At 43.8% G+C, this 144179-nt stretch overlaps 2 protein-coding genes across 4 annotated transcripts in view; one reads left to right on the top strand and one right to left on the bottom strand.

Moving 5' to 3' along the window:
* The first annotated feature begins 45033 nt into the window (after positions 1-45033).
* LOC141108399 (ectonucleoside triphosphate diphosphohydrolase 8-like) lies at positions 45034-135484 on the top strand. Its single transcript, XM_073599980.1, has 10 exons — positions 45034-45136; positions 53174-53306; positions 60833-60950; positions 89113-89263; positions 100458-100617; positions 104981-105211; positions 108315-108572; positions 119662-119772; positions 120121-120258; positions 133445-135484. Exons 2-10 carry the CDS (start codon positions 53178-53180, stop codon positions 133658-133660), a joined length of 1512 nt encoding a protein of 503 aa, XP_073456081.1. The 5' UTR covers positions 45034-45136; positions 53174-53177; the 3' UTR covers positions 133661-135484.
* A 4867-nt stretch (positions 135485-140351) lies between these two features.
* Positions 140352-144179, bottom strand: part of NOXA1 (NADPH oxidase activator 1) — a 59576-nt gene continuing 55748 nt past the window's right edge. For all 3 annotated transcript variants that reach the window (XM_073599977.1, XM_073599979.1, XM_073599978.1), the window contains exons 15-16: positions 143068-143191; positions 140352-141128 (exon numbers count right to left, since the gene is read on the bottom strand). In XM_073599977.1, the coding sequence (XP_073456078.1) occupies positions 141049-141128; positions 143068-143191 (204 nt within the window). In that variant the 3' untranslated portion in view covers positions 140352-141048. The remainder of the gene's footprint in view (positions 141129-143067; positions 143192-144179) is intronic.

Here is a 144179-nt window from a genome sequence, read left to right as displayed (position 1 = left end):
TTAAATTTTGGCCAGTGTTCCCCTTAATATCCATACCAGACCTGAAGGGCCTGGTATGGAATTTAGGGGGACCCCCCACGTCATTTTTTTTTTTAAATTTTGGTTCGGGGTTCCCCTCTGGGGAATTCCCATGCCGTTTTTATCAATGAACTTAATAGCCGCGAGTAGTTTTAAATGACTTTTTTTCCTTTGAAATGTCATTTTGCTGTCAGACTGTTCTAAACACGGGAAACATGCGCCCCTTTACAGGCATACTATAGACACCCCCCAGGTATGAAATTTAAAGGGATATTACACTTTTATTGTTTCACTTTAAGCATTATTAAAATCACTGCTCCCGAAAAAACGAACGTTTTTAAAACTTTTTTTGCATTGATCCATGTCCCCTGGGGCAGGACCCAGGTCCCTAAACACTTTTTATGACAATAACTTGCATGTAAGCCTTTAAATGGTGTTCGCGTGTTCGAACAAATTTTTTGCCTGTTCGCATGTTCTGGTGCAAACCGAACAGGGGGGTGTTCGGCTCATCCCTAATACAGCGTAAGAACAGATACCGAGAATTACACCCGGCATACAGGACAAGAGAAGTGGTACTGTGCAGAGTCCATACATACAGAATAAGAACAGATACTGAGAATTACACCCGGCAAGTCCAGTATGAAAAGTACCGATAATACAGATAAGAGGAGGCCTGTTCAGCAGTGTGATAATGTTACTTTGCAACATCTGAGTTCTGGAAGTATAACTCGAGGCAGCCAAAAATTGCAGCCATAAGGAAAGATACTGAGAATTACACCCAGCATAAAGGGCAAGAGAAGTGGTACTGTGCAGAGTCCATACGTACAGAATAAGGAAAGATACTGAGAATTACACCCAGCATAAAGGGCAAGAGAAGTGGTACTGTGCAGAGTCTATATATGTCCCTACCCCCGGAGGAGCCGCTTATTGTATATTTGGTTCTATACTCTGCCTCTCAACCCCAAGAACAGTCCCAACACTCTGGCACACCTACTCGGCAATATTAGTGCGAAACACAGCAGTAGAGAGGAAACACAATGGTGATAAACCAGACGGTATGTTTACTGAGACAAAAGTGACACAAGGAGATACAGTAATACCTCGGATTGCGAGTAACGCGGTTAACGAGCATTTCGCAATACAAGCTATTCTTTTTTTCAAATCCTGACTCAGTTTGCGAGTGTTGTCTCGCAAAACAATCAGGATTCAAGCCTCTACGGTGTACAGTACCGCATTTGGTCAGAGGTGCGGGGGCGCCGGTGACACTCGGAGCCGTTCGGATGCACTCGGAAATACTCGGAAACACTCGGAAATACTCAGTTCCCGAGAATTTCCGAGCCTTTCCAAGGGTTTCCGGGTGCATCCGAGTATTTCCAAGTCTCTCCGGTGCCCCCCCCCCCCACATCTGGCCACATGCGGTACTGCATACAATAGAAATCAATGTGGAATGGATTTTCTTTGTTTCCATTTACTTCTATGGGGAAACTCACTTTGATATGCAAGTGCTTTGGATTACAAGCATTCTCCTGGAACGGATTATGCTCGTAATCCGAGGTTCCACTATATATTCAGCATAAAACATGTACGTCAGATGAAAATCTTATGCTACGTACACACGGTCGGACTTTTCAGCTACAAAAGTCCGACAGCCTGTCCGACAGACTTTCCACAGACTTTCGAGTGACTTTTGGCGGACTTTCAACAGATTTTCTAACGACCGGACTTGCCTACACACGATCACACAAAAGTTCGACGGATTCGTACTTGATGACGCACACCGGACTAAAATAAGGAAGTTGATAACCAGTAGCCAATAGCTGCCCTAGCGTCGGTTTTTGTCCGTCGGACTAGCATACAGACAAGCGGATTTCTGGGTCCGGCGGAGTAAGATTTGAAGCATGTTCCAAATCTAAAGTCTGTCAGATTTGTGGCTGGAAAAGTCCGCTGCAAGTCCGGGGAAGCCCACACACGATCGGATTGTCCGCCGGACTTGGTCTGTCGGCGTCCGTCGGACTTTTGTAGCCGAAAAGTCCGACCGTGTGTACGCGGCATTAGTTTAAGTGACAGATTACTAATTATGATTTAGGGAAACACAGTACAGTTAAACACAACAGAACCTCAGCTCCCACTATTGATATCTTTGTGAACAGGTAGTAGAGAGGCAGAGGACTGAACCTTTTAAACTCTGTCAAACCTCTCCCCCCTGTACCTCAACCCACAGGCACATAACAAGGCAAATAATACATACTGTATTTAGTAAGAACTATTAAAACCGTGGGTTGATTGGCTGCTTTTAAACAGAGTCCAGCTACCTGAAGGATCACCTTTATTAGGCAACAATGGACTGTTGTATAAGGATATGGAAAAGCAAAGGAGGTTAACAGTAACTCCGTAATTAAAAGGAATCTTGTGGTCTTCAGTTAGCACTTTAAGAAAACTGTAATCCTAAATGGTAGAACAAAGCAGTTGAGCTGATATGAACTTAGCCAGAAGAGAATGCTGGATCGTTAGCCTCTTTGTGTTGTAAATAAAGTAATCCTTGATGACAGGGTGTAGCAAATTTGGCAAAGCATTGGTTTATCCTTGTTGTATTATAACGTCCTTCTTTTATGATCCTAATGGTGCTATCAAATATAGCTACTAGAATCAATAATGTGAACTGGACATAGATGTCTGTTTTCAGTGTTCATTATAACATAGGATCTAACGTCTGTGGGACTACAAGTACCACCAGCAGAACTGTGTGAATGATGTCTGAAAGCATTACACCCATTATGCCTTGTAACCCACTCTACACAGAAGGATGTCAGCTGTACTTAACTCTGAAGATTCTCATTAGACCAAAGGGGACCCGGGACCTCGCTACGACAGTAAAAGTCAGGTATAAGCATGTAGACCATTTACTAGATGATTTTGAGTTAGTTACTGGGGATGTGGATAGAGCCAGATTAAGAGCATTATTGGTGATGAGGATTTTGGTGGGCCTTAAGGGCTGTGCATCAGCGTCCGAACTGAGGTGAAAGGGTGCAGCGGCGCAGGCCCAATGCTATGGAAGTCCCAGGCTTCCATAAGAGCCCTGCATTGGCGTGCGTGGCTGAGCTGAGGTTGAAGGGCACAGCTGTGCAGCTCTAACACAACACTATAGAAGCTGAATACCTGGCTTCCATTGGGACTGCCCGCAGAGCCCGTTATTAATCCCGCCACCCAGCTCAGGTGGCACATGCGGAATGCAGGATCGGTCAGGCCAGGCGAGATCTCTCCCAGTCAGCCCATTGCTTTCTGTGCGCAGCCTGTTCTTTTTTGGAGGCTGGGCCCAGGGCTTTTCTTCTCAGAGGATAGGTGCAGGAACCCCCCCTTCCTGCGGGGGAGCATGTCACGTCATAGGGTGGGTGTGGTCAAATTGTACAGTGGGAGGGTCTTAAAGGGACATTGTTCAATAAAACCAGGAATGCATAACACAGGGTTCAGGATAGCGTAATGCACAGAGCGTTGGGTTCAGGAGAGCATAATACACAGAGCGCTGGGTTCAGGAGAGCATAATACACAGAGTGCTGGGTTCAGGAGAGTGTAATACAAAGAGTGCTGGGTTCAGGAGAGTGTAATACACAGAGCGTTGGGTTTAGGAGAGCATAATACACAGAGTGCTGGGTTCAGGAGAGTGTAATACAAAGAGTGCTGGGTTCAGGAGAGTGTAATACACAGAGCGTTGGGTTTAGGACAGCGTAATACACAGAGCGTTGGGTTTAGGACAGCGTAATACACAGAGCGCTGGGTTCAGGAATGTGTAATACACAGAGTGCTGGGTTCAGGAATGTGTAATACACAGAGTGCTGGGTTCAGGTGTGCATAATACACAGAGTGCTGGGTTCAGGAGAGCATAAAACACAAAGCGTTGGGTTCAGGAGAGCTTAATACACAGAGTGCTGGGTTCAGGAGAGCATAAAACACAAAGCGTTGGGTTCAGGAGAGCATAATACACAGAGCGCTGGGTTCAGGAATGTGTAATACACAGAGCGCTGGGTTCAGGACAGCATAATACACAGAGTGCTGGGTTCAGGACTGCGTAATAAACAGATCAGCAATGCCCAGCCATCAGGACAGCCTTACCTGTGCCCATCAATGCAGCCTAACCAGTGCCCATCAATGCAGCCTCATCAGTGCCCATCAATGCAGCCTCATCAGTGCCCATCAATGCAGCCTCATCAGTGCCCAGCCATCAGTGCCCATCAATGCAACCTCATCAGTGCCCAGCCATCAGCAATACAGCTTTATCAGTGCCAATCAATGCCCATCAGTGCCTATCGATAAAGCCTCATCAGTGCCCATTAATGCAGCCTCATCATCAGTGCTCATCAGTGCCCATTAATGCAGCCTCATCATCAGTGCCCATGAATGCAGTCTCATCATCAGTGTCCATTAATGCAGCTTCATCATCAGTGCCCATCAGTGCCAATTAATGCAGCCTCATCACCAGTGCCCATCAGTGCCCATGACTGCAGCCTCATCATCAGTGCCCATTAATGCAGCCTCATCATCAGTGCCCATCAGTACCCATTAATGCAGCCTCATAATCAGTGCCCATCAGTGCCTATTAATGCAGCCTCATCATCAGTGCCAATTAGTGCCCGTTAATGCAGCCTTATCATCTGTGCCCTTCAGTGTCTATTAATGCAGTCTCATCATCAGTGCCCATTAATGCAGCCTCATCATCAGTGCCCATTAATGTAGCCTCATCATCAGTGCCCATCAGTGCCCATTAATGCAGCCTCATCATCAGTGCCAATCAGTGCCCATTAATACAGCCTCATCATCAGTGCCCATTAATGCAGCCTCATCATCGGTGTCTATTAATGCAGCCATATCGTCAGTGCCCATTAATGCAGCTTTATCATCAGTGCCCACCAGTGCCCAGTAAAGCAGCCTCGTCATCAGTGCCAATCATTGCCCATTAATGCAGCCTCATCATCAGTGAAACAAAGAAACGTGAAAAAATAACTGCGCATCAAAAAAGTGAATAATAAAGAACATATGCTGCGAAATCCTATATGTGACACAAACACACAATGTAAAATATGGTAAACTGGTGACTCGCGCTTGACAAACTACAATGTGTATAGCTGGAAAGTAATCCAAACCTTACTTTAAACCAAATGCAAAAAGACATATGATGATATATGACAAACTACAATGCACAAACCGAAAAAGTGATCAAAACTCCCTTTAAACCAAATGCAAAATGACATATAATGATATATCAAAAAAAGGGGGGGGTGCAGAAAAACAAATATATAGACATAGACATAAAAAGCTGCAGTGTACGATACAAACAATTAAAAAATTTTGGAAAATAGTCCATATACAGAAACACCCAAGTGTGATGTAACAATCCAAAAATGGTCCAATTATATAAGATCATAGGTGTATGGGTCCACCACCATAAATAGAGTGCCTGGCCGCTTACCAGAAACCCATGACCCCCCGTTACAGAGGGTCTAAATGGGCTGTTAAATCCTGCTATTCCGGATCACCAAGGAGTCAAGATGGGAGCTGGAATGGGATATCAGGAACTGTAGTGCAGATGGATGGGTCCACAGGGAAAAAGGCTTAGCCCTCAGTAGAGTGGTATCATCATAAAAGAGAAAAAAGGAGGGCTCCGATAGTGTAAAATCAAACGGTTTTATTAAAAAATATAGTAAACACTCACATGTAAATTAGGAAAAATGTCCTCTGTAGAAGAACAGTCTGTGGCACCGGCCGGATGCTCACAGACGGCCCATCCTGCTGGAGTTGCAACGACAGTGGGAGGTGACGCGATGACATCACTCAGCCCTACGCTGCGTTTCGTAAAAGAATTACGTCTTCCAGGGGCACCTATTAATGTGCCTATTAATGCAGCCATATTGTCAGTGCCCGTGAATGCAGCTTCATCAACAGTGTCCATCAGTGCCCAGTAATTCAACCTCATTATCAGTGCCAATCAGTGCCCATTATTGCAGCCTCATCATCAGTGCCAATCAGTACCCATTAATGCAGCCTCATCATCAGTGCCAATCAGTACCCATTAATGCAGCCTCATCATCAGTGCCCATTAATGCAGCCTCATCATCAGTGCCAATCAGTGCCCATTAATGTAGCCTCATCATCAGTGCCCATTAATGCAGCCTCATCATCAGTGCCCATTAATGCAGCCTCATAATCAGTGCCAATCAGTGCCCATTAATGCAGCCTCATCAGTGACAATCTGTGCCCATTAATGCACCTTATCATCAGTGCCCATAAATGCAGCCTCATCTTCAGTGCCAATCAGTGCCCATTAATGCAGCCTCATCATTAGTGCCAATCAGTGCCAATCACTGCCCATTAATGCAGCCTCATCATCAGTGCCCATTAATGCAGCCTCACCATCGGTGTCAATCAGTGCCCATTAATGCAGCCTAATCATCAGTGTCAATCAGTGCCCATTAATGCAGCCTCATCATCAGTGCCAATCAGTGCCCACTAATGCACCTCATCATCAGTGCCCATCAATGCCAATCGGTGCCCATTAATGCAGCCTCATAATCAGTGCCCATTAATGCAGCCTCACCATCAGTGCCCATTAATGCAGACTTATCATCTGTGCCAATCAGTGCCAATTAATACAGCCTCATCATCTGTGCCAATCAGTGCCCATCAATGAAGCCTCATCATCAGTGCCCATTAATGCAGCCTCATCATCAGTGCCCATTAATGCAGCCTTATCATCAGTGCCCATTAATGCAGCCTAATAATCAGTATCAATCAGTGCCCATTAATGCAGCTTAATCATCAGTGCCAATCGGTGCCCATTAATGCAGCCTCATCATCAGTGCCAATCAGTGCTCATTAATGCACCTCATCATCAGTGCCCATCAATGCCAATTGGTGCTCATTAATGCAGCCTCATAATCAGTGCCCATTAATGCAGCCTCATCATCAGTGCCAATCGGTTCCCATTAATGCAGCCTCATCATCAGTGCCAATCAGTGCTCATTAATGCAGCCTCATCATCAGTGCCCATTAATGCAGCCTCATAATTAGTGCCAATTATTGCCCATTAATGCAGCCTTATCATCAGTGCCCATGAATGCAGCCTCAACATCAGTGCCAATCAGTGCCCATTAATGCAGCTTCATCATCAGTGTCCATCAGTGCCCATTAATGCAGCCTCATCATCAGTGCCAATCAGTGCCCATTAATGCAGCCTCATCATCAGTGCCCATTAATGCAGCCTCATCATTAGTGCCCATTAATGCAGCCTCATCATTAGTGCCCATTAATGCAGCCTAATAATCAGTATCAATCAGTGCCCATTAATGCAGCCTAATCATCAGTGCCAATCAGTGCCCATTAATGCAGCCTCATCATCAATGCCAATCAGTGCCCATTAATGCAGCCTAATCATCAGTGCCAATCAGTGTCCATTAATGCAGCCTCATCATCAGTGCCAATCAGTGCCCATTAATGCAGCCTCATCATCAGTGCCAATCAGTGCCCATTAATGCACCTCATCATAAGGGCCCATCAATGACAATCGGTGCCCATTAATGCAGCCTCATCATCAGTGCCCATTAATGCAGCTTCATCATCAGTCCCAATCAGTGCCCATTAATGCACCTCATCATCAGTGCCCATCAATGCCAATCGGTGCCCATTAATGCAGCCTCATAATCAGTGCCAATCAGTGGCCATTAATGCAGTCTCATTATCAGTCATACCTTGCTTAGCTCGCTGTGCCCAGGCATCTGAAGAGGAGAGCCGCCACAGCCAGTTTACACAGAGCAGGCCCCAGCGGCGCGGCCAAGTGACACACGAGGCCCGCCTCCTGGACAGAGTCAGCTCCTATGATAGACAGCTCAGCTCGGCTTCGTGTGTCACTTGGCTGCAGCTATTTTGACAGAACATCGGGTAAGCGGGAGATGGAGATCCCCGCTCTGTAAACCGGCGGTGCTCACCCCCCCCCCCCCCGACACCACTGAGCAGCGCGCTGTCACTTGTAGCACAGAAGCCGGGTTTACAAGTAACAGAAAACAGTGACAGTGAGTCTGGCCAGCCAGGGCCTATTTTATGGTAGGGGCCTGGTGCTGCAGCTCCAATAGCCCCTATGTTAATCTGGCCCTGGATGTGGAGAAGGCAAATTTGTTAAATACATTCTTCAGCTCTGTGTATGCAAAAGGAAAATGGGGAGGCTAAAGTCCTTTAATGGGGATAGTAATGGAATAGCTCAAATGATCCACAATGGCTTACAATTTATATGACGTAGAAACCTTTAGAGAAAATGTAAATAAAGCACCTCGACCAGATGGCTTACATCCAAGGGTCCTTAGAGACCTGAGTTCTGTTATATCTACCCGAGCGTTAGCGGTAAAGCGCCGCTAATTTTAGCGGTGCTGAACCGGCACTGTGTGGGTGGAAGCGGGGCGCTTTTAACCCCAAAGAAGGGGTTAACAAGGGATTAAAAGCACCCGAAAAGTGCCACTGCCCATTGATTTCAATGGCAGGGGCAATTTAAGAGCAGTGTATACAGCCCCAAAGATACTACTTGCTGGACTTTTTTATTCACTCTGGCTTTTCCCCCCCAGCGTCCGTGTCAGATTGCCTACCGCCTTATTGTAGTCCCACTGTAAGTCGCTTATCACCACCATTAGTAGTATAAAAAAAAAATCCTATATATATATATATATATATATATATATATATATATATATATATATATATATATATATATATATACACACCATAGTTTGTAGACACTATAACATTCACGCAAACCAATCAATATATATATATATATTGATTGACAGAATACATTTTGGAAAAAATGTATGAAGAAACCTGTCTTTTGTCTTTTTTTTTTTTTTTATTGGATATGTTTTTATAGCAGAAAGTACAAAATACTGTTTTTCAAATTTTTTTAAAAAACCCAGTGGGGATCAAATACCACCAAAAAAGATATAAATGTAATTTGGGTACAGCGTTGCATGACCGCGCAAATACCAGTTAAAGTAGTGCAGTGCTAAATAGCAAAAAATGGCCTGGTCATGAAGGGGGTAAAACCTTCCTGAGCTGGAGTGGTTAATGACTGGCGTGGTTGCACTGGATTGATGTTAGGCCAATGTGGTTCCTATATTTGAAAGGGGATCAAAGACTTTATCAAGTGTAGCACCCTGGAGTTTAGGAAGGGTTGCTCCTCACAAATTTACTTGCCAGGAATAGTTATCCTGTTTGATTGTTAGAGATCTATTGATTTCTCCCTAAGTTTGTCTTGTTGCACTTTTCTCTTCTACCACTAGTGGCCGGGTACTTGGTAGTACTAGATAAGAGAAGGGCAACGCAAGGTCAGATTATGGGTATATGGGGTGTCTCAGTCAATGGGCAGGGGTTTTCTTGAGTCCTTTGGCCTGCTGGGAGAGCCTATATATTTGGGTGGAGTCAGGTGATCAGTGTTCTGTGCCATCTGGATGACTGTTTGGGTGGACGAGTGTTATATTGCCCAGGCTGCTAGGCCGGAGATTGGGCATATCCCAGGCACATCTGGCTGCTAGGCTGTCTGAGAGCCTATCCAGAAGCAAGAGAGCAGTGCAGGGTTGGGACTGCAGCTTGCAGTCCAACCAAAAGTGACGGTTCCTGTCAGTGTTGAATACCTGGGGTTACGGCAGAAAGATTAACCAAGACGGTGTAGTCATCCACCGATCTGACAAAAAGGATCTCAAGCGATTTGTCACCACGGTGAATGCAAAGGGAGAGTCTGTAATTCTACCCGACTGGTTGCTATCGAGGGAAAGATGAATGCCTCCAAGTACAGGGATATCCTGGACGAAAACCTTCTCCAGAGTGTTCAGGACCTCAGACTGGACCGAAGATTTACCTTCCAACAAGACAATGACCCTAAGCACACAGATAAAATGGCTTCACAACAATTATTTGGGACGGACCCTTGGATCTTATTCCATCATTCACCACACATTGTAACAATAATAAGTACGGACTATCTTTCACATATGACAGCAACCAGACTTCTCTAGCTTTTCTAGATCTGGAATTAAGACACGACAACCATGAGATTTATGCCAAAAACTATACCAAGCCCACTAGTGGCAAGGCAACTCATACCTTCATTTTAAGAGTTGCCACTATCCGCCGTGGATCAAAAACATCCCAAAAGGACAATTCTGTAGATTGAGACAGAATTGCACCAGAAAAGCAGACTATGTTGATGCCAGTACTCACCTCAAAAAGAAGTTTTTTGAAAAAGGATATCCGGAAGACCTAGTGGAGACTGCCTACAACTTATACCTTCACGGAAAACCCACATGCAATAATACACCTCCCACCCATTGCCCCATCAGGTTCATCACTACCTTCCATTCTCAGCATAACAGGATGGAGAAGATTCTCCGAAAACATTGGGATATTCTCCAACAAGATCCCCACCTTAGATCCATCCTCCCTACGTACCCCCAGGTTACCTATCGTAGGGCCCCTAACCTCAAAAACAAAATTGCCCCCAGTAAACTTAAGACTACCCCGGCTTTCCCACCCATCACCCCACTCATCCCTCTAGTAGGGATGTTCCAATGTCGAAAAAAATTGTGCAAGACTTGTCACTTTGTCCATCACGGCCAAAAATCCTTTTCAACCAAAGGCCAGACATACATCCTCAAAGATTTCTATAACTGTTCATCCGACTATGTGGTGTATGGCTTGATTTGCCCATGTGGTCTCATATATGTTGGCCGTACCATCCGGCCCCTGAGACAACGATTTGGGGAACACAGGAGATACATTGAGGGGGCACTGACCCCCATAGTGTACCGAAACATTTCGCCACAGCCCATAAGGGCTCCACCATTGGACTATCAGTTTGGGTCATTGAACAGATCCCTAGGTCTCTCTCCCCTGCCGAAAGGTTCAAAAAACTATGTGCGAGAGAGACCTATTGGATCTACCGTCTAGATGTCCTCTCGCCCGGAGGAATAAACGAGTGTATCGAAACTTCCACCATTTTGTGAGACTTGTATTATATTACATTAGCCAACAGGGTTCTCATTTTCCCATCCCTCTATGTATTCCCGTTATCCTATTGAATTTAACATCATCACTACAGTTCTCATATTAGTTTTTATTAGTTGCCATCCATGAGATTTTTATTCAGTGTCTTATTGTGAAACGAGGATTCTTATTTAAATGTTTTACTATGTGTTTTTATTGTCTAACGTAGATGTTGATAATATGTAGACATGCCACCCCCTCCTCACTTTGACCTGGACTCTATGTGTAGGAATGCACACATTGGTTCTCGTTCTCCCCCCCCCCCTTTTCACCTCTTATTATTCTCCTTCCCCCCCCCCTCCTCTCCCCATTCCCCTCCCCCCCCTTCCCCCCTCTTTTTCTTGTTTTGCCCTCCTTTCCCCCTCCCTTTCATGTGTACATACGTATGCATGTTGAAGTACATGTGTATATATATATAGGCATATATACCTCTTTCTTCTTTCCCTTTTCTCCCCTCTCTCCCTCTTTGTCGCATCATCTGTGTGGATACGCATCAGTATATGCATATACCACCCACCCATATCTATACATGCCATATACTTTTTACTCATGAAAATATACATGCCACTCAGTTTATACGGTCACCTTCTTTTCCTTTTAATAATATTAACCCTATAACCCATACATTAATTTGGACGGACATACAGCACATGTTATATGGTTTCCATATACACATATCTGTATATATATGTCTACCCACGTTTTTTCTGTGTCTAATTAAGACACATATAATCATGGTGCATCTTTCCCATATTCTCATATATCTATTTTCATGCACATGCTATTTCAGTTGCATTTACTTTACAGTCGACTTTCCCACCTCTATTTTTGCCATTCTATTTTCATTCTGCTTTCCTTTTTTATATCTTCTTCTATATTCACTTATCCATTGTCCACATCCTTTTCATTACTCTGTGTTCCTTCCCCTTATTCTCTCCCCCCTTCGTGCATCGTTCCCCGTTCTATTCCCTTCATGCTGTGTTTCTCCTTTTTTCCCTTCATTGCTGACACTTCCACACACAGGACCTTTGGTCACTCCCCCTCCCTCACCACCCCCTCTTCCGCTCTCCTCCCCATCACTGTCTTGCATATAAACATCCTGTCCAGCTCCGAGCCAATCAGCTTGACAAAGGAGCGCCGCCGTCACACCATTCACGGCGTGCCAGCTTAGGAAACGCGTCGCATATCGTGTGACGTCATCATCCCTCGACTGGATCGGCTGCCATCCAAGCCTCGCTCTGGTGCCTGTCTCTACTGCTCGGCCGAGTACATCCAGCGCTTTGAGACTGCCCAGACCCCCTACATCTACCAGCAGAGATGAGACGACTCCACGGACCCCCTGGATTGACCTGGGACATTTTTATGCTTAATATCGACCACGCAAATGTGAGTGTATTACCACTTGTTGCTTTTTTTAATAAATTGTTTTAAACGTCTGCACCCAGAGGCGCCTCCTTCTCCTTGTTTTTGCTTCACAACAACTCCGTGACTGTTCTTAAATGGCCCAGCCAGAGCCCTGACTTAAACTCAATTGAGCATCTCTGGAGAGACCTAAAAATGGCTGTCCACCAACGTTTACCATCCAACCTGACAGAACTGGAGAGGATCTGCAAGGAGAAATGGCAGAGGATCCCCAAATCCAGGTGTGAAAAACTTGTTGCATCTTTCCCAAAAAGACTCATGGCTGTATTAGATCAAAAGGGTGCTCTCTCCTTCTAAATGGATGTTCCCGAATGTCCTTCAGAAGGAGCGGGATCGCGCGGGTGCGCGATGCGCGCATGTCCCCCGGACACGCCGCATCTCGGAACGGCAGGAGGGCACTGTGATTTGCCCTCCTGATCCGACTGATGGCTGTGTCTAATCACAGCCATCGTAATGTAAACACAGGGGGAGGGGTGTAATATGACAGGGGATCGCGCCGCTGTGTGCCAGCGCAGCAGCGCAATCCCGATCTGCCTGTGCCCCCCAGAGACAAGCGAGTAGTACAAGACAGGGGACATGTGATTGGCCCTCCTGATCACATGATAACTGTGTCCAATCACAGTCGTCATGTAATGTAAATAGGAGAGCAGTAATTGCCCTCATCTCTTCCTCTCCTCACACAGAGCCTGTCAGTGAGGAGAGGAAGAGACAATCTGTGCTGCAGCCGGGAGATCAGTGAGTTTTTAGCTGTTTGTCTGCTGTTTACCCACTGATCACCCAGCTAGTGTCCCCAAAACACAGTGTCCCCAAAACACAGTGTCTCACAAACAGTGAAAACACCTGTCATACAGTGAGCATCTGCCTGCCAACAGCTGGCACATCTGCCCATCAACAGCTGGCACATCTGCCCGCCAACATCTGGCACATCTGCCCGCCCGCCAACATCAGGCACATCTGCCGCCCGCCAACATCAGGCACATCTGCCGCCCGCCAACATCAGGCACATCTGCCGCCCGCCAACATCTGGCACATCTGCTGCCTGCCAACATCTGGCACATCTGCCGCCCTCCAACATCAGGCACATCTGCCACCCGCCAACATCAGGCACATCTGCCCGCCAACATGACAAAAAGATCATACAGCACAGAGGAGGCTCTCCAGATACTCCAGAGTATGTCGGACAAGAGTAGCGGGGAACTCTCTCCGTCAGACTCGGATAGCGACTATGAGCCAGTAGAAAGCAGTGGCTCCGAGATGGAAACCGAGAAAGATAGCATTCTAACAAGGAGAATCGGGAGATATGAGCAGGCGCAGGCATCCACCAGCAGCGCACCACTCCAGGGCATCCACCAGCAGGCATCCACCAGCAGTGCAGCACTCCAGGATGATATGCAGGCATCCACCAGCAGTGCAGCACTCCAGGGCATCCACCAGCAGGCATTCACCAGCAGTGCAGCACTCCGGGATAGGCAGGCATCCACCAGCAGTTCTGTAGCCTTCCTAGAGGATAGGCCAGATGCTAGCAACGGAGCATCCCATCAACGAGGCAGGGCCCATACTAGCCTCCCAGATGTTCTACTGTATCCAACATGGCTGCCCGATACGTCAGTAGAACCTGTAATTCCCCTTTTTACAGCCCAGCCAGGCCCTCAGATACAGTCAGAAAACGTAACCCCAATTTATTATTTTCACTTATTTTTTACCGATGATCTCCTAAATTACATTGTGGAGCAATGTAATCTATACGCCAGCCAACATATAGCCTACAATCCAAATTCTTCATATGCCCGTCCCTTTGTTTGGAAACCCCTCACTGTGGAAGAATTAAAAATTTTCCTTGGCCTAACCCTCAACACGGGGCTGACAAAAAAACCACATGCCGGTCTATTCATCAATGATGCCCAGAACCCTTTACGAGATGATTATGAGATTTTTACATTTCAACAACAATGCCAAATGCCCCCCTCAAAATCATCCCAGTTATGATAAGTTATTCAAAATTTGGCCCGTAATCAATTTTTTTTGCGCCAGCTTCAAGCAGATGTTTACCCCTGATATAAATATTTGTGTAGATGAATCCCTAGTACACTTCACCGGAAGACTTGGAATACCTCCCCAGTAAAAGAGCCAAAGGTGGGGTAAAATTTTATAAGGCGTGTGACAGGGCCACGGGTTACACATATGACTTTATCATTTATGAGGGGAAAGACAGACAGCTAAACCCCACTGGATGCCCTAGCTACATAGGAACAAGTGGCAAAATTGTCTGGCAGCTAATCGAACCATTGCTTGGGAAAGGTTACCACCTATACGTAGACAATTTCTACACGAGTCTCCCACTTTTCCGCCATTTGTACCAAAAGAAGACTGTGGCCTGTGGGACAGCACGGACCAACCGCAAAGGCTTCCCACAGAGATTGGTCGCCAAGAAATTGAAACAGGGTGAAATGGCCAGTATGTGGACTGAAGAGGTACTGGCGCTGAAGTGGAGAGATAAAAAAAGAGATGTCTACATCCTTTCCACAATGCATGATGACACCTTGGTGGAACTGCAGAGAAGAAAAGGCCCCATCCAGAAGCCAAAATGTGTGCATGAGTATAACCTTTACATGGGGGGGGGGTGGATATGAACGACCAGATGATGCAGCCCTACTTGGCCACCAAGAAATCACTGTTTTGGTACAAGAAAGTTGCCATTTATTTGATGCAACTAGCCCTGTTCAATTCATATATTATTTTTTCTAAGTGCACCTAAAGTTCCCTAACCTATCTCAATTTCCAAGAAGACGTTATCACCGCCCTTCTCTATCCCCATGGCCAAGCCCCTCATCTAATTCGCTCTGATGCACTAGCCAGACTCCATGAAAGGCACTTTCCCAAAATCCTCCCTCTTACCCAAACAGGTCGCAAACCCCCCAAAAAATGTTGTGTGTGTTCAAGTAGAGGAATTTGCCGTGACACCCGATACTACTGTCCCCAATGTCCCTCAGAGCCAGGCCTCTGTTTTGTATCTGTATTTCCAAAAAGGGGTCTTGGGGGGTAGTTGTACTGTCCTGACATTTTAGGGCCTCAAGAAATGAGATAGGCCATTAGTGCATTAGGATTGATACATTTTCAATAATGAGTAGCTTAGTTTGTAGACTCTATAACTTTCACACAAACCAATGATCATACCCTTATCAGGATTTTTTTTTACCAAAGACATGTAGCAGAATACATTTTGGCCTAAAGACAAGATTAGAATTTTTTGGTTTCTTTTAAAACAGAAAGTAGAAAATTTTAGTTTTTTCAAAATATTCGCTATTTTTTCGCTTATATCACAAAAAATAAAAAATGAAGTGGTGAATAAATACCACCAAAAGAAAGCTCTACTTGTGTGAACAAAATGATACAAATTTCATTTGGGTACAGAATAGCATGACTGAGTAATTGTCATTCAAAGTGTGAGAGCACTGAAAGCTGAAAATTGGTCTGGGAAGGAAGGGGATGTAAGTGCCCAGTATTGAGGTGGTTAATGAGGAAAAAAATAAACTTAAATGATTTTAGCAAATGGCTGCAATATAACAAAGAGTGAAAAATGTAAGGGGGTCTGAATACTTTCCGTCCCCACTGTATATATATATAAATATTGTGTTTTATTGTTAACCCTTTCCTGTTTCTCCACCCATCCCGGTATTGCCAGGGCACTCGCTCTCAGGCTTGAGAGCTTTAAAATGAATATTTTTTCTGCAATGGAATTGTTCCGAAATGGAAATTTGTGGGCAGGGGGAAGATGTAGCACACTGGTTTAGGCAGTTTAGGCAGGTTGGCTCCTCAGAAATTTACTTGCCAGAAATGGTTATCCTGGTTGATTGTTAGAGATCTATTGATTTCTCCTCTAAGTTTGGCCTTGTTGCACTTTTCTCTTATACCACTAGGTGGCCAGGTACTTGGTGGTACTAGATATGAGAAGGGAAATGCATGGTCAGAAATTGGGTATATGGGGTATTTCACCCTAAGTCTAGAATTGCTGCACTTCTCTCTTCTGCCGCTAGGTGGCCGGGTACCTGGTGACATTAGATAAGACAAGGGCAAAGCAAGGACAAATTAGGAGTATATGGGGTATCTCAGCCAATGGGCAGGGGTTTTCTTAAAACCCTTGGCCTGCTGGGAGAACCTATAAATTTGGGTGTAGTCAGGTGATCACTGTTCTGTGCCACCTGGACGACTGTCTGGGTGCACGTGTGTTGTATTGCCCAGGCTGCTAGGCCGGAGTTTGGGCCTATCCTGGGCACATCTGGCTGCTAGGCTGTCTGAAGGCCTATACAGAAGCAAGAGAGCAGTGTAGAGTTGGGATTGCGGCTTGAAGTCCAACCAGAAGTGACGGTTCTGCCGGCCGGAGAACCTGTCGTAGTCTGAGGTAGAGGGGAAGCTGTCGCCACTAAGGGACCAACTGCCTTTTTACCAGCGACCACAGTGAGTAGCTGAAGTAAGTACCAGAGCAGTATTCTCACCAACCGGGGACGGTGAAGAATTGGTAAACTTCAGCAGGTGTCAAGCCAGGGACCCAGCCAGAGGAGGTGATGCTTGCAGAGCAGCCTTGTGTGTCAAGCCAGGGACCGAGCAGGCCAGTGGGGTGAAGCTTGAGTAGTTTCTCGAGTGCCAAGCTAGGAACCCAGCAGAGAAGCAGGGGTGATGCTTGAGGAAGATACTAAAGTGAAGATTGGAAGAGCTCAAGGGATTCAGTGGCAGTGAATCAGCAACTCTAGTGAGATTGACAGGGAGCTCAGTGGGTTGAGAACCTACAAAGTAAAGGAGTTCCTTATAACTTGTGTTAGGAACTGTTCGAAGACTGTTGCCATACGAGACAGCATTCCTACACATGCAAATGTGGTATCTTGCTGGATGCCTTTCCCTGCAACTACCTAAACATGTCCTGGCCCTAAACCCTCTCTCCCACAGTTCTGTTCAAGAGAAATAAAATCTCTTTGCATTCAAGAAGTGTCAGGCACCCATGAATCTATCTTGCATTACACCCACTATGCCTTACAACCCACTCTATACGGAAGGATGTCAGCAGCTCTTGGCTCTGGAGGTTCTCGGACTAAAGGAGGCCCGGGACCTTGCTACATAGGTAAGGCTGAATAAGGATAACAGTCCATCCAGTTCAACCTGTGTAGGTGTGTGTATGTTTTTTTGTGTTTGTTTTTTTTTGTGTGTGTGTTTGTGCTGAAAAACGCATCACACTGCCACCTCACCGTGGATCACTGCAGCCAAAACTGACAGTTGTCCACAAGCTAAGCGACTCTGGTTTAATGTGTGGGCAGTGTACATGATCCTTACTAAACTCAATAGCGCTTCTTTAAGGGCTGGTTCACAACAGAACACAATGCGGGAAAGGCGTGTTCCATGTGAGTTTCCAGCACTGCATTCAAAACTCACTGCCGTTGCAATCTGCCATGAGTGTCAGTATAGTATAATAGCACCTAAAATGCAGTGCATTTGCAGGCACCAGATTGCATGGTACCGCAGTACCATGCAATTTGGTGCAGAGTGTTTTTCAAAAGTAGGGCATGCACTACTTTTTATGTACTCCAATGTGATTTCAGCCCATTCAAATGAATGGACTGAAAATTTCACTGCAGTGGAAGTCACAGGTACGCAGATCGCATTCCAGTGCATTTCTGGATTGAACCAGCCCTAAAGGAATGAATATATATATATATATATATATATATATATATATATATATATATATATATATATAATGTAGCCAAGGTCAGCTATTATTCTTATAAGTTAGAGACATTTTCTGTGTTGTTAATGTGGGGTTGGCTCCCTCTAGTGTTTGCTTGACTCTGTGTGTGAATTTTTTCTCTTGCTGTGTGAGGTGGTAGAGCAAAGCATCATGGGATGTGTAGTTCAGAATGCTGAAGTGACACTGCCAGCAGGACTGATCTGAACTACAAGGAACAGAATTCTGAGTGCACAAAACAGACTGCTGGGAGAGGATATAAAAAGAGCTGGTGTGGCCTAGATCAGCCTCTCTGGATACTGTTTTGACTCTGCCAGTAGGAGGTCTGTGTGACAGGGAGTTTGCTGACGATTTGTGGCCTACACAGCGGGGAACCGGACAGCTAAACCCAGAGGAATCTCTGCGGAAAGCATCGCTTCTTCAGTGCAGTGGACCTGCGGGTGTTTCTGGTCATCCAGAGGTGCCTGCAATTCAGATTCCAGTGAGCTGCAGCGTAGCGCGGCGGCCGCCGTTTTCCAGAGCAAAGTTGTTATTTAATCCATTATTTAATCCATCTGAGATTTGGAGTGGTGAGCGGGCATAGCCCATGTTATAGTTAAGGACACTGCTGTTAAACAAAACTCACATGGTTAAGCTGGTGGTACTTGTAGTCCCACGGAAGTTAAATTCTCTGTTATAAAGGATACAGCCAGTAGATGCCTATGCTCAGTACACATTACTGATTTCAGTAGCCATATCAGATGACATCTTTAGGATTATAAAAAGAAGGAAGCTATACTACTACCAGGATAAATCACAGCTTTGCTACACCTTGCTTTTTTGGATTACTTTATTTACAACTTAAAAGAGGCTAGCTGAAGACATCTGGATTTCACGGAATACCCTTTCTCACTTTTTTATAATTTTCTCTCCTCATCTGCCCAAATTGCACTGAACTGCTAAAGGGAGCCATCCTATTGAATATAATATTGTTTATACTGTTTTCAATATTGTGTGGGATTGCTGGCCTGTGAGAGGAGGTAGAAGGGAGACACCTGACATAAAATATTGTGCCAGGTGTCTACTCTTCTGTTAACCTGTTCATATAGGTCCCTGTATTGAGTTAATATTTGTGTTCATACACAATTCAGGGAATTTTACACCAATATATTTTGTTTAATAGATAAGCTTGAGATAAAGGGAGGTGTATACAGGAGTGTTTCCATTATTGACCAAAGTTGATATGCATATGTATCTTGTGTTTTGATACTACAGTAAACAGCGACATGATGGAAGCCAGTGTGTCCCCCTCAAAATAGCTCAACACACAGCCAATAATGTCTAAACCACTGGCAACAAAAGTGAGTACACCCCTAAGTGAAAATGTCCAAATTGGGCCCAAAGTGTCAATATTTTGTGTGGCCACCATTATTTTCCAGCACTGCCTTAACTCTCTTGGGCATGGAGTTCACCAGTGCTTCACAGGTTGCCACTGGAGTCCTCTTCCACTCCTCCATGATGACATCATGGAGCTGGTGGATGTTAGAGACTTTGCGCTCCTCCACCTTCCGTTTGAGGATGCCCCACAGATGCACAATAGGGTTTACATCTGGAGACACGCTTGGCCTGTCCATCACCTGTACACTCAGCTTCTTCAGCAAGGCAGTGGTCGTCTTGGAGGTGTGTTTGGGGTCGTTATCATGTTGGAATACTGCCCTGTGGCCCAGTCTCTGAAGGGAGGGTATCATGCTCTGCTTCAGTATGTCACAGTACATGTTGGAATTCATGGTTCCCTCAATGAACTTAGCTCCCTAGTGTTGGCAGCACTCATGCAGACCATGACACTCCCACCACCATAGGCAAGACACACTTGTCTTTGTACTCCTCACCTGGTTGCCACCACACGATTGACACCATCTGAACCAAATAAGTTTATCTTGGTGTCATCAGACCACAGGACATGGTTCTATTAATCCGTGTCTTTAGTCTGGTTGTCTTCAGCAAACTGTTTGCGGGCTTGCTTGTGCATCATCTTTAGAAGAGGCTTCCTTTTGGGAAGACAGCCATGCAGACCAATTTGATGCAGTGCATGGCGTATGGTCTGAGCACTGACGGGCTGACCCCCCCACCCCTTCAACCTCAGCAGCAACGCTGGCAGCACTCATATGTCTGTTTCCCAAAGACAACATCTGGATATGACGCTAAGCACGTGCACACAATTTCTTTGGTCGACCATGGCGAGGCCTGTTCTGAGTGGAACCTGTCCTTTTAAACCTCTGTATGGTCTTGGCCACCGTGCTGCAGCTCAGTTTCAGGGTCTTGGCAATCTTCTTATAGCCTAGGCCATCTTTTTGTAGAGCGACAATTCGTTTTTTCAGATCCTCAGAGAGTTCTTTGCCATGAGGTGCCATGTTGAACTTCCAGTGACTAGTATGAGAGAGTGAGAGCGATAACACCAAATATAACACACCTGCTCCCCATTCACATCTGAGACCTTGTAACACTGAGTCGCATGACACCGGAGAGGGGAAATGGCTAATTTGGTCTCAATTTGGGAATTTTTAATTAAGGGTGTACTCACTTTTGTTGCCAGCGCTTTAGATTAATGTGATGAGTTATTTGGAGGGGACAGCAAATTTACACTGTTATACAAGCTGTACACTCACTACTTTACATTGTAGCAAAGAGTAATTTCTTCAGTGTTGTCACATGAAAAGATATAATAAAATATTTACAAAAATGTGAGGGGTGTACTCACTTCTATGAGATACAGTGTGTGTGTGTGTGTATATATATTTATATATACACACACACACACACACACACACACACACACACATATACATATACATATATATATATATATATATATATATATATATATATATATATATATATATATATATATATATATATATATATATATATATAATAATTTTTTTTTTTTTTTTTTTACCCCAGTACCTTTCATAAATTTGGTAGTAACTGTAACATGCCAGAAGATGGCGATATAGTGTCTATTAAAAACCACAGGATTCGACAGGATAAAAATGTACTGTATGTCAATATTTACTTTGCCTGTATGATTATTACAAAATCTGAAATCTTCAAGCTGATCTCCACCCTTGTGGTCAAGGTCTTAAAAAAAAGAGAACCAGCCCTAGGCCCCATTTGAGCAGTTTGTGATTATGCGTACAATCACAAGTTATGTGCCTGTTCACCAAATGCCGGAAAATCACCTGTCACAATAGCCATGCCATTCACTGTTAAAGTGGTGGTACACTCATCTTTGTGATTTTTATCTACTGGTAATACCTGCAGGTAAAAGAAATATCTCCTCCTAGCACTGTTTAGGAGATATATACGCTTGTTTGGCAGCCGCTGACATCACCAGCGAATACGCTCTGAGAGAGCGGCATACTCATGCCATCCCTTAAGAGCTCTGTGCCGCAGTTGTGACTCTGTGTGCATGTGCGGGAGTGACATCATAGTGGCTCGGCCATTTAATCGGGCGAATATGGAGGCCCCAGCAGCGGTGACAACGGGCCACTGCAGTGCTTCGTTGAAAGGTAAGTCTTTCATAGTGTGCTAGTATGTGATGCATACTAGCACATTATATTATCTTGCAGGCAGACCGGACCTTTACTTTTTAATTTTTATTTGACTGTACTACAGTTTTAATGGCATGCCAAATGCTGAAAATAGACTTGTGGTTTCCCTCTATTGGGGGGGACGCACAAAGCTCAACGCTCAAACTACATGAGCTACTTTTGACATATTTGCCACGTGTCAGGCAGCCCATTGAAATTAATGGGTTGTGCTATGTGTGTAATGTGCAAAAGGCGCATAAACACAATGCCCTGGGTCACATGTCATAGTGTGAATGGGGCCAAACACCTTTTTTAAACCAAAGAAGCCTTCAAACTGAACTCCAGCCTTACTTTTAAGGCCCAATCACACTAGGAACTGAATGTGAATCTCTCAGGATTGCGCTGCGTGTATGATTTCCGCCCATTCATTTTGATTCATTGCGTTCCGGTGTGGCCATCAGCTTCCTGATGACGCAAACATTGTTGCGAAACGCGTAGAGGCTGCTGGGAAATTTTACTACGTCATTTCCGGCCGTGTGGGAACTAGGTTTGAATCGCAGGCCGGGTGAAAACAAGGCTTGCACCGCACGCCGGCTTAGGAACTATACAACGCCATCTTTACACCTATTACAAACCGCTGGAATAGCTTGGTGCCAGCTTACGAGCACCACAAAATGTGAGTGTATAGTCCTTTTTACCTAATTTAAAATAAACAGCTATTACATACTGCGCAATGATCGCTGTCTATTTTTCTATGAGGATGGATATAGTTCACATATAGCATATTGGGGTCAGCAAGGAATACGTTGCTGGTGGAGTGGTTATCCCTTCTAAATGAACCAGAAGCGCATTTATACTGGCATCTGGTGAGTGGCTTATCCATGTGGTGGTGGTATTGTCACTAAAGTGGTGGAAGTGTCACAAAGAATCACGGATGATTAACTTCATAAACATAAAAATAATATATTTATAAAGGACAGTCTTAAAGGAGACCTCTGTATCATTTGGCACATTGCACAAGAATTTGGATATTGTAGTTTTGATATTTTGGATGTAAATGTTTAATATTAATTTTTATACTGATTTTTATACTGATTTCATGTTAAAATATACTTAGGGTACATTCAGGTGTTTGAACAACAAGGATGTAAGAAAAATTGTGCACCATTGCATGAGATATATGGTTTAAGCATATCTATATACATAAATATATATTTTTTGTAATGTTTTTTGCACAGGTATGACTCTCAAGAGAGTGGTGTATTTAAATTAGAGTAGCGCAGTCAACACAAATTTAATTTTTAGGCCCTTAGTCTTGCACAGCTGTACAGACTCCCCTCTTGTACTGAAAATGCTTACTCTGATTTCACTGCACACTAGGAACTTATCTCAGTGTTCATTAGAAGCTGCTGCAATAGAGCCTGTCTCATTTCAGCAACTAGCTGCCGTAACCCTGGTATCCCCGTTTTCGTGCGGCGGTCAGCTTTCAGATAAAAGTGGTCTCTGTGGCGGATTCACCGCGAGATAACTTTTATCGGTGGCGGGAGAGGGGCCCCGCCGCCGCGATCCGGTGCCCTCTGCTTACTGGAGCCGTTGGTAACGGCGGAGGCGATCGCGTCTGTCCCCTTGCTGTACATGGAGACGAGTGAGGGGAAGATGGCGCCCACTCATCTCCATGACACTGCAGGGCGGAAGCGACGTCAAAACGTCACTTCCGCCCATACGTCTTAAAGGCACATTTTTTTCAATGCTATTTTTTAACTGACTTTTTAAAAAAAAATGTATTGCATTTTAGTGTAAATATGAGATCTGAGGTCTTTTTGACCCCAGATCTCATATTTAAGAGGACCTGTCATGCTTTTTTCTATTACAAGAGATGTTTGCATTCCTTGTAATAGGAATAAAAGTGACACATTTTTTTTTAAACAGTGTAAAAATAAATAAATAAATAAAATAAATAAGAAAAAAAAAATTTTTTTTTTTTTTTAAAAACCCCCCGTCCCGACGAGCTCGCGCGCAGAAGCGAACCACACATGTGAGGTATAGTTGCGATCGTTAGAGCGAGAGCAATAATTCTAGCCATAGACCTCCTCTGTAACGCAAAACATGCAACCTGTAGAATTTTTTAAACGTCACCTATGGAGATTTTTGAGGGTAAAAGTTTGACGCCATTCCACGAGCGGGCGCAATTTTAAAGCGTGACATGTTGGGTATCAATTTACCCAGCGTAACATTATCTTCACAATATAAAAAAATTGGGCTAACTTTGCTGTTGTCTTATTTTTTTATTCAAAAAAGTTAATTTTTTCCCAAAAAAGCGCGCTTGTAAGACCGCTGCACTTCTCTAGGGTGTTAGAAAAAAAACAATATATAATGTTTGGGGGTTCTAAGTAATTTTCTAGCAAAAAAACCTGTTTTAAACATGTAAACACCTAAATTCCAAAATGAGGCTGGTCCTTAAGTGGTTAATCAACAAGAAGACAGCTGTCTTCTCCGGCGGCTGTTCAGTGACGCTGGATGGTGCTAGGCAGTTGCGGGACAGGACCTGACTTGCCAACACTATCTGCCCTAAACATCTAAGGTGTGGCCCAATGTCTGCCAGGCTGTTCCTATAGGTTCTGACACCATGGAACATAGGGTTGGGGCCTGGTTTGGCCTTTTTCAATGTTGGAAATTATGCATGACTACTGTTTGATGAAATTGATGCATAATGAGTTTCCCTGAAGAAGCGAGGAACGAGCTCTGCAAAACGCATTGGACTAAGTCTATGCTTAAGAATTTCCTTGTTGATTATGAACAAGCATCTTAGGCCATGTGCCATATGTTAACCACACAACTATGTGTTTTTATGATGGTTTTGAGCTCAGCCCTTTCTTCTCAAAGCTGGCCGCTCAGCTATCGGCTAAATGCCAACAATCATAAGTGGTACATGTGAAAATACAGTATATCTAATGCCAAAATGTGTTTTTTCAATATTTTTTTAATGTGTTTTTTTTTTTTGCCATCTGTGTCTCATTAGGGAGAATTCCCCATTCACTTCATATCCAGTAACTTTGGCAACATTAGGGATAAGGGCACCAAGGGGTCTATTAGAAACGAGCATGACAAGCATTTGCCCATCTTTAACCACTTCCGGACCAGCTGTCTTTACTCCTGCAGGTTGGCTTGGCTGGGCAAATCGATGTTACGTTATGTTTTTTCGCCTTTTGGCCACTAGGGGGGCCCGCAGCTTGTGCCTGGAGCCGATGCGAGTGCCCAACAGGAGCGATGACCGCCAGTCACCCGCAATCACTCATGACAGAGTGAGAACCGGGATCTGTGTGTGTAAACACACAGATCCCAGTTCTCTCAGGGGAGAGGAGACAGATTGTGTGTTCATACAAAGTATGAACACCAATCTCTCTCTTCCCCTAGTGACTAGTCAGTCCCATCCCCCATACAGTTAGAACACACCTAGGGAATGCAGTTAACCCTTTGATCGCCCCCTAGTGTTAACCCCTTCCCTGCCAGTGACATTTATACAGTAATCGGTGCATTTTTATAGCACTGATCGCTGTATAATTGTCAATGGTCCCAAAAATGTGTCAAAAGTGTCCAATTTGTCCGCCGCAATATCGCAGTTCCAATAAAAATCGCAGGTCATCATGCTTATTGCAATTTTTTTTTGGAGGAAAAATGTAGAATACATATCGGCCCAAACTGAGGAAAAAATTTGTTTAAAAAAATGTGGGATATTTATTATAGCAAAAAGTAAAAGATATTGTGTTGTTTTTTTTGTTTTTTTTGTTTTTTTTTCAAAATTGTTGCTCTTTTTTGTTTATAGCGCAAATAATAAAAAAACGCAGAGGTGATCAAATACCACCAAAAAAAAGCTCTATTTGTGGTAAATAAAGGACATCAATTTTGTTTGGGTACAGCATCGCACGACCACGTAATTGTCAGTTAAAGCCGTATCGCAAAAAATGGCCTGGTCATTGAGCAGCCAAATCTTCCGGGGCTGAAGTGATTAATGAATTTTGACCATATTATGCTTAATACAAGCCATAATGCAGTATTTTTCCTGAAATAACACGCTCAGAGAAACACTGCATTATAGGCACTAGGTGGAGCTGAAGAACATAGAAAATCACTATAGAAAGAAAAATACGGTCAGAATTCATCAAGGATGGGCAAATGCTTGTCCTAATCATCCCAAAAAATGTTTTATAAATGGGCTCCTTAGGGAGAGGGAGGCTCTTGGGGGACACAGCAATAAAAAACTTTTCCTACAGTTAAACCTAAATGCCTTCCCTGTCTGTTCTCACTGAGGAGAGAGTAAGGCTAGCCAAGCCAGATATTTCTGTAAACAATAACAAGAATTTTCAGAGATAGGAAATGCTTCTTATTGCCACCTAGGGTGGACGTACATTGCCCAGGCAGGTGCAGGCCATTTTTGAGTTCATTTGATCCAGAATTATTTCAACTGTCCTTGTGTAGACTTGTACAGAACCGCAAGGGAGGGAACATTTCCCCAATGGCTACTGTTCTGAAATATGCATCATGCACCCATTACTGTTGCATTGGATTTCATTATTTACAGTACATTAGTGTTTCTCAACTCCAGTCCTCAAGGCGCCCCAACAGGTCATGTTTTCAGGTTTTCCATTATTTTGCACAGGTGATTTGATCAGTTTCCCTGCTTTAGTAATTACCACAGGCGTTTCATCTGAGGGAAATCCTGAAAACATGACCCGTTGGGGCGCCTTTATAAAATTCAATTGAATATATTAAATAAATATCCTATTAAATACAGTTCATATGTGAAAATCAACTTCTGTGCATTAAAGCTAGGCACTTTTAGTGCCTGAGCATTTTTTTTTATTCCAGTCGCCAGAATTGATTAATATTCTGGCCAATGAAATAAGTAAACGGCCAAGCGCTTGACGCTCCTAAATTAGCCTAAACGCACTTGAAAAAACACGACTTTGGAGCGTTTTTACAGCTGCTTTTCTCCTGCAAGGAGAAAAGCATTTAGAAGAGCCCCAGTGTGCATGAAGCCTCATGGTATACCCTATCCCCTGTTTCCTGTTTGTTGGAGCTAGTTAATTTAGTTCTTTAGATAGGCTCCCTCCTTGTTCTGCTAGCCTTCATAGCAAGCCCAAGACTAATGCTGCGTACACACAAGAACTCAGAGAACTTTTGTGTGACTGTGTATATGCAAGCCAATCTTGAGCGGAATTCCGTCTTCAAGGTTTTTCCGACGAAAATTCTGAACGTGTGTACGCGGCATAAAAAGATGAACATGCCATGTACTGCATTTTTAAGTAAACCATGTTGGATCAAACTACTGCCAGACAGACCAAGGTCAAAAGGGTCAAAGTGGTGCTTGAAACAGAATAGCTACAAAGACAACCATAAAAAATAAAACAATGGAGTGAGGAAGGGTTAGAACATCTGTTGGGGTTTGAATGCTGTATTTGTCCCCTTTGGGGTGATGTTTTCTATTTCCAATCCAGGTGACTTGCCTAGCTGGAAGTCTTAAGGTTTGACCCAGAGATTTAATCTTTTCTGCATGCTTGCTGGATCCGCTGGTTGAACTCTTCACCTCTAACAAATCTCTGGCCAATAAAAGATGCATGGGGCCAGAGGAATAAGTAAACCAGTGCCTGGAGTAAAGGTAGGGCATGGGAGGAGGTAGACTCTAAACATTCCCCTGTATTTTATTGTATTGCCATCATTGTCTGTTAATTGCTTATATTGCTAACTACATAATTAACAATTGGCATTGTGTTGCCCATGTATTGCTACCATAACAAGTGTATTACTTATGTTTGCTGCCCATGAGTTATCCTCATAGCCAATGTGTTACCATAATGCCCCATGTAATGTCCTGGATGTCAATGTTTTGCCCATGCAGTACCATGATTGGCACAGCAAAGCCCACATTTGTTCCCACAACTGACAATATTTATATCCCAAACATTGCCATGATTGCCAGCATGTTGCCCATGTACTGTCATGGCTGTTAAGCTGGCTATACACTAATAGATTTTCAAATGAACGCTCACATACGAAAATTCTTAGTGGATTCAGTAACTCAACAAATCTCTTTAAGTACTTCAAAATTCTGTTTGATTTTAACATTCAATTTCGGAATGAATACAAGTTTCCAAATGAAAAACCTACACTGTTAGAAATTTGTTTGGCTTGAGATGTTTTCCATCCTCCTCCTTCAAACCACCTTGCTGCTATGGTCAAAGACAAATGTCAATTTGACCCCAATAATGATTAGAAAATTGAATGAGCGTTCTTTAACCACTTGCCACCCAGGCCAATTCTGACATTTCCCTCCTACATGTAAAAATCATCATTTTTTGCTAGAAAATTACATAGAAGCCCCAAACATCATATGTTTTTTTAGCAAAGACCCTAGAGAATACAATGGAGGTCGTTGCAACTTTTTATCTCTCACAATATTTTCACAGCAATTTTTCTAACGCATTTTTTTTTGTGCTTAAAAAAAAAAAAAAAACAGTAATGTTAGCCCAATTTTTTGCATAATGTGAAAGATGAAGTTACGCTGAGTAAATAGATACCTAACATATCACACTTCAAAATTGCACATGCTCGTGGAATGGCGCCAAACTTCGGTACTTAAAAATCCCCATAGGCGACGCTTTAGAAATTTTTACTGGTTACATGTTTTGAGTTACAGAGGAGGTCTAGGGCTAGAATTATTGCTCTCACTTTAAAGCTCGCAGCGATACCTCACATGTGTGGTTTGAACACCGTTTTCATATGTGGAACGTACCTAACCATTACACATGCGTTCGCTTCCGCGTGCGAGCACACGGGGACAGGGGCGCTTTACATTTTTTATTTTTTTTATTGTTAATTTTGCTGTTTTTTTTTTAGTTTGACACTTTTAAAAAAAAAAATTTTGATCACTTTTATTCCTATTACAAGGAATGTAAACATCCCTTGTAATAGGAATATGGCATGATCGGTCCTCTTTACAGTGAGATATGGGATCATTAAGACCCCACATCTCACCTCTAGGCTGGGAAGCCTGAAATAAAAAAAACAAAAAAAACGATCTCGGCTTCTCAGCCAAGGCGGCGCCATTTGTTTGAATGCAGAGGCCGAGCATGACGTCATAACATCGCGCCTGGCCTCCGAACGATCATAGAGACCATAGAGACTCCGGTGACCATCTGGTCCGCTGGAAATCTCTATGGTAAGCATCTGGGGCCGGCAGATCCTGTCTCTGACTCACCGATGGAAGCTGCGAGTTGGTAGATGCACCGGAGGGGGACGTCCCCTCTCTCCACCCGTAAGAACAATCAAGCGGCGGAACAGCCGCTATGATTGTTCTTATGGTGTAGGGATACGCCGGCTGAAAAAGCCGATATCTGAATGATGCCTGTAGCTGAAGGCATCATTCAGATATACCCGCACAAAGTCAAGGACGTCATGTGACGGGGGCGGGAAGTGGTTAAACAAAAAGGTGTATGAACAGCCTAAAGCTGACCATACACTAGTGGATTTTATAACATAGAATTTTTATAAAAAAAAACATCAAAAATTTGTTTTGCTTTTAGCATTAAATTTTGGAGTTAATGGGCTTTCTGAAATGAAACCCATATTCACTGTTTGAAATGTATTTGTTCCAGAAAATGTTTCCATCCTACCCCTTCAAACGAATGTTCTTGTAATTGTATGGCTAGATTTAGTCTTGCCCACAAACTGTCACCGTCAGGGCTGCCGATAGGTGAGTAACACCAATCCTCTTGTAGGGGGCCCAGGCACACAGGGTGGCCTGGACAGCAGGGGGATCGTCTAGGCAGGGGTACAATTACAGAACAATGTACTGTGTCTCTCCGTCCAGCAGCTGAAAGCTGGCTTCTCTCCCTATCCCTGCCACCGGCTTTTAGCTGCTGGAGGGAAAGACACAGAGGGAGTGTAATTGTCCCCCTGCCCCACCACACCGCTCTCCCTGGGCTGCCCACATCTGTGCCTGGGCCACCCCCTCCCCCCATCCCCCCGCAGTGCCACGGACTTCCCTCTCCCACTGGCTGCTGCGGGCCCACAGGCAGATGGAGAGTGGGGGAAGGGGTCGGTAAATACAGTATGTCCCTTCCTGTTCTGAATTGGACCCAGTGAGCGATCGGTACGGATCACTTCTGTGTCCATTCATAACTGAGCAACCTGGGTTTACTATGCTTCAGTTTATGAATGAACAGAAGCCTCTGTCCTCTGTTCATTCATCTTCAGTGCAGCTGAGGCTACAGAGAAAGGAACTAAAGAATCTGTGTCCTCAACTCTTTTCCCTGTCTCTAATGAGAGATGTCAGGGGTCTGTTTAGACCCCTGATATTTCATCCAAGATCCACCTCCCCCACCCCCAACAGTGTTGTAAAAAAAATGAAAATAATTTAAAAAAATAAAATAATAATTCTTAAAAAAATTGTAATTTTTTTTTTTTTTTTAATTTGAAATTATTTATTTTTTTATTTTATTTTACTTTTTGTAATTCGCAGGGGCCCTGTCAGGGAGGCTGTATGGGGCCCTGTGATTTCTAATGCCAGCCCTGGTCACCGTTACCAGCATGCTGTCTAAATTTGTTTTCAATGTATTGAGACAACTGCCCGTGTGCTGCCAATATATTGCCCCAACAGCCTGTGTATTCTCCTATCCATGGCCACATACATATGCCCGTGTATTAACACAATTACCATCTGTTGGACTGGGTAGCAGTCTACAGTAGTTTTGCAGACACTAGAGCAAGTACATATTGTATAGATAAGAAAGGGGCCGAAAAAGGTAGAGATGATCAGCAGCATTATGCTGAGCGGGAAAAGGGATGTAACCAAAGGTGAAAACAGTATTTTATAGAAAAAAAACATGGCAATTGTTTGTGAAACACAGTACTTTAGAAAACTTATTGTCACCAAGGTACGATTTTTATTGGAGGGGATGATAAGGGATGATAAGGGACTATATCTAAGAATTTGCTGAAGAAAACAGTATCATTAGTAGTAATCAGCAAGGGTTTGCGAAGGTTCATTCCTGCCAGACCAATCTGTTAACATTCTACGAAGAAGTGAGCTGCCATCTACATAGGGGGAGGCCTGTGGATGTGATGTATCTGGCTTTTGCAAAAGCATTTGACACAGTTCCCCATAAATGCTTAAAAACCGCTTCAATACCGGGCCTATTCTGGCACTTCTCTACTTCATGTAAAAATCATCATTTTTTTGCTAGAAAATTACTCAGAACCCCCAAACATTATATATGTTTTTTTAGCAGACAACCTAGGGAATAAAATGGCGGTCATTGCAACTTTTTATCTCACACGGTATTTGCGCAATAATTTTTCAAACGCCTTTTTTTTTGGAAAAAAAACAGTTTCATGAATTAAAAAATAACAAAACAGTAAAGTCAGCCCAATTTTTTTGTATAATGTGAAAGACGATGTTACGCCGAGTAAATAGATACCTAACATGTCACACTTTAAAATTGCGCACAATCATGGAATGGCGTCAAGCTTCATTACTTAAAAATCTCCATAGGCGACGCTTTAAAATTTTTTACAGGTTACCAGTTTAGAGTTACAGAGGAGGTCTAGTGCTAGAATTGTTGCACACACCCTAACGCACGTGGCGATACCTCACATGTGTGGTTTGAGCGGTTTACATATGTGGGCGGGACTTACGTGTGCGTTCGCTTCTGAGCGCGAGCTACCGGGGACAGGGGCGTTTTCAATTTTTTTTTTATTATTTAAATTTTTTTTTTACTTCATTTTTTTTATTTTTACACTTTTTTTAACATTTTTTTTTTTAATTACTTTTATTCCTATTACAAGGAATGTAAATATCCCTTATAATAGGAATCCATGTGGCAGGTCCTCTATATGGAGAGATGTGGGGTCAATAAGACCCCACATCTCTCCTCTAGGCTGGAAAGCATGAGATCGGAAAAAAAAAATTCATCGATCTCATGCTGACAGCCACGATTGCGGCTTCGGTTATTTCCGGGTACCCGGGCGTGACGTCATAACGACGCGCCCGGGCCTCCCACGGTCATAGAGATGACTGGTGACCATCTGTTCACCAGTCATCTCTATCGTCAACATCCGGCGCTGGCCGATTCATTCTCCGGGCCCCCGATGGCACGGGAGAGCCCGGAGAAGCACCGGATGGCGGCGGGAGGGGGGGTCCCCTCCCGTCGCCTATAAGAACGATCAAGCGGTGGCACTGTCGCTATGATTGTTCTTATCGTGCACAGAATCGGCGGCTGAAAAGAATGATATCTGAATGATGCATCTAGCTGCAAGCATCATTCAGATATCACCCCACAAAGTAGAGGACGTCATTTTACTATAGGCGGGTATTGAAGTGGTTTTAATATACAAGCTGAAGTCTGCAGGCATGGACCATAGGGTTTGTTCTTGGATAGAAAAGTAGTTACATGGGAGTGTCCAAAGGGTGGTGCTCAATAACATTTACTCAGACTGGTCTGGAGTGGTAAGTGGGGTACCCCAAGGCTCTGTTTAACTTATTCATAAATGATATAGAGGATGGGATAAATAGTTCAATCTCAGTTTTTGCGGAGGACACAAAGATAAGTAGGGCAATGACTTTGCATGAGGATATAGAAATTTTACAGAAAGACTTGAACAAAATAATGGAGTGGGCAACTACGTGGCAAATGAGGTTTATTGTAGAGAAATGTAACGTAATGCACTTGGGGGCTAAAACATAAACGCAAATTACTCCATGGGGGAGAACCTCTGGGGGAATCGAGCATGGAGAAAGATCTGGGGGTCCTAGTAGAAGACAGACTGAGCAATAACATGCAATGTCAAGCTGCAGCTTCCAAAGCCAACAGAATTTTAGCAAGCATAAAAAGGGGATATACTCCAGAGATAAAACTATAATCCTGCCACTTTATAAAACCTTGGTTAGGCCACATCTGGAGTCCAGTTCTGGTCACCGGTCCTCAGAAGGGATGTGCTGGAACTGGAGAGAGTCCAAAGAAGGGCAACGAAATTATTAAGGGGACCGGAGGACCTCAATTACGAGCAGCAACTACAAGCACTAAATTTATTCTTGCTAGGGAAGAGACACTTAGAGGGGACATGATAGCGATTTACAAATACCTTAATGGTGATCCCAGCATAGGAAAAAGTATTCCGTCTCAGGGAGTGTAAGAGGACACGGGGACGACACACAATGAGATTGGAGGAGAAGCAGTTTAACCTTAACCACTTCAGCCCCGGAAGGATTTACCCCCTTCCTGACCAGAGCACTTTTTACAAATTGGCACTGCGTCGCTTTAACTGCTAATTGCGCGGTCATGCAATGCTGTACCCAAATTAAATTTGTGTCCTTTTCTTCCCACAAATAGAGGGATGGTATTTGATCACCTCTGCCGTTTTTATTTTTTGCGCTATAAATGGAAAAAGACCGAAAATTTTGAAAAAAAATGATATTTTCTACTTTTTGTTATAAAAAAAATCCAATTAACTCAATTTTAGTCATGCATTTAGGCCAATATGTATTCGGCCACATGTCTTTGGTAAAAAAAAATGTCAATAAGCATATATTTATTGGTTTGCGCAAAAGTTATAGCGTCTACAAACTAGGGTACATTTTCTGGAATTTACACAGCTTTTAGTTTATGACTGCCTATGTCATTTCTTGAGGTGCTAAAATGGCAGGACAGTACAAAACCCCCCAAATGACCCCATTTTGGAAAGTAGACACCCCAAGGAAATTGCTGAGAGGCATGTTGAACCCATTGAATATTTTTTTTTTTTTGTCCCAGGTGATTGAATAATGACAAAAAAAAAAAAATAAATTAAAAAAAAAAAAAATTTACAAAAAGTTGTCACTAAATGATATATTGCTCACACAGGCCATGGGCATATGTGGAATTGCACCCCAAAATACATTCAGCTGCTTCTCCTGAGTACAGGGATACCACATGTGTGGGACTTTTTGGGAGCCTAGTCGCGTACGGGGCCCCGAAAACCAAGCACCGCCTTCAGGATTTATAAGGGCATAAATTTTTGATTTCACTCCTCACTACCTATCAGAGTTTTGAAGGCCATAAAATGCCAAGATGGCACAAACCCCCCCCCAAATTACCCCATTTTGGAAAGTAGACACCCCAAGCTATTTGCTGAGAGGCATGTTGAGTCCATGGAATATTTTATATTTTGACACAAGTTGCGGGAAAGTGACAAATTTTTTTTTTGTTGCACAAAGTTGTCACTAAATGATATATTGCTCACACAGGCCATGGGCATATGTGGAATTGCACCCCAAAATACATTCTGCTGATTCTCCTGAGTACGGGGATACCACATGTGTGGGACTTTTTGGAAGCCTAGCCGCGTACGGGGCCCCGAAAACCCAGCACCGCCTTCAGGATTTCTAAGGGCGTAAAGTTGTGATTTCACTCCTCACTACCTATCACATTTTTGAAGGCCATAAAATGCCCAGATGGCACAAACCCCCCCAATTGACCCCATTTTGGAAAGTAGACACCCCAAGCTATTTGCTGAGAGGCATGTTGAGTCCATGGAATATTTTATATTTTGACACAAGTTGCGGGAAAGTGACAATTTTTATTTATTTATTTTTTTTTTTTTTGCACAAAGTTGTCACTAAATGATATATTGCTCAAACATGCCATGGGCATATGTGGAATTACACGCCAAAATACATTCTGCTGCTTCTCCTGAGTATGGGGATACCACATGAGTGGCACTTTTTGGGAGCCTAGCTTCATACGGGGCCCCGAAATCCAATCACCGCCTTCAGGATTTCTAAGGGCGTAAATTTTTGATTTCACTCCTCACTACCCATCACAGTTTCGAAGGCCATAAAATGCCAAGCTAGCACAAAACCCCCCAAAATGACCCCATTTTGGAAAGTAGACACCCCAAGCTATTTGCTGAGAGGCATGGTGAGTATTTTGCAGCTCTCATTTGTTTTTGAAAATGAAGAAAGACAAGAAAAACGTATTTTTTTTTTTCTTTTTTCAATTTTCAAAAGTTTGTGACAAAAAGTGAGGTCTGCAAAATACTCACTATACCTCTCAGCAAATAGCTTTGGGTGTCTATTTTCCAAAATGGGGTCATTTGGGGGGGGGGTGGTTTGTGCCATCTGGGCATTCCATGCCCTCCGAAACTGTGATAGGCAGTGAAGAGTGAAATCAAAACTTTACGCCCTTAGAAAGCCTGAAGGCGGTGCTTGGTTTTCGGGGTCCCGTACGTGGCTAGGCTCCCAAAAAGTCTCACACATGTGGTATCCCCGTACTCAGGAGAAGCAACAGAATGTATTTTGGGGTGTAATTTCACATATTCCGATGGCATGTTTGAGCAATATATCATTTAGTGACAACTTTGTGCAAAAAAAAAAAAATGTGTCTTTTTCCCGCAACTTGTGTCACAATATAAAATATTCCATGGACTCGACATGCCTCTCAGCAAATAGCTTGGGGTGTCTACTTTCCAAAATGGGGTCATTTGGGGGGGTTTTGAACTATCCTAGCATTTTATGCACAACATTTAGAAGCTTATGTCACACATCACCCACTCTTCTAACCACTTGAAGACAAAGCCCTTTCTGACACTTTTTGTTTACATGAAAAAATTATTTTTTTTTGTAAAAAAATTACTTTGAACCCCCAAACATTATATATATTTTTTAAAGCAAATGCCCTACAGATTAAAGTGGTGGGGGTTTAATTTTTTTTTTTCACCCAGTATTTGCGCAGCGATTTTTCAAACGCATTTTTTGGGGAAAAAACACACTTTTTTAAATTTTAATACACTAAAACACACCATATTGTTCCAATGTTTGATGAAATAAAAAAGATGATCTTAGGCGGAGTACATGGATACCAAACATGACATGCTTTAAAATTGCGCACAAACGTGCAGTGGCGACAAACTAAATACATTTTTAGCCTTTACAGGTTACCACTTTAGATTTACAGAGGAGGTCTACTGCTAAAATTACTGCCCTCGATCTGACCTTCGCGGTGATACCTCACATGCATGGTGCAATTGCTGTTTACATTTGACGCCAGACCGACGCTTGCGTTCGCCTTTGTGCGAGATCAGGGGGGGACAGGGGTGCTTTTTTTTTTTTTTTTTCTTTATTATTTTTTTGCTTTTTTATCTTATTTTTAAACTGTTCCTTTCATTTTTATTTATTTTTTAATCATATTTATTGTTTATTATCTCAGGGAATGTAAATATCCCCTATGATAGCAATAGGTAGTGACAGGTACTCTTTTTAGAAAAAATTGGGGTCTATTAGACCCTAGATCTCTCCTCTGCCCTCAAAGCATCTGAGACCATCTCACACCAAGATCGATGTGATAAAATGCTTTCCTAATTTCCCAATGGCGCTGTTTACATCCGGCGAAATCTAAGTCATGAAATGCTCGTAGCTTCCGGTTTCTTAGGCCATAGAGATGTTTGGAGCCATTCTGGTCACTGATCAGCTCTATGGTCAGCTGTCTGAATCACCGGCTGCATTCTCAGGTTCCCTGTTGGGACAGGAGAGCCAGAGAAAAACATGGAAGACGGTGGGGGGGGGCATTCCCTCCTACTGCTTGTAAAAGCAGTCTAGAGGCTAATTAGCTGCTAGGATTGCTTTTACATGAAAGCCGACCGCTGGCTGAAAAGAATGATACCAAGATGATACCTAAACCTGCAGGCATCATTCTGGTATAACCACTCAAAGTCCAGCAACATACCAGTACGTTGCTGGTCCTTGTTGGGCATACATTGTAAACTTTTTTTTCCATGCAGCCTGTGGGCTGAACGAAAAAAAGATATTGATCGGTGGGTATGCCCACCATTAGCGTACCTCCCTTCATCCACCCACTTCTAATGATGGGCATACATGCACCGTATATATATGCTGAAGCATGGGGGCATCCTCCCGCAAATCGCTCCTCCACCCACTATGTAACTGTGGTGGTGAAATCACCTCTGACAGCGCTGGAGTCACAACTTTATGTATCGTGGGAGCAAATGCTGTTGCTGTCAAGATAAATAAATCCGTGCTGCAACTGAATGGCGTACCTGCTAAGCAAATGATGTTTAACAAAAAAACAAAGTAACATTACAGTATAACAGTAATACTTACCATACCTGCAAAGCAAAATACAAAAAAAAACATAGTAAAAAATAAAACATTTAACGGAACCTGTGCCTACCTAAAATATATATATGCCGAAGCATGGGGGCATCCTCCTGCAAAAGGCAGGAGCAAATCGCTCCTCCACCCACTGCTGCCCCCACGCTTCGGCATATATGCTGAAGTATGTAACTGTGGTGGTGAAATCACCTCCGACAGCGCTGGAGTCACGGCTTTATGTATCGTGGGAGCAAACGCTGTTGCTGTCAAGATAAATAAATCCGTGCTGCAACTGAATGGCGTACCTGCTAAGCAAATGATGGTTAACAAAAAAACAAAGTAACATTACAGTATAACAGTAATACTTACCATACCTGCAAAGCAAAATACAAAAAAAAACATAGTAAAAAATAAAACATTTAACGCAACCTGTGCCTACCTAAAATATATATATGCCGAAGCATGGGGGCATCCTCCCGCAAAAGGCAGGAGCAAATCGCTCCTCCACCCACTGCTGCCCCCACGCTTCGGCATATATGCTGAAGTATGTAACTGTGGTGGTGAAATCACCTCCGACAGCGCTGGAGTCACGGCTTTATGTATCGTGGGAGCAAACGCTGTTGCTGTCAAGATAAATAAATCCGCTCTGCAGCTGAATGGCGTACCTGAAAACAAAAAAGTGGTTAACAATAAAAAAACAAAGTATAAAAAAATTGCATACCTATAAAGCAAACATGATAAAAACATAACAATAAAACATTGCAGTATAGAATACAGAACAATAGAGAGAGAATAGAGAGAGAACAATAAAACAACAACCATTTTTGGTTTTTTTATTTTATATATTTTTTTGTGGTTTTTTTTCTTTTTTTTTACTCTTTTTTTGTTTTTTTTACACTTTTTTTTGTAACTTTAACTTTTTTAACTGGTACCAGGTTTGGGTCTCTCAAAATGCGACAGCATCTTGGGAGACCCTGTGAAAGTGTGTCCTAGTCTGTGCAGTGCTGTACCCTACGCTAATATTCCACTAGTGTATGGTAGCGTTCAAAACATTCACCAATGCAAAGACCAGGATTGCCAGGACAGAGGGGACAATAATACTGGGTGTCACGCCTAAATCCGCGCTTGCTGCAGACACATCTTTTTTGGGGGGTTCGTTGGGTAGGGGTACTCGGGAGGGCATAAAGAAAATGCCTCTCATGCAGCCGGCTTACTGCATTTGGTTGGGGATGGTGAGGTGGAGCACCGTCTGGATACAGAAGGGCTCTGACGATCTCTTCCTGGAATTTAAGGAAGGATCCAGTCTGTCCTGAAGCTCTGTATAGCACATGAGCGTTCAGCAAAGCCAATTGAAATAAATAGACACTTTTTTGTACCAGCATCTGGCCTTACGGGCAATTAGGTACGGCGCCAACAACTGGTCGTTGAGGTCCACCCCTCCCATATTAAGGTTATATTCGTGGACACAGAGGGGTTTCTCCACAACACCAGTCGCCGTAGGAATTTGGACCATCGTGTCTGCATGAAGGGAGGTGAGAACGAAAACATTCTTCTTATCCCTCCACTTCATAGCGAGCAAGTTATTATACTTCAAGCAGGCTCTCTCCCCCAGCCTAATACGGGAATTTACAAGCCGCTGGGGAAAGCCCCGGCGATTAGGTCGCACGGTGCCACATGCTCCAATCTGATGATCAAAAAGGTGGCTAAAAAGTGGCACGCTCGTAGAATAATTGTCCACGTACAAGTGTTACCCCTTTCCGAATAAGGGTGACACCAAGTCCCACACTATCTTGCCATTGCTTCCTATGTAGTCAGGGCAGTTTGTCGGCTCTACGTGACTATCTTTGCCCTCGTAAACCATAAAACTACATGTATAGCCTGTGGCCCTGTCACAGAGCTTATACATCTTGACCCCGTATCTGGCACACTTGCTGGGAAGGTACTGTTTGAAAGACAAGCGGCCAGAAAATTTAACCAGGGACTCATCAACGCAGACAACTTGATGGGGAGTAAACAAGTCTGCAAAACGTTGGTTGAAGTGGTTTACGAGGGGCCGAATTTTGTAGAGCCGATCGTATTCAGGGTCTCCACGAGGACGACAGAGTTCATTGTCGTTGAAGTGCATGAACCGCAAAATCTGCTCGTATCGTGCCCTGGCCATGGAAGCAGAGAACAAGGACGAATGGTAAATTGGGTCAGTGGACCAATATGACCGCAACTCACTCTTTTTATTCAAGCCCATGAGGAGGGAAAGGCCCAGAAAGATCTTAAATTCGGAAACCGTAATTGGTTTCCAATCTCTGGCAAGGGAGGACTGGGGAATAGTGGCGATGTGTTGACCAGCGTACAAATTGCTTTGGTCCACAATAGATCTATAGAGATCTTCGGTGAAAAACAGCGAATAAAAATCCAGTGGCGTAAAGTCAACTGTTTCCACCTGAATTCTGGGTTGGCCAGTGAATGGGGGAAGTACGGGTGATGCAGAAGTGGTGGGTTCCCAATTCAGATTGGCGAATGCAGCAGGAAGGCCACTATGGGCACGACGGGCCTGTGTTCTTCTTGGTGGCAGCGGGACACTACTTGTGCTTGCCAGTTCACCAGAAGGAATAGCGGCACTAGTACTTCTCTGCTCCATACGAGAGCCCTGCGGTTCTTGCACTTCAAGGACAGAAGAAGTTCGGGGTCTGGTACGCTTGACCTTAGCGGGGACCACAACTCCGTCGTCAGAGCTATCTGTCATGGAGCCGCTGTCCTCTACAGGATCGTGTTCTGAGCCTGAATCTGACAGATGAGTGACTTCCTCTTCACTATCTGTCATGTTTAGAAACGTGTAGGCCTCTTCACTAGTGTACCTTCGATTTGCCATTTTGGGCTCTAAATTTAGGGGTACACTAGTGAGACTCACAGGCAAAAAAGCTCCTGACTGTTAGCGACTGATTCAAAACGCTACCAAAAAACTGTTAGCGATCGCAGGGATCAGGCCTGACTCTGCGAACGCTGCAGTTATGTGTGCTTAGTGTTTTGTAAGTGACAGTTATCGATTTATACTGCACTTGGGTGGGCTGGGCTGGGCTGGGCCGAGGAGCAAAACGCAGGTGCTAGCAGGTATCTGGGCTGATCCCGCTAACACTGCGTTTCAGGGAACCCTAAACTGCTGGGGAGTATAGATCTGATCGGATCAGATATCGATCCGCTCAGATACTATAGCACTAAGGGAGGTGTGTGCTGCGTGCGTGGGTTTTAGCGGTACTGGCGCTAACCTGACGCTGCCTGGGGCGACGCAGACCTTATCTGACCCTAAAAACGTAACTTATTTCACCGCCGGGCAATTAGGGGGTTAAACCTTTATAAGGTAATAAACGGCGGGTGCCCTAAAACTATAATAAACTATAAAAAAATAAACTAACTAACCAGCGTCACCCGTAACAGTTATACGGTGATCGCTGGTGAAAGGGTTAACTAGGGGGCAATCAGGGGGTTAAAACCTTTAGCAGGTAGTATATGGGGGTCCCTGTCGCTCTAAAACACTGACAGCGAACCTATATACTTACCTCCCTAACTAGCGTCACCTGTGTCACTAATACAGCGATCAGAAAAACGATCGCTTAGCGACACTGGTGACGGGGGGTGATCACGGGGTTAACCTTTGTTAGAGGGGTACCCTGGACCTAAAGCGAGGTACCCTAGACCTAAAGGGGTCTAACCTAACTGCCCTAACACTTATAACTGTCACAAACTGACACCAATGCAAAAAAAAAACAAAAACTGCTATTGGTGTCAGTGTGACAGGGGGTACAGGGGGGTGATCGGGGGGGTGAAGGGGGGTGAAAAGTGTGCCTGCCTGTTCTACTGGAAGTGTAGTGTTGGTGCAACTTACTTGGATGTCTTCTCTCCTCGGCGCCGGAACGAAAAGACCGGCTCGAGGAAGGATGACATCACTTCCTCTCCCTCTGTTTACATTACAGAGGGAGAGGAAGCATTTGATTCGCTGGGAGCGATCGGGAGGGGGTGGCCATCAATGGATGGCCTCCCCCTGACCTCTCATCGCCCGTGAACAAGAGGAAGGCATCACGTATCAGGTACGTGATTTTGCCTACCCGTGCCGCTCTGTTCACGTATATAGGCGTGAGGCGGTCGGCAAATGGTTAAGCTGTGCAGGGGTTTTTTCAGTGTCGGGGCGATAAGGATGTGGAACTCTCTTCCACAATTGGTGGTGTCAGCGGGAAGTATTGATATTTTTAAAAGACTCTTGGACATGCATCTTAAAGAACACAACATAGAGGGATATGAGAAATGATTATCGCCACTGACACACGTACACTTTCCCAGGTTAAACTGGATGGACTATTGTCTTTATTCACCTTACCTACTATGTAACTATGTACGGCTTATATCCACTCTAAGGAATAATATGCCCCAGTGTTTTCAGTACATACCAACGTGATAGATGAACTTTTTAATACGGCTGGACAAGAAGGGAACATGAAATTGCTGCTGCAGATGGGTGTATTGGGAACTAAGGCATTTTGTTTGTACAATAATAATACTGTCACAATTCTGCTATTGTTTCATCTGTACTCTGCTGTAGTCATTAAATCTTAACCCATTCAGGGAGAAAATGTTACTGTCCTAGATAGATTTCTGGCAACCAAGCATATTTCACAACCGCAGGTAGCGTATCCTATGTTAGAGTACTTTACATTTATTACAGTAAACATATGGAGGATGCCATTTCTGATCTTTTTTCTAAAAATGCTACTTGCCTGGCTGTCTGGCTTCATTATATCTGAGTCAGATGACACAGAGTACTGAATCTAAAGTATCAGCATGTTAACTGGCAATTGGCCGCCTTTATAAGGAGAGGTCGACAATGTTGACAATACCCTGCCATAGTATAGCAGCAAGATCCTGTTATGTGACTGGACGAAATACAGTCAGGAGGACAAGGCCGGTTACCGGGACTTGGGTTATTCTGTGGAGGCAACCATTTTATTACGGCTAAATTTACATGTGTGGCTAAATTGCCACACCTTTGAAAAGCAAACCATGTTCTGATAGCTTATATTATATGTAGCGATACCCCCAAAGGAGCTGCTTTTGTTTGTTAAGTCCGTTATGCTGCCTCTCAACCCTAATAACAGCCTCAGCCCCCTCTGGCACACCTGGCAATAAGGACAAGGACCAATGAGAAACACACACGTCAGGATAAAACACAGAAATTGTCTTTACTGCAATATTTCTGTGTAAGAATAACAGACAGTAACAGTTCATTTTCAAGTTATCAACTAGAGAGCAATAACTGAGATTTAAGAGCAGCAAAGCTCTCATTCCTATATTCAAGCTGCTTTCAGGGGATTCCAAACCTGAGAATGTCCCCAAAGAGCAGAGGCACACTTAAATGGCAAATAAAGCACAACATGACACTTTAAATCGGATTGGTTACCTTTTACTCAGGTTGGCTCTATGAATCCATATGGCACTAGTAGCTTCAATCCTTTTCAAGAAAAGATAAGATTTGGTGTCTTCAGCTAGCCACTTTTGTTGCTGCACTTAAACTCCTGGATAGCAGGGCCAAACATCACAACTGGCCCAGATTATTAAGTGAAACAGGCAGGATCTTTCTGAGCAAGGTGAGAGGACAATGATGTCTGTAAACAGTGTCCCAGAAATGGATGGCCTTATCCCTTATCCCTGTGGCACTACATGTGTCAGGAAGATGACTACCAGCAATGATGTCTGTATGCAGTGGTCATACTCCTTCTATGGTGCAGTGTCTCTGTTCCCTGCAGATGGGCAAAATGCCCTCTTACTAAACCCTGTGGTCAAGGCCCAAACGAACGTTGTGAAACAGCAGTCTTTTCTGGTGACATGACTAGTCACCTCACACTGGAACGCTTCCCTGTCGGTGCAGGTGAGCCTTGATATGCACCTGGAATCCCTCTCTCTCAGGCTGGATGTCCCAAGTGGCAGTGGAGGCCTGATTTGTGCAGGGAGATGAGAAACAGCATCTCTCCTTTATGTCTGATATCTTTCAATGCCTCATGGTGACTGACTCTCTTCAGAAATTAAAATGGAGTCCTTTCCCTTCCTGCCCACAGAGAATGCTGGGATTTGCAGCCCTGCCTCTGTAATAGTCAGTGAGGCTGCTTTGTGCGGAGACTTCATATTCCAGAGTCGTTTGCAGCTACTTCCTGCAGCTTGTTAAAGTCTCTCTGATTGGCTCCTGTAACTGCTCCTCTCTGATTGTCTTTCTTCTTCCTGCCAATAGGGACACAGGGGAGGCTGCAAAGTGAACAGCTCTGCGTTAGTCAGCTCACATAGATTAGGTGAGTCAGTAAAACAGGGAGAAGGAGGGGGGAAGAAAGCCCCTGCAGACATGACAGGCAACTCTCTCCCTCTTTCAGGCTGGAAAACCTGTGTACATCGCGGCGGCCAGCTTGGCGGGGTCGCAGGTTATAGAGTGAGACTACATATATTTATATTTATATCAATGCATTGATCTTCTCAGTGAATGGCTGTGCAGGGAGGCGTGTCAGCACAAGTCTGACCCAGTGGCGGATGGTGCTCAATATTTTATATTTTGGGGGCAGAAAACAAACCTGCCCCCTCACTCGCACATAATGCCACAACACACCCCCCCCCCCCCCCCCCCGTGCACAGGCCGGCCTCGGTAGGAACTTACACTTCTCCCTGCTCTCCTCCACACTGGCTCCTGCTTGTCCACACAGGCTTCCCGCTCTCTGCACCGGCTCCTGCTCATCTGCTCTGTCTCTTCCCTCCCAGACAGCCCCTCTTGTTACAGGCATTGCTTCTACTCCCGGCCAAACAGAAAGTGGATCCTGAGACTAGATTGGCTCCGAGTCCTAAGACTCCCTGCCCAATCGGGTTTCAGGACCTTCTTCCTGATTGGCTGAGAGGAGAATCAGGAAGACAATATTGAATATTAATTCGCTATTGTCACACAACTGGGTGGGCTTAGGGCGTGGTGCTCTGCGCCCCGAGCCGACCCTTTTTTTTAAGCCAATTAGAGCCTCATACTCTAATCATGTGCTTAAAAAAAAAACCCCATTGTAATCCATTCGTCTGGTGCCCTGCATGTAGATTAGGGGCCAGGCACATGGATTAGGGGAGTGGCGCCCCTGCGCCCCTAACGGAGTGGCTGCCACTGGTCTGACCATTGGAGGACAGGCAGGCTGTGCTCCCAGCACAAAAATCAGGATTTGGCACACCCAGGGGAGGCTGGTGTGAGTTGTGTCAGAACTCTGATATTAAATGATCAAAGAGATAAAAACGTCCATGAAATCCAAATGACAGTCCTTAAAAATCAAGGCGTGCTTGGCTTAGTGGCTGTCAGCTTGTGAAGAGCTAGAAGGAACTCTGGAGAAGATACAAGGACAAAAGAGCAGCACCATCTAGATGCAGCAGTGATTAACCAAATGGTTAATCACTGCTGCACTTAGATGGTGCCCCTCTTTTGTCCTTGTATGTGCTCCTAGCACAGCCAGAAGTCTGACCATGCCGGGATGGATGTGCTCCTATGCCTAGTGTGGTCAGTTTGAGATCAGCAGGAATTTCACACAAAGAAAGCAATGCAAAGAAAACATGAAACATTTTAACACATGTACATGGTAACAGACACATATCGGAAATATGAAATGTTGGGGTAATAAACACTTTAACCTTGCCATAGTGTCTTTAGCAATACAGTGACAGAAAATACAGTAGATAAGTGCCAACTGTTCCGTGACTTGTGACTGCCATATCCATCTAGCACTTTTGTAAAAACGTAGAAAGTGACAGCAAAGCACATAGATGGATCAACGGATAGGATAGGTGTTTGCTACACTGCAATTTGCCATATGTCATCTCATACAGTTTATTTAATTTCACTCCAGGCTACATTTACATGAACATCCTGCAAAAATAGCTGTAAGCACAGTGGAATTTGAGGCTGAGATTTTAAGTCTGATTGTATAACGAGTTGTGTTTAGATAGTTGAGTGCCAATGACCAGGTTTGGCATACTTCCACCCTCAGGTGATTGGACACCTATAGAGGAGGAGGGGCTGTGAACTCTTCATTGTGCACACAGTGACATCGCACATAATGCACCTTGACCTGCAAGGAAGAGAGACTGGCAGAGGAAACCTCTCTGGGCTGTGGCTGACACTAACCAGGCCGGGTAAGATGATTTGTCAGTCGCTGTGATGTCTTACAAACAGGCTGATTTCAAGGATCAGTCCACCAAAATGTGATAACTGAACTTAAGGTGGCTGTCTTCAGGCTAAGTCACCCATTAATGTTTAACATCTTATAGGGACTGCATTAGGGAAGGCTGTGCATAGGAATGTGCTAGTCCACCCAGCGGTTGTGGCCCCTACAACCGGTATAGCTCTCCCCGTTAGCCTTTTTTTAGATTTTACATTACTGAGAATAGAGCTGGTGGAGGGAGACAGTAGTAGAGCTGGGACATCTAAGGACCTTATTTCCTGAGGGTTCCACGGCTTAAATAACTTTTAGTGTTTTTTATCTATTTTTTATTTATTCCACCTATAACTAAATGTTCCGGTTTAGTGGACTGAACAATAAATAGGGTCATTTTTTTAAAATTAGCAACTCGCAGAAATGTACAGCAAATAAATCATTATTTTTATGAATTAGTGATGTCAGAGCAGTAAAGATAAGTATTGATTGGTCAATCCGTTTTGTCACTTTGATAATGGTTAGACTGTCCTCAAAGCAACAAAATGTATTTGGTTATAATTGATATAAAAACATTTGAGATGAACAGTAGGGCATCTTCACAGCAGCTGCTGCATTGCAACGCAGCGGCTGGTGTGCGTTGGGGCCGAGATCAACGCAGTGATGATGAGGAGACAAGACATTTTACCTTGTACATATGGGGGACTGTGTTGGAATAGCTGCCCAAGGCAGTCCAACCGCACGTAGTATGAACCTAGCCTCAACTCCTATTTTCTAAATTCTTCAGGTTCTATGCAAGTTAAAATGTAAGTAGTATAAATATACTAGGTTTAGGTAGGTGCTGATTGTAAAGCCTGTATGTGTGTGGATATTTTTTTTTTTTTTTTTTTAACAAGAAAGTGGATTTTTTAAAAAACAAATCTGTTCTAAGTACCTGCTCTGTGCAATGGTTTTGCACAGAGCAGCCCCGATCCTCCTTTTCTAGGGTTCCCCACCAGCACTCTGGGCTCCACCTTCCTGGTGAGTGTCCCCATAGCAAGCCACTTGCTATGGGGGCACTCATGCGTGCTCGCTCCCGAGCCTTGCTCGGTGTGGGCATAAGACACACAGAACAGCGTTTTAATTATATTTTTTTTTTTTACAAATTTTTTTTTCTTACATTATTTTTTTTTTTTTAGTATTTTTTATTTTTATTTTTTTTAAATGCTTTTTGGGGGCCAGTGGATGGTGTTAATATGATAGCGGATGGTGTCAGTCAGTAGAACAATGCAGTGTCAGATTTTTTTTCTTTAATTTTTTTTTTTCTTTAATTTTATTATTTTTAGTATTTTTTTCACTTGGGGGGGCGGTAGACCATTAAACGGTGACAGTAGGGTAGTGGAAGATGTCAGTAGTTTTATGTTTTTATTATTTTATTTTGTACAATTTTTGTTAGTGGACAAACCTCTGAGTGAGAAAATAATTCTAGGACCATCATTTATGGTTACCGTATCTCTAAACTGGTAACCCGTAAAGGCTTTTAAAGTGATACATATGGACAATTTTGGGTACCAGTTTGTCACTAATTCACAGGTGTGCGCTATTTTAAGGCTTGACATGATGGAAATCTTTTTACTACACTTACGCCTCATCTCCAGTTTACAAAATTTTTGCTTGTCCTAAAATAACCTTACTGTATTTTCTTATGCTAAATTTGCATTTGATAAACATGTGCTCTAATATAATGTGACATAGACAAGAAATTGCAACTACCACCATTTATTAATTCATTCTTCAGGGTCTCTGCTTTCAAAAATGTTTGGGGGTGTTTAACCTTATCTTCAGGCCTAAAATGTGCATTTTTTTTCATGTGTGCAAAAATGTGGAAAAATTTCTCTGGTATCAAAGTGGTTACGTTTGTTTATACTATTCCATGTTCAAGTTAACACAGATATTTCTGTGAAAAATATCACGCACAGCTGTGCGTAATTCACTATGTCAACAAAGGCAAGTCTTTTTTTATTACTTTTCTATTGTACAATTACAAGTTGATTTTGTAATAGCCCCAGTAAACACTGAAAGTAAAAGGGCACATCTGCAGTGATACTATATCCCGAAACGCGTTGGGTGTGAGAAGAGTTCCCCTTTTTTCACTTTTTAATATATTCATTTTGTATGGTGATATTAATGAACTACCTAGATATGTCAATGTTTCGTTATATTGTTTTTAATGTTGTTTCTAAATTTTGTTTATTATTACACTGTTGTATATTCCGATATATTCCTACCTAAGATAAATACTAAGTGCCTTTAAAGTCCGCCTAGGGGAACCCTTTTTCATATTTATCCTTCATATTGGATGTGGCACTGTCTTAATAACCTAGGTTAGCCTCTCGCCCCCCCCTGTGCATAATTCACTATGTCAACAAAGGCAAGTCTTTTTTTTATTATTTTTCTATTGTACAATTACAAGTTGATTTTTTAATAGCCCCAGTAAACAATGAAAATAAAAGGGCACATCTGCAGTGAAGGCTTTGTTGCTCATTAACCTCCCTGGCAGTATGATTATGTCAGATTTTTGAATGCCAAAGCGGTACATTGTTTTGCATAGAAATTTGAGGTTTTATATTGTAGGCCTGTAATTCTTAGGAATAACTCACATAAATCTGTTCAAACAAGAGTCTAGTAGACATCCCGGGTATGATAAAGTTTGAAACACGAAATCATAAATTCTAATATAATAATTATATAATACAAAAAATTATTCAATAATGTAATCAAATCAAAAACACAGAAATTTGCTCAGTTGCAGCATGGTCGCTGTCATCACTTCCAGTGTCTGATGACAAATTTCCCCACTAATCATTATCGCTCAATTCTGCAAGAGATTTTAATTCACTATCGCTGTTTTCTAGCTGGTCTAAAACAGCTTTTGATGTAAAGAGACACTTTTTGGATGCCACGGACATTCTTAAGTTTCCAGGCAGAAAGAATAGTATATATAATATAACAGTGCAGGCCGGGCACTGGACAAAGCACTAGGGACAAAAGGGAGGTGAAATGATTTGATACAGTAATCTAATCTACAGATTACTGTGTGTAGCAAAGTCCAAGGCCTTGGTCTAATGAGTACCTCCAGGACCAGAGATAGTTGACAACCTTCTGTATATGGTGGGTTGTGAGGCATGCTGGGTGCAAAGTAGTTCAAGTTATTGGGCGCTAGACACTTCTTGAATGCAAAAGAGTTTATTTCTCTTAACAAACTTTTTTGAGGGAGAGAGGGTAAGGGCCAGGACACCCTTAGGTATTTGCAAGATTAATTGTCAGACTCCAACAGGAGGACAGCCTTGCAGGGAAAGGCATCCAGCAAGACGCCACATCTGCATGTGCAGAAATGCTGTCTCCTATGGCAACAGTCTTTAACAGTTCCTAACACAAAGCTTAACTTCCACTACAATCTCTCCTTGTAGTTCTTCAGCACACTGAGATCCCAGTTTCTCACTAGAACCACTGATTTACTGCCACTGAATCCCTTGAGCTCCTCCAATCTTCACGGTAGTATCTTCCTCAAACGTCACCCCTGCTTCTCTGCTGGGTCCCTAGCTTGGCACTCAAGATACCTCTCAAGCTTCACCCCACTGGCCTGCTAGGTCCCTGGCTTGACACACAAGGCTGCTCTGCAAGTGTCACCTCCGCTGGCTGGGTCCCGGGCTTGATACCTACTGAATTTTCCCAATTCTTCACTGTCCCCGGTTGGTGAGAATGCTGCTTCGGTACTTGCTTCAGTTATTCACTGTGGTCCCTGGTAATAAGGTGGATGGTCCCTTAGTGGCGATAGCTTCCCCTATACCTCCGACCACGACAGGTTCTCCGCCCGGCAGTAACGGTCACTTCTGGTTGGACTGCAAGCTGCAGTCCCAACCCTGCACTGCTCTCTTGCTTCTGGATAGGCCCTCAGACAGCCTAGCAACCAGATGTGCCCAGAATAGGCCCAATCTCTGGCCTAGCAGCCTGGCCAACAAAAAAAAACACCCAGACAGCTGTCCAGGTGGCACCGAACATCGATCACCTGACTCCACCTGAATATATAGGTTCTCCTAGAAGGCCAAGGGATTTAAGAAAACCCCTGCCCATTGGCTGAGATACCCCACATACCCATAATCTGACCTTGTGTTGCGCTTCTCATATCTAGTACCACCAAGTACCCGGCCACCTAGTGGTAGAAGAGAAAAGTGCAACAAGGCCAAACCTAGGGAGAATTCAATAGATCTCTATTAATCAACCAGAATAACTATTCCTGGCAAATAAATTTGTAAGGAGCAACCCTGCCTAAACTCAATGGTGCTACACGTGTATTATGTGTGTTATGTTTTGTGTACATTTTTTAATTTGCCGCCGGGCTCCGCCCCCATCCTTCGCAGCGCTCACAGGGAACGGAGCTCGGAACAGTGATACATTGGGCAGGTAATCCAGTGGAGAACACAGCGGGGGGGGGACATCGCAGAATCCTGTGGACAAGGTAAGTAAGCTGTACCAGGCTATTGCGATCTCGAGTGTGGCTCGGGTAGGGTTGCCACCTTTTCTTCAAGCCAAACCCGAACACTTTAGCGGTGCAGGGCAAATTTCTCTTTTTTTCACAGTATACACTATAGGATTAAAACAGACTTGGGTCACCTTTGGGTGCCCCAAGGAAAGTAGTAATGCGGTATGCATAGCGAGTGGTGGCGAATAGTGGGTGCAACCAAAATGCTTTTGCTGGCATCAATGCCCAGCCTCCCAATGATACTGAACCTTCCGCCCGACATCCGCCTGCAGCTTGCGGACGGCAATAGATTTGTGTGTGACTATCTCAGTTACTTGGGGAGCCACAGCCTGGTCTGAATAATGTGTCCGGGTTTCAGGTGAACGGAAACCCGGACACATAATTCAAAACCCGGACTGTCCGGGTGAATCCTGGACAGGTGGCAACCCTAGGCTCGGGGTTACCGCTTTTGGTACTGAAAATTAACCGAGCCACACTCAGGATTACCGCCAGGGAGGTTAAAGTGGAACTTCAGTCATTTTTTTCATCTTTCCATCTATTAAATCTTCTGCCCTTGTCATTTTAACTTTGTATAGTAAAACGTTTTTTTTCTGCCAGTAAATACCTTATACAGCCCACTTCTTGTTTCTTGTCTTGTAAAAAGCCTAGGTTTATGACATCATGCACAGCTCTCTGTCTTACTCTTGTGATAGTTTGCCAGGAAGGGAGGGGGGATGAGTCATAAGAGGGCCAATGAGAGCTGCAGAGCTGGAGGTGTGTCTCTGTGTGTCTGTCTAAATCCAGGAAGTGAACAGGCAGCTGCTTCAGCTGCCCACAGCTAAAATGGATGCAGCCAGACTTAGTGGAGGGAGATTTCTGCAGCATATTTTGCAAGTACAGAACCACGGTATATATAAAATAATATGCAAATTGGTTGGAGAGAAGCTTCAGAATGGCAAAGGTGTTTTTATTAAAAATTATGTGAGCAGACTGCAGTTTCTCGGAAGTATGTATGCCTGGCATACTGTATATTGTGTACAACACCTGAACCATTTCAATGAAAGCTCATCAGAACAGAAAGTCGGGGAGAATTTACCCATCAGGGTCTTGCACAGCAATAAAAACCTGAAATAGGTTCTAACACTTCCCCGTTCTACCCATAAATAGAACATGTTAGCTCAGATTCTACATTAAAGTGATTGTAAAGGATTTTTTCTTTAAAATAACATGTCGTACTTACCTGGTTTTGCACAGAGCAGCCCTAATCCTCCTCTCCTAGGGTCGTTTCTTTTGGTGGTATTTGATCGCCTTTGCGGTTTTTATTTTTTGCACTATAGACAAAAAAGACTGACAGTTTTGAAAAAAAAACTATTTTTTACTTTCTGCCTTTCTGCTATAATACATATCCAAAAAATAATAATTTATTCATCAGTTTAGGCCAATATGTATTCTTCTACATAATTTTGGTAAAAAAAATTGCAATAAGCGTATATTGATTGGTTTGCGCACAAGTTATAGCGTCTACAAAATAGGAAATAGATTTATGGCTTTTTTTTATTTTTTACTAGTAATGGCAGTGATTTTAGCGGAACTGCGACATTCGACACAGATCGGATACTTTTGAAACTTTTTTGGGACCAGGGAAATTATTACAGTGATCAGAGCTAAAAATATCCACTGATGTAAATGACACTGGCAGGGAAGGGGTTAACTCTAGGGGCGATCAAGGGGTTAAGTGTGTCCTAGGGAGGTGTTTCTAACTGTGGGGAGAGTGTACTGACAGGGAGTACAGAGAGATCGCTGTTCCTGATCACTAGGAACAGACAATCTCACGGTACTCTCCTGTCAGAACGGGGATCTGCTTTGTTTACATAGGCAGATCCCCGTTCTGCCACTCTGAGGAGCTATCGCGGGTGGCCGGCGGACATCACAGCCGCCAGACCTGAGCATCGGCTCCCCTGCTGTGCAGTGGGCACATGAGGCCATGGTATCTCGTGCACAAAATGACGTACAGTACGCCGTTTTCGCCCAATAGGGCCACCCTGCCACAGTATATATGCGGTGGGCGGTCCTTGGTTAATCGATTAAGGTAAAAAACCTTCTCTGCTGCAGCCCCCCCTAATCGATACCTGAGCCCGATCCATAAGAGCAGTGGCTCTCGCTTCTGTCTCCCTCCTCATTGGGCAGATTAATAGCAACTGGAGCCATTTGCTCCTGCTGCTGTCAATAAAATGCTGTGGCAAGGGGGGCGGGCCGAGTTGCCTGGTCTGTGTCAATAGATGCAAACAGGGCAGCTCGGGAGCGAGCCTGCACAGGTGCCCCCATGTAAATTGGCTTTTCGTGGGGCACTCATCGAAGAGGAGGAGCCTGGAGCACCGGCGGGGGACCCTAGAAAAGGAGGATCGGGCTGCTCTGTGTAAAACCATTGCACAGAGCAGGTAAGAATGACATGTTGGTTATTTTAATAAAAAAAAAAAAAAAGGCTCAATGTTACTTTAACACCATTTAGTCTGTGCATTGTCCAGCCACAGTGGCTTTTGGCCTCTCAGTTTTACAGGCTGCTAGCAGACAGAAGTGGGGCTGGACATTGCACCTGTCTCTTCCACCTGCACTTTATCCCAGGCACATGGGACTCTGGCATTTAACACCCAGTGTGCATGGGACCTAAGACATTGAGCATAATAAAATTAACGATAAATTCTTACCTCAGCACTTGCATTTTACAACTTTCAATGCTACAGGCTCCTGCTCTCTCAATACTGCTTTCCTGAACTTCTGTCTTCACAAGAAAGAGTTAACAGTGGACAGTGCAGTCTGGAGTCAGTCTGTTGAGAAGCTTTGAAAAGGGAGGAGCCAGGGAATGTCTTGCCATCCTAGGCTATGGGGCTGTGTGTTTCTAATGCACACAGTGTAGAGAGACACAACTCTGGTCCTTGCATACAAGGATAGCTCCATAGGATAGTGCAAGAGAAAAGAGCCACCCTGAGTCAGGAAACCAGAGGCCCAGTGGTCATGGCACCAGCTTAAAGCGGAACTAAAAATCTGCTGTTATATACTGTGAGCAGGCAGACTTTTTATTGCAGAAGAGACATGCAATGTCTCTTTTGCAATAAACTACACCTACTTGTCTGCTAACTGTGATCCCTGGTCTGTAAACAGAGCTGCGCATTCGCAGCTCCGCTTACAGCAGTCAGCCAGATCCCTGTTTGCCAGAATGAGTGGTTCCTGCGCATGTAATGAAGATGGCTGAAAAACAGCTCACAGAAGAAGATGCCGGCGAGGAACCATTGGAAAGGTAAGTAATACCCCTCCACTTTTAACTCGAACATAAGCAAGTCTTAAAAGTGCTTTAAGAACTGAGAGTTTAATATCACTTTAAACTGTTAGCATTTGGAGGTAACAGCAATTTAACTTTGGGCAAAGGCATTATTTTCCATTTTCCATTTGCTCAGCTTGTAACCTCAATATTTTTTCCTCGTCGGTGTGTGCCTCTAATGCTTGTCTATCCTCTCCCAGGTCAATGCAGTGTAGAAATCGTAAGGGTCTGGCAGTAGCATGTCTAATTGTTATCTCCACCGTGTCTGGTGTAATCGCACTTATACTCAGCCTTGTGGACATCCGAAACGTGTATCAGCCGTCACCTGACAAGGTAAGAGAACCTACTAGGCAAGACACGAGTTGCAGCTATACATAGCAACAGAAATATAGGGAGGGCATAATGTGTAAAATACATCAGAGAAGGTGATAAAAGTAAATATCAATCCAGTAGAGTAAGGAATTGTGACATAACGTCTGCCACTGTGTTATGCCGCGTACACACGACCGGACTTTCCGGCAGAAAAGGTCCGACGGAACAAATCCGTCAGACATTCCGATCCTGTGTGGGCTTCATCGGACCCTTTCTGTCAAAATCTGACAGACCTTAGAAATAGAGCATGTTTCAAATCCTTCCGACGGACTCGAAAAAACGTTTGTCTAGTCCAACGGACCGAAAATGATGTAAGGGCAGCTATTGGCTATTGAACTTCCTTTTCTAGACCGGTTGTATTTCATCACGTTCGAAATGATCGGACTTTGGTGGGATCGTGTGTTGGTAAGTCCATTTCGTCGGAACTCCGTTGAAAAGTCCTTCGGAGTTCAGTCCGACAAGAAGTCTGCTCGTGTGTACGCAGCATAAAGGTGCAGATGGCAATAGAAATGACTGACTGGAGACAGGTGAGTGTTGCTCACTCACAAGAGAGAGTAGTCTCCGATCAGTCAGTGCTCCTTCAAGAAACCCACCAAGTGCAAATACACCAGGAGCTCTTGTCCAGACTGGCTGGCATTACAGATAAACACTTGGACAAGGCCAAGAGAAATAGTCTGGGCTGAAGTAGACCAAATAACCAAGAGGATGAATATTTACTTTATATCTGTATGATTCTAAGAAAAAAATCCCCCGTAAAAGTAATCCTGTTAAGCAGGAAGCCCTAAAGTTGCTGTCTAGTGGTCTGAATTCCTCGAAGGCTCTCCATTTGAAATTAATCCTTACAGAATGTTTTTCGTGGTTTTGCATATACACCGATCACTCATAACTTTAGGACCACTGACAGGTTAAATGAATAACATTAAATATCTTTTACAATGGTATCTGAAAGTCGGTGGGATATATTAGGCAGCCAGTGAACATGTTGTCCCTGAAGTTGATGTCTTGAAAGCAGAAAAAATGGTTATCGCTGTAGTGTATGGGGCAGTGTAGCCACAGACCAGTCAGGAGTTTCATGCTGACCAGAGTCCACAGTCAAAAGCACCTACAATGGGCACACAATGGAAGAAGGTGACCTAGTCTATTTGTTTTACATCATGTGGATGACTGGGAGCATGTGCGTTGCTTACCTAGGGAATAAATGGCACCAGGATGAAGTGGCCTTTTTTCAGCAGGGTAATGCAGCCTGCCACACTGACAAAAATGTTTCAAGAATAGTTTGAGGAACACAACAATGAGTTTAAGGTGTTTACTTGGACTCCAAATCTCAATTCAATTGAGCATCTGTGGTATGTAATGAGAAAAGCAAGTCCAATCCATGGAGGTCCCACAGCTTACAGTGCTTAAAGAATCTGCTACTAATGGCTTGAAGCCAGATACCAAAGCAGGCCTTCAGAGGTCTAGTGGTGTCCATGCCTCCAGAGGGTCAAGGCGATTTTGGTGGCAGAGAGTGATCCACTCAATATTAGGTGGGTGGTCATAAAGTTTATGGCTGATTGGTGTATTTTCTCTTATGTATGATGGTCAGGACTGAAAAAAGATACAGATAAAAAATGTCTCAGTCAGTGGAGCTCTCTATGGAGCCGGTTCACACATCGAATTCAGACAAAAATTCAGACTGAAATCGGATCTGAATAGGTGAACAGGGACGCACCGGACCCCTGCTGTGAGCCGCTCCGTACTACAGTGTGAACCCAGCCTTACAGAGCTCATCAGCTAAATCTGAAATTCACACACACAACTCAATGAGCCAGAGCAGTGGCTTCTAACCTATCTTGCTCCATCTGAGGTTTCAGAGATCTGAAACTCCAGCTAGAGCTTTGGGCACCGGCTACCTCTAATTTTAGAGGTAGGTTAAAGCAAGGCACAGTGAGTATTTAATAACCTTCTCTGCTGCCCTGAGCCATGTTCTGCTCCAATGTTTAGAGTTACAGAGGAGGTCTAGTGCTACAGTGCTAGAATTATTGCTCTTGCTCTAACGATCGTGGCGATACCTCACATGTGGTTTGAACACCATTTACATGTCTGGGCGCGACTTGCGTATGCGTTTGCCTCAGAGGGACAGGGGCATTTACCTTTTTTTTTTTTTACATTTATTTTACTTTTTATTTTTACACTGTCCCTTTAAAAAAAAATGTTTTTTGATCACTTTTGTTCCTATTACAAGGAATGTAAACATCCCTTGTAATAGAAATAAGCATGACAGGGCCTCTTTATTGAGAGATCTGGGGTCAAAAAGCTCTCAGATCTCCATGTAGCACCCTTACGGCCCACTGGGGTGTTCTAACCAGGAGAAGCAAGGGGGGGAGTGGAGGGGTGTTAGTGGGAGGGCACTGCCGGGCAGATCTCCAGGAGTTCCATGCGGGGGGCCGGGAGGGCTGGTGGGTGTTTGCGCGGTTGGGAGGACTGGGGGATGGAGCCTGGGAGTACTGAGAGAGAGCGATCAGGCTTGGGTGCGGAACCGGTGGGGTGGACTGTGGTGGCACAAGTGGTGGAGGGAGGCAGCTGCTGCTAGGAGGGCTGGTGGGGCCTTGGGGTGTGGTGCTGGGATCAGTGGCCACATGGACAGCTGGCACTAGGAATACCACCGTTTTTTTGCTACACCAAAGGGGCCCGTGGTCCCTTCCTGCAAGGGGCATTTACTTAGGACTGGCTGAGCCAGCGTCAGGCCTAAACTACAGTGCTAGCTGGTCCAGAATAAGCAGTAATCAAGTGATGTGCTGGAGCTGGAAGTGAGGAGGTGTGTATGCAGAGAGTGTATATAGTTGCAGTCCCAGGTCTTTAATTAGGCTCTAATAGGCTTCAAAATAGGGTGGGCTCGGGGTGCAGAGAATGCAAACAAGAAACCATGTGGGGTACACAACAAACATGTGGAAGAAGGTGCTCAGGTCAGATAGACCAAAATTGAATTTTTTGGTCTAAAAGCAAAATGCTATGTGTGGCAGAAAACTAACACTGCACATCACCCTAAACACACCATCCCCACTGTGAAGCATGGTGGTGGCAGCATCATGTTGTGGGGATGCTTTTCTTCAGCAGGGACAGGGAAGCTAGTCAGAGTTGATGAGAAGATGGATGGAGCCATATACAGGGGAATCTTAGAAGAAAACCTGTTATGCCGCGTACACACGGTCGGACTTTTCGTCTACAAAAGTCCGACAGCCCGTCCGACAGACTTTCGAAGGACTTTTGGTGGACTTGCGACAGACTTTCTAACGAATGGACTTGCCTACATACACAACAGTCCGACGGATTCGTACGTGATGACGTACACCGGACTAAAATAAGGAAGTTGATAGCCAGTAGCCAATAGCTGCCCTAGCGTGGATTTTTGTCCGTCGGACTAGCATACAGACGAGCGGATTTCTGGGTCCGGCGTAGTTACGACGTAAAGATTTGAAGCATGTTTCAAATCTAAAGTCCGTCAGATTTGCGGCTGGAAAAGTCCACTGAAAGCCCAGGGAAGCCCACACACGATCGGATTGTCAGCCGTATTTTTTCCGTCGGCGTCCGTCTGACTTTTGTAGACGAAAAGTCCGACCGTGTGTACGCGGCATTAGAGTCTGCAAAAGACTTGAGACTGGAGAGGAGATTCACCTTCCAGCAGGACAACGACCCTAAACATACAGCCACACCTACAATGGCATGGTTTAGATAAAAGCATATTTATGTGTTAGAATGGCTCAGTTAAAGTCCAGACCTAAATCCAATTGAGAATCTGTGGCAATACTTGAAAATTGCTGTTCAGACGCTCTCCGTCCAATCTGACACAGCTTGAGCTATTTTGTAAGGAAGAATGGGCAAAAAATTCACTCTCTAGATGTGCAAAACTGGTAGAGACATACTCAAAAAGACTTGCAGCTGTGAATGCAGCAAAAGGTGGTTCTACAAAGTATTGACTCAGGATGGCTGAATACTAATGCACGCCACACTTTTCAGATATTTATTTGTAAAAAATTGTGAAAACCATTTATCATTTTCCTTCCACTTCACAATGGGCCACTTCGTGTTGGTCTAGCTTGTAAAATCCCAATAAAATACATTTACATTTTTGGTTGTAACATGACAAAATGTGGAAAACTTCAAGGGGTATGAATACTTTTTCAAGGCACTAAATGAACCATCTATAGATGTCTCAATTTGACAATCAAAAAAAAATATTGGGGCTCCGAAAGGACCCTATAGAGGCCGCCCTCCATAAACCTATTAATAACATGCTTTGTTGCAGTCATATATCACACATTTACAGCTGCCAAACCATCACTCATGCATGGAAATCCCAATTTCACAATTTCCTGGATGTCAAGAATCCTATACAGGCCATACTGGAAGATTCACATTTTTTTTTCAATGTGGCAGCTTTGGCTCAATTACTCTCTCAGCAAACCTCATGCTTTTTTTTTTTCTATCTGAGCCCCTGAACTTGCCTCTCCACCTTGAATGAACCCTTGCCATTTCCTATCTTCTTCTAACTTCTCTCCTCTGAGGACGACACTCTTCCCACTTTTCCCCTTCCTTTTAATCCCCTCTCTTATCCTTCTGCCATTTCTCCTAATTGCCCGTACACATGATCAGAAAATTAAATGAAAAATACCGCTTTCGAAGCAATCGTACAATAAATCGGATTGTTAGTACAGACCTTTCGAGAGCCAATCACGACAGTTCACCAGATGTTATCTGATGGAACAAGCACGAAAATTCTTCTCATATGATACCAAATTGTACAATTTTTGTTTAACCACTTCCCACCGGGAGGGCGTACATGGACGTCCTCCTGTTTCAGTGGTTATACCGCGATGATGCCTGCACTTACAGGCATCAACCCAGTATCATTCTCTTCAGCTGGCGATTCCCTTCACCGTAAAAACAATCATAGTGGCAATTCAGCCACCCCCCCCCTCCTGCCGCCCTCCGGTGCTTCTCCGGGCTCGCCCCTGCAATCAGCGAGCCCAAGAAGGAATCCACCGGCGGCGGAAGTTGACCATAGAGATTTCTGGGGAACAGATAGTCCGCAGTCATCTATATGACTCTCGGAGGTCCGCATGCGACATTATGACGTCACGCCCGGCCTGGCAAATACTGCCATATACTCAGCTGGAAAACCGAGATTGTCCTTTTATTTTTAATTTTTTTATATCAGGCTTTCCAGCCTGGAGGAGAGATGTGGGATCTTATTGACCCCACATCTCTCCATAAAGAGGGCCTGTCACACACTATTCCTATTACAAGGGATGTTTACATCTGCCTGGGATGTCCATAGTCTATAGCCACGGCCTCCAGGCCCATTAGCCACCTGATGTTGTTGCCGACCAAGCCAAGGCCAACTGTTTTCTGTCCCACCCTCTTTTTCATTGAGCTTGTGGGCTAGACCTAATGCATTCCTACGATCGTAAGTCTGCACATCCGTCTTTCACCCCGGTCTCACTCCTGCTACATTCAAATGGTGGACAAACAAGGGATTTCAATGGATCACTGATCGTTAATCAATACATCTATCATAGAGGCTAACTAAAAAGATTTACTTAGATGGCCCATGGTCCCGACGAGTTGGCCTCTTGCATTCCTGGAGCCTCTTCTCTGTGCTTTACAGGTTGTGGTCAGGAAGGCTAATTCCTCCATGTTTGATGGGACTGCCAAAAAGTTTGACGATTTTGTATCCGTGTGCATGATTTTATATACTCACTGACTGGGACAAATCTTAAAAAGCATTCCTGGGGGAATCTAGGATGGAAAAGAACCTGGGGGTCCTAGTAGATGATAGGCTCAGCAATGGCATGCAATGCCAAGCTGCTGCTAACAAAGCAAACAGAATATTGGCATGCATTAAAAAGGGGATTAATTCCAGAGATAAAACAATAATTCTCCCACTCTACAAGACTCTGGTCCAGCCGCACCTAGTGTATGCTGTCCAGTTCTGGGCACCAGCCCTCAGGAAGGATGTGGAAGGTAGATGAGAAAATCCGGACAGCCGCACACCAGGAAGATATTGTCCAAAAATGTTTATTATAGACTCAGGAGCATGTGGTATACAGGACACCATGGCAAAAAAGTACAGGCAATCAGCTAACGCGTTTCGCACTTATACTAAGTGCTTACTCATAGCCTCAGGAAGGATATACTGGAAATGGAGCGAGTACAAAGAAGGGCAACAAAGCTAATAAAGGGTCTGTAAGATATTCGTTATGAGGAAAGGTTGCGAGCACTGAACTTATTCTCTCTGGAGAAGAGACGCTTGAGAGGGGATATGATTTCAATTTACAAATGCCATACTGGTGACCCCACAATAGGGATTAAACTTTTTCGCACAAGGGTTTTTAACAAGACACGTGGCCACTCATTAAAATTAGAAGAAAAGAGGTTTAACCTTAAACTACGTAGAGGGTTCTTTACTGTAAGAGCAGCAAGGATGTGGAATTCCCTTCCACAGGCGGTGGTCTCAGCGGGGGGCATCGATAGTTTCAAGAAACTATTAGATAAGCACCTGAACGACCACAACATACAGGGATATACAAGGTAATACTGACATATAATCACACACATAGGTTGGACTTGATGGACTTGTGTCTTTTTTCGACCTCACCTACTATGTAACTATGTAACTACGTAACTATGTTGGACAAACTAATTCTAGAGGCTCAGAGACATGTAAGGAGGTTCATCTCCTTTGTGTTCATAGTTGCACCTATTGCTATAGCCAGATCTTGGAAGTCTTCCACCAACTCATTTGATATGGTTGAGACCAAACTCCTGGATAATGGTTAAGGAGAAACTCTTGGCCATCTTGAATGATAAATGACCACGGTTTGAAAAAACATGGGAGCCCTGGATCAAATATCTCTTAGGAAACACCTAGAAGCTCCCAGTGTGCAGTGAAATCAGAGAAAGCAGTTTCAGTATAGGAGAGGAGCATGTACATCTGCAAGACTAAAGGTTGGTCTAGAGCAGGGCTCCGTACGCATGGATTCCAATAGTGTTTTTTTTTTTTTTTCTTTAGAAGCCCTGAGCCCACCCAGTTGTGTGACAATAGCGAATTAATATTAGCTATTGTCTTCCTGACACTCCTCCCTGCCAATCAGGAAGAGGGTCCTGAGACCCATCACCCAATTGGCCGAGAGGAGAAGCGATCTGATTGGCCCCCGAGGAAGAGGAGGGAGCAGACGCAGGGGGAGAATGTGGGAAATGGGGTAAGTGTGGGGCTTTTGCCCGACCAACCTGGGGGGGGGTGGTGCCTGTGACCCGACCAAAAAAATATACCACCAGCTACCACTGGTCTGGAGGTCAGCATTAAGCATTACAGTTTCGTATTCTGCATTACAGTGAAATTTTAAAGTTGTTTTGAAGGCTGAAGGTTTCCTACGTTAATTAATTTTCTGCATTAAGGTAAAAAAAAACCTGTGTGCAGCTCTAAGCTGTGTTCTTCTTTCTTACAGTTTGGTGTAGTGTTTGACGCTGGCTCATCTCACACCTCACTCTATGTCTATCAGTGGCCGGCACACAAGGAGAATGACACGGGGATTGTCTCTCAGATCCACATGTGTAATGTTCCCGGTACGTAATTTACATTTTACTTAAAGTGGAAGTGGACTTTGCCCAGAAGTAACATGTTTAGTTTTGCAGAAGGGACTATAGGGATCCTCTATTTACCTTCCCTTCACTTTCCACCACCATGATACATTGCTAGGCAGCACCAGATTTCTGGTTACTTGCTAAGAGTTTTAACCAATTCTATGTCATAGAATGGGTTATCCATATTACTTTATAGGGACCGCGTAGGATCCAAAGCTTGTACAGTACAGTTTAACAAAAGGAGGAAAACTTGCAGACACCATTCACACACAAACATACTAATCACACAAACACCATACATACCCCATTGCCTCCTCCCAAGCCAACTTAAAGCCTACATCTGAACACGCAATGGATTACAAATACAGTGGTATGAACATGTGTCAACTACCCACTACTGTTGGGAGAGTGGAGTGTCACTCCAAAAGGAATCAGCAATATCAAGCCATGGCTGCCAATTTTTGAAGAACTTTTTAGGGGCAAGCCATGCCATTGTAAATGAGTTTGAAGATGGGTAAGACTTTATTCACCATGCGGTAAAAGGTTTGGACCTCTGGAGCATTAGCATTTTTCCATTGCAACAGAATTCATTTCCTGACATAGAATAATAATATATGTACAAGACTACAAACATGGGTCCTGTGTACAAAGTCATTTAACACACCAAGTAGTCAAACTTCAGGAGTATGATGTACAGGTATATGTAAAGTGTTGTCAAAGAAAGAAAATAAGACCTTCCAATATACTGACAAAGCAGAGCAAGACCAAAACATGTGTAAGTATTCTGCTTCTATAGTGCAGTTTAGTGCAACTGGTGTATACATTTAAACTGAGCATATTGATCGTTAGAACCTATAAGGTCCTGAAAGCAGATTGCAGAGGCCTCCTCCCACCCCTCCTTGGACAGCTCAGGAATCAGAACCTCCCATTTCCATTGCGCTAGTTGGAAGGGATTAATTCCGGCTCACTGAAAACGAGAGTAAACAGTCCTAACCAGTTTCTCAATATTTGGGTAGGACAACAGCACCTCCAAAGGTGATTCAGAGAGCTCCTGGGTCAGACCAGCAAACTGTGCCTGGATGGCATGACGTAACAAAAGATATTTTAATAAAAAAATTATTTGTCACTTCACACCTAGTCTTCAACTCCTCAAAGGAAGTAAAAATGTTAACAGAAATGTGAGAGACATGGGTGACCCCAAGTTGTGTCCAACACATGGATGGCCCAGGAGCTCTGAGAGATTGGGGTTGTGCCACACCACCACCACTTGTCACCCAAGGCCATTCCTGGAGGTTCCTCAGCACACCCCCTCCAGATCGCTGTTTACCCACCAAGATTCCAGAGACACAGCAGAAAGTGGCTGTCCTACTTCAATACATTCAGTCTTTCCAAATACAGCAAGCAGTAACACCGGTCCCCTCCTTGGAGAAGTACTCAGGGTTTTACTCCACCCTATTCATGGTACGCAAGAAAGACAGAGGGTGGCGCCCAGGCATCGACTTGAAGGGACTGAATCATTTTATTCAGTTAGAAAAATTCAAAATGGAGTCTATTCACATGATCATTAAAACCATACAGCCAGGCAATTGGATGCTCTCTCTAGATCTACAGGATGCATACCTCCACATTCCAATCTTGCCCGCCTTCCAGAGATACCTGAGGTTTGCAGTCGGCCAGACGCATTTACAGTTTACCAGCCTACCCTTTGGTCTGTGCACGTCTCTGAGGACCTTCACAAAAGTCCTCATTGCCATGCTAGCCTCACTTAAGTCCACCACTACTTGGACGATGTCCTACCGCTGGCCAGGGATCAAGAATAATTACTGTCACATAGGGAGATCCTCATCCACACTTTGCAGAAGTTTGGGTGGATCATCATCTTCAGACCCTTCTCAACCCGACCCAACAAATGGTGTACCTGGGAGCGCTGTTCGATACGGAGAAGGCATCTGTTTCTATTCCGGCAGAGAAAGTGAAGATGATCAGGAAGAGAATTTTGGCAGCAGCAACTACCTCTTGCCTATCAGTCTCTCAGTGCTTCAGTCTACTAGGCACCATGTCATCGTGCATCCCAATGGTTCCATGAGCCCACTGGCATCTCCGTCAGTTTCAGCTAGGCTTCCTAACGCAGTGGAGAAAGCAGAGCTTGGCACAACTGATATTGGTATCTTTCATTATGAGAAGGAGCCTACAGTGGTGGCTGAAGGTGGGGTCCCTAAAGAATTCACAGCCCTTGGGTCCATTAAGTTGGACAATTGTTACAACCAATGCCAGCCAGTCAGTCAGTCCAGGGCAGATGGAGCTTCCCCACCAAGGGAATGGTCTCCAACGTGCTGGAGATTCGAGTAGCATTTTTGGCTCTCCAGGCCCTGCGCCACAGGATCAAGAATGACCCAGTTACTCTGCAAATGGACAACAGGGCTGCAGTGGCCGATATTCAAAACCAGGGAGGAACTCGTAGCGGCACATTGATGATGGAAGTAGAACCCATAATGGCCTGGGCGGAATTTCACCTACAGTCGCTGAGGGCAGTCTACCTCCCTGGGAGGTTGAATACACAGGCGGATCATCTGTCACGAAAATTCCCAGATCATACGGAATGGGCCTTGCATCCCAGAGTATTTTCTTAATTGGTCCACAGGTGGGGTCTACCTCCAAATTGACCTCTTTGCATCCCACAACAACAGCAAGCTTCAGATTCTTGTCTAGATTTCCGCAACCCCAGGCGGAGGGAACAGATTCGCTGGTTACACCCTGGAATTGCCGCTTGGCTTACGCCTTTCCTCCAACAGCTCTAATTATGAGGTTGCTCCTGAGGCTATTGAAAGAACAGGTGACAGTCATAGCCATCCTCCCGTTCTGGCCACGGAGGCCTTGGTTCCCCTTAGCGATACACCTCAGCAAACAGCATCCAATCCCCCTACCAGCATTCCCGCATCTGCTGGTACACGGCAGGTTCCTGCACCCGAACGTACGCAGACTGGAACTTCAGGCTTAGCTGTTAAGAGGGGGAGACTGGAGAGCTTAGGATGCTCCTCTGGAGTTATTGCCACCGTACTGAAGGCCAGAAAACCCACAAATAATAAAGTCTACGCCAAGATCTGGGACAGATTCGCACTCTTGCTAACTGAAAGAGACCTGGATCCTGCAGCCCCACCTCTATCAGCAGTATTAGAATTCCTTCATTCGGGCCTTAGCCTCAGCTCATTAAAGGTGTAAATATCTGCAATCTCGGCAATAACAAAGCTCAGATGAACTGAGGAGCCGTTAATCAGACAATTCTTAAAATTCGCCCACAAAATAAAAGTCTTTCCCCAGTGGGATCTGTCAGTTCCAGTGGCATCGCAAGGGGGATGCAGGGGGTGCGGGCGGCACCACTAACACTGCCCATTGCCCTGATGATCTGTGCCTCGCGGCTATGTCCCTCAGCGAAGCGGACTGCCTCCCCCTCCTCTCTGTTTACATCCACAGAGGAGGAGGAGCCTGAACTTGAGGGAATCTGTCCGCGCTGTTCTGAGGTTTGTAAACTTTACTAAATGTAGAAGATGGACATGTCCAGGGGGGCGTCTATAATGATGGGAGTCTATACTGATGGGGGGTTTGCACTGAGGAGGGGTGTCTATACTGATGGGAAGTCTGCTCTAAAGGGGGGGTTGCCTGTACTACTGGGGGGTGTCTGTTCTGTGTCTGTACCGATGGGGGGGTCTGCACTGAGGTGGGGGTGTCTGTACTGATGGGGGGGTCTGCACTGAGGGGGGTGTCTGTACTGATGGGGGGTCTGCACTAAGGGGGGTTGTCTGCACTGGGGGGTGTCTGTACTGCTGGAGGGGATCTGCACTGAGGGGGGTGTCTGTACTCATGGGGGGCGTCTGCACTGAGGTGGGGGTGTCTGTGATGATGGGGGGGTCTGCACTGAGGTGGGGGTGTCTATACTGATGGAGGGGGGTCTGCACTGAGGGGGTGTCTGTACTGATGAAGGGGGGGGTGTACTGAGGGGGGGTCTATACTGACGGAGGGGGGTCTGTACTGAGGAGGGGGGTCTATACTGAGGGAGGGGGGTCTATATTGTTGGAGGGGGGTCAGTACTTAGTGGGGGGTCTGTACTGACAGGGAGGTCTGTACTGAGGGAGGGGGATCTATACTGCGGGAGGTGGGTCTGTAGGTGGTGGAAGGGGGGTGACACCATTTTTTTTGCTCCAACCGAGGATCTTTGGGACATAATGTACAAGGCAGTTTTCTTAACAGCAATTACCTATGGAAGGAGAGTGTCGGAGCTTCAAGCCCTGGGAGCCTCAGAGCGGCATATAAGATTCTTTCCAGATCAGGTTGAACTAAGGCCGGTCAACCACTTTATTCCAAAGGTAGCAACACCCGTCTACCAGGCTGGTATTTGGGCTTTGCCCAACTTCCCAGAAGAGTGCTCAGGAAATCTGCATGAATTAGATGTCTCCAGGATGTTAAGGAAATACTTATCTGTTACGGCACCATTTAAATCTTCAGAGAAGCTCTTTATAATCCCAACAGGGAGGTACCGGGGGAAGGAGGCCACTCCTAGAACCTTGGCTGGATGGATCATCAAACTCATAGGCAGAGCGTATCGAGCGAGGGGTGGCAACCTTCCTGCAGTGGTGACTGCACACTCCACCAGGGCAGTGGCAGCCTCATGGACAGCTCTCTCAAATGTTTCCATGGAAACTATCTCTTAGAGCAGCATCTTGGTCTTCTCAAAATACTTTCTTAAGACATTATAGAATCGACCCAGGAGCTTTGTAGTCTATAGATTTTGGAAGGACTATCCAGTCTTCTGTTATGATTTTAAAAAAATTTGGTTTTGTCAAGCAGTACCCACCTTGTCAGCTAGTTATTTACCACTAGTATGCTGCCATGTTGGTGTCAGGAAAATGGAAAATAGTATCAAATACATACCATAATTTTCCTTTCCTGACGCCAAACCATGGCAGCATATGAGCCCACCCATGTGCGTTTCGGTATGTGGCTTGTTACAAAGAATGGGGTGGCGGCTAACTATGCCTTTTATTTATACTATTCACTGGTCCTGAGAGAGTGGTCAAGAGCCTGAGCTCTATCACTAGTATGCTGCCATGGTTTGTCAGGAAAGGAAAATTATGGTAAGTATTTGATACGTTTTTATGAACACTCATCAGTGTAGGAGAAGGTGTGTTTTTGTCTATGGATTGCATAAACCTATTTACAAGATCTCACCAAAAGAAAGCCTGGCAGTCATTTTGAGCCTCTGTCCCACAACAGTTATGTAGATGGGGAAGGTCAGAGAAAGTTAGACGGCCTTATCTGCAGACATCTGGTTCTAGTTAGTCAACATTTTGAAGCCAGAGGGTCAGTATGACGACCAAGCACCTAGAATGAGCAGAATGAAATTCCAGCAGTGGGAGCCTCCATGAGATTGAGTGCTGCAGTAAAAATTGCACAACAACAAGCAGCCATATCTGTAGTCATCTCATCAATATCATCGGCATGATTCACTTTTACGAAGAGACAGTAAGGGTTAACTACAAGGAAAAAGGAAGTCTTTTAATTGTCTGTCTGTAATAAAACACACCTTTTTATATACCATGATGGATAACAGCTCTATAAATAGGCTTTTTCTATAACCCTTCTTATGCTGGATTGCCTTTAACAGGCAGAGGGTTCCACTTCCCATATCAGCAATAAACATTTATTACAAAACTCACGGATTTGCAATATTTTATAAAGTCTACCTGTTGCAATCATCAATCAGATGGGATGTGCCAATATAAGATAAGCAGAAAACAAGTATAACAAGTCATTCCTTGGAAAAAAAAACAGTGGCTGCCTGCCTCTTATCTAGTTTAAAACGATAACCCCAAAGAGAAAGTTCAGTTATAAAAGGAGTTGGTCACAGGCCTTAATAGACAAGCTGTCTTCAAGCAGGATTGCTTCTCTAGAAAAAACTCCTCTGCATAAATGATGGCAGAACCCAAAAGCTGGCTGTGTCTAGCAGAGAGGGTATATGATTGATATTAGGCGGGTTATAGTTTTGCCAACCGTCAGCCAGTAAAAAACAGGAACTTTTCTCCTATCTGTAAATAACAGTGACAGGAAAAGGTTGCCAGTAAAAAAAATGTCTCTCTCGGCTCGGCAGTTCCAGTCCGGAGCTGGCCAAGACCATCCGAGTCTTGCTGAGACTGCCATCAATCAAGGCAGCTGGCAGATCCAGACTTCCTAGGTCGGGATGACGCGCTACCTCGACTAATGGCAGTGACGTCAGCAGAGCGCGGACTTCAGACCGCTCTCTGCTGAAAACGGGTCCCAGGAGTGCAAAACGAATTGCACTCCTGTGACCCATAGGAGGAGCCCAGCCTAAAAAGCTTAGGCTGGACTTCTCCTTTAAGCCCGGGTTCACACCTATGCGAATTAGATGCGGCTTACACCGCATCTAATTCGCAGGACATTTTAAAATACATTCATATGAATGCATCTGGTTCACATATGTGCGTTGCATTCGCACTGCGCATTGCACAAAAAACATGTGCGTTTTTTGGGCATTGCGGTGCGAACTACAAGCCTATTATCTCCTATGGGAACGCATCTGATTCGCAGATGCATTGCGTTCTGAACAAGGATTTTCTCTTTCTCCTCACTACACCTCCCCCTCTCCCCCCCCCTCCCTCCCCCTCTCCCTGCTCTCTAATCCTGAGCAAAAACGCAATGAATCCGTTGAACAGGAGATTGTTATCTCCCCAGTGAAACCTGAGCTTCAATTCGCACCGCACAAGTGTGAAACAGGGCTAAATCACATTGCTAATTGCATATTGTACTCGTTTGCAGACTAAATACTGAAATTTGCACTTAAAACTGTAATTTTGTATCTTTTGGAAATGCCAGTAAAAACGTCACTGTGCCAGTAAATTTTAGATGTTGTGTCAGTAAATTTCAATCTGGTAGGTTGGCAACACTAGTGGTTAAGAGCAGGTGACCTGAGTTCTTAAAGTGGAAATTCACTCACCCAATAAACATTGATTATTTTTAATCCTGCTAGCATTAGAAAATAGATAGGAAAGTACATCATATTTTACTTTGAATGTAAAAAATTAATTAAATATGGTTTTTGGTTCATGGTGCTCAGATTCAGTGAAGATCTGTGTTTAAATTGTATTAATCTTTTATTAAAGTCAGCTTGTGTTTCATGTATGGAACAGATGTCAGATGCAGCTCATACATCTGTGTGTTGTTACAGCCTGCAGATCGATAGAAGCATTTTTTTGCTGGGTGTTCTCAGTACAGATAATAAGTAGTAACTGAGATTATGTAGCTCTGTTTTATCATCTTTGGTTTCAAAAAACCCTATCTAAACTCTAGAACAAGAAATTTAATATTGCAGCCTACCAATCCTTAGATGTGTTGGCTGCATTCATTTTTTTTATTTTTCAGGGTTTTTCCTTTTATTTTCGTCCAGTGATCCTGCCTGTAACACACTTCTGTCCTTGGGTGACAATACTCGGTCACCATCCCATGGAGAGGAACAGCATTATCACAGGACAGAAACACATTTCCCTCTTGGTATTTCCATAACACGGGGGAGATGCTCTGTAGTTCATAGAACTAAGAACAATGCTAACTGATAACATGACCAAAGGGAGAAAATCTGAGAAGTTCTTGGTTGGGGTTTACATACCCTTTAAGGGTCATTCCATCCCTAAGCACATCATGTGCCTGTTGTGGGGAAATAATACAGCTTGGAAAGTATAAAATCATGAGGGTGTCTAGGCTAGGATTGAGGTTCTGGAGAAGAATATTTTTTCACATTGCAAGGCAGAGGTACTTATTTTTATTTTTTTAACTCAAAATCATGATTTGGTTATACTGATCTGTGCTGTTATCATAACTGCATAGTTAGGCCCTGTTCACATCTAGTGATTTGGAATTGCCAGGAACGCAGCATGCGTGTTTAGGTGCCATTAATTTTCAGTGGCATCATAACACGGTTCGGTTTTGACGCGATTGTCGCGCCACACAACGCTTGTCACTCAGAAGAAGCTCCCGCTCCTTTTGGACGACAAGCTTCGTGCAGTGCGGATTTGCCACCATTGCAGCGAGATTTATCGCTGCAAAACCGCAACGCATTTAGGTGTCATTGAAAATGAATGCCACCTGAAAATGCATGCTGCGATTTGCCAGCATTGCATGGCTGCGCCCTCCGTTGGTTGGAATCTTACCTATCTCACCGCACCTTCAGTGTCACTTACAACTCTACTATTCTCGATCTACACATCCTCCCTGGGTCAGCTGATAGCCTCCCATGGCTTCAGCTACAATTTATATGCCGATGACACCCAAATCTATCTCTGTGCCCCTCAGCTCACCCCATCAGTTTCCTGTTCTGCCTCTCGTGCCCGCGATCGCTCGTGGCCGGCGGTCATCGCGACTGCCATTCACCAGCGTCGGCCCCCCTGCTGTGCAGCAGGCGCGCACACGCCTGCTATCCCACTTACAGGGACCGATGTACAGCTACGACTGTTTGTGGGATCGTGCCGACCTGCTGCAGTATAATGACAGTGGCTGGTCGGCAAGTGGTTAAGGGGAAACGTAAATGTGTTGGAATGACCTAGTCAAAGCCCAGACCTCAATCCAATAGAAAATCTGTGATCAGCCTTAAAGATTGCTGTTCACAAGTGCAAACCATCCAACTTGAAGGAGCTGGAGCAGTTTTGCAAGGAGGAATAGGCAAAAATCCCAGTGGTAAGATGTGGCAAGCTCATAGAGACTTATCCAAAGCAACTTGGAGCTGTGATGGCTGCAAAAGGTGGCTCTACAAAGCATTGACTTTAGGGGGGTGAATAGTTATGCACATTGACTTTATCTGTTATTTTGTCCTATTTGTTGTTTGCTTCACAATAAAAAAAAAAAAAAATCTTCAAAGTTGTGGTCATGTTCTGTAAATTAAATGATGCAAATCCTCAAACAATCCATGTTAATTCAAGGTTGTGAGGCAACAAAACACGAAAAATGCCAAGGGGGTGAATACTTTTGCAAGGCACTGTAATAATAATAATAATTGCAGTGCAATTTGGAATCATGGGCAGAATTGCGGTAATTCAGCCCATAATCCCAAATGAACGGGGCCTTAAAGCGGAGTTCCACCCAAAAGCGGAACTTCCTCTTTAAGCCCCATTTGGCATGTCATTTTTTGGGGGGGGGGGATTGGGTGCTTAGTTTTGAGTGGGACTTCCTGTCCCACTTCCTGCTTCCGCCTACGGGCCGCCTAAGCGACTCCTCCTTTCCCTCTAGGCGGCCCCACCCTCTCTGCAATCTTATGGGACACGTGACCAGTCCCAGAAGATTGCCCGTCCACTGGGAGAGTGCATTACATGCCCAGTGCGTGCTTGGCCGTGAAGCCGCAAGCTGTCACGGCGGGGTGCCCATAGTTTCAATGGAAGCACAAGGAGAGGAGGGGGAGAGGAGCGAGGCTCCCGGCTGCATCGCTGGACCGTGGATCAGGTAAGTCTGTTTATTAAAAGTCAGCAGCTATACTTTTTGTAGCTGCTGACTTTTAATAAACAAAAAAAGCCTGGAACTCCACTTTAAAGTAGTTGTATCATTCAGTTATCGCGCACACATTTTTGTATACATCAAAATGTTCTATCTACCTAATATATATATATATATATATATAGATAGAACATTTTGATGTATACAAAAATGTGTGCGTGATAACTGAATGATACAACTACTTTAAAGCGGAGTTCCAGGATTTTTTTGTTTATTAAATTTATTTTTATTTTTTTACTTGCCAATTATTATATCCTGCTTGCACAGTGCAGGTTACATGACCACTGTTCATGCCAGAGCGGTTCATGGACCTGCGGGTGGGTGTATACAGAGCAGGGCATCACATCATTGCAGCTTCACGGAGGAGGGATTGGCTGGCTGGGGACGCCTATGTCAATCAAAGAAGGACGGATGGAGGGGGATGTGGTTACACTGACTGAACATAAGGGACATTGTGCGCTTGCACAGCATGTCTGTATCAAACAGCAGAATGACGGGATCGGCTTCTATGCTTGGCATGGTCAGTTTATTACCAGGAAGAAAGAAAACCGGCAAGATCAACCAAGTAATGCAAGCACAAATAAAATAGTCATATTAAAAAGTTTAATAGGAACCCCCTTAAAGAAACAGAAAATTGCTTTTTAATTTCTAATGCCGCGTACACACGGTCGGACTTTCCGGCATACTTGGTCCGGCGGACCAGAGTGTGCCGGACAATCCGCCCGTGTGTGGGCGGCGGCGGACTTTTCCGGCGGACTTCTTCCCAAAAGCCCGCCGGACCTAGATTTGAAGAAAGTTTCAAATCTTTCCGTCGGACTCAGTTTCGGGCGGAAAGTCCGCTCATGTGTGTGCTGGTCCGACGGAAAGCCCGCTCGTGTGTAGGCTGGTCCGACAGACCAAATACGACACGAGGGGATGGTATTGCATCTCGCGCTCGCTGCAATAGGAAAAACAAATCTTCCTATTGTGGCGAGCGCGGGGCATACCAGGCCCTTAGGTCTGGTATGGATTATAAAGGGGAACCCTGCTACGCCGAAAAAACGGCGTGGGGTCCCCCTAAAATCCATACCAGACCCCGATCCGAGCACGCAGCCTGGCCGGTCAGGAAAGGGGGTGGGGACGAGCGAGCGCCCCCCCTCCTGAACCGTACCAGGCCGCATGCCCTCAACATGGGGGGTGGGTGCTTTGGGGGAGGGGGGCGCCCTGCGCCCCCCCCCCCAAAGCACCTTGTCCCCATGTTGATGAGGACAAGGGCCTCTTCCCGACAACCCTGGCCGTTGGTTGTCGGGGTCTGCGGGCGGGGGCTTATCGGAATCTGGGAGCCCCCTTTAATAAGGGGGCCCCCAGATCCCGGCCCCCCACCCTATGTAAATGAGTATGGGGTACATGGTACCCCTACCCATTTACCTAGGAAAAAAGTGTAAATAATAAAACACACTACACAGGTTTTTAAAATATTTTATTAAACAGCTCCGGGGGGGGATCTTCCTCCGGCTTCGGGGGTCTTCTTCCGGCTTCGGGGGTCCCTCCGCTTCATCTTCTCCCGGCGTCCGGTTGGTTCTTCTCCGCTCTCCGGCCTCTTCTCCCGGTGTCGCAGGTCTTCGGCCGGCCCCTCCGCTGTCTTCATGTAGCTCTATTGCGAGCGGAGGTCCGGACTTCTGGGCTTCTTGGCTTCTTGGCTTCTTGGCTTCTCTTCTCTTCTCTTCTCCCAGATGTTGACACGACGCTCTCTCCGGCTGGACTGGTCTCTGAGGGCTGCGTTGTGACTTATATAGGCGGAGACCCCGCCCCCATATGATGTCACAGTCCCTGGGCATGCTGGGACTGTGACGTTTTAGGGGGCGTGGTCGACCACGCCCCTAAAACGTCACAGTCCCAGCATGCCCAGGGACTGTGACATCATATGGGGGCGGGGTCTCCGCCTATATAAGTCACAACGCAGCCCTCAGAGACCAGTCCAGCCGGAGAGAGCGTCGTGTCAACATCTGGGAGAAGAGAAGAGAAGAGAAGCCAAGAAGCCAAGAAGCCAAGAAGCCCAGAAGTCCGGACCTCCGCTCGCAATAGAGCTACATGAAGACAGCGGAGGGGCCGGCCGAAGACCTGCGACACCGGGAGAAGAGGCCGGAGAGCGGAGAAGAACCAACCGGACGCCGGGAGAAGATGAAGCGGAGGGACCCCCGAAGCCGGAAGAAGACCCCCGAAGCCGGAGGAAGATCCCCCCCCCCCCGGAGCTGTTTAATAAAATATTTTAAAAACCTGTGTAGTGTGTTTTATTACTTACACTTTTTTCCTAGGTAAATGGGTAGGGGTACCATGTACCCCATACTCATTTACATAGGGTGGGGGGCCGGGATCTGGGGGCCCCCTTATTAAAGGGGGCTCCCAGATTCCGATAAGCCCCCGCCCGCAGACCCCGACAACCAACGGCCAGGGTTGTCGGGAAGAGGCCCTTGTCCTCATCAACATGGGGACAAGGTGCTTTGGGGGGCGCAGGGCGCCCCCCTCCCCCAAAGCACCCACCCCCCATGTTGAGGGCATGCGGCCTGGTACGGTTCAGGAGGGGGGGGGGGGCGCTCGCTCGTCCCCACCCCCTTTCCTGACCGGCCAGGCTGCGTGCTCGGATCGGGGTCTGGTATGGATTTTAGGGGGACCCCACGCCGTTTTTTCGGCGTAGCGGGGTTCCCCTTTATAATCCATACCAGACCTAAGGGCCTGGTATGCCCCGCGACGGGGCTAGTAAGGTGTCAATCTCGCCGATAAAAGCGGCAAGATTGACATCCTTTTCTAGTCCCGTCGCACCTGAGTCACGTTCAAAATGAACGGACTTGTCCGTGTGTGGGCAAGTCCGTTCATTCTGAAAGTCCGCCGGAACTCCGGCGAAAGTCCGTCGGAAAGACGGGCGGACTTAGCCCGCCGGAAAGTCCCGGCGTGTGTGGGCAAGTCCGTCCGTTTTAAAGTCCGGCGCACCTGGCGGACAAAGTCCGTCGGAAAGTGTGCCGGACCAAGTAGGATAGAAAGTCCGCTCGTGTGTACGCGGCATAAGGTTACAAACACTTTGAGAGTTCAGCCTCTCTGAATTCTTGGTTTGGGCTGAAGGATAGTCAAGCAGGAATTCAACTCATGACAACACAGGGTAGTGCAATTGACCCTATGCAGTGCAAAACGAATGGCTCCACATCACACTGCATCGCATTGTGATAATTAATATGTTGTAATGCGCTGCGTAAACTGTTGCTGCTATATAAATCCTAAATGATAATAATAATATTGCTGTCATCTAAAACATGGCAAAGCCAGAGCTCTCCAAATAACAAAGCGTATGCGCACTTATTTACCTTATCCCTTGCTCCCTCAGGCTCCTCCTTCCATGCGACCGTTCTCCTAAAGCCTTTCTTTTTTCCGCGCTCACTGCAGTGATTATCCCATATACAACACTGGACAAACAGTCCCGCATTGTAACTCAGAGTGCCAAGGGCCCATCAGGACTTCAGCTGCTGGGAGAGTGAGGAAAACATAAGTCCTTTTCCTGGTACCCTAGGCATAAATGAGCATTTAAAGTTATTGTAAAGGCTGTTTTTTTTTCAAAAAATAACAAACATGTTACACTTACCTCCTCTGTGCAGTTTGGTTTTGCACAGAGCTGCCCAGATCCTCCTCTTCTTGGGTCCTTCTTTGCTGCTCCTGACCCTTCCCTCCTATCGAGTGCCCCCTCAGCCAGCAGCTCTCTATGGGGGGCACCCGAGTCGACTCAGAGCTCCGTGTATCCATTCAGACACAGAGCGCTGACCTGGCCCCACCCCCCTCTGATTGGCTGACTGACTTTGATTGACAGCCGTGGGAGCCAATGGCGCCTCTGCTGTGTCTCGGCCAATCTGGAGGAGTGTCCCGCACGTCTTAGACACTTGTGGACATCGCTGGAGAGAGATTAGGGGGTGCTGGGGAGTAATTAGGTAAGCTGGGTGCTGGGGAGGCTGCTACACACAGAAGGTTTTTTTATCTTAATGCATAGAATGCATTAAGATAAAAAAGACCTTCTGCCTTTACAACTCCTTTAACCCTTTTACTTCCACTGCTGTACATACAACATAAAATGTCACTTCCGAGTCCCGGTGTCACTGTCACCAGCCTGTATGGCTGGGGCAGAAGCTTAATTGAGGGTGATCTGTACTCCAATAGATTCATTGATGGACTAGTGAGAAATCAGGGGTCTTTTAGAACGCTGATGTCTCATTAAAGAGAACCTGTCACCAAAAAATGCATCAGAAGACTTTTTGTCCCCTATGTGATTGAAAAAAAAAAGTTTAGTAAAAAAAAGTGTATAAAAAAATAGTTACACCTTAGCACTTAAAATTTGTTGCACCCAAGCACTTAAAATCTCCCCCAAAATGTGAGTACCTCCACTCCCACATACATTCATATACAAAGGTAAATGCACACATTGGGGGTGGCCTATGCGTGAAAATGTTGTCTGCGCTACATGTTGCATATTGCTGTGCATGCTGGGCCCATTATTCATGGTTAACTCTAAACGGAATTTTAAAGCATCGCTTATGGAAAATATAGGGTACAGTAGTTTGTCAATATTTCAATATGTCAATATTTCATGAGCACACACAATTTTAAAGATTGACTTGTTGGATTATCTATTTACTTGGGGAAGCCTCATGTTTTGGGGTGTTTTATGTAATTTTCTGGCCTAAATGATTTTTTTTACATGGTTGCAAAAAATCCAAAAGTGGCACTGGCAGCGAAAAGGGTAAACCTTGCGGTGAGGGAGCCTCACTGCAAAGGTAGTTTTGTCAGTTCCTTGAAATTCAGCTTTAAGTATATCATCAAATATTTATTCCAAAACTGACCTCTCTATGGACAGCCTACAGGTAGCTTTAGGCTGTATTGACACCTGAGTAGAGCAATCATTTTTTTTTCCTGTTCATTTTTTTGTATGTCTTTGCGTATGTAGACAAGTGGCTTAGACGTTCATTTAAAGAGGTTGTAAAGCCTTATAATTTTTTACCCTAATGCATTAAGGTGAACCCCCCCCCCCCAAAAAAACCCTATACCTACCTGAGCCCTTTCGCATTCCAGTGCTATGCATGAGAGCAGTGGCTTTCCCAGCTTTGTCCTTCCTCACAGGGCAGATTGATAGCAGTGGGAGCCATTGGCTCCTGCTGCTGTCAATCAAACTTTGTGGCAGGGCCGTGCATCGCTGTCTGAATCTATGGACACAGGGAGCTTCCTATGGGGGCATTGGTTGGAGGAAGAGCCAAGAGCGCCAGCAGGGGACCCAAGAAGAGAAGGATCGGGGCTGCTCTGTGGGAAACCATTACACAGAGCAGGTAAGTATGACATGCTTATTTTAGTAAAAAAAAAAAAAAGTTTACAAACAATTAAAGTGACTTAAACTACATAGGGGGGTTCACTGTCAGGGTGGTAAAGATGCGGAATTCACTTCAACAATTGGTGGTGCCAGCAGGAAGTATTGATAGTTTTAAAAAACTCTTGGACATGTATCTTGGCGAGCACAGTATACAGGGATACGGGAAATGATAATGAACACGCACACCTACAATGGTTGAACCGAATGGACTGGTCTTTAATCAACCTTACAACTATGTAACTATGTAAACGATCACCTTGTAAAACAACCCATTCAGTTTAAACATTTGTGTATAGATTTAAAAACATTATAAATACCTTTTTTCCCCTGCTTTATGAGTGATCACATTCCCTCTGTTCTTAGCTGCAAAAGAGCTGGGGGAGGAGACACAGCAGTACTCTGAGCTTCCCAGTGAAAGCCTGTGCAGGGGAGGAGTGTCAGGACGAGTCTGAATATTGGAGGAAAGCAGGCTGAATTCCCAGCATAGCTAGAGAACTGACCACACTGTGCTTTTCTGTTTAGTGTGGTCAGTTTTTTTATAGGAAAGCAGAGGGACTGGCAGGAACACCAGTGATTTCACACAAAGGAAGCAATACAAAGAGAACAGGATACTTTTTTGTACAAGTGTAACACACCCCGCGTTGGAGCTGCAGATGAAAGGGATTCCCCACTCCTTCACAGCCAAGCACATCAAATCTTCGCAGGCGCACAGAGTCAGGAAAACAGTCCGTAGCTTTGTTTTTGTTAGCAACTTGGATAGGGATGGGAAGTTATGGGATGCCCACTTGACTTCAACAAACTTCAGGGACAACTTCCTATATACATCTCCTCTTCACTCTCCTTTTGCACACTCTTGGCCTCTGCTGGTACACTCCTGGGGGAGCTTGACAGTCTCCTTGTCTGTTTAGTAGCAGCCCATTACAGGCAGGAACTCGCAGTCCCTTAACAGTAGCGCATGTGGCGTGACTAGGCTGTAAATTTCCCTTCTGCTTCCTTTGTGTTTACTGATCCCAGCACCACCTCTTCAGGCCTTGCCAGCCCACCTGGCTGCAGCTGCCTCTTTTCACCAGCCCTCCTGACTGTCTCTCTTACAAGTCCATCTGAATGACTCTCAGGAGATCTCCCAAGGGGAGGACTGAAGACTTAAGCCCACCGCTGTCTTCAAGGGAGGCTGGCTACATGTGGCAGTTTCCCCCTTTGTTGGCCCCCACCAGTGTTGATCTACTATGTCTTCTCCTTGCTTCTGTGCCTCCAGGAAAGACTCCTTCCTTGTGTCTTTGGCAGGATCTCTCCAGCACCTGAGTCCCAGCCCAAGGCAGGTCACCCCCCCAGACTAGTGGGTACTTCTCAGGGCCACCAACACCCTCCTCAACACTTCATCTACATTTTACACCCAACTGCCCCTGCTGGCATGGCTCATGTTTATTTATGAGGTATTCTCTGCCTCCTGCCAGCCCACCTCTGGGGATTGGCTGAGGCCTCAGAGATATGCATGGCAGCTCCTCCTAACCCCCACCCTCTAATTCTAGAAGATTTTCCAACCTTCCAGACCAGGGGGAAGCTCCAGAGGGCTGCCAGGATGAGTCACCCAGCCCTGACCTCTAATAACCCTTACCCAATTCCATGACTCAGGTTATTTCTGGCCAGAACTATGTTTTTTCGTACTCCTACTTCTAGCACACACTAGACGGTGCTACACAACTACATGGTACAACAGGCACATATCAGGAATATGAAATGTTGGGGTAACAAACACTTTAAGTGATTTAGATATGTATTTAACCCCTTCCCGCTGACCGTACGCAGATATGCGTACTCGGCTTTCCGGGGTTATACCGGGATGATGCCCGCAGCTGCAGGCATCATCCCGGTACCGTTGTTTACAGCGGGCGATCGGCTACCCGTGTATAACAACCACTGCGGCTAAAAGCCGCTCGGCTGTTATACCGGAGGAGCGGGAGGGGACATCCCGACGCTGTTACCGGGCCTCCCGTGCGATCGGGAGGCCCGGTGTCCATTCGGCTGCCTTCGGCGGCTGGGGGCGGGCTGGAACGAAGCTGCGAGCGGCTTCATTCCAGCCTTCTCGTTGTAAACGCGGAAGCGACGTCATGACGTCACTTCCCGTTTACTCGGCTGCCAATGGCGCCGAATTTAAAAAAGTACACAGTATTCAGAATCGCCGTTTTCGGCGATCTGAATACTTTGAAGTGTAAAGGAGGGATGGGGGGTCTTTTAGACCCCCCATCCCTCCATAAAGAGTACCTGTCACCACCTATTACTGTCATAAGGGATGTTTACATTGCTTGTGACAGCAATAAAAGTAAAAAAAAAAAAAATTTTTTTAAACACAATTTATAAAGTACAAAAATAAATAAAATAAATTAAAAATGCGAAGAAAACGCATACGGAAGTCGCGCCCGCATATGTAAACGATGTTCAAACCACACATGTGAGGTATCGCCGCGATCGTCAGAGCAAGAGCAATAATTCTAGCCCTAGACCTCCTCTGTAGCTCAAACCTGGTAACCGTAAAAAATTTTTAAAGCGTCGCCTATGGAAATTCATAGGTACCGTAGTTCGTCGCCATTCCACGAGTGCGTGCAATTATAAAGGGTGACATGTTTGGTATCTATTTACTCGGCGTAACATCATCTTTCACATTATACAAAAAAATTGGGGTAACTTTACTGTTTGGATTTTTTAAAATTCATGAAAGTGTCACTTTTCCAAAAATTTGCGTTTAAAACACCGCTGCACAAATACCGTGTAATAAAAAATATTGCAACAATCGCCATTTTATTCTCTAGATTCTCTGCTAAAAAAATATATATAATGTTTGGGGGTTCTAAGTAATTTTCTAGCAAAAAATACGGATTTTAACTTGTAAACACCAAATTTCAAAAATAGGCTTAGTCATGAAAGGGTTTAATCTTCAGGTGTGATTGTTCTGGCCAATGGAAAGCATTACAGGCTAGACGCCTGAAAAAACACTTGGTTCAGGCATTCCCATTTAAATTTGTGGGGCCAAAAATGACCATTTCTGCCTCAAAAGTAGCTCATGTAGCTTTTAGAGCGTCAGTTTCGAGCTATAGGCACTTGTGTGCTCATATGTGAACAGCCACCATTGAAATACATGGAATTTTGAATGTTGAATGTTTTGGAGCTTTGAGCCTTAGGCTTCATTATTATGTGCCTGAACAGCATGAATGCGTTATTGATTGGAGATGCAGTGGTTGTACGGACACAGCACAGTTTGACAAGTACGCAGGGACAGGTGCATGCTCTGGGCTATGCACCTACCCCTGTACACCTGTTAAACCTGGCTGTGTCTGTACAGCTGCTGCATCTCCACTAGACAACACAGGCTAACTGCACGCAGCTCCAAGCTCCTCCAAATATGTAAACAAAGTCGTCATTCATGCTGCACAGGCCTCGGTGCCTATATAAAGGAAGCCTTATAGTTCAGCTCCTATCACTGATCATACTGTACATAAGTGGTATATAGTTTACAAAACCTAATCATAGTATCTTATCAGTGTTCTGTGCAATACATCTACAATTCATCCAGCTGACGCTTACACTTTGCACCGAGCTGTGTCATAGGGCATATTAGCAGCAGCCAGAACCATGCCCAGAATTAGCAAGAATGTAAACAAAGGAGTGGGAATCTCTCAGCTGATATATACTATTCTAGGATATCTCCTGTGTGTGGGAAGTGATACCCTCTCCTGCATGCCCAGGACACCCAGCTCATGTACAGGCAGTTTACAGTAGGCCTGGCAGCCATCCCGGTGTAATTTTTGCCTTTCCCAGACCTTTAAACATTATTGATTAACAGTGTTGATCTGGCACAGTTATCAGCGGAAAGCCTGAGGCATGCCTTCAGCAAGAAACTAAAGCCAATTAAAGGGAAAATATGTCTCTGCAATCAGTATAGTGTTGGAAGAACAACAACATGCAATCTAAAGTACTGTGAACTATATATAGTGTATGCAATATACCTATCTATCCAGCAGGTGGCACTGTAGTGTGTTTCTATGATAATGTATTTAGAGGAAGTGTTATCTCTCTAAGTATATGTAGTTGTATGCTCCCTGTTCCTGTTTCTCATGCTGTAAGATATGCATTGCAATCCTCCATAAATGTAAAGCCATTTCCTGTATCCAAGAAGCTTCCAAAGCATGATTTCAATACTCAGCTAACAGGTTATGGGCCCAGGCACACCCAGGCATTGGAGAGGATACCCCATGCACTCAGCAGCACCCGGCAGGCACTGGAAAAACAATTCTGCAAGTCTGTGAGTACTGTATGCAAACTTCTGAAAGATGGCAATTGGTTCAGATGTGAAGTTTGCAAAAGCAAAGCCGAACAATGCCAATTACAAGCTGTGAAAGCTTAAAACAGAGGACCGGGATAGGAAAGATAGACAAGCAAAAGCAATTATAAGCTACCTTGTGGAAGATGACCAGCTTATTCACATAAGAACAGAGAAAACGGCAAAAGGTATTTGGACTTCATTACAGAAACTGCATGAGCATTCAAGTCTCAACAGTAAGCTGTTTTTGCTACAAAAGTGATACAAGATAAGGCTAGAAGAAGGCCAGCAAATGTGTGACCACATGAAGGCTATGCTAGAAATCATAGAGCAGCTGCGTGCCATCAGAGAGGACATCAAAAATAACCATATTGTTGCCCTGCTCCTCTGCGACCTTCCAGAGACATATAATGCTCTTTTTAATGCTTTAGAAACCAGACCTGAGCAGGAGCTGACACTGGGATATGTCAAAGCCAAATGAATTGATGAATATGAAAGAAGAAAAGAAAATATGCACCATGATGACAAAGCTCTTAAGATGTACAAAGGCACAAGGCACAACAAAGAAAGCAGAGCCTGTTTTCGCTGTAAAAAGACCAGTCACTTAAAAAAGGACTGTTCTATCTGGAAAGCCGAGCAGCAAAAGCTAAAGCTATTCACAAAAGAAAGAGTCAAAGCAATCACAAAGGAAACTGCAGACACATCGTGGAGTGGCACCTTTAAAGTGACACAGAGTGACAAGCCATGCGGCTGGTGCATAGACTCAGGTGCGACAAGCCACATGATTAGCGATGAGACCTTCTTCACAAACATTGATTACAGTGCAAAAGACAGATTTCCTAGCAAATGGGAAAAGCATCATCTCCAAAGGTAAAGGCCAGGGATTCCTGAACTGCATTACACTACAAGGAGGCAAGCACAGTATCCTTGTAAAGAAAGTGCTGTATGTTCCAGAAGTAGAAGGCAGCCTTCTATCAGTGAAAGGTCTTGCAAACAACGGTCTCACAGTTAAGTTCCAGGGTGATGAATGCACAATTCACAATAATAAGCGATTCCTTGCAAAAGGAAAACTGGATGATCACCTATTCAAGCTCATCACCGCAGACCAGCAAGCCAATATAGTCTCTAATGACCTACACAGAACATGTATTCACTTATGGCACAGGAGTCTGGGGCACAGAAGCCCAGAAGCTAGACAGGACATTATAAAGAAAGGCTTATCAGAAGATTTGACAATAATGCCTTGCAAAGTGCTCATTAAATCCAGGTGCTGTATTGAAGCGAAAGCCACACGTGCTCCCCTTCCACAGTCATCTCAAAGAAAAACTACCCAGCCCCTACAGCTCATACACAGTGACGTATGCGGTCCAATGAAAACTCCCACGTCAGGTGGGGAACAGATATCTACTGACTTTCATTGATGACTATTCCAGGTACACAACTACTTATCTGATGAAGCGCAAGAATTAAACTTTAGAGAAACTTCAAGAGTTCGTTGCCATGTCTAGCAACAAATTCCGATGCAAACCAGGAATAATATGCACTGACAATGGTGGAGAATACATAAGCAAAGAAGTGGCCTCATACCTGAAGAGACAAGAAATAGTACACCAGACAACCACACCATACTCTCGCACTCTCATAGAAATGGGCAGGTGCATGTTGTCGGATGCCAACCTACCTCACAAGTACTGGGGAGACGCCGTCATGACTGCAACCTACCTACAGAACAGACTACCCGCAAGAGCTGTTAGAAGTAATCTATTCCCCCACTACAGAACTACAAAATTCTATATATCACAAGATGGGAACGGAGTTAGGGATCCAATTTACAGAGAAACAAGTGGGCAGAATTCTTCTGTTCTCTTACAAAACTTCGATCTGCGCTAAACATCAGTAGGCTGGGTTCAAGGTGTTGACCTGGTGGTATCATACAACAGTGAAGATTCATAGAATGTTTCCCCAATGCTCGGATCTTTGTTGGAGGTGTGGGGAGGAGACTGGTTCTCTTCTTCACGTCTTCTGGTCATGCCACCTTTTTCAGTCCTATTGGACGGAGGTCCACCATATCGTTCAAAAGTTCACCGACCGGGAGTTACAAAGGGATCCTGCATTCTTCCTCCTGCATCACCACGAGATTCTGAGCAGGGAAATCTATCCTGCCGCTCTTGCTCACAGCTGCGAAAAGCTGCACCTGTTGTTCTGGAAGCAGACACAGCTGCCGTCAGTTGCCATCTGGCTGAAAAAAATAGCTGAAATTAATGCGATGGAGGACTTGGTGGCCACAGAGAAGGGCCTTAGGGAGAAATGTATTAAAAAATGGTTTTATTGGCACGAGTTTGTCTACTCTGGCTCCCCAGGCTTGGAAGGAGTGTCTGGTTAGGGGTACCTTGTCCACCCCCCCTTTTTTTGTCCTCCCCCCTTCCCCTTTTTCCCCTTCTCCTTCTTTTTCTCGTTTTTCTTTTTCTCTCCCCCCTCTTTTCTCTTGCCGAGAGGCCCTGAGGGTCTTTTATCATTTATTGTTTTTGCTAATCGATGTATACTGAGTAAAATGTCATGCGGGATACAGAGACTTCCTAGATCCTGACGCTCAAAGTTTGCATCTCATTTCAGTGTTCACAGCGTTATACGAAGAGGTCTTTTTTGTGCTGTAGACTTATAATTGTTTGGAATGTTCCTTGTTTTACATATCACAGAAGTGATTTCTGTATTTACCATGTGCTCTATGACGTCGTCCCAGAACGGCTGTGCTCACGCGTGCCCGCTATAAAGAGCCGTGGCTCTTTAGCCATGTGATCAGCTGTGTCCAATCACAGCCGGAGATGCCGGTAATCATCTATCATCGCCTCACACTGACAGAGTGTGTGGCGAGGAGAGCCAATCAGTGGCATCTCCTGGCAGGGGACATCCAGACAAGTAATTAGGGCACTGATCATCAGTGCCCTGATTAGAATAAAGCACCATCAGTGCCAGCAATCAGTGCCCACCAGTGCCATCAATCAGTGCCCGCAAGTGCCACCAATCAGTGCCCATTAGTGATGCCAGTCATTGCTGGCTATCAGTGCCACCAATCAGTGCTGCCCATCAATGCCTATCATTGCTGCCCATCAATGCCCATCATTGCTGCCCATCAATCCCCCTCAGTGCCACCCATCAATGCCCATCAGTGCCGCCTATCAGTGCCCACCAGTGCCACCTATTAGTGACCACCAGTGCCACCCATCAGTGCTGCCTATCATTGCTCATCAGTGCCCATAAGTGCCGCCTCATCAGTACCCATAAGTGCCACCTCATCAGTGCCCATCATTGCAGCCTATCAGTGCCGCCTCATCAGAAAAATTACTTATTTACTGACTGAAACTAAGAAAAACTTTTTTTTTTTTTAATATTGGGCTTTTTTTTTGTAAAAAATAAAAAACCCAGCAGTGATTAAATACTGCCAAAAGAAAGCTCTATTTGGGTGAAAAAAAATATAAAATTTCACATGGTTGCAGTGCAGCATGACTGCGCAATTGTCATTCAAAGTGTGAGAGCGCTGAAAGCTGAAAATTGGTCTGGGCAGGAATGGGGTATAAGTGCACAGTATTGAGGTGGTTAAATAAAGTATTGGAAAAAATAAAAAAGTACTCCATTTGAAATGTGGCATGGATCAAAGCCTAGCATAGGGCACATCAGAGTGTTTGGATGTAAAGCATATGCCTGTATTCAAAGTGAAAAGGGATCCAAGCTGGAGAACAGAGCCATAGAGGGCATTCTAATAGGCTATAGCGAGCAAACTAAGGGTTACAGAATCCTACACCCAAAGACTGACAAAGTCACAATAAGCTGTAGTATTTATTTTGATGAGAGCCCATCACCAGAAATCAGAAGAAAAGGTCGACCAAAGTGAACCTGTGCAGGAGTCAGAACAAGAGGTTGGACTCAAATTGCCTAAATCAAGTTCCCCACCAGATCTTGCTGAACTGCCTGAAGTCAGAAGATCCACTTGGACTACAAAGGGGATACCACCCCGCAAGCTGTCATACACTGTCAAAACACACAGCATACTTGAACCAACATCCTGGGAAGGTGTGGAAAAACTGCCAAAACATGAAGCCAATAAATGGAGAAAGGCGTCAGAAGAAGAATTAAATTCACTTCAAGAAAATAAAACCTGGACACTCACAGAGCTCCCTCCTAACCGCAAAACTAAGTGAACCTTCAAAGTAAAGTCAGACGCAGAAGGGAATATCAACAAATACAAAGCCAAACTAGTTGCCAAGGGTTACTCCCAAAAATTCGGTGAAGATTACGAAGAAACATTCGCTCCCATCATAAAACACTCCACCATCAGAGCGCTTCTTAGCGTTGCAGCTGGGAAGGGCATGCAAGTCAAACACCTAGACTTTAAAACTGCTTTCCTATATGGAGATATCAACCACCAGGTTTTATGCAAGGAGACAACCTTGTGTGTATACTTCAGAAGAGTATCTATGGTCTTAAAGCGGAGTTCCACCCATTTAAAAGTCAGCAGCTACAAAAAGTGGAGCTTCTGACTTTTAATAATCAAACACTCACCTGTCCCACGGTCCAGCAATGCGGGCATACAAAGCCCCACTCCTCTCCCCCTCCTCACTCTAACTGTGGGTGCCCGGCTGTGGCTTTACAGCCGGGCACGAGCTGTGCTGTGTGCTGTGAATGGCCAGGCAATCTTCTGGGACCTGTGACGTGTCCCAGAAGATTGCAGGGAGGGAGAGGAGATCCTCCTTCCGGTGCCGCAGCACCTGGGGAGGAAGTAGGAGCAGGGTGCCTGTAAAAACAGGGTACCTGCTCCCCCACCAAAAAAATGACATGCCAAATGTGGCATGTCAGGGGGTCACCAACACTTAATTTTTGGCTGGAACTCCGCTTTAAGCAATCTGCAAGAATGTGGAATGAGAAAGTGAACCAAGTACTTACCAGAGAGGGATTCTCAAGAAGCAGACCCCTATCTCTACTCCAGGAATCAAGAAGACAGATGGATATACATCCTTATCTATGTTGATGATATTATAACATGTTTTGAACATTACAATCAGATAGAGAAGAAGATAAAAGTTATTTTCTCAACCAATCTCAGAAAATCTCTGAAATCTTGGAGCAATTCCATATGCAAGATGCAAAGGAAGTGAAAACTCCTATGGAACCAAGCTATCTAAAGAGCAATGAAGCAGAAAACTTGCTACCCAACAATGATATGTATTGCAGAGCAATTGATAAACTGCTATATGTTGCCACTGTGACAAGATAGCCGCAGCAGTAGGCATACTATGCAGGAAAGTCTCAGCTCCCTGTCAGCGTGATTGGAACGCAATAAAAAGAGTGATGCAGTACCTCAAAGAAACAATGCAGATGAAATTAAGGTTACCAGCAACATCCAATCCAAAACTGGTCGGATATGTGGATGCTGATTGGGCCAGGGACTGCACAGACCGCAAATCCACAAGTGGATTAATCTTCCAGTATGGGGAAGGAACCACAAGTTGGTCTAGTCGAAAGCAAACAACTGTCGCCTTATCTTCAACTGAAGCAGAGTACATTGCAGCAGTACATGCATGTCAAGAAGCGATATGGATTCGTCAACTTTTTGTGGAAATTGGGGTAGACATGTCAAAACCAATTCCCATTTTTGAAGACAACCAGGGATGTATAAAGCTTATGCGATCAGAAAGGGTCAATCCCAGGACCAAACACATCGACGTCAAGTATCACCTACTAAGGGACAATCAAGAGCAAGGTGTTATAGAAATTCAATACTGCCTGTCACAGGAGATGACTGCTGATGCACTCACCAAGCCTTTGTTGAAGGAATGTCATAATTATTTCCAGAAGAAGCTGAATATAATTTGACAAAGCACATGCTGTTGAGAAGGGGTGTTGAAAGAACATGTAATGTAAAGTACTGTGAACTATATAGTGTATGCATTATACCTATCTATATCTCACAGAACTTTACATCCGAGTGATCCGGATGGGGCCTTTTATGATTCCTGTAGTCAAATTAGTCCAATTGTGGTCAACTTGAAAATAATGGACCTCACATGTGGTTCCCAAAACTCTCAGAAGACTACACAATAGCAATGTGTTTTTGCGCATTGCACTGAATGGGCTTTAACGCACCTCAAAGCCCAGAAATGTTGGCCCCGCTGCATTATTTGCACCACAATACATGTCATTATTGGTGTCAGTGGTTGCATTAAAAAAACAAATAACTGCAATATTATTTCTCAAGATTGATGTCAGGGATCACAGTAATAACCCCAAACATTGGTGTCAGTGGCCGCAATAACACAATAACACCCAGTATTGGTATTAGTAGCAGCTGTTAACCCCCCCTCCTGCACTGGTGCTATTTTACACACCCCAATAATTGGTGGTCAGTGACAGTGCAGCAGCAGTGAAACTAAACTCCCTGACCTGTGTTGGTGGTCAGTGGCAGTGAAATTTAACCCAACCCACCCCCTGCATTGGTAGTCGGTGGCAGTAAACTTTACCCCTCCCCCCCCAGTATCATAACAACCCTCACTCCATTGGTGGCCACTAATCCACGTTTGTTGTACTGTCAGGCATAGATTAGATAACTCCATCTGTCAGTACTGTCAATATTTCAATGCTGAGGGCTGTATTAGAGTTTCAGCACCTGGCACCTTGCTGCCACTCAGCAAGGTGGACAGGTGGTGGAACCAGTGTGCCGGACCTTGGGCACTACTGTTTTAGTCCCTTTTCACCATAACCTGTATGGTTCTATTGTCTTGGGTTCCAAGCCCTAATTCTTAGATCCATGGTTACCATACACTGCACTGACTATGGTCAGCCTGAAACCGCTATATTCAGCTTGGATTAACTGAAATTAGGTTATAGTTTTTCACTATATGCATAAGCTATTATTATTATTATACAGGTTTTATATAGCGCCAACAATTTGCGCAGCGCTTTACAACATGAGGGCAGACATTAGTTACTTTACAATTTGGTACAAGAGGAATCAGAGGGCCCTGCTCGTTAGAGCTTACAGTCTAAAAAGGAAGGGTCAATTGATACAAAAGGTAATAGCTGTGGGGGGGATGAGCTGATGGAGGAAGTAAAACAGTGTTAGTTAGAAGCAGGATAGGCTTCTTTGAAGAGAAGGGTTTTCAGGGATCGCCTAAAGATGGATAGATTAGGGGACAGTCAGACAGATTGAGGTAGGGAGTTCCAAAGGATGGGAGAAGCTCTGGAGAAATCCTGGAGGTGAGCATGGGAGGAGCTAGAGAGCAGGAGGTCTTGGGATGTCCGAAGAGAGCAGCTTGGTTGGTATTTTGGGACTAGGTTAGTGATGTAGCTGGGGGCAGAGTTATGGATGGCTTTGTAAATTATTGTTAGTACTTTGAATTTTATTCGTTGGGTGAGTGAAAGCCAGTGGAGGGATTGGCAGAGAGGGGTGGAGGACACTGAATGGTTGGTAAGGTGGATGAGTCTTGCAGCGGAATTCATTATGGACTGAAGGGGGGATAGTCTATGTAAAGGTAATCCAATGAGGAGGAAGTTGCAGTAGTCGAGGCGAGAGATGACCAGGGAGTGAATTAGAAGCTTGGTGGTGTCATTAGTTAAAAAGGGGTGTATTCTGGAAATGTTGCGGAGACTAAGGCGGCATGATTTGGACAGGGATTGTATGTGGGCCTGAAAGGACAGTTCAGAGTCTAATGCCGCGTACACACGAGCGGACTTTACGGCAGACTTTGCCCGACGGACGGGATTTCGTCGGACAATTCGATCGTGTGTGGGCTCCAGCGGACTTTGTTTTCTCAAAAGTTGGACGGACTTTTGGAGTCACTCTGATGAAGTCACGTGACTTCATGACGTATGATACTAGCCCACTGAGATTTTTCTTTTCTTTTGTTTCAGTATCTACAATATTTTTCATGTGCTAGTATGATACTAGCCCTCATGCTCATTATACCTTTTGTAAAAAATGTTTTTCATTTTTTCACTCACCTCTCTATACATTTGAATTAGCCCCTTCCCTTTGCTCTTCCCCCCCTTCCCCTTTTTATCACAGCGCAATCACCACTCACTTTATTCACACCTCCAAGACAACCACTGACTTGCTAAAGAAGCTGGGGGTAAAGGTGATGGACTGGCCAAGCATGTCTCCAGACCTAAACCCTATTGAGCATCTGTGGGGCATCCTCAAACGGAAGGTGGAGGAGCGCAAGGTCTTTAACATCCACCAACTCCGTGATGTCATCATGGAGAAGTGGAAGAGGACTCCAGTGGCAACCTGTGAAGCTCTGGTGAACTCCATGCCCAAGAGGGTTAAGGAAGTGCTGGAAAATAATGGTGGCCACACAAAATATTAACACTTTGGGCCCAATTTGGACATTTTCACTTAGGGGCGTACTCACTTTTGTTGCCAGTGGTTTAGACATTGATGGCTGTGTGTTGATTTATTTTAAAGGGGACAGCGAATTTACACTGTTATACAAGCTGTACACTCACTACTTTACATTGTAGCAAATTGTCATTTCTTCAGTGTTCTCACTTTTGTGAGATATGGACAACTATGTCCCAAAAAGGCCCCAGAGCATCGGCACAGCCTGCACCTGTGTTTGAGTAATCATTTGTGCTCTAAAAAATGTTCTAGACAGACCAGACCAACAAACATGCCAAAACTATCCATTTCCTTTAACTCTGGGGAATTACTAGCCATAGGTACCATTATGATAAAGCCAGCCCTGGTTCTACATACCATCTACAGTATGTTTTTTGTATTTTGTTTCATAAGCCTCTACTAAACTAATTAATAAGCTGCAATCTCTGAAAGACTGGTGTAGCAAGACAGTTACACTTCATATGATGCATAATGCAAACCATTTTAATATCAATGTATTGTCCTATTTCAACAGATTCAGGACTTTCTTCATATGCTGATAACCCAGCCCAGGCCGGAGAGGCGTTGAAGTCCTGCATGGAAGAGGCACTTTCTATTATCCCCTCACGACAACACAAGGAGACTACAGTGTTACTGGGAGCAACAGCGGGTATGAGGTTACTGAAGTGAGTCTGCTATTTCTGTATGATAAAATATAGAGTTTCACTGCATAAATGGCAACTAAGGTTAAAGCAGAATCCTGCAGCATCCTGGAAAACGAAGGCATGTGTCGCTGATGTTGAATAAGGATGCTACTCTGTGGCGTACTTGTGGATGGTTACATGTTCTTTCAAGTCGGTCCGTGTTTTGGGTAATGCTAAAGTGTAACTCCATTTTTGTTGTGGGGAATGGTTCAGACCAACCCGCTGTTGTGTGTTTTTGTTTTTTGGGGTTTTTTTTTGCGATTGGTAGCTCTATATTAAGGATTATTGGGAGGGCAATAGGTGTGTACTTCCAAGCTGTGATGTCTTCCTTGTGCTTCCTGTGCCACCAATTCTACACAAGTCTGAATATTATTGGTGGCTGTGCATAATACTTTAGTACCAGCATTTTTTTTATATCAGTTATTCTGTGTGTGAGAGGCAGCAAAAAGGGTGTTCAGGTATCACCAGCAGATGTGTTCCAGGATCACCAGGTTACTGACAGAAGAGAGCAGCATGGACTGGTACCACACATCTTTGTCCGGTTCATAGTACTATATTTTGGGGAAGGGCACAAGTGTTTTGTTTTGTTTTTTTGAACGGGGGTCTCCTGTTGACAGTGGTCAACGAACCTGAGGTGATCGAGCAAAAAGCATCCATCCATATCTAAAACAACAAATTAGGTTAAGTGTTATGACATTCTTAGATGTCCTCTCCTTAAAGTAATGGTGGCTGCAGGTGGAAACTGACTGATAAAGGCATAAAAGGCAATATATGTAGTGCACCCCGGCAGGAGCCCCTAGTTTGGTAATCTCTCTAGAGTTATTCTGCTTTCACTAAATTGAGTGGTGTAATACCTTGACCACTCTGCCCACACCCTTTACACAAACAAACCACACCAGTTTAAAATGACCTTGAGTATAGTGAAGGTAAGTGAGTCAACAAAGACAAGGTTATACAACTATAATCATGACCTTATAAAAATTTACTACTATGCAATACAGTCATGAAACAGACTTGAATATGGAGATTTTTCACTAAAGGTGACTGGGCCCAGTTTCCAACCAGTTTATCACCTGACTTGTAACAATACCTCCAAACAGAATAGCTACAAGAATGTTAAAACTTCAGTGAGCTAAGCCACCTCTGAGACCGAGGGATGGTCCTGCTAAAAAGTTTCCTGCAGGGCTTTACTATATAAAAAATGATCTTTAATAAAATAGTGATGCAAGTGCTAATAAAAAGAGGAGATTGTCCCCAAACTGTAACTTTTCTTTTTGTTTTTTGCTAGTGTAGCGCTGGTAGATTTGCGATCTACCATCTGATAGGTAAATTTAGTAAATTGCTCGTTAGGGGAAGTTAGATTTGCCTCTGTTCCAGCTTGGCTGACGTTGCATGTGTTTCCATACTGGGCCGGTGGGTGTCGTTGTTACTATTGGATAGTGTTGGAAAGGCAACGTGTCGAAGCGTATGGATGCTCTTCTGTCCCAGAGACAACTCGGTGGAGGTGGTCCTCCGAGTTGCATTCTGGGAGAGGGTATTTATGGGACAGACGCCATGTTCTAGGGTTTTTTTACAGCCACCTGCTGGCCCTCCTGGCCGACAGGTATGCGTTAGAGTGCTACCTCGTGGTCCTCCGTTCCGGAGGCCCGCGTCGCTGCGGCGCATGGGTGGGCCCAGAAGTTTGTCTGGGGCCTACCACAGCAGCCGAGGAATGGTCCTGAGCTGTCTATCCAGAGTGAAGAAGCTGGACAACCGAGGAGATCCCAGGGGAGGACCCATCATGGAAGGATCATGCAGAGTGCTGGTCTGGAGAGGGGCCTGGTGACTCGGTTGGAGGACGTATCCTAAAGTAACTTTACAGCATAGTGTCGCCGGTTTGGCTTAAAGGTTCAAGCACTGTGACTGACATTCACCACAAAACCAATACATCCTGTGGCAGAGGATCGTACTGGTTCATCCCAAGCAAGTCTGTGGCAGAGACTTTTGTTCGTGCTACGTACTGGCTGCTAGGCAAGAGAGGCCTATCCAGGCGAGCAAAGAGTGGAGCACAAGGGGAGCGCATTCTATTGTAATATTCAACTCTAAAGGACATTTGTCAAGAGTCCTACAGAAAGGTATTTGAGCTTTCCCTGCAGTTTCCCTTCTGCCTCTTTCCTGCTACTTCCTTCATTAACTGTTCAATAAAGCATTGAAAACGCACTCAAGTGTTGGTGCTTGTATCGTCCAGAGGTAAACTCAACGGAACCCTAGACCCGCTTCCGATGAAATAGAGGGAAGGAGAGTGAAGGTAACAAGCCCGCTTAAACCAGCAGCTCCGCCGAGAGTTAGTGCTACACTAGCTTAGTTGGGACCCTTCTTCGATGGTACACAAGTGGTGAATTTTGGTTAGGTCCATTAATCCTTCTCAGGGTGGATTTGATTTAAATCAAGTCAACTCAAATCATGATTTAAATCATTAGTATAAATCAACTCAATTTAAATCACAATTTTTAAAGAGCAACTGTCAACTCTGTCCAGCAGCAGCTCCTTCTCTGACCCACTGTTGACTCATGACAGTCCCATTAACTTTAATGGGATGGCTGGTGATGCAGCAGTGACACAACAAGGCGAGGGACGTGGCGGCAGCAGGTGAGTGGATGCCCGCTAAGAGGCGCTGCCATGATGGATCTGAAATGACAGGTGCTCTTTAACCACTTCAGCCCCAGAAGGATTTACCTCCTTAATGACCAGACCATTTTTTGGGATACAGCACTGCGTTGCTTTAACTGACAATTGCGCAGTCGTGTACGTTGTACCCAAACAAAATGTATGTCCTTTTTTTCCCAGAAATAGAGCTTTCTTTTAGTGGTATTTGATCACCTCTGGTGTTTTTAATTTTTTTTTTAGCTATAAACAAGAAAAGAGCAACAATTTTGAGAAAAAACTAAATTTTTTACTTTCTGCTATAATACACATCATAAAAAAAAATGTAAAAAAATCAAATTTCTTTATCAGTTTAGGCCAATATGTATTCTGCTACATATTTTTTGTATAAAAATCCCAATAAGCGTTTTTGATTGGTTTGCGCAAAGTTATAGTGTCTACAAAATAGGGAATAGATTTAGGGACTTTACATTTTTTTTATTGCTTTTACTGGTAATGGTAGCGATCTGCAATTTTTAGCGGGACTGCGACACTGCGGCGGACAAATTTGACTCTAAGTGACACTTTTTGGGGACCAGTGAAGTCAATACAGTGATTAGTGCTAAAAAAAAACAAAAACGCACTGATCAATGTATAAATGACACTGGCAGGGAAGGGGTTAACACTAGGGCGGCGATCAAGGGGTTAACTGTGTTCCTTGGGTGTGTTCTAACTGTGTGGGGGATGGGCTCACTGGAACAACACCGAGATCTCTGCTCCTGATCACTAGGAACAACAGATCTTCATGTTGTCCCGTCAGAAATGGGATCCACCTTGTTTACAGGCAGATCCCCATTCTGTCGCTCTATACCGCAATTGCGGGTAGCCGGCGGACCGACTTACAGGTATGTCGGTTTGTGCAGTCGAGCCTCCCTGCCGCAGTATATATATGCAGAAGGCGGCGGCAGCAAGTGCTTAAATGTAAGGTCTCATTCCTGCTGAATATTTGCAAACAAAATGAAGGTTTCCTATTTAGAATAATAAGCTGTCACGTTCGTAAAACATCGATTTCAGAACCAATTTTAGGTCAATAGGTTAATCACACATAGTTGGAGAACTATTCAAATTCTTTTATTTATTTAACCGCTTGCCGAACAGCCGCTGCGGCAGGTTGACTCGACTGCGCGAATTGCGCGCCCATTCGCTAGCGGGGGAGCCAACCAGCGGGTCCTGCAGAGTCTGTCTGCCAGCCACCCGCGATCGCTCCAGAGACAGAGAGAAGCAGAACGGAGATCTGCCAGTGTAAACAAACACTGTCAGGGGAGTAGAGTGAGATTGTCTGTTCCTAGTGATTAGGAACAGCGATCTCTCTCCTCCTTCAGTCAACCCAGCCCCCATACAGTTAAACACCTCCCAGGGAACACATTTAACAGCTTGATCACCACTAGTGATAACCCCTTCCCTGCGAGTGGTCCCCAAAAAGTGTCAAACATGTCTGCTCTGTCCGCCGCAATGTCGCAGTCCCACTAAAAATTGCAGGTCACCGCCATTACTAGTAAAAAAAAATAACAAAAATGCCATAAATCTATCCCATATTTTGTAGACGCGATAACTTTTGCGCAAACCAATCAATATATGCTAATTGGGATTTTTTTACCAAAAATATGTAGCAGAATAAAGATTGGCCTAAACTGAGGAAGAAATTTGTTTTTTTACTTTTTTTTTTGGATATTTATTATAGAAAAAAGTAAAAAATGTTTTTTTTTTTTTTTTTTTTTTTTTTTAAATTGTCGTTTTTTGTTTTTGTTTATAGCACAAAAAAATAAAAACCACAGAGGTGATCAAATACCACCAAAAGAAAACTCTATTGTGGGAAAAAAAGAACATCGATTTAGTTTCGGTATAACGTCGCACGACCGCGTAATTGTCAGTTAAAGTGAAGTGCATGTTATCTCAGCTTCGAGAGCTTGGATTCATTGAATGTATATACCAAAAATGTAAATATTGCAGAATATACAGCCTCATGTTGCATAACTAAGGTCTGTTTCATGTTGAATAAACACAATTATTAATGTATCTTAAATGGAGAACTATCTTTAGATAGAATTTTTTAAATCATCAATTTTTATCCACCCTGATCATTTTAAAGGCGTTTGTAAGGTGATACTTTATAAAATAAATAGAAACACTAAGAGCCCTTTCACACTGTGCCGCCTAGGGCGTCAGCGGTAAAGCGGCGCTATTTTTAGCGCCGCTTTACCGTTGTTTTAGCGGCGCTATTCGGCCCGCTAGCGGGGCAGTTTTAACCCCCCGCTAGCGGCCGAAAAGGGGTTAAATCCGCCTGCAAAATGCCGCTGGTATCGCAGCGCTGCCCCATTCATTTCAATGGGGAGCAGCGGTGGAGGAGCGGTAAGTTCACTGCTCCTTCACCGCTCCAAAGAAGCTGCTGGCAGGACTTTTTGTGACGCCCTGCCAGCGCACCACTCCAGTGTGAAAGCCCTTGGGCTTTCACACTGGAGTGAATGGAGCCGCTTTTTTTCAGACACTATTTTTAGCGCTGTAGCGCCTGAAAAACGCCCGCAGTGTGAAAGGGGTCTTAAGGGTGAATATAGACTGAAACAAGCTCCAACAGGAGGAGAGAGCAGGAAGAATTCTAATTCTATTTGATGTCCTAGACCTAGAACATTTGATATAGCAATATCTGTTTCTGTAATTTGTGTAAAATGGGTTTGACAGCCCTCTCTCACCAATCCTTGTTGACTGGTCTTAATAGCGGAGGGACCTCATTTAGCTTAATAGCACAAACTCTAGATAGACTGACCTGATGTATGAGATATGATAAGGGACAACAGGGTCTGTACATGAGATGTAGAGACTGCAAGTGATGGTTGTCAAAATTTGCCTTGTCACGTTGAGAAGTCACAATATCTGGCTTGAATCTTCACTCTAAACCACTGAGGGGTACATGCAGAAATATAATATCAAACTCCATTCTAGAAATGACCACCGACCACACCTCGCTGCAATAGCAGCTGACAATTCTCTCTGGGAATCTCACTGACCGTTCAAGATGGCCGCCGTCCTTTTTCTGAGGTAATGGTGGCCAAAAAATAAAACTGACATCTTTGACTGTTAAACATGGCTGCCTTCCTCTCCCTGAGGTAGTGATGGCTGCAGATGGAAACTGACAGTTTCTCTGAGATGTGGCTGACTTTCAAAAGATGACTGCCATCCTCTTTCTGAGGTAATGGTGGCCACGGGTGTGACGGACAACTCACTGTGGGATTATTATGAATCATTAAAGATGGCTGCCGTCCTCTTTCTGAGGTAATGGTAACTGTGGCTGAAGCTGACTGCTCTGTTTATTAAAGATGGCTGCTGAGCTCTTTCTGAGGTAATGGTGACTGCAGGTGAGACTGTCTGCTTTGTTTTTTGTTAAAGATGGCTGCTGTCCTCTCCCTGAGGTAATGGTGACCACAACAGGACAGGAAAATCCACCAGTGCTCAGATCCTTGCATCCTTTAGATGTGACAGAGCTTGGCTACAGATACAGTGTGTGTTTGTGTGTGTATGTATATATATATATATATATATATATATATATATATATATAAAATGAAAATCGTGATATAGGTTATTAAAGCTGTACCTTTTGCTAAGATGATGATATCAGTTTGCTGCAGACAAGGGGAAGCATTTCCTCAGTCTGCTCCCAGTGACCAGATTGATTAACTTTATTTAACATTTAACATGCATGCACTTGACCTGAAAACATACATACTGTATACGTTGCTTAGTCTACTACTTAATCACATTTTATCTTAATTGGAATGCATAACGTCCGTAATGGGATAATCAATATTATCACCTTTGTCCCAGTCGCCCTTGCAAATACTGAGCACTTGGGTTGAGCTCTCTGTGATGTCATTGGTGATTTGTTGTTAGGATTATTAGTCATATTTGAACCCAGATTAGTTTTTCCACCTTGTAAGCAGATCAATTATCTTAAAAAAAAAAAAAAATAAAAAAAAAACATTTCAGATGTTTTTTTTTTTTTTCATTCTTTAGCTGAGATCACATTATATGAGGCACACTTTTTATCCACTGAAGCTGAGAGGGATGCTTATTTATGCTTTTTAAAGTGGATCTCCAATTAAAATATATCTCTTAACCAATAGACTGAAACATACAAGAAAAAATGATCAGTATTTTTTTTTTTTTCATTGTAGGTGCCTTCTTCTAGTTAAAAACTCAATGTCGGAGAAAACAAAAAATTCCCCCTTGCAGTGGGGCTTTGCTGATATCAACTGGCATTGCCCATATTTGCTTCTTGCTGAAAGAAATTAGGCTTTGTCTGGCAGTTTCTGACCTAACCAGTGTTGCCAACCGTCAGTATTTTTTACTGGCAGCCAGTAAAAAACAGGCAATTTTCTCCTGCCAGTAAATGGCAGTAAAAGGAAAAAGTTGTCAGTAAAAAATATGGCTGTGATATTCGGCTCGGTCCAGAGCCAACTGAGACCACCTGAGTCCCTGCTACAGTGTGAATGGGCGGCTCTGGTGGAGGCAGTGCCCAAGCATGTCCTGTGATGTCATGGTGCAATGGAGCCAAGCAGAGTGGACTGAGCCTCGTGTGTAGATCTGCAGGACAGGAGCAGGGCAGGTCGGGAACGGGACTGTCAGTGCTGTTTAGACTGGAGTGGACTGAAGGGACCAAGAGTCAACTTCATGTGTGTGTGCATTCCTATTCTAATTTCTTGCCCTCCTGAGTCCTGTCCCTGAGCTACTTACTATATCTAAAGTAAAATAAGAAATATGTTTTTTGCCCTAATATCTACCTAAATCACATTTGCATATTGTACTTGTTTGTAGCCTAAATACTAAAATTTGCACTTAAAACTGTAATTTTGTAACTTTTGGAAACGTCAGTAAAAACTTGGCTGTGCCAGGAAATTTTATGTGTCGTGTCAGTAAATTTCAATCTGGTAGGTTGGCAACACTGGACCTAAAATGTATGTCAAGGCAAAGCTTATTTTTTTTTTTTTTTGATATGCAGACAGCAAAACATAACTGAACGCGGGTTAATACTTTCCCACTTCATTCTAAACAAAAAAAATAATAAAATAAAGCGCTGCAGGCAGAAATAAAAGACACAAATTGATATAAAAGACAGATATAAAAGACACAAATTGATATAAAAGACAGATATAAAAGACACAAACTAATGTAGCTCTGCCTTTAATACATCATTAAAGTGGGACTAAACTGTATCTGAGAACCACAAACTGAAAATACTATTTTTAATATTTAAAGAAAACTCACCCATACATTCATATCCCCATGTTTTGTTTTTTTTTTTTGAGAAATCACTTTGAAACCACTCCCTAGCATTTCTAGCTTCTGCCATCTTGAGTAAGGTTAGATGAATCATGTAGCATTTTTCTCCCTGAAATCCATCTGCTCTTAGCTCAGGCATGCAGGCAGGAGGATGTGCTTAGCTGACAAAGCCCTTTCTCCAGATGAAAGAAAAACAAAATGTCCATGAAATCTCCTGTGATGTATGACGTTTGGCCTAGGCAAGAAACCAGGAAGCAACGGAAAAAAAATATTACAAAAAAAAAAGTTGAAACGATGAAGTTTAATATACCTTCCTATATATTTTCAAATGCTAGCAGCATAAGGGTTAAATGGTTAATGTTGATAAGCTTAGTTCTGCTTTAAATGTATTTGTTCGGTGCAAGCAATGTTAGTACCTGAATTTGCAATGGTATTAGCCTCTTGCTGTCCTTGTACAGCAGAGCTGGAGTGGGAGAGACAGAAGCAGTGCAAGCAGCCAATCGGTTTATGTGCAAGGAGCATGCTACCAGAAGACGACAGTAGAGTGACAAATGATATCATCACTTTGCTGCTTCTCTTTGCTACCTGGTCCCAAGCTGGGGAGTGATGCAGTAAAAATGGGGGACAAATGTCTGTGCTCAAATCCATATATCTCAAATGGTTATACGCACAGTATTACTTTTGCAGTAGTACTACTGCATAGGGCAGGTCAGTGACCAGATCTGGTTTATAGCTCTCCTCCAACTGTTGGATTACTTTCAACACAGTTAGCCAGCTGGAACATGTATTGCAATATGTGGACCAAAAATCCCTGTTTTTTATGCAAAAGTCTCTTAGAAATATGTTTAACCACTTAAGGACCGGAAGGTTTTACCCTCTTCCTGACAAGGCCATTTTTTGTGATACGGCACTGCGTTACTTTAACTAACAATTGCACGGTCGTGCGACGCTGTACCCAAAAACTGCTACATGTTTTTGGTAAAAAAAAAAAATCCCAATAAGTGTATATTGATTGGTTTGGGCAAAAGCTATAGCATCTACAAACTGTGGAATATTTTTATAGAATTTTGTATTTATTTATTTTTTTTTAACTAATAATGGTGGCGATCAGCGAATTCGATTTTTTTTTTTTTTTTTAGCGGGACTGCGCAATCAGACACTAACTGACATTTTTTTGGGAACCAGTGACATTATTACAGTGATCAGTGCTAAAAATATACACTGTTACTGTACTAATGACACTGGCAGGGAAGGGGTTAACACCAGGGGTGATCAAGGGGTTAAGTGTGTTCCCTGGGAGTGTTTTCTAACCGTGTGGGGGATGGACTGACTGGGACAACACAGAGATCCGTGTTCCTGCTTAGCAGGAACACAAGATCTGTATGTCCTCCCCTGTCAGAGCAGTGATCTGCCTTGTTTACATAGGAAGATCCCCGTTCTGGTTCTGTGGGGGATGATCGCGGGTGGTCGGTGGACATCACGTCGAACTAGACCCGCTAATTGGCTCCCCCTCTGGCAAATTAGCGTGCGCGCATGCCCCCACACGTGTTAGTGTACAAAACGACATATAGGTATTCGATTTGCGCAGCCGTGCCACCTTGCCGCATTAAATCTGCGGCGGGCAGTCGGCAAGTGGTTAAAGGGTAACTCCACTTTCGTGGGGAATAAAAATAGCAAATAAAGAAGAAAATAATATAGTGTATATAATTGCTGCACAAGTCATATTATAATTGAATGTTATTAAAAATGACCTTTCCTTTTCAATCTGCAGCCACTGTAATTTTCTGTAAAGTGCAATGTAATACGGCTACCTGGAGGTGTTCTGTACACAGAATGTGTGCAGAACGCCCTCCAGAAACATCATTTCCTGCATGTGTGATTGGCTCACCGATTTCCCCAGAAGTCTGCACTAACATTCAAGTCAGATGTCAGGCATTCCCTGCAACAAAATTTCATTTTTGGTGAGATACTCCCAATAGGAACACGTCTAAAGGGATGCAGGCACAGGCGCTTTCCTCATTAGTGCCCTGAAGCTGCTGCAGCTGGTTGATAATTATGAAACCACTCCCATCAGGGATTTTTTCAGAATAACAAAAGGTAGGATTCTACATAGATCACCCAGGGGTGAATGTGTTTTTCTCAACAAAAGTGGAGTTACACTTTAAAGGGTTTATATTGGTGTGTAAAGGGTTGTTTCAGAATTTAAGGGATCCTGGATAACCTGGGTTCACAGGAAGTGGGTTGTATGATACTGGCCATCAGACTGAAGACATTTGGTGGCAGAAAAAAAGTAATGCAGTGGAAATCTCTGGATTGAATATGAATATTGCAGCAAAAGTGGATTTTGTCATTAAAAAAAATCTTTTAAGGGGCTTTTTATATTTATTGTGTTTTTGGCTGAAGTTCTGCTTCAGGTATTGTTGAGTTATTGAGCTCTGTTAAATACAGCAGGGACGTGTGGTGAGGTCAGTGGCTGGTGAGGCACTGGCTAGTATCAGAGCCAGATACACACAGGTTACATATTCACAAGTTACTTATTAATTTAACCAGCATTAGGACTTGTTTTAGCATATGTAAACAGCGTTCAAACCACACATGTGAGGTATCGCCAGGATAGTTAGAACGAGAGCAATAATTCTAGCACTAGACCTCCTCTGTAACTCTAAACATGTAACCTATAAAAAATTTTAAAGCGTCGCCTTTTGGGGTTTTTAAGTACTGAAGTTTGGAGCATTTTTATTGGACAGCATGGACTAAAGGTGCTTTACCATTGGTCCAAGGCTCCAAGCTGTCCATTGAGCTCAGTGCCTCTGACAAGAAGTCATCCACTCAGTCTGCTGCAAACAGCCTGTGCCAGCTTGTATTTAAACTGGCCGTGATGTATGTAGCTTCTGACAGGCTGTGCATTGAGCCCCGTATCTCCGGAACCATAAGTCCGAGGAGCCACAAATTTTGACCAGTGGTGGGTTAGGACTTTGGCTCACCCCCCATCCCACCCCCCAACTACTACCTATACATGGTTGGAATCTCGCCTGGTCCCTGCTGAACCAGCTGAGATTCGAAATGTCTATGGTTGGCAATGGTATCACAATGGTATCCAAACATGTAAATATGGGGTAAAAACATGAGCTGGAAATCATTATAATTGCAGATTTCCTAAAAAGATCTAAAACCTGAGCCGGATAAGTTGTTCATGTATGGCCTAAATCTATTTTTGCAGTCTGCAGAATGAGACCAAAACTCATCTCATCCTTGACGCAGTGTCAAAAACTCTCAGGCACTATACAGTGGATTTCCAGGGAGCAAGGATACTAAATGGCATGGAGGAAGGGTCATTTGGCTGGATCACTGTGAACTACCTTCTGGATACCTTCATACAGGTCAGTAGAGAAGTCTTTAACTCCTTCCATCTTTGCTTAGGCCTATGTGTGGCTGTCAAATTAAAGTGACACTGCTTCAATATAGGGCACTTTCACCCCCTTCATGCCCAGGCCAGTTTTCAGCTTTCAGCACTGTCACACTTTGAATGACAATTTCGCGGCCATGCAACCCTGTACCCAAATTACATTTTTGTATTTTTTTCCCAAAAAATATAGCTTTCTTTTAGTGGTATTTACTCACCACTGTTTTTTTTAATTTTTTGCCAAAAATTTTGAAAAACAACAAGTTTTTCTTAGTTTCTATCAGAAAATTTAGTAAATAAGTAATTGTTTTCCTTCACTGATGTGCGCTGATGAGGTGGCACTGATAGACTGCACTGATGGGCACTGATTACATAGTTACATAGTTGGAGAGGTTAAAAAAAGACACAAGTCCATCCAGTCCTACGTATGTTGTGGTCGTTAAGGTACCCATCTAATCGTTTTTTTTGAAATTATCGATGCTCCCCGCTGATACCACTGCTTGTGGAAGAGAATTCCAAATCCTTACCACTTTTACCATAAAGAACCCTCTACGCAGTTTAGGTTTAAACTGCTTCTCTTCTAATTTTAAAATTCCCTTTCACTGAAAAGTTTTATCCCTATTGTGGGGTCACCAGTACAGTATTTGTACATTGATATCATCTATCCCCTCTCAAACGTCTCCTCTCCAGAGAGAATAAGTTCAATGCTTGTAGTCTTTCCCCATAGCTGAGATCCTCCAGTCCATTAATTAGCTTTGTTGCCCTTCTTTGTACTCTCTCCAGTTCCAGCACATCCCTCCTGAGGACTGGTGCCCAGAACTGGACGACATACACCAGGTGTGGCCGGACCAGAGTCTTGTAGAGCTGGAGAATTATTATTTTATCTCTGGTGTGAATCCTCTTTTTAATGCATGCCAATATTCTGTTTACTTTGCTTGCAGCAGCTTGGCATTGCATGCCATTGCTGAGCCTATCATCTACTATGATCCCTAGGTCCTTTTCCATCCTAGATTACCCCAGAGGTTCTCCCCCTAGCGAGTAAATTGCATTCATATTTTTGGCACCCAAATGCATTACTTCACATTTTTTCAACATTAAACCTCATTTGCCATGTAGTAGCCTACCCCATTAATTTGTTTAGATCTTCTTTTAAGGTTTCCACATCCCATGGAGAAGTTATTGCCCTGCTTAGCTTAGTATCGTCTGCAAATACTGAGATTGAGTTGTTTATCCAATTCTCCAGATCGTTTATGAATAATTTAAAAAGGATTGGTCCCAGGACAGAACCCTGGGGGACCCCGCTTTCTACACCGGATCATTCCGAGTATTCCCCATTTATCACCACCCTTTGGACTTGCCCCTGTAGCCAGTTTTCAATCCATGTACTCACCCTATGGTCCATGTCGACAGTTCTTAGTTTGTACAGAAATCGTTTATGGGGAACTGTATAGAATGTCTTTGCAAAATCCAGATACACCACATCCACAGTCCTTCCTTTAGCTAGATGGCAGCTCACTTCTTCATAGAAGGTTAATAGATTGGTCTGGCAAGAACGATTCTTCATGAATCCATGCTGATTACTGCTAATGATACTGTTTTCATAACTGAAATCTTGTATATAGTCCCTTATCACCCCCTCCAAGAGCTTGCAGACTTTTGCTAACTGGCCTGTAGTTCCCAGGGATATATCTCTGTCCTTTTTTAAATATTGGTGCCAGATTGGCTTTTCTCCAATTAGCTGGTACCATTCCAGTCAGTAAACTGTTCACAAAAATTAGGAACAATGGTCTGGCTATCACTTGACTGAGTTCCTTAAGGACCCTTGGGTGCAAGCCATCTGGTCCCAGTGACTTATTTATGTTAAGTTTTTCAAGTCTATTTCTAATTCTGACCTCTGTTAGCCATGAGGGTGCTTCCTGTGACGTGTTAATGAAGATTAACATTACCGTCTTGGTTACTGTATCCCCCCGTTTCCCTTGTGATGACTGAGGAGAAGAACATATTCAAAACTTTCACCATCTCTCCGTCTTTTGTAATCAGATTCCCTTCAGCCAATATATCCTGGCCTCCCTTTCTTACTATTTATATATTTAAAGAATTTCTTGGGATTTTTTTACTCTCCTCGGCTATATGCTATTTGTGTTCTATCTTAGCCGGCCTGATTGCACCCTTACATTTCTTATTGCATTCTTTGTAAAGTTGGAATGCTGACAATGACCCTCAACTTAGTATTTTTTGAAGGCCCTTTCCTTTGCTTTTATATTCATTTTTACGTTGGAGTTGAGCCACCCAGGATTTTTATTAGCTCTTTTAAATTTATTTCCGATTGGAATGCACTGACTCTTTGTTCCTAGGATTTTATCATATTTAATATCTTCTAGCACAAAGTGCAGTTTAGGGAAGTTGGCTCTTTTGAAATGCAGTGTCTTTGTATTACCCTTGTGCTTCCTATTTCTGTGATTTATACTGAAACAAATTGACCTGTGGTCGCTGTGTCCTAAGTTGCCCCGTATTTCCATATCCGCGATCAGGTATGTATTGTTAGTAATTAGTAGGTCAAGTAACACATTGTTTCTTGTTGGTGCATTTACCATCTGAACCATGAAGTTGACACCATGAGGCAGCACTTATGGGTGCTGATGAGGCAGCACTGATGAGGAGGCACTAATATACCACACTTATAAGCACTGATAGGTGACACTGATGGGCACTGATAGGTGACACAGATAGACGGCACTTATGGGCAATGATAGGCGGCGCGGATGGGCGGCACTGATGAGCAGCACTGATGTGCACTGATGGGCGGCACTGATGACCAGCATTGATGAGCAGACACTGATGGGCACTGAAAGGCAGCACTGATTGGTGTCACTGATGGGCACTGATTGGTGTCACTGATGGGCACTGATTGGTGTCACTGATGGGCACAGATTGGTGTCACTGATGGGCACTGATTGGTGTCACTGATGGGCACTGATTGGTGTCACTGATGGGCACTTCTGGGGCTGCACTGACTATCAGGGCACTGATGATCAGTACCCTAATTATCTGTACAGTCCCCTCTGATCGGCTCTCCTCGCCTCACACTCTGTCACTGTGAGGCAAGGAGAGCTGATAAACAGCACTTCCGGTTTTACATGTAACTGGCTGTGACTGGATACAGCCGATCACATTGGTAAAGAGCGGCGTCATCGGCTCTTTACAGAGATCGGGGTCGAGCCACGTCCTAGGAACACAGCGTGACCACGATGGGCGTGCGAGAGCAGCGAGACTGGGGTGACGTCATATGACTTCGCCCCAGAATGAGAGGGGATTATGCCCACCATCATTATGCTATACGGCTGGCGGGAGGTGGTTAAACAACCTTTTTCTCCAAAAATAATCTAAATACAGCGAAGTAGAACGGTAGGCAAAACTTTTTTTTCAATTTGGATAGAGCAAGGGAGGGTTATAACCCCTGTCAGATTTTTTTTTTGCCATCTGTATCCCATTGAGGAGATTTCCCTTCACTTCCTGTTCCATAGCCAAACAGGAAGTGAGAGGAAATCCCTGTAAATCAAGGAAATCACCAAAACTAGTGTCTTCATTGGAAGATTTCCCTTCTATTACTTTTCTAGGGACATCCCAAAATTTGGGTAATTTCTTTTACTTTCAATGATAATGGTAAACAAGAAAAATAGATAGGGTGAATCTACTTAATGGGAGCACAGAAGGCAAGAAAAATTGACAAGTGTTCTAATCCCTCCCTTCTCTATCCAAAACTAAAAAAAAAGTTTTACCTTTTAATTATACTTTAACGATCCTGTATCTATCCCCCCCCCCATTCTGTTTGTTTGGAATGAGCAATGCACATTAGTGTTGTGGTCATGTGCACCGTATCCCATAGTCTATAGTCCATCCTCCATCTCATGAGTGAGCAAGAGAGGGTGGCTATGTTCTATATACAATGGGATCATGGAGAATGAATGTAGCCACCCTCTAACAGGAAGTCATTTTACATTAGAAAACCAGTACTTGCAAAGAGCTTGTGTAGAACTTGGCATCTGCTGGGTGAAAAAGATAATACAACATATTAATATGCAGTGTATCATATAATTCAATAGAAGTAAAACAAAAAAAATCAATACATAATAAAATATAAAAAAAACAAAAATTGTAAAGGGAAATGTTAGCAAATTTTCAATATATACATATTATGGGTTACTAATAAAAAGTTTGTTTAAAGTAATTTTCTTTGTCTTAACATATTTTAATGAAGGTATTTAAAAAATCTCTATTAATTAACCTTTTTTGTTTTTGTTACTCTTTACCTTTATTGCCCTTTGTTCCTTTGGATCCAGCATTCATACGTAAACAGCTGGACACATCCCCAGCAAGCCCAGCTGTTTGGAGCCATGGACCTTGGAGGAGCCTCTACCCAAATGACTTTTCAACCATCCGGTGACATTGAAGACAATAGCACGAAGATGTTCTTCAGACTCTATGGTTTTGATTACACTATTTACACACACAGCTACCTCTGCTATGGCCAGGACCAAGCAATGAAGAGACTCCTTGTGTACCTCATAGAGGTGAGAAATGCATATATGCCCAATATTCTAAAATCATAGGATGATTATATAATTTATACTTGAGCAACATTATGATGATCTGAGATTCCTCAATTGTCAGTGAAGCTTGAATTTACAGGAAAAGCCAAGAATTGCAGTTAACAGTATATAAACTGAAAAACAAAAATGTAATATATTACAGCTTACCTGCCTTTCAATGTGATGGCTGGATTTGTCTTAATTTTTCAGCCTTTTTTTTAATTTTCACTTGGTGATCTCGCTAGTAATTAACTTCCTGTTCTGGAATAACAATGCTCATTTGTTGTACTGTATCTATGGAGGAGCAGCGTTGTCAATTAGGCTGCTCTGTTAATTTGGACTACAAACGCCTCTCCTTGTCCTCATCTATATTGCATAAATGGGGAGGTGTTCTATAGAGTACCAAAGCTTCATAAGAAAACTGATATCATGGTTTGATATTTGTTTAATGCACAGGAGGTTGATGGGTCACTGCATTTCTGTCAGGATCAACTGGTATTTTTCTGTACTTGCTGATCATACTTAGCCAGAAAAAGAAAACAAATGTAGTAAACACATCTGAGGACTGGTAAACTGATATAGATTACATATTTGTTGTTGGATTTAGATTTATTTTGAATTTTAATTGGATTTACTGATTATTTTTATGCACAGTTTTCACTCATAGTAACACCTTGCATTTTTTTTGTTAATCACATGCTCATTTTGAGTTGCTGATTCTGTGAAAGGTTTGCATTAAGGCTGGGTTCACACTAAACATGGATGCGGCTCACAGCAGGGGTCCGGTGTGTATCTGTTCTGCGTTTCAGGGACGAAATGGGCCCAAATTTTTGCCTGAAATGGACCAGAAGACGCACAGGACCCCTGTGCAATGCGCTCCGCAGCCTCCCCGGAGATGTGTGAACCGGCTCCATAGAGAGCCGGTCACAATCTGTCATGCGAATTGGATGTGGAGAAATCCACATCCAATTCACACTAGTGTGAACCCAGCCTAAAAGTTGTATTTGTCCTCTATTGTCACATAGTTAATTGATCATGAGCTTGGAAAGGAGACACTATTGGCTGATAATATGATGGATTATGGTTTTATATCAGAAATATTTTAAGAAATTCCTTTGGAGAACCTGTGCCATGATCATGCAAGCCAAAGCCACAGGTTCACATTAATGTCCCACCCCTCGTCAGATGCACATACTCATTTTCCCTTCACTCCCCAACCAATTTATTCAACTGTTGGGAATAAAGAAAGACTCTCTGTAAGTAAATCTGAGGTTATACAAAACTGTGCTTCTTTTTTTCTCTCCCTACGCCATATAATAGTGAATTGCCACATGGTTGAGTGACATGTGCGATGGAACGTCCTACACTCCACTTGAGTGCTTCCGTCAGTATATCGCTTCCCAAGCTCTGGAACATGAGACCAGTGTATCTGGCTAAGTTACCCCAAGAACCAGGCAGCACCAGTTTTGGAGTACACCAGAAATAGAACTATTTATTAGAACAAGAATACAGTCTTATATAATCTTGAGGAGGAGGTTCCCCCCTCCTGATCATATTACCCTAACAATACAAACTGTAACCAGAAACATAAATTAACATGAGCTAATTAACTAATCATTTAACCAGCCTAGGTGACTCAGAGGTTTGACCTTTCAGGTCAGCCTTGCCGTCTCCTAGCTCAGAAGACACAATCCATATTATCATAAGTATAAACACAGGACACCTTCTCACAATAGCGGGAGCCCACCAGTGGATGACTATCCCTCTCCTACATTGTACAGAGGCAAATGTGTTCAGCTCTTTCAATTAACATGTATAGTTCAGAATCAAATAAACCAGGAATAGTCTTTGTATATTTCCTGGGAAATATTGTGGATAAATATTACTGTTCCATTTTCTTGGTCACCCTGTGCCCCTAATAGACACAGGGTGAGACTTAGACATAAGAGGGCATGCAGAGCTGAAACAAATGTTGACTAACAAACATAGTCAGTTGGCAAGAGGCTAGCATTCAGTCCCCTCCAAAAGCCTCTGTCCCGGGTGAGTCTATCACAACATGCTCTTCTATACCGAAAGTTACTAGGCATTTCTTTAACTCCCAGCGTCTAAATGAGACTCTGGAGGAATAAAGGGAAGGTGAATAAATGCTGATGGGTGGCGGCGGTGGCCTACCAAATGGGGCATGTACAACACCCTGTAACAGGTGCTGTCAGGTGGCCACAGCACTCCCAGCAAGTTGCCACCCAGTGCTTACCTGACAGTGGTAGTACTGAGTGAGGGGAAGCCTCCTTTCCTGCTCTGGTCATATGGCAGAGCTGAGGGAAGGACTTCCCTCACACTAAACTTTATCTCGTCCAGTGAATACATTTGGGGGGGGTGGGGGGTTGGTGTTGGCTTTGCACTGACGGGTCTGTGCTTTGGAGGGGTAACTATCCTGGAAGGACTGTATTGGGGAGGAGAGTCTGGGGGGGGGATGGGAGTGACTGTGCTGAGGAGTCTGTACTGGGGAGGTGGGTTTGAACTAGGTAGAGGTGTCTGTAACAGGATATGACTGTCTTGAAGGACTGTACTGGGGGGGGGTATCTGTACTAAAGGGTGTGGCAGGATCAATCTATACTGAGAAAGTGCTGGGAAAGTGGGTTGGGAGGAGAATTTAGGAATGTTAGGTGAGATCTTTACAGTGGGGGATATGGACTTTGGGAAGAGGGGTATAAAGACTGTGGCATGTGTGTGCTGTGTATAGGGGAAGCAGGCTCAGGTTTTGTTTAACCATGCCTTTTAAGCCCTTCCTACTGGTAACATAATTTGGCCACACCCACAAATCACCCTGTAGCGCACCACTTCATTACTTGGAAATATTTTAGGTGGGCGGGTGTAATTGTGTCCAAAATTATCACCCATGGGTGTTCGATATCTCAGGTACACTACTGAATGTCAGACATAAAACTAAAGAAACCTGTTGCTTTGCCCTGCTTGAATGTAGAATGTTTGCTTTAAAAAGCTGTTTTTACAAGGTAGGGTGATGGTGTCAACCTTTAAATCTAAAATAAAAGCTGAAATGGTGGATTTTTTTTGTATTCTTCAGAAGACAAGCAGCGGGAATGTCAAGCATCCTTGCTACCCAAAAGGATACAATGCCACCGTCACCCTTTCCTCCGTCTACAATAGTCCCTGTGTGTCAGCATCTCCAGGTCACATAGGAGACAACGTTACCGTGGAGGGTACAGGAGATCCTTCTGTGTGTCAGATGGCCATAAAGAACATTTTCAACTTTTCTGGATGTTTATATAAATCATGTTCTTTTAATGGCACCTACCAACCAGCTGTACATGGAAAATTCTATGTAAGTAACATTTTTTTTTTCTTTGTATATATGCTTTTTAAGCTAAGAAATATTTCAATTTGGTTTTATTGATATATATTCTTTTTAGAACAAGTATAAGCTAAAGGAAAATATACAGTTGTAGTGCCCTCCTCTATAGGCTGCTAGGCTGAATTTAGTTTTTGTCTTTAATATTTTTGTCTGGTCAGGGTTTCATAGCCGTGTAGCGCTACCCCCTCAGCAACTGCTGAGTATTCTGGGTAGCCTGTTTACTACTGAGCCCTGAGCAGGATGTTGCTCCTGCTGACACCACCATAATACCTTGGCCAGGTGACTCCCTGGCTGTCACACAAAGGATGAACACATACACACTGATAAGATAAATGTTTAACTTGTATTAATGGCAAAACGAGCAAAAGAAAACAATTGGCTGAGTCTTTCAAATGACAAAACACCAACAGGCGAAGGCATTATAACACAATACAGAACCACTTTAAGCCACTATCCCATCCTGCAGGACTAAAGATTTAACCCTTTCATGACTAAGTTAAAATCTGTATTTTTTGATAGAAAATTACTTAGAACCCCCAAACATTATATATATATATATATATATATATATATATATATATATATATATATATATATATTTTTAGCATAGAATCTAGAGAATAAAATGGAGATTGTTACAATATTTTATATCACACGGTATTTGCGCAGCGGTGTTTTTGGACATTTTTGGAAAAGGGACACTTTCATGAATTTTAAAAAATCCAAACAGTAAAGTTACCCCAATTTTTTCATATAATGTGAAAGATGATGTTACGCCGAGTAAATAAATACCAAACATGTCACGCTTTATAATTGCACGCACTCGTGGAATAGCGACAAACTATGGTACCTAAGAATTTCCATAGGCCACGCTTTAAATTTTTTTTACTGTTACCAGGTTAGAGTTACAGAGGATATCTGGTGCTAGAATTATTGCTCTCACTCTGACGATCGCGGCGATACCTCACATGTGTGATTTGATCACCGTTTACATATGCGGGCGCAACTTCCGTATGCGTTTTCTTTGCTGCTCGAGCTCGCAGGGACAGGGGCGCTTTAAAAAAAAATTTTCTTATTTATTTTATTTATTTTGATATTTATAAATTGTGTTCAAAAAAATTTTTTTTTTTTATGACTTTTATTGCTGTCACAAGGAATGTAAACATCCCTTGTGACAGTAATAGGTGGTGACAGGTACTCTTTATGAAGGGATTGGGGGTCTAAAAGACCCCCGATCCCTCCTTTGCACTTCAAAGTATTCAGATCGCCGAAAACGGCGTTTCTTAATACTGTATATTTTTTTAAAACCGGCGCCATTGGTAGCCGAGTAAATGGGAAGTGACGTCATGACGTTGCTTCCGCGTTTAAAATTAGAAGGCTGGAACAAAGCCGCCCACGGCTTCGTTCCAGCCCGCCCCCAGCCGCCGGAGACAGCCGATTGGTTACCGGGCCTCCCGATCGAACAGGAGGCCCGGTAAGAGCGGCGGGAGGCGGCGGGAGGGGGGGAGGTCCCCTCCGTCTCCTCTGATATAACAGCCGAGCGGTTGTTATACTCGGATAGCCGATCGCCCGCTCTAAACAACAGTACTGGGATGATGCCTGCAGCTGCGGGCATCATCCCGGTATAACCCCGGAAAGCCCAGTACGCACATCTGCGTACGCTCGGCGGGAAGGGGTTAAATGTGAGCAACCAAACCGAGAAATGTTCCCCAAGTGAGCGAATTAGAAGAGAAAGAACAAACTCTGGCCTAGCTTACTTGCGGGTTCTCGGTGAAAAGAGTCAGGCTGGGAATATGGACTCAAGGGACAAAAATATTGTAATACAATATGGATACAGTATATGGTTATACAAGAAAGTTATCTTGTAAAATCTGTGGAATTTTCATGAAGGCTTTGGTCATCAAAAAGCTTATGAGCGTCATATCAAGTATGCAAACAGTGCAGAGCCAGGGCAATACATATGCAGGGGACTTGCCTGTCCTCCTATGAAAGAGCCTGGAAATAAAACTTGCAGGCTTCATTCATTCTGCACATATGTCAGTTCCAGCAAATGCACAGTTTTATAAAAGAAAAAAATGAAAAATGTTGTTCTATTTAACCCCTTTCTAACTCTCAAATCCTCCTCCCTTTCTTCTCTGTTATTCCTGCACCCCAAGCCAATCGCAATTCATCTCAGCTTTGGAGTTGGGGAAACACTAATGCCGCGTACACACGGTCGGACTTTTCGTCTACAAAAGTCCAACGGACGCTGACGGACTAAAGCTGGCTGGTAATCCGATCGTGTGTGGGTTTCTCCGGACTTTCAACGGACTTTTTTAGCCTCAAATCCGACGGACTTTAGATTTGAAGCATGCTTCAAATCTTTACGTCGTAACTACGACGGACCCCGAAGTCCGCTCGTCTGTATGCTAGTCCGACGGACAAAAAAACGACGCATGCTCATAAGCAAAAACTAAACGGAAGCACTCGGTCTAGTAAAACTAGTGTTCGTATTGTAGGTAGCACATTCATCACGCTGCAAAATCTGTGATCGTTGAATGCAGCGCATTTTATTTCTTCTTTACGAATGCTCTAAAGAACGAAGGTGTTTTGCTGTTCATAATCAGAGTTCTCCCAAACTGATTTCTGGATTCTTTTTCTCTTTGATCTCATGAATGATATAGTATGCATTTTAAAAACAAGGTTTCCATACTAATAATACTTTTTCCCCTTTTTTTTTTTTTTTTTTTTTTAGGTTTGTAAAGTTACCACAAAGAACCCATTATTCTTTTTTTTTTTAATAGTGATTATTTTTTAGTTTTTAGATAAAGTTAACCCAAAGCACCGTTTTTGGTTATGTAAATTTTTTGATTTTCAAGACTTACCACTTGAACATTATTAACATTAGTAATGTATTTTTGGTGTGTTTTTTCAAAACTCAATGAGATTGTTGTCCCTTGTTAATTTAACATTGTGTGTAAAATCAATGATTTCAAAGAAAACACATAAAGTCTTTTGCTAAACTCAAAAAAGATCCATTTATTCATGATCAAAATAAAATAAAGAGGAAGTCAACGCTGGAAAAAGTCGGTGTACAAGAAAATTGGGATCTTGCGGAGTCCATATAAGAGGGAGCACAATCTGGTCCAAGAATCCCAGAGATCAACAGCACCAGCAGATGATCTAGATGTCCCCAGACTGTGGTCCTACAACAGCCTGCGTCTTCTGTCAGACCAGACTGAACCCAGGTCATCATTTTCTTCTCTTCCCTGCAGCCTTTCCTCCACGCTGCCCTGCAGCCTTCCCTGTAGCCATCTTTTGAGGCTGTGGCTCTGGTGTTTCAGTTGTGGCAGGAGGAGGAGGAGGAGGAGGAGGAGGAGGAGGAGGGGGGGCTGCCTCATGTAGTTGGGTGTTTTGTGTTAGCGTGCCCTGCAGCCCCTTATGGATTGTTTCCCCAAATAGGCGCTCACAAATGAGGCGCTGCTCCCAATCCATCTGAAGAAGCCTGCTGGCTAAGTAGCAGCCATATGATTCTTCCGCTTCGGGGGGGCTCGTTAAAAAACGGGTGGCCTCTTGCATGAGGCGCAGGGATGCGTCCTGTGTGACCATCCCCTTCCTGGCCCTTTTTTTGGGAAGGTGGAGGGGAGGCACTTGGGATTCGGTCAGGCTCCTACTGGGCCCAGCCACCTCACTTGGCCCAGCCACCTCACTTGGCCCAGCCACCTCACTGGGAGCAGCCACCTCACTGGGAGCAGCCACCTCCTGCCTGACACTGGGCCCAGCCTCCTCCAGGATGATGGTGAATCCGGCCTCCTCCAGGCTGTCCATGGGCCTGGTCTCCTCCTGCCTGCCACTTTCCCCACATTCCTCCTGGATGAACTCATCCTGTGTATAAAAAAAGGACAATAGTTTGAGTATATTTTTTTGGGTTCATCAATGACACACAGTTTGCTTCTCATGAATAGCAAATTCAATGTGAATACTTCTCTTTAATAAAAGAGTCTAATCAGACACCATAATTATTTCAAGCAGGTGCCAAACATATTTAGCCACTACTGTCAATTGATATGTATACACAATTTTGAGTGACAAATTATTTTAGACAATTATAACATCCAGTTAACATCATTAATATTAGTACAGTAAATATTTGTTAAAATAATTTACCTGACTCCAGATGGTCATATCTGGTTCATCCAGGATGGAAGACCCAGCTTGCTCCTCATCAGCCTCTGCTGGGGTGGAGGGAAGGGTGGAGGGAAGGGTTGAAAGTGATGGCCTGGCTTCATTCTGGTCATCCAGAAAACGGAGTTGATTGTAGTACCACAGCCTGGGTACATAAACATCATCTGCTGATGCTCCTGATCTCCTTGATTCCTGGATCTTCTTATGCTCCCTCTTATACATGTTCCTCAAGACCCCAATTTTCTTGAGCAATGTCTCCATTGTTTGTTCCCGGGATGGTCACCTGGACAAAGGCCAGAAGTCTCTCCAGCGTTGACTTCCTCACATGCTTAGCATAATACTGAGGGTGTTTCACCTCCCACAAATTCCTCATCTCTCGATATTTGGAAATAAAAGATGTAAGGAACTCTGGATCCTTAAATAGGGGATTCATTATATCTTGAAAAGATGAAGTCACAAGACAAAAAACACTTTTATTATAGGTTTCTGCTAACCCCTCATCATCTTCTCCCTATGTAGGCCTCATCAATCTATCAAGCCATATAGGCCGCTTGCTACAAAGTCATGACCATAAAAACCAAAAAAATATATATCTAAAATTACCTTCGTTTTGTAACGTCCTGGTCCACTATCACCTACCACAGAACGTACGTACGACACGTGCGCAAGGCCCCTCTTTATACACTACGCATGTGTGAAACTCCGCCTGCGTCGCCCGCCCCTGACGTTCGAAATTAACTCATGTTCTCCGCCCCCTAATTCGACGCACAGAACGTACGTACGACACGTGCGCAAGGCCCCTCTTTATACACTACGCATGTGTGAAACTCCGCCTGCGTCGCCCGCCCCTGACGTTCGATTTTAACTCATGTTCTCCGCCCATTTTTTGTTACGGCGCGTAGTGGAGTTAAAGAATGGCGGAGACACCTGAAATGTTGACGACCTCAGGTAGTGGAGACAGCCCGGAGGCTGGAACGTCAACGAAATCTATGAGGCCTAGATTTAAGGCCTCTAATATGAGTTTTAAAGAGATGGTGGAGATGGTGGCCATTCTTCACAAAGACGACTATGATGGCAATTATGGGCCGTACGCACGGCCAAATTTGCGCAAGGCCAAAATAATGGCGAAGGTCGTGGAGACTTTGAAGGCATCTTTTGGGGTCTAGCGCTCCAAAGATCAATTGAGAAAAAGATGGTCTGACCTGAAACTCAGGGAGCCGGATCAATACCGACGTATCCGGAAAGTTCTTAAAAAAAGTAAGTACTTGTCGTGTTTTTCTCTTGTGTTTATTACCTTGTATACTGCTCCATGTGCTTTTCCTTCCTATACGATTTTTGTTCATCGTTTTAAACGATCTTTTAATAAACCTCGTTACATATCTATAGATAGATCGATATATAGAGATATATATATATAGAGAGAGAGAGAGAGAGAGAGAGAGAGAGAGAGAGATATATATATATAGAGAGAGAGATATATATATATATATATATATATATATATATATATATATATATAGAGAGAGAGAGAGAGATAGAGATATATATATATAGATATAGAGATATAGAGATATAGAGAGAGAGAGAGAGGGAGAGAGAGAGAAATATAGAGATAGGTAGATAGATAGATATAGAAATGTAAAACATTCTTTTTGAATATTTGAAGTTATCTTAATTTTTTTGCTTTACATTTAGTTAGATATTTAGAGATTTTGTTCCAGATATAGAGAGAGATCAAAAGATTATTAACTATATTTTGAGATATTGATATCTATCTATCCGATATGTCTTTATAATTTTAAATATTGAGGTAAAATAGGAACTCTACACAAACCACTTCATTACAAATGTTGGAAAATTACTATGTACTAAAATATCTGTGTGCTAATTAGATTAATAATTTTTTGTTTCACATAGGGGAAAAATCACTCAGCCAACACCAAGAAGACAGTCCACCCCAAGCAAAACATGATTGGGAAATCAGCCCAAGTCCCATTGAGGATGTGGAGGAAGGAGAGGTGGGCGACATGGGCACCCCAGCAGGTGAGTGTCTGAGACAACAGCTTTATTATGGTAAGGTAAACTATGTATGTGTGCATATTTCTAAAGACATTTTTTGGTTTCATTCCACTTTAGGTACAACAACAAGAAGTGACTATTTCACTTCTGAAAGTGCCCAACGGCTAATTGGTCAAATAATGGCCTGGAATAAAGACATGGATGAAATGCGGAATCGGCTGGATCGTATGCAGCAGGAAATGAAGGACATGATTGATGTTTTGGGTCGAATCTAAATCCCCTTTTTTAAACCCCAAAACATCAATCATGTCCTTCATTTCCTGTTTTGCTGACCCCATTCTGGGCCTTCTCTTTTTTTTTTTGGCAGAACATAAATGGCTGTTTAACCTAATGTAAAAAAGGAGGGCTGTTTCTCGTAAATACCTCAAAAATCCACAATAAAATAAAACTTGATTTTCTAAAAAACACAAAAAAAAAAAATTAAAAGTGATTTTAAAAAACCAAAAAAATCAAAAAATTGATTTGAAAAACCAAAAAAATCAAAAAATTGATTTGAAAAACCAAAAAAAACTAAAAAACTTGATTTTAAAAAAACAAAAAAAAAATAAAAAACTTGATTTTAAAAAACCAAAAAAAAAAAAAAACTTTATTAAAAAAAAAACAAAAAAAAAACTTGATTTTAAAAAACCAAAAAAAATAACAAACTTGATTTTCAAAAACCAAAAAAAAATAACAAACTTGATTTTCAAAAACCAAAAAAAAAAAAAAAAAACTTGATTTTAAAAAACCAAAAAAAAATAACAAACTTGATTTTCAAAAACCAAAAAAAAATAAAAAACTTGATTTTAAAAAACCAAAAAAAAAAAAAAAAACTTTATTAAAAAAAAAAAAAAAAAAAACTTGATTTTAAAAAACCAAAAAAAAATAACAAAACTTGATTTTAAAAAAACCAAAAAAAAAAAAAAAAACTTTATTTAAAAAAAAAAAGAAAAAAAAACTAACTTGATTAAAAAAAAAAAAAACATTAAAAAAAAAATTGCTTTTAAAAAAAATAAAAAAAAAAACTTGATTTTCCAAAAACAAAAAATAAGCCTGTTTGCGAAAATCAAAAAGCCAAAAATATTTTTTTGTGGATTAGGTAGAAATATTTAAATATAATTATATTTTGCTACATTATTAAGATATCATTATATTTTTGTCTATGAACATTTTATACTAAATGCAGAACTGAATGCATAACAACCATTAATAAAAACATCTCCTTATAGGAATTAAATAAATGTGTGGTTTGTTATTTCAAGGCTCAGTATCATTTTGGTTATAATTGTAAAAAAGTGGTTTACAGTGGCAATGTAGCTTATTTAGACATTTAAAATTAAAATACAGTTGGCACTACAACTGCTCGACCATAACCTAGGAGACAGCCCAAAAGAAAGGCAAGCAATAAATATAATGCAAGATTTCATCAATATTTTTTTTATTGTCAAAAATTATATATCCTGGCCCATTGCAATGGCCCCCCTACCCATAAAATAATTAACATATTGCTGTCTAACTTGACGGGCACTTTGGGGGGCCAAGCCAGTACGGACAGTATCCAGGCCTGTAAGGTTGGCTTCTATTTGTCCGGCCTCAGGCCCAACTGTGCCTATATAATTGGGAGAATGCTTATTTAAAAAGTTGTGCAGAATGCAGCACGATAAAATGATAAAATTAAGTTTGTATTCCGCCAAATTAATGGCTGTTTGAAACAGGCGGAACCGGCTGGCCAGAATTCCAAACGCATTCTCAACCACTCTTCTAGCTCTGGCCAGCCGGTAATTAAAAACCCTCCTCTCCGGGGTGAGGGTTCTTTGGGGGAATGGCCTCATGAGGTGCTTGCTGAGAGCGAAGGCTTCATCGGCAATGAAGACAAAGGGGAGTCCTTCCACGTTATCCTCATCAGGTGGCAATCCCAGGCCACCACTCTGGAGACGCTGGCAGAACTCCGTCTGGGCAAATACTCCTCCATCCGACATCCGGCCATTCTTCCCCACGTCCACATATACAAAATCATAGTGTGCCGACACCACCGCCATTAAAACAATACTGTGGAACCCCTTATAATTAAAATAATATGACCCCGAATGGGGTGGTGGCACAATGTGGACATGTTTCCCATCTATAGCCCCTCCACAATTGGGAAAGTCCCAACGGCTGTCAAAATGGGATGCCACAGTCTGCCATTCCTGTGGCGTTGAAGGAAACTGGGGAATCAAACAAGAAAACCAAAATCAATTAATTTGTAAGCTAACATTGCAAGAAAATTAGACAATTAAAAACATTATTCCCCAGCATCAGTATAACATTCAATAATTTAATTCTTCTGGAATAACTAATATGGAAAGGCACACTTATCAGATTGCTCACCCCCTCTGATGGAACATTGATTACATTTTAGGGGGTTGTGAAATCCCCAAAAAAAATTACTTTTAGGACACGCAGGAATTTAGGGACTAAAAAGGCTACAAGACTGCAGTTGTCGCACTCTGCAGGTGCAGTTGCTAACCAGCTTACAGTAAATGAGGTAATGTAAAAAGGCATTCATGTTGCAAGGAGTACACAATCACATGCAAGGGCAATTAATGAAAACACTTTGAGGCTTGCATATGATTTGATGATGGAAATCAGCAGAGCTTCTGCTCATTTACTAAAGCACTGGAACAAATGCACTTGTAGAGTGCACATGCATTTTGCAAACTGCAACATATATTTGCTTTAGACAAATCAACACCACAGAACATTCAAGCAAATTTTAACGAGGGTGGGGGTGGGGGGGTTGTGAAATCTAGATAATTGCTCATTAGCAGCACACTATTTGGAGTGAGTTTAGGTGGGGGTGGGTGGGGGGGTTGGGAAATCTAGATAATTGCTAATTATAAGCACACTAAATACACTCAAACAAAATACATTCAAAATGAGTAGACTAGGTGGATATGTTCCCATCACTTCATGCTGGGAAGGTTATTGAAGGAAAATATACATGCATGACAAAAAATAACAGGAAAAAAATCCAGCATGTGTGAGGATAAAAAAGGGGACATTCACACTATATTGCAATGATGGTAAGTAGTGTTTGAAGCAAGAAATACATTATATTATCAAAGATTACATAAAAGAACATGTGACGCTAATAAAAGAAAAATATCTTACCTTAATATAGTCCTTCTGCAGGACCTGTATGATGGCAGAACAGGTCTCTGGGATAATGATCCCCAGAGCCTGGGGGGAGATGCCTGTCGAGAACTTAAGGTCCTGCAGGCTTCTCCCTGTGGCCAAATACCGCAAGGTAGCGACCAGCCTCTGCTCCGGAGTGATGGCTTGCCTCATGCAGGTATCCTGCCTGCTGATATAGGGGGTCAGCAAAGCCAACAAACGGTCAAAAACGGGGTCCGTCATCCGGAGAAAGTTCCTGAAATCCTCAGGATTATTCTCACGGATCTCACGGAGCAAAGGCATGTGACAGAACTGGTCACGCTGAAGCAACCAATTCTTGGTCCATGAACTCCTCCTCGCCCTGTTCATGGACTGGTCTTGGGCTGAAGAATAAACTACAGCACCAAGCACATACAATGCACGAGCTCTACGACGAGTACGTACAGGTAACATGGCTTCAAAACGGTCGGCTGGTCAGAACGCACTAAACAGAACGCACTGAAGAACAGCAAGGCCTGTGAAGAACGACCTGAAAATCAGGAACGAGCGGCCAATAAAACAAAGATTTCTCAATGCCAACTGACCAAACGCACTGAAAAGCAGATACAAACCTCACAAGCACAGACTGAACAACAGTTAAAACGAACTGAAAAATACGAGTCTCACAAGCGCGAATCGTCTCTCACCAAACTTCTACTAACACGAGATAAACACGAGATTAGCAGAAGGAGCCCAAAGGGTGTCGTACGGGCTATTGAACTTCCGTTTTATAGTCTCGTCGGACTTGGTGTACGTCACCGCGTACTAGGCTGTCGTACTTTTGTGTGGTCGTGTGTAGGCAAGTCCGTTCGTAAGAAAGTCTGCCGCAAGTCCGCCGAAGGTACGTCGGAAGTATGTCGGACAGGCTGTCGGACTTTTGTAGACGAAAAGTCCGACCGTGTGTACGCGGCATTAGGGTTCCAGAGGAGCTTATTCCAGCACTGTTCTTGTGTGCAAAGGTTTATACATAAACTTTGTCATTGGTAATGGGAACTGTAGAAGACTTCTAGAGGACAAAAAAGTAGACCGCCTGCCTTGTGTAATGACACATTTCAACTTGTACTACTGTGAGTTTTTAAAAGCACAATTGTGTTAATTTTTTTATCTCAAAGGCAGGAAGAATACATCTGAAACCTGCATTTGCTCATCAGCAAAAGGCCAAAGCCTGTCGATGTAGGCGAAAACATGCACTAACACTAGAAAATGAAAATTTTTTGTTTAAGGCTACTTTCACACTGGGGCGTTGGGGGCGTCGGCGGGAAAGCACTGCTATTTGTAGCGGCGCTTTACCGTCGTTTTTGCGGCCCTTTTTTGGCCGCTAGCGAGGTGCTTTTAATCCCCGCTAACGGCTGAAAAAGGGTTAAAAGTGCCACCAAAGCGCCGCTGCAGCAGCACTTTGCTGGCACGTCGGCGGCGCTACCCATTGATTTCAATGGGCAGGGGCGCTTTAGGAGAGGGGTATACCCCGCTCCTACAGCGCCTCCAAGATGCTCCTTGCAGGACATTTTTTAGCGTCCTGCCAGCGCACCCCTCCAATGTGAAAGCCCTCGGGCTTTCACACTATACTTTTTCTGTAATTTGTTTTCTACTATTTTTGTATTATTACTAGGAAAGTCTAACCACACCCTGTTGTTTTCTTTAGGCTTTTTCTGCCTTCTATTACACCTTCAATTTCTTGAATCTGACCTATGGGCAGCCCTTGAGTATCGCCAACAGTTCTGTCTGGAATTATTGCACCCGCGAGTGGAAAGAGGTACAGTAAAATTTGATTGAATAGCACATTAGTTCAGAGGCAGAACTGGATTTCCATCACTGGAGCCCATAGGCCTAAGACCAATGAAGTGCAAAGAATGCCCCTCCACTAGGATCACCTGTTTTATTGAAAACATTATAGTTTACGACTCCTAACCTGGCCTAGAATATTCATACAATGTTAAAAAAAAAGGTCTATATGATAAAGCTGTATTTATACAAATTATTTTAGTAGGGGGGGGAGATACCTTTCATATAAACCCCTTTCATATAAACCCCACTGTAAAGGCTAATTGGCCCAATACAATTAACCCTTTAGGTCCTAACCATGTGCTACTGTTGTCTCCAGCTCAGTGCTAGTTTCCCTGGTGAGAACAAGAAGCGACTGTTGGAGTACTGTACCTCAGCAATGTACATACTGACTCTGCTAGTGGACGGGTACCATTTTACCAGCGAGTCGTGGAATAACATACGTTTTTCAAACCAGGTGCGTATACGTGTACCTACAGATATGCAATTTTATGATTGATTCTATGAATCCTATCTACTGTGTAGTGTGATAAGCTATTATCAGTCACTGGTTGTTTCATCCCCTAGTTTTTTTGGCAGAACAAGGTCAGCTTAGGGGATCTATATATAGATACTACACTATGCATGTAAATGAAATGTAAGCATAATCCTATTTCTGTTTGTTGGTGATATTATTGCCATTGGCCTTGAAGTTGTTGTAAAGACTAAGGCCCCTTTCACACTGGGGCGGTGGGGGCGTCGGCGGTACAACAGCGCTATTTTTAGCGCTGCTGTACCGCCGTTCTTGCAGCGGTATTCGGCCGCTAGCGGTGCGGTTTTACCCCCCGCTGGCGGCCGAAAAAGGGTTAAAATCCCTCGTACAGCGCGGCTATAGCCGCGGTATTGCCGCGGTATAGCCGCGCTGTCCCATTGATTTCAATGGGCAGGAGCGGGGAAGGAGCGGTGAATACACCGCTCCTTCCCCGCTCCAAAAAAGCGGTTTGCAGGACTTTTTTCACCGCCCTGCCTTCGCACCGCTTCAGTGTGAAAGCCCTCGGGCTTTCACACTGAACAAACAGCGGAGGCTGTTTAGGGGCGGTTTTCAGGCGGTATTTTTAGCGCAATACCGCCTGAAAACCGCTCCAGTGTGAAAGGGGTCTAAGGCTTAATGTACAGGGGACATTTTTACAACCTCTCCTGAACGATTTAACTTGACAGATAGTGACCCACGTTTAAACCATCTGTTTTGCCGCATTTACATGCCGCGTTTAGCAGCGTTTTGCCACGTTTGCGTTTAGAAGCACTTGAAAAAAAAAAATTTTTTTTCAAAATAGCCAAAAATGAAAAACGCCTTTAACCACTTGAGCCCCGGACCATTATGCTGCCTAAGGACCAGAGGTCTTTTTCCAATTTGGCACTGCGTCGCTTTAACTTTTAATTGCGCGGTCATGCAATGCTGTACCCAAATGAAATTTGCGTCCTTTTCTTCCCACAAATAGAGCTTTCTTTTGATGGCATTTGATCACCTCTGCCGTTTTTATTTTTTGCGCTATAAACGGAAAAAGACCGAAAATTTTGAAAAAAAATGATATTTTCTACTTTTTGTTATAAAAAAAATCCAATAAACTCAATTTTAGTCATACATTTAGGCCAAAATTTATTCGGCCACATGTCTTTGGTAAAAAAAATGTCAATAAGCATATATTTATTGGTTTGCGCAAAAGTTATAGCGTCTACAAACTAGGGTACATTTTCTGGAATTTACACAGCTTTTAGTTTATGACTGCCTATGTCATTTCTTGAGGTGCTAAAATAGCAGAGCAGTACAAAACCCCCCCAAATGACCCCATTTTGGAAAGTAGACACCCCAAGGAAATTGCTGAGAGGCATGTTGAACCCATTGAATATTTATTTTTTTTGTCCCAAGTGATTGAATAATGACAAAAAAAAAAAAAATATTTACAAAAAGTTGTCACTAAATGATATATTGCTCACACAGGCCATGGGCCTATGTGGAATTGCACCCCAAAATACATTCAGCTGCTTCTCCTGAGTATGGGGATACCACATGTGTGGGACTTTTTGGGAGCCTAGCCACGTACGGGGCCCCGAAAACCAATCACCGCCTTCAGGATTTCTAAGGGCGTAATGTTGTGATTTCACTCCTCACTACCTATCACAGTTTTGAAGGCCATAAAATGCCAAGATGGCACAAACCCCCCCCAAATGACCCCATTTTGGAAAGTAGACACCCCAAACTATTTGCTGAGAGGCATGTTGAGTCCATGGAATATTTTATATTTTGACACAAGTTGCGGGAAAGTAACACTTTTTTTTTTTTTTTTTTTTGCACAAAGTTGTCACTAAATGATATATTGCTCAAACATGCCATGGGCATATGTGGAATTACACCCCAAAATACATTCTGCTGCTTCTCCTGAGTATGGGGATACCACATGTTTAGGACTTTTTGGGAGCCTAGCCGCGTACGGGGCCCCGAAAATCAAGCACCGCCTTCAGGATTTCTAAGGGCATAAATTTTTGATTTCACTCCTCACTTCCTATCACAGTTTTGAAGGCCATAAAATGCCAAGATGGCACAAAACCCCCCCAAATGACCCCATTTTGGAAAGTAGACACCCCAAGCTATTTGCTGAGAGGCATGTTGAGTCCATGGAATATTTTATTTTTTGACACAAGTTGCGGGAAAGTGACAATTTTTTTTTTTTTTTTGCACAAAGTTGTCACTAAATGATATATTTCTCACACAGGCCATGGGCATATGTGGAATTGCACCCCAAAATACATTTAGCTGCTTCTCCTGAGTATGGGGATACCACATGTGTGGGACTTTTTGGGAGCCTAGCCGCATACGGGGCCCCGAAAACCAAGCACTGCCTTCAGGATTTCTAAGGGCGTAAATTTTTGATTTCACTCCTCACTGCCTATCACAGTTTTGAAGGCCATAAAAAGCCCAGATGGCACAAAACCCCCCCAAATTACCCCATTTTGGAAAGTAGACACCCCAAGCTATTTGCTGAGAGGCATGTTGAGTCCATGGAATATTTTATATTTTGACACAAGTTGCGGGAAAGTGACAATTTTTTTTTTTTTTTTTTTTTTTTTTGCACAAAGTTGTCACTAAATGATATATTGCTCAAACATGCCATGGGCATATGTGGAATTACACCCCAAAATATATTCTGCTGCTTCTCCTGAGTACGGGGATACCACATGTGTGGGACTTTTTGGGAGCCTAGCCGCATACGGGGCCCCGAAAACCAAGCACCGGCTTCAGGATTTCTAAGGGCGTTAAGTTGTGATTCCACTCCTCACTACCTATCACAGTTTTGAAGGCCATAAAATGCCAAGATGGCACAAACCCCCCCCAAATGACCCCATTTTGGAAAGTAGACACCCCAAGCTATTTGCTGAGAGGCATGGTGAGTATTTTGCAGCTCTCATTTGTTTTTGAAAATGAAGAAAGACAAGAAAAATGTATTTTTTTTTTCTTTTTTCAATTTTCGAAAGTTTGTGACAAAAAGTGAGGTCTGCAAAATACTCACTATACCTCTCAGCAAATAGCTTGGGGTGTCTATTTTCCAAAATGGGGTCATTTGGGGGGGGGTTGTGCCATCTGGGCATTCCATGGCCTCCGAAACTGTGCTAGGCAGTGAAGAGTGAAATCAAAAATTTACGCCCTTAGAAAGCCTGAAGGCGGGGCTTGGTTTTCGGGGTCCCGTGCGCGGCTAGGCTCCCAAAAAGTCCCACACATGTGGTATCCCCGTACTCAGGAGAAGCAACAGAATGTATTTTGGGGTGTAATTTCACATATTCCCATGGCATGTTTGAGCAATATATCATTTAGTGACATCTTTGTGCAAAAAAAAAAGGATTTGTCTCTTTCCCGCAACTTGTGTCACAATATAAAATATTCCATGGACTCGACATGCCTCTCAGCAAATAGCTTGGGGTGTCTACTTTCCAAAATGGGGTCATTTGGGGGGGGTTTGAACTGTCCTGGCATTTTATGCACAACATTTAGAAGCTTATGTCACACATCACTCTCTCTTCTAACCACTTGAAGACAAAGCCCTTTCTGACACTTTTTGATTACATGAAAAAATAATTTTTTTTTGCAAGAAAATTACTTTGAACCCCCAAACATTATATATTTTTTTAAAGCAAATGCCCTACAGATTAAAATGGTGGGTGTTTCATATTTTTTTTTCACACAGTATTTGCGCAGCGATTTTTCAAACGCATTTTTGGGGAAAAAACACACTTTTTTAAATTTTAATGCACTAAAATACACTATATTGCCCAAATGTTTGATGAAATAAAAAAGATGATCTTAGGCCGAGTACATGGATACCAAACATGACATGCTTTAAAATTGCGCACAAACGCGCAGCGGCGACAAAATAAATACATTTTTAAAAGCCTTTACAGGTTACCACTTTAGATTTACAGAGGAGGTCTACTGCTAAAATTACTGCCCTCGTTCTGTCCTTCACGGTGATACCTCACATGCATGGTGCAATTGCTGTTTACATTTGACGCCAGACCGACGCTTGCGTTCGCCTTTGCGCGAGAGCAGGGGGGGACAGGGGTGCTTTTTTTTTTTTTTTTTTTTTTTTTTTCTTTATTATTTTTTTGCTTTTTTATCTTATTTTTAAACTGTTCCTTTCATTTTTATTTTTTTTTTTATTAATTTTATTGTTATCTCAGGGAATGTAAATATCCCCTATGATAGCAATAGGTAGTGACAGGTACTCTTTTTTTAAAAAATTGGGCTCTATTAGACCCTAGATCTTTCCTCTGCCCTCAAAGCATCTGACCACACCAAGATCGGTGTGATAAAATGCTTTCCCAATTTCCCAATGGCGCTGTTTACATTCGGCGAAATCTAAGTCATGAAATGCTCGTAGCTTCCGGTTTCTTAGGCCATAGAGATGTTTGGAGCCATTCTGGTCTCTGATCAGCTCTATGGTCAGCTGGCTGAATCACCGGCTGCATTTTCAGGTTCCCTGTTGGGACAGGAAAGCCAGAGAAAAACATGGAAGACGGTGGGGGAGGGGGGTCATTCCCTCCCACTGCTTGCAAAAGCAGTCTAGAGGCTAATTAGCCGCTAGGATTGCTTTTACATGAAAGCCGACCGCTGGCTGAAAAGAATGATACCAAGATGATACCTAAACCTGCAGGCATCATTCTGGTATAACCACTCAAAGTCCAGCAACATACCAGTACGTTGCTGGTCCTTGTTAGGCATATATTGTAAACTTTTTTTTCATGCAGCCTGAGGGCTGAACGAAAAAAAGATATTGATCGGTGGGTATGCCCACCATTAGAATACCTCCCTTCATCCACCCACTTCTAATGATGGGCATACATGCACCATTTATATATGCCGAAGCATGGGGGCATCCTCCCGCAAAAGGCAGGAGCAAATTGCTCCTCCACCCACTGCTGCCCCCACGCTTCGGCATATATGCTGAAGTATGTAACTGTGGTGGTGAAATCACCTCCGACAGCGCTGGAGTCACGGCTTTATATATCGTGGGAGCAAACGCTGTTGCTGTCAAGATAAATAAATCCGCGCTGCAACTGAATGGCGTACCTGCTAAGCAAATGATGGTTAACAATAAAACAAAGTAACATTACAGTATAACAGTAAGACTTACCATACCTGCAAAGCAAATACAAAAAAAAACATAGTAAAAAATAAAACATTTAACGCAACCTGTGCCTAAAATATATATATGCCGAAGCATGGGGGCATCCTCCCGCAAAAGGCAGGAGCAAATTGCTCCTCCACCCACTGCTGCCCCCACGCTTCGGCATATATGCTGAAGTATGTAACTGTGGTGGTGAAATCACCTCCGACAGCGCTGGAGTCACGGCTTTAGATATCGTGGGAGCAAACGCTGTTGCTGTCAAGATAAATAAATCCGCGCTGCAACTGAATGGCGTACCTGAAAACAATAAAATGGTTACCAACAAAACACAGTAAACGGTAAAGTATAAAAAATCTGAAAAGGAAACATGGTAAAACATAATAACAATAAAACATTGCAGAATAGAATAGAGTAAAAAAGAGAAGAACAATAGAGAGAGAATAGAGAGAGAGAGAACAATAAAACAACAACTATTTTTGGTTTTTTTATTTTATATTTTTTTTTTGTGTTTTTATTTTTTTTTATTTTTTTTTATTTTTTTTTTTTACACTTTTTTTTTTAGTAACTTTTAACTTTTGTAACTCGTTCCAGGTTTGGGTCTCTCAAAATGCAATGGCATCTTGGGAGACCCTGTGTTAGTGTGCCTAGTCTGTGCAGTGCTGAACCCTACGCTAATACTCAACTAATGTATGGTAGCGTTCAAAGCATTCACCCATGCAAAGACCAGGATTGCCAGGACAGGAGGGACAATGACACCGGGTGTCACGCCTAAATCCGCGCTTGCTGCAGACACGACATCTTTTTTGGGGGGCTCGTTGGGTAGGGGTACTCGGGATGGCATAAAGAAAATGCCGCTCATGCAGCCGGCTTACTGCATTTGGTTGGGGAAGGTGAGGTAGAGCACCGTCTGGAAACAGAAGGGCTCTGACGATCTCTTCCTGGAATTTAAGGAAGGATCCAGTCTGTCCTGAAGCTCTGTATAGCACATGAGCATTCAGCAAAGCCAATTGAAATAAGTATACAGACACTTTTTTGTACCAGCGTCTGGCCTTACGGGCAACTAGGTACGGCGCCAACAGCTGGTCGTTGAGGTCCACCCCTCCCATATTAAGGTTGTATTCGTGGACACAGAGGGGTTTCTCCACAACACCAGTCGCCGTAGGAATTTGGGTCGTCGTGTCTGCATGAAGGGAGGTGAGAACGAAAACATTCTTCTTATCCCTCCACTTCATAGCGAGCAAATTATTATACTTCAAGCAGGCTCTCTCCCCCAGCCTAAGACGGGAATCTACAAGCCGCTGGGGAAAGCCCCGGCGGTTAGGTCGCACGGTGCCACATGCTCCAATCTGCTGATCAAACAAGTGACTAAAAAGTGGCACGCTCGTATAATAATTGTCCACGTACAAGTGGTACCCCTTTCCGAATAAGGGTGACACCAAGTCCCACACTATCTTGCCAGCGCTTCCTATGTAGTCAGGGCAGTTTGTCGGCTCTACGTGACTATCTTTTCCCTCGTAAACCATAAATCTACATGTATAGCCTGTGGCCCTGTCACAGAGCTTATACATCTTGACCCCGTATCTGGCACGCTTGCTGGGAAGGTACTGTTTGAATGACAAGCGGCCAGAAAACTTAATCAGGGACTCATCAACGCAGACAACTTGATGGGGGGTAAACAAGTCTGCAAAACATTGGTTGAAGTGGTTTACGAGGGGCCGAATTTTGTAGAGCCGATCGTATGCAGGGTCTCCACGAGGACGACAGAGTTCATTGTCGTTGAAGTGCATGAACCGCAAAATCTGCTCGTATCGTGCCCTGGCCATGGAAGCAGAGAACAAGGGTGAATGGTAAATTGGGTCAGTGGACCAATATGACCGCAACTTACTCTTTTTATTCAACCCCATGAGGAGGGAAAGGCCCAGAAAGGTCTTAAATTCGGAGACCGTAATTGGTCTCCAATCTCTGGCAAGGGAGGACTGGGGATTAGTGGCGATGTGTTGACCAGCGTATAAATTGCTTTGGTCCACAATAGATCTATAGAGATCTTCGGTGAAAAACAGCGAATAAAAATCCAGTGGCGTAAAGTCAACTGTTTCCACCTGAATTCCGGGTTGGCCAGTGAAAGGGGGAAGTACGGGTGCTGCAGAAGTGGTGGGTTCCCAATTCGGATTGGCCAATGCAGCAGGAAGGGCACTATGGGCACGACGGGCCTGTCTTTGTCTTCTTGGTGGCAGCGGGACACTACTAGTGCTAGCCACCTCGCCAGCTTGAACTGCACTTATGGGACTCGCCACGTCACCACGTGATACTGCAGTGCTGGATGTACGACCAGGGTGTACTAGGCCGCTGGTGCTTGCCAGTTCACCAGAAGGAGTAGCGGCGCTAGTACTGCTCTGCTCCATACGAGAGCCCTGCGGTTCTTGCACTTCAAGGACAGAAGAAGATTGGGGTCTGGTACGCCTGACCTTAGCAGGGACCACAACTCTGTCGTCAGAGCTATCTGTCATGGAGCCGCTGTCCTCTACAGGTTCGTATTCTGAGCCTGAACTTGACAGATGAGTGACTTCCTCTTCACTATCTGTCATACTCAGAAACGTGTAGGCCTCTTCACTAGTGTACCTTCTATTTGCCATTTTGGGCTCTAAATTTAGGGGTACACTAGTGAGACTCACAGGCAAAAAAGCTCCTGACTGTCAGCGACTGATTCAAAACGCTACCAAAAAACTGTTAGCGATCGCAGGGATCAGGCCTGACTCTGCGAACGCTGCAGTTATGTGTGCTTAGTGTTTTGTAAGTGACAGTTATCGATCGATACTGCACTTGGGTGGGCTGGGCAGGGCTGGGCCGAGGAGCAAAATGCAGGTGCTAGCAGGTATCTGGGCTGATCCCGCTAACACTGCGTTTCAGGGAACCCTAAACTGCTGGGGAGTATAGATCTGATCGGATCAGATATCGATCCGCTCAGATACTATAGCACTAAGGGAGGTGTATGCTGCGTGCGTGGGTTTTAGCGGTACTGGCGCTAACCTGACGCTGCCTGGGGCGACGCAGACCTTATCTGATCCTAAAAACTTAACTTCTATCACCGCCGGGCAATTAGGGGGTTAAACCTTTATAGGGTAATAAACGGCGGGTGCCCTAAAACTATAATAAACTGTAATAAACTGTAATAAACTACAAAAAACAAACTAGCTAACCAGCGTCACCCGTAACACTTATACGGTGATCGCTGGTGAAAGGGTTAACTAGGGGGCAATCAGGGGGTTAAAACCTTTAGCAGGTAGTATATGGGGGTCCCTGTCGCTATAAAACACTGACAGCGAACCTATATACTTACCTCCCTAACTAGCGTCACCTGTGTCACTAATACAGCGATCAGAAAAACGATCGCTTAGCGACACTGGTGACGGGGGGTAATCAAGGGGTTAACTTTTATTAGGGGGGGTTAGGGGGGTACCCTGGACCTAAGGGGGGGTACCCTAGACCTAAAGGGGGCTAACCTAACTGCCCTAAAACTTTTAACTGACACAAACTGACACCAATGCAAAAAAAAAAAAAATGCTATTGGTGTCAGAGTGACAGGGGGTACAGGGGGGTGATCAGGGGGTGATCAGGGGGTGATGGGGGGTGACAAGTGTGCCTGGCATGTTCTACTGGATGTGTAGTGTTGTGCAGACTTACTCGATGTCTTCTCTCCTCGGCGCCGGATCAAAAAGACCGACTCGAGGAGGGATGACATCACTTCCTTTCCCTCTGTTTACATTACAGAGGGAAAGGAAGCATTCTCATTTGCCGGGAGCGATCGGGAGGGGGTGGCCAACAATGGATGGCCTCCCCCTGACCTCTCATCGCCCGGGAACAAATGGCGACTGCCTCAGGCACCGGGGGGGGGACCGATCGGACCCTCCACCCGCGGAAGGCAAATCACGTACATGTACGTGATTTTGCCTGTCCGTGCCACCTTGCCGACGTACATCGGCGTGAGGCGGTCGTCAAGTGGTTAAACAAAACACGAGTTACCGCATTTAGCCACGTTTAGCTGCGTTTAGAAGCGTTTGGCGCTTGAAATGCCTCTAAACTCAGCGTCTGAACTCATTTTTTTGCTTTCCAAAAAAGACTTCTAAACTCAACTGCCTAGAAACGACTATAAACGACCCTGTGTATATGTACTGATAAGATAACATAGAGGAGAGTTCAGGAGCAGTTGAAAAAAATGCCCAACTGCTCCTAAAGATCCGTTTAGCAGCAGCAGTGTACATGAGACCTAAAGGTTTGTTTGTTGTTGTTTTTTTCTGTTAACCTTAATGCAATCTCTGCATTAGGCCCCTTTCACACTGGGGCGGTTTGCAGGCGTTATTGCGCTAAAAATACCGCCTGCAAACCGCCCCAAAACAGCCTCCACTGTTTGTTCAGTGTGAAAGCCTGAGGGCTTTCACACTGAAGCCGCGCTATACGAGTGGTTTTAACCCTTTTTCGGCTGCCAGCGGGGGGTTAAAACCGCACCGCTAGCGGCCGAATACCGCGGTAAAACAGCGCTAAGAATAGCGCTGTTTTACCACCGACGCCCCCTACTGCCTCAGTGTGAAAGGGGCCTTAAGGTAAAAAATCTTTTACATGCAGCTTCCCCCCCCCAAATACTTACTTAAGCCTGATCTCAAACCAGCGCTGTGCCTGGGAGCAGTGTCTCTCTCCACTCTCCCAACCTCACTGGACTCTATGAGAGCAGCGGAAGCCATGGGTTCCTGCTATTGTCAATCAAATCCAGTGATAAGGAAGCGTGGAGGGGCTGATCTGCACTATGTGTGTCAGTAGATGCACACAGTGCGGCTCAGAATCGAAGCCTGCATGAGTGACACTCAGAAGGTAGGAGGAGCCAGGAATGCCAGTGGGGGACCTCCAGAAGAGGAGGATCAGGACTGTTCTGTGCAAAATCATTGCACAGAGCAAGTAAGTAGAGCATATTTATTAAAATAATAAGAGGGAAAAAAAAAAAACCTTAACAATCCCTTTGAGTTTACCTTATCTGGGAGATAGTTCCTTCATGACCCCTAGTGGCAATTATAGTACATTTCAGGGACAACACTGTTACATATTTGCCTATGGTTGATTACACATGTCCCTCAAACTTGAAGTAAAAAAAAAAATGCATTTAATTGAAAAGAAGGCAAAAACTCGTTTAAAGTTGTGTCCAATTTGCTGCAACAGAGAAAACATTATTTCCTGATCTCCTAAGGCAACTCGACAACGCCCTCGATCAACATCCTGCAATGTTTTCCCAACAGATGTTATGAGCAATTTATATTTGTGCATTTAGAAACATGCTCAGCCCTTTTTATAAAACAGTCTACCTAATCTGCTAGGTCCAATTCCTGCACAAAATTATTCCACAATTTCCCAGCTATACCAGTAAAGGGCCCTTTCCATATGCAAAGGTCCTAAACTTTTTATTCCTCCCCTCTAAGGCTCGATTCACACCTATGCATGTTGCTTTTGGGCGTTTTTGGAGGTTTTTTTTTCATGCTTGCCACGTTTTTGAGCAGCGTTTTTGCCGCGTTTTTGCCGCGATTTGCGTTTTGCGTTTTTTTTTTTTTTTTTTTTACAGTTTTTTTTTACAGTCTAAAAAAAAATTTTAAAAAAATTTAAAAAAAAAAAACGGCAAAAACGCATCAAAAACGCTGCAAAAACGGTGCACTTGCGTTTTTGATGCTTGTCCATTGAATTCTATTACATGCAAAACGCTGCATTTTGCATGAAAAAAAGTCCCTGACCCTTTCCAAAAATGCAGAGAAACAAAAAGGCATTGATGTGAACATGTTCCATAGGAACCCATGTTAAAAAATTCCCGTGCATTTCTGCAAAATGCAAAATGCATCAAAAAACGCGCTAGTGTGAATGGAGCCTAAGAGCAGCACCCTTCTCTACTGAACATCTTTCCATATGCAAAGGTCTAAACTTTTTATTCCTCCCCTCTCAGAGCACCCTTATCTACTGAACATCTTTCCATATGCAAAGGTCGAAACTTTTTTTCCTCCTGTGTCTATTTAACAATTTTCCACTTAGTTCTCTATAAAAATATTTTAAGTATTTATAAAAAGGTGATACTTGATGTGATTGTAGCCGTATTAGTGCAATTGTGACAGAGAAAATTGAGTACTGTCCGACGTGATACTTTTTTTTATTTGCACTAACATAAAATTTTTCAGGACAAGCTTTCGGGGTATGTCCTCTTCTTCAAGGTTCAGGACAAGCTTTCTGCTTGGACCTTGAAGAAGGGGACATACCCCGAAAGCTTGTCCTGAAAAATTGTGTGTTAGTGCAAATAAAAAAAGTATCAAAAAAAGGTGATCAAATGCCCTCTTTCATTGCCTCTTCCCAGCATTCTAATAAGTTCTCAGAATAAAAGTTACCATTTATGGTTTTTCTTCACAATCAGACTTTGTTACTCCACCCCAACAACCATCAACTAATCCAAGGTTGGGGGTCATTAATTAAGATGTGTGCGTTGTGGAACAAAGTGTCAAAACATGTGTCACTGCGTGCTCCCCAAAACATGGCAACTTACATTGTGGTGTGCTGTATTGCTAAAAGGGTTATGTGCATTTTCTTGGCTGCTGCGGTGTGTTGACAGCCTATTCATCAACGAATGGGCTGCAGAAACACAATGCATGGTAATTTGTGCTTTAAAACCTGTATGTTAACACAGCAAAACTGAACAGTGTAATGTTAAGCTAAGAGAATGATGGACTGTTTTCCAATTCAGACAAAAACAGATCAGGGAACCATTATGTATACCGTATATACACGAGTATAAGCCGAGTTTTTCAGCACATTTTTTTGTGCTGAAAATGCCCCCCTCGGCTTATACTCGAGTCTCCTTCCTCAGTGTGTCCATCTGCAGCCTTATGATCTCCCGGCTGTCCTGTCAAGGTTTCTGCCTGCAGGGTGGTAATGAAGGGTAATGGTCTGGGGGAGGAAGGAAGGAATTAATTATCTACGATCTCCCGGCGCTATGATATGTAGTCTAGTCAGCGGCCGTGCAGTGTACCAAAGCCCCACCTCCTCCTCCTCGTCCATGATAGGCTGAACACTGACTCCCTGCTGGTCAGTGTTCCGTCACGGACAAGGACGAGGAGGAGGGGGGGCTTTGGTACACTGCATGGCCGCCGACTAGACTACAGCTGTTCACTTTCGGCTATTTTCGGCGGCTCCGTTGTGGTTCGTACCGTGCAAGCGCTGCACCTGGGGGGGCATTATCTGCCGGGGGACCTTTTTCGGCAGGACAGGACAGAACACCGGGAGATCGTAGAGAATTAATTCCTTCCTTCCTCCCCCAGACCATTACCCTTCATTACCACACTGCAGGCAGAAACCTTGACAGGACAGCCAGGAGATTGTAAGGCTGCAGATGGACACAGGCCAGCCGGGAGATCAGGTACATGCGGCAGGGAGCTTTGGGCACAGTGACAGGTCAGCCGGGAGATCGTAAGGCTGCAGATGGATACAGGTGCACTGGGAGATCAGGTACTTGAGGCATGCATATGGGCACAGTGAGGCTGAGGCATGCAGATGGGCACAGTGAGGCTGCAAATGGGCATTGTTGACCTTCTTTTCCACTTACAGTAGCTGCTGCATTTCTCTCCCTCGGCTTATACTCTAGTCAATAAGTTTTTCCAGTTTATTTGGCAAAAGTAGGTGCCTCGGCTTATATTCGGATCAACTTATACTCAAGTATATACGATATATCAGCTGCTTCTGACATCTGAAGACATCCTGAACTTTTAGAACCGATCAATAATTTTCCCAGCACTGGGGTTGTCCCCATAGGACATAATTGTTCACAGCCCACTGGTATGAACACACATTTTTATGCTATAATTCTTCTACTTGTGTATAGGTAACTTTACAGTAAGTGTTCTGTTGCAATATGTATTTGACCTGAAACACCCCAGGTTATGCAAACACGTCTTAATTTGATGTTGTCCACAGGTCAACAATGCTGACGTCGGATGGACTCTGGGTTACATGCTGAACATGACAAATAAGATCCCATCAGAAGGCCCCAGTTTTCTGAAGGCTCACATTAACAACCTCTGGGTGGCTGCCATTTTCTTCATTGTGCTGAGCGTGGCAGCGGGACTGGTGGCTGCTCCGCTACATTGTTACTTCCGGAATGCTTGCTCAGGCCAAGAGGGGTGGAAATGAGGCCACAGTGCAGCCATGATGACGCACAGGATAACCACAACAAAAAAACTGGAAATTATTAATTTATAGTGCCTACCCTAATTGTCCCACTGGTAACTTATTTTTCTTTGTGTATTTTGATCTGTTCCATTAAGACTTTTTACTTTAAAACTCACTGGAGAAATTTCATGGGGCTGGACTGTGATCTAATGCTTATGATGAAAGGTGATCTAAGGCAATCTCCCAGCAGGGGGTACTCGGTGCTTATCTATTTGGGCACCTAATGCCTCACCCACCTTATTTACACACAATAAAAAGAGTAACTCCACTTTTGTTCAGAAAAAACATTCCCTTCTGGGTGATATACTATATGTACTGTACTTTGCAAGGATTTTATTAACAAACGTTTTTTGAAAATTCCTACCTTCTGTTGTTTTAAAGAGATAGCTGTTTGTGTCGGTGTACAGAGTGAATCTGTATGGGAGTGGTTTTATAATCATCAATTAGCTGCTGCCCCTGCAGAGCTCGAATGAGGAAATTGGCAAGGGCTGCATCTCTTTGGACGTGATTTTCCATTGATCTCGCCCAAAAATGACATTTTTTGTTGCAGGAGAGGCCAAACATTCCACTTGTATCTTAGTGCAGACTTCTGGGAAAACCAGTAAACCATTCACACAAGCAGGAAAATACATTTCTAGGGAAGTTCTGTAGACCATCTGTGTACAGAATGCCTCCAGGTGACCATACTGCATTGCATTTTACAGAAAATGACCGGGCTGCAGATTTAAAAGTAAAGGTAATTTTTAATAACATTCAATTACAATATGACTTGAGTCACAATTGTACATGATATATATATCATGTACAGCCCTCTGTGACCGTCACAAATGGCTTTAAAAAGTCTTCAGTCAACAAACTCTGTTCCCCAAAACAAAAAATACCTCATCTTAGATTTCCGGTTCTTCTAGTAGATGTGGATGACGTCACCTTGCCTCCCGGCATAATTGGGTGCTCAATCTTGTCTGAATGCACTCCAGCTCAGCTCTGCCAGGAAGCATGGTGACATCACCCACACTTCGGAAACATTTAGAGCCAGGGCTGAGGCAAGTGTTTTTATACGGAGAACCGTTTCTTGGTCAATAGCTTTTTAAAGCCATTTGTGTTGATGTGGCAGGGGTCTGGCAAAAAGCAGACCTTCTGTTTTCCATGGCCAAAACCTTTTGTTTTCAATAGAATGGAGAAGAATTTGAGCTTTTTTGTTTCCCTGTCTGTGAGGTTATGGGAAATTTCTTCAATGGGAACAGAGTAGGGAAAAACTTTTTATTGTGTCTGTGCCTCCCTGTCCTGCTGACTGCACACTTATTTCTTGTGCGGGCATCACAGGACAAGAAGTGAAGGAAAATCTCCCCAGTGGGGTCAACAGGCGGGAGGAAGGACAGTTAAAGTCCAAGCTCAGCCTTTCACAGTTGTACTGTGGTTGCATTAGGACCTGGATGACAGTGAAAACCGGAGTAGGTTTGAATTCTGATCTCTTCCATTAAAAATATGGACTGGGGATTTAATATTAGAATTTTTTTGTGTGCTATTTTTTATATTTAAGCATGACTCTTCACCACTTGCTACTATCCAAATATGGCACACAAGCTGTGAAAATTTGGGGAGCCTCTGTACCAGTCAAACTCTATGTGAATGCATTTTGATCTGTAATCATGAATACATTCATCAGGAAAACACAGTGCAATGCTTTGACCGGTTTGAAGAAAAAGTGTCAGCAGGGCTGATTGAAAGTATACTGCAGAATGTACTCTGTAGGTTCAGAGCTAAATAAACTGACTACTCAATGTGTGTGAACCTGTTTTATTGTTACTAGGGGTATTGTAGGGAATAAAGGCTTTACAACAAATCTTTTACACCAAAGTGATTCGATTTAGGGTGATGGGGTTCTCCATGTGGACATACAGTTGTGTTAAAAATATTTTCATACACGCAAATGCATTGGGAACACTGCGCAGTCTATTCCAAATCAAAAGTTGAAGAAAAATGTTTCAAATTTGTTGTTACTTTACAGAAAGTGAAGGAATATTAGGCTTTACCAAAAAAAATAGCAGTGTCTGCATTTTTCTTTACAAACTCAAACTTTTACTGTATTAACTGAAAAATGCTTGAAGATTTAGCTTTCCTGTGAATCACTGAACTAATATTTAGTTGTATAACTGCTGTTTCTGAGAACTGCTTCACATCTGTGTTGCATGGAGTCAACCAACTTCTGGCACCTGTGAACGGGTATTCCAGCCCAGGACAATTGCACTACATTCCACAATTCCTCCGCATTTCTTGGTTTTACCTCAGAAACTGCATTTTCTGAAGTCACCCCACAAGTTTTCTATTGAATTAAGTAAAGTCCAGGGATTGGGCTGGCCACTCCATAATGTTAATCTTGTTGGTCTGAACCAAGATGCTGCTCACTTACTGGTGTGTTTGGGGTCGTTGTCTTGTTGAAACGCCCATTTTAATGGCATTTCTTCTGTGGCATAAGGCAACATGACCTCTTTTGACGTCTCAGTATTTTGATGTATTCAAACTGATCCATGATCCCTGGTATGCGATAAATAGGCCCAATACCATAGTATGAGAAACATCTCCATATCTTGATGCTTGCGTCACCATGCTTCACAGTGTACTGTTGCTTGAATTCAGTGTTTGGAGGTTGTCTGACAAACTGTCTGCAGCCCCTAGACCCAAAAAGAACAATCTTGCTTTCATTAGTCCACAAAATGTTGCACCATTTCTCTATAGGCCAGCCAATCTATTCTTTGTAAACTCTGCAGCACATGTTGTTTTTTTTAACAATGGGACTTTACAGGGGCCTCTTGCCAATCGTTTGGCTTTACATAGGTGTCTTCTAGTTGTTACAGTACTTGCAGGTAACTTTAGAGCTTCTTTCATCACCCTGGAGCCAGGGCTGGACTGGGACAAAAATGTGGCCCTGGACTTCATCCAGACCGGCCCAGAGCACAACACATCAGGGTACGGTACATCAGGGCACAGCACATCAGGCCACATCAGGGTACAGGGCACAAGGCACATCAGGGCACAGGGCACAAGGCACATCAGAGTACAGAACACCAGTGCACAGCACATCAGGGTACAGCACACCAGTGCACAGCACATCAGGGTACAGCACACCAGGCCACATCAGGGTACAGGGCACAGCACATCAGGGTACAGGGCACAGCACATCAGCGTATAGGGCACATCAGGGCACAACACATCAGGGTACAGAGCCCAGCACATCAGCATATAGGGCACATCAGGGCACAACACATCAGGGTACAGAGCCCAGCACATCAGGGTACAGCACATCAGGACACAGGACATCAGGGTACAGGGCACAGGTCACAGTACATCAGGGCACAGCACATCAGGGTACAGAGCCCAGCACATCAGCATATAGGGCACATCAGGGCACAGAGCCCAGCACATCAGCGTACAGGGCACAGTACATCAGGGTACAGCACATCAGGACACAGCACATCAGGGCACAGCACATCAGGGTACAGAGCCCAGCACATCAGTGTACAGGGCACAGCACATCAGGACACAGCACATCAGGGCACATGACATTGAGGCACAGGACATCAGGGCAGAGCACATCGGGGGAAACATCAGGGCACGGGGCACTGGGCCACAAGGCACATCAGGTCATGGGGCACATCAGGGCATAGGAGATCGGGGCACAGCACATCAGGGCACATAGCACATCAGGGCACGGGGTACATCAGGGCACATTATAGCACATCAGGGCACATGGCACATTATGGGGCACATCAGGGCACATTATGGCACATCAGGGCACATGGCACATTATACGGCACATTATGGGGCACATCGGGGCACATAGCACATCAGGGCATACAGCACATCAGGACACGGAGCACGTCAGGACACATAGCACATCAAGGCACATAGCACATCAGGGCACGGGGCACATCAGGGCACATTATAGGGCACATCAGGGCATGGGGCACATCAGGGCACATTATGGCACATGGCACATTATGGGGCACATCAGGGCACATTATGGGGCACATAGCACATCAGGGCATGGGCCACGTCAGGGCACATAGCACATCAGGGCACAGGACATCAGGCCACAAGTCACATCAGGTCACGGGGCACATCAGGGCATAGGACATCGGGGCACATAACACATCAGGGCACATTATGGCACATCAGGGCACATGGCACATTATGGGGCACATCAGGGCACATAGCACATCAGGGCACATTATGGCACATCAGGGCACATGGCACATTATGGGGCACATCAGGGCACATAGCACATCAGAGTACATTATGGCACATCAGGGCACATTATGGGGCACATGGCACATCAGGGCACATTATGGAGCACATCAGGGCACATAGCACATCAGGGTACATTATGGCACATCAGGGCACATAGCACATCAGGGCACGGGGCACGTCAGGGCACGTGGCACATCAGGGCACATTATGGCACATCAGGGCACATTATGGCAAATCAGGGCACATGGCACATTATGGGGCACATTATGGGGCACATCTGGGCGCATAGCACATCAGGGCATGGGGCACGTCAGGGCACATAGCACATCAGGGCACATTATGGCACATGGCACATTATGGGGCACATCGGGGCACATAGCACATGGCACATCAGAGCACGGGGCACATCAGGCAACATGGCACATTAGGGCACATAGCACATCAGGACAGGGGGCACATGATGGGGCACATTATAGGGCACATCAGGGGGCACATCATCAGGGCACATTATAGGGCACATCATCAGGGCACATGATGGGGGAAAACAGGATCTTACTAGCCAGTATGCAGAGTAGCGCAGGAAGCGTGTGTAGTAAGTTCTCTCTCTCATGTCATGCAGCGCTGCTCGCTCCCCGGTGGCCCCTCCTCTCTTCTCGTCTATCCCAGATGATCTTACAAGCCAATGGGGATAGACGAGAAGAGAGGAGGGGCCGCCGGGGAGCGAGCAGCGCTGCATGACATGAGAGAGAGAACTTACTACACACGCTTCCTGCGCTACTCTGCATACTGGTTAATCTCGATCTACCCGTCAGACGACAGCTGTCGGCGGTTGACGGGTAGATCACCACACACCTCAGATGCGGCTGAAACTGGCCACACTGAGCCATCGGCCCACCGGGAATCTACCGGTAGTCCCGATGGCCAGTCCATCCCTGCCTGGAGCTGATCATTGGCTGAGTTTTTACCATTTTGGCTATTCTCCGATCCATTCAAATGGTAGTTTTCCAGTTTCTTTCATGTCTTTCTGGTTTTGGTTGCCATTTTAAAGCATTTGAGATAATTTTAGCTGAGCAGCCTATGAGTTTCGGTACTTCTTTATATATTTTCCCCTCTCTAATTAACTTTTTAATCAAAGCATGCTGTTCTTCTGAACAATATCTGGAACGACTCAGATTTTCAGCGAGAAATGCACTATACCCAGCATGTACATTTGCTGCCTTCGTCCTAAAGGCCTGGTTCACACCTATGCATTTTTTAGTGCGTTTTCAGAAACACACTACAGTCCATTTAACATGTTTTCCTATGGATGTAGTTCACATCTGTGCATTTTATGGAAAGGGCCAGGAACTTTTTTCTGGTTTTTGGTTCCATAGACTTCAATGAATAAAAAACATTTATTGAAAGATGCAAAATGCACCTGCAACCTGCATACGTGTAAATCAGGCCTAAATAAGGGCCGCCTGTTTTTTCACAGACTGAATGACCTCACTAATTGAACTGCACACTGCTATTATTTTGAAGACGCCCCTTTCCATTAATGATTCAATTACACAGAATCAGCAGGATGCATGTCATGACTATTGGGTCTGTTGGTTTTCCATTAATCTACTACACCTACTAGTAAATTATTTGTCACATAGAACTATAATTTATACCAAAACAGTGATTGGTCTGGTTAGTGATGTTGGACTGATATTATTTTGAACACAACTGTAAACGTTGGGGTATATCCTGACAATTGTGTGAACTGAAAGCCACTAGGAAGTGTGGTAAAAAGCCTAAAGCATTAGAAGTCTGATTGAATGTGACTTAGTTATTCCAATGACTCGGATAAACAAAAACCCTTAGGCTCGGTTCACATATGAGCTGCATGCGGCTCACAGCAGGGGTCTGGTGCGTGCTGGTTCACCTTTCCAGGTCCGATTTTAGCACAAATTTTGGGCTGAATTCGCACCTAAAATGGACCAAAAGACGCACAGGGTTTTTCTGCAAAACACACCGGACCTGCTGCAGGGATATGTGAACCGGCTCCATAGAGTAAAAATCTCTTGCTATTGCGAATTGGATGTGGGGATCCAGCATCCAATTCGCAATGGTGTGAACCCTGCCTCAGACATATGATTTTATACCATCCATTTTTCACGATTAGGGCTGGATTTGCATTAAGAATTTTTTTTTAAATAAATTCCTTATTTAGCGTTCAAGTAATCCCACAATATAATATATGACAGCTCCATATGAGCAAGTAAAGCTGGGCATTACAGAACACAACTAATAATACAGAGCATACACAACCAAAAGAGCAGGCTATGCAGCCCGTATAAATATCGCTAAATGTGACCAGGAGCTGGGAACATTCATCAATAAGAGTCAAATTTGGAGACCATATTTATAGTTTACATTTATGTAATAGTGCATTAGCCATTTACAGGTATTGTGCTTTGGTGAATTAATAAATATATATATATTTTATGTACAGCGGAGGAAAAAAATGGTAAAAGCAGAAACAAAAATAAATATAATGTTAGGAATTAAATGCAAGCAACAGTTAAGTAGTTCAGTTGTAAAGTGGGTGAAATAAACTCCATCTATTTTGTTGTTCCCATGAACTAAAAAACTGACATGTCTTCAGATGTGCTGACCGATTAATTTCAAATTGTGCTTCCAAATGTCTTGATTAATGATGTCATGGTATCACTGCTTACATCACTCATATTGGCACTTTCACAGCAAAGAGGCATGATGTTCTTGCATAGCAGCTGTGTGGACCCTGGTTAGGGCCCTGAACATCTAGGACAGGCCTTTTGTACACCAAAATTCATGCCTGTTCATGAAAGTTGTTTGACAGTTTGAATGTTGCATTTGCATTAGATATTTCAATTCACATCACAGGTATCAATGCAGATGTCTTTTTGAAATCCTGAATGACAGGGGATTAGCTGAATTCTTGGTCCGCTTGACGTTTTTCAGAATCAATAGGAAAATATAAGGGCATCATGATGTACAATATTTTGTGATTGTAAACTCAGAACTGTGCCAACTCTTCCTATTGGCTGATTAGAAAGTTCAGATGCAACATAAACTTTCCTTTTTTTTAGGTCTCACTCAAGTCTTGTAGCAAAACACTTGGGGAAAATACCGATTCTTCCATTGCAGTGACCTTCCAGCCACTCCTCATTCACTGTCAGGTGATAAAAGAACATTATTAAGATTAGACTAGGGTTTCAGTGACTTATAGTACATGTAAGAGAAATGATATTCATGTAAATAATATCAATGTGTTTAATTTTTTAAAACCTTGTTCCTATACAGTATATAGATTGAACGTATATTGCTTATTACATATGTAGGCCCTGCTTCCTGCAGAATAGGGCTGCACAAAAATTGTACAATTCTGATCCAACTATTTTACTGCAAGACCACCAGACAAGACCTATCTGTTTAAAAACAATAGGCCTTCTGCTGTATCAATGTACAACACCCATAATTCTCCTGGAAGTCAAAGACCATGTGATCTAGGAAGCCTAGGCTTAAGAGCACATGAGGGAGTTTGAAATTTTTTTTTTTTTTTTTTTTATTCATGGTAACAAACATGCACGTCTTCACTCTAAAAATGTGATTTGGTTATGTTGGTAGGTGCCTATCTGTAAATTTTAAAGACAGATTTGAGGAGCTAGAAAGCTCAAACAACTGTATTTTAGCTGTCATTTCATGGTAGAAATTGAAAGCTGATATGTAACAAATTACTATGCTGAGCAGTACAGCTGGCCACTGCGAACTTGCTCTAAACTCACTCCCTTAGAACATTTAGCATGCATTTTGCACAAGTTAGCCATATATGATAATATCACTGGTCATAATAGGGATTGTTGGGTTGGTTTACTAAAGGCAAAAAGGGTGTTCACTTTGCAGGGATATTTTCACTTTGCTTATAGCAAATGTGATGATAATTTATCTTAAAAAGCTAACTCGATCATGTGCAAGAAAATTTTTTTTAAAATACATATTTGAGTTTCAGCTCATTCACCAACCTAAAAGAAAGTTCCCTTTTTGCTTTTAGTAAATCAACTCCTATGCCTTTAGTGACATATGGTAGAACACAAATGCAGGCTGGCAGGTTAGGGAAGCATTCTAGTCACTGTCCTGCACAGACCAGAAGGACAATGTCATGTATGTCAGGGGAAGACTGGGCTGGGGGGTAAGGGTTATTTGCCCCTGGTCCAGTACAAATATGATATGTTGGGCTGGTGCCTCTGGGTGGAGATACTTCAGCAATCTGACCTTGAGTGATGGCTGCTGGCATAATATAGCTACCTGCCCCCAATTCAGACCTGTAACTACAGCATTTGGTAGAGGAAAGTCTTCCAACACAAATGTCCTTTTTGGCTTTGAGATACCATGCAAATGAGTGGCAAAGGAAGCTGATGTTGGAAGATGTCAGAAGGTGTCTCATCAAGCCATGTTCTGTAGAAACATCCACCTTTCACTATGTCCATCAATCAATGTGACATCATGGCACACTTTGAAGTGATTCGTAAAAGTAGTTTTTTTTTTTAAATAACATATGGTTTACTTAACTTTTTTGTGGTTTTCTACAAAGTAGCCCCAATCTTTCTCTTCTTGGGTCCCCTGCTGCCGCTCATTGCTTCTCTCCCTGCTGAGTGCCCCATAGCAAGCCGCTTGCTATAGGGGCACTCTTGAAGGCTTGCTCCTGAGCCGTGCTCTGTGTGTCAATTAATACACAGTGCGGCTCAGCCCCACCCTCCTGACTGTAATTGACGGCAGCTCCTGGCTCCTGCCACTGCTCTGAGCCAGTTCGGTGAGAGAGAGCAGTGATTCTGCTCTCGTGTACAGAGCTGGATCGATATCGGCCTCAGGAAAGTATGGGGGGTTTTTACCTTAATGCATAGATGCATGAATTAAAAAACCACCTGCCTTTAGAACCACTTTAAATTTGCCCACAAAAATCCGTCTCTATTATAAAAGGGCTGGTTCTATTTGCTGCCTAGGCCAAAGTTTCTCAGTCTTTTCCTGGATGTTGTACAGTAGCAACATTGGGAAATATCCATCAATACCACTTGGCTTAATTAATGAGCAAAGATGTACCGTAATTGTATTACCTTCTGAGAGAATGTCAATGATGTGGCCTTGGTTAAAGGTCAGATCTTCTGGTCCTTCTGGAGAATATTGGTAGATGGCTTTCATGTGATATAGGATTGGTCTACCCACACAGTTATATGCGTCCTGCAGATATACATTAAAAGATATTAAAGTGCTCACCTAACATATTCGCCAAATACAACATATTAGCCAAAAGTGGCCAACAATTAAGCAACAAAAAGTATCTTCATCTCTCTTCTAATATTGTAACTTATTGCTGAATAACCATACAGTGATGCCATTTTTTAGAAAAAAAAAACAGCCAGCAGAGTGCAAAGATTTCCAACCATGGTGTTGGGGAATGCCCTTTTCTGTTTCAGCCAGATAATTCTCCCTGTACACAAAGTTAGATCCATACAGAGTTGGTTTGTAGATATGGCAGTGGAAGGAAAATATTGACCCCAACCCATATGATGCCCAACATCTAATGTAACCAACAAAGATTAATACATGTGTAACCCCCTGTTCGTAAAAATGGGGCTATAATGTAAATTTAGTTTTTGGCTGAGCTGTAACCAGCTCAGATTGATTGTACATAGTTTATTTGGTTCTGTCCTGAATTTGACTGTGTTGTGCATGTCCCACTGTTGCCAGTGGGTGTCACTGGTACCACAGGACAGTGTGAGAATAACAACTAAGTTGAGCTGTCATGAATATACTTTTTCCAGAAACAGCCCAGTAGGAGGTTCCTGACGCAGTGCATTCTGGGAAGGGGTATTTATTGGACAGATGCCATGTGCTTTATTCAGTCCTCACCTCGTGGCCCTCCAGGCCTGAGGCTACGCTGCTGCAAGCTGTGCAAGTAGGCCCAGAAGCCTGCCTGGGGTCTACTAGTCCGGAGGTGGTCTTTAGGCTGTCTTACCTATTTGGAAGAAGCCTAGCCAAGCTGAGGAGATCCAGGGGAGTACCCTTGCTGGAGAGAGCCAGGATGAAGGCTGGTCTCTCAGAAGGGCCTGGTGACTAACTTGGAGGACACACCTACATCTGATCTACCCTCACAGTACTGCCAGGTTGGCTTAAAGGTTCTGATACTGTGACGCTGTTCTACAATCCAATCAAGGTAATACATTCC

This window comes from Aquarana catesbeiana, linkage group LG09 (assembly GCF_042186555.1).
Source record: "Aquarana catesbeiana isolate 2022-GZ linkage group LG09, ASM4218655v1, whole genome shotgun sequence".
NCBI lineage: Eukaryota > Metazoa > Chordata > Amphibia > Anura > Ranidae > Aquarana > Aquarana catesbeiana.
The sequence above is the reverse complement of the archived record's forward strand: the minus strand, read 5'-3'. Positions and strand labels throughout refer to the sequence as shown.

Coding starts and splice junctions, on each gene's coding strand:
- LOC141108399 (XM_073599980.1), top strand. CDS start 53,178: ATGCAGTGTAGAAATCGTAAGGGTCTGGCAGTAGCATGTCTAATTGTT. Junction 105,212..108,314: donor TCCTTGTGTACCTCATAGAG/GTGAGAAATGCA, acceptor TGTATTCTTCAG/AAGACAAGCAGCGGGAATGT. Junction 108,573..119,661: donor CTGTACATGGAAAATTCTAT/GTAAGTAACATT, acceptor TGTTTTCTTTAG/GCTTTTTCTGCCTTCTATTA.